The 123214-nt window shown below is 45.7% G+C and overlaps 3 protein-coding genes across 3 annotated transcripts; 1 reads left to right on the forward strand and 2 right to left on the reverse strand.

The window, feature by feature from the left end:
* The first annotated feature begins 5494 nt into the window (after positions 1-5494).
* On the forward strand, positions 5495-15093 carry LOC146208815 (NADH-cytochrome b5 reductase 3-like). Its single transcript, XM_084587323.1, has 4 exons — positions 5495-5722; positions 9624-9833; positions 11641-11906; positions 14883-15093. Exons 1-4 carry the CDS (start codon positions 5495-5497, stop codon positions 15091-15093), a joined length of 915 nt encoding a protein of 304 aa, XP_084443449.1.
* Positions 15094-20919: 5826 nt separating this feature from the next.
* Positions 20920-40476, reverse strand: LOC146208816 (NADH-cytochrome b5 reductase 3-like). Its single transcript, XM_084587324.1, has 4 exons — positions 40252-40476; positions 34321-34536; positions 30237-30505; positions 20920-21636 (listed from the first exon to the last, which is right to left on the reverse strand). Exons 1-4 carry the CDS (start codon positions 40468-40470, stop codon positions 21423-21425), a joined length of 918 nt encoding a protein of 305 aa, XP_084443450.1. The 5' UTR covers positions 40471-40476; the 3' UTR covers positions 20920-21422.
* Positions 40477-42843: 2367 nt separating this feature from the next.
* Positions 42844-96228, reverse strand: LOC146208817 (calcium-activated chloride channel regulator 4-like). Its single transcript, XM_084579363.1, has 12 exons — positions 96073-96228; positions 77766-78036; positions 73174-73271; positions 70868-70965; positions 68337-68451; positions 66571-66792; positions 64621-64953; positions 61434-61677; positions 51992-52147; positions 49850-49865; positions 48380-48618; positions 42844-43891 (listed from the first exon to the last, which is right to left on the reverse strand). The coding sequence occupies exons 1-12, from the start codon at positions 96226-96228 to the stop codon at positions 43044-43046; spliced, it is 2796 nt and encodes a 931-aa protein (XP_084435489.1). The 3' UTR covers positions 42844-43043.
* Positions 96229-123214: the final 26986 nt, after the last annotated feature.

A 123214-nucleotide genomic window follows, 5' to 3' on the forward strand; every position in this document is an offset into this window, starting at 1 on the left:
CAGTACTTCTTATCCCTTCCCACGTAATTTCTACTTTGTTATCCCGGTACATTTCCTGTAGGAACTCTATTATCTCATAACCGATACCTTCTTCTTTTAATATGCTCCACAGGAGTTCCCTGCTCACGTTGTCGTACGCCCCGTTTATGTCCAGGAAGGCCAAATACAAAGGTCTATTTTCCACTCTAGATATTTCGATGCATTGGGTAAGCACGAACAGGCTATCATCTAAGCGCCTACCGCTTCTAAAGCCGTTCTGAAGTTATCCGAATATCTTGTTACTTTCAACCCATGCTTGCACCTTTAATTTCACCGCCTGCATGGCTAACCTGTACATAACAGGTGTTATGGTAATCGACCTGTAGGATTTTATGTGCATCCTGTCTCCTTTCCCTTTATAAATCAAATTCATTTTACTCTGCCGCCAGCTGTCCGGAATTTGCTTATTCGTTATGACTGTTTCCAGACCTTTTAACAACGTTTCCTTACTTTTTGGACCAAGTTCACTAATCAGCTTGATCGGAATTCCATCTATTCCTGTAGATGTGTTTTTAGGAATATTTTTTTCTGCCTTTTTCCAGATTAGATTGGTCATTTCTAAGCTGCTTTGTATTCTGCTACCTTGTGTTGCTTCCTGATTTGCAGAGATTACCCTATCGTCGCTCTTAAATGACTCGGCTATAACTGATGTAATGTAGTTCACTGCGTTATCTCCCTTTAAACAATTTCCCTCGTTATCTTGAATCCGATCCTGCTTTCTTTGATTCTTCTTCCCTAGCCAGCTTATATGGTTCCAAAATTTTCTTGCTAAAGTGTGGTGCCATCTAGTGGCAAGACCTGAAAGCATCCCTCTCGCGGTGCGGAAGGAGAGGTGGTTTTTAATTAAGGACGAAGTGTAGTGAGCGCAAAATATAATTAGTTATGACAAAAACACCTAGAACAAAAAAAAAAACAGTGTGCACTTACGAGTCAGCGATACTTTGCAGACATGTAGTCACGTGGGGTACTACAGTGAAAATAATAGGTTTTCTCCGCTAGATAGCGCCTCAGTTGTTTTTATATGATTTTCAATGGCAAATTAAAATTGCAAAGCATCTTTTCTTTGGTATTGTATAGTTCTCAATCTGTACTATATGAGGTAAGGTGTTGTTTTCTCCACCATAATCTCATGACATATTTTGGCCAGTGTTCTGTCCTTTTAAATCCTTATCTACGGCTCCAAAAAGAACAGCTTTTACGTTTAGCGTTCCAGCTGAATTGCGGTGTGTCAATTGCTCTTGCAAGAATGCTGTTTATTCTAGATAAGCTATGTGTACTCGCATTGAACATTCCTTACATTTATTTATTTGTTTCGAACGCACTCATGGCTTGAAAATTTACCCAAGACACTTGGAAAATTCTAAAGTGTGCTTGGCGAAAGCCTTATGGTCAACCCACTGCATATACCATGTTGTACATGGCGTCCCAGTGGAATGGGCAGAGTGTTAGCCGATATCCCATTGCTATGCACAGCTGCGCCCCCCACCGGCGCGCCGGTTGCTAAGGAGGGAAGGAGGTTGCGCCGCTGCGCGGAGGAGAGGCCACAGCTGGCACGATTCCAGCGCACGGATGGACACGACCGCGAGCAGAAGCCATTATTGGATTTCGCCTTAAAACTGAGCGAAAGTTTGGGACGACGCTTGAGCGTCACCTCTAAACGTAGAACGCGATAGAGTCATTTCGGTTTTGTTCATATCACCTTTTCATTCGCATCTCATGCTTCCGGGCCTCGCAATGACACAGTTCTCACGACACAAGCCTTTTTCTTTCTTTATTGCTCATTTGTTTGTGCACAGTACCGCACGACATCGCCCCTCACTGGTCGATGCATCCATCGCATACACGTTCAAAAAACGCTTCTAAAGACGATACCTTCGTACTGCTCGCGCCTCGCTTGTTGAAGTAGAGCCCCACAATGGCGTGTTTATATAGTGAGCGCCGCGTGACGGCGCAAAACTGTCAGGTCAGCAGACCGGGAGATCAAAGAAAATATACTTTTCTCTTGATTACCCGTTGCTCCTGCAATTCATCCCACTCCGATAACACGCCTATTCATTCGCTAACAGTCGTATGCCAATAGACACACTAGGTCCATCTTTATTTGACGAGAAGCAAGGATATTAAAGCTGTTTTCTTTTTGGGCTGAGTGATTGCGGGCTAGCGTCACTTTAATTGGAAGGTAATTGGTATAATTGTGAGCCAACGCTTTTTAGGTATAGGTATTTTAATACTTTAGCTGCCCTCCTGTTACTGTCCAATTTCCTTAGGCGTTCCTATTTTACTCTGAGCTTCCCGTACTTCGAAAGATGCCCAGCACATATCTCTCTGTACCGCCTCAATTATGGCTTTGCCGTGGGAACCCAGTGCTGATTGTCCGACGCCTCTCTGATTTATTTGTAATGTCGACTGTATCTCTGCTTTTAGGCACAAAACCGCATTTCTGAAAGTAAGCCCGGGCACCATAATTCCTTTCCAAATAACCCCCAAAACCCCATACCTGTTGTATCCCCACAATGCCCTATGCTTCATTATCACGGCATTTCTTCGCCATTTGGCCTTAAGTGATTGCTCATGCTTTCCAATGTATGCCAATCCTTCGTTTACCCATACCCTGAGATAGTTATATTCTGCTCCTCTGGGTATTTTATGGCCTTGTATTTTAAGAGCCTGATCAGTTGAGCCATTGGAAATCATCAGACCCGACTTAACTGCGCTAAAACCGAAGCCTAGAGCGTCCCCTTCGTCTCCGCAATATAGAGTTTGCATTTCTCCGTCTCAGCTAGCAGCACAATACCGTCTGCATGCATTAAACCGGGGAGATGCTGCTCTACCACCTTTTCGCCTAATCTATATGACAGGTTAAAACCCAAGTTACGTTCTTGTATCCTCCGTTCCATATGTATCATATAAAGCATGAACAGCAGCGGTGATAGAGGGCAACCTTGTTGTAATTCTATACAGACCTTGACAGCTTCCGTATTTCTTACCCTTTCCCATTTAATTTGTAATTTGTAATCCCTGTGTAGTTCCTGTATTAAATCTGTTATCTCATAACCAATACCTTCTTTTAATCTGTTCCACAGGAGTTCCCTCTTTGCGTTGTCGTACGCCCCGTTTATATTGTTACGGACGACAAGGAAGAAGAAGCGGGCAGTGGCGCGGGCAAGAGCGCTAGCGCTAGGCCCGCGAACATTCATTAAACGTCATCTGCCATCGTCATCGGTCATGTTCTGTCTCCTGTCTTTATCGGCTTGCCGCTTCGTAACATTTGGTGGAGGTGCGGGGTGGGCATCCCCATCCTCGCCGTGGAGCATCGACGCCATCTTCAAGCCGGGACCATCACCGAGGGCCCAGGGACATCGCCAAGCAGCTTCGCCCCAGCCCTTCAAGCCCAGACCTGAACAACTACCACCGCCCAGCCCCCAGCCCGGACCTGACGACAAGGAGAAGAGACATACCGATCAGAATCGAGATGAAGGACCCGAAAGTCCCGAATGACCCGAAGGAACCGATGGACACGAACACGCAACCCCCGCCCAAGCTGCCCGACGTGACCTCGAGCCATCGGTCCCATGGACTCTGGTGACGGATGGTTGACAGCTCCAAGGGAGGCGGATCACCCACGCATCAGACATCGTACCGGCAAGCCGTTCTATTCTTCCTTCTTCCTCTTCTTCTTCAAGCATCCAGACACGCCCATCATCATGCCATAAAATTATTAACATCGCTAAACTTCCTCGTCCACGATCGGGACGATCGCTCGGTGGCCCCGGGTCATGTTACGGACGACAAGGAAGAAGAAGCGGGCAGTGACACGGGCAGGAGCGCTCGCGCTAGGCCCGCGAACATTCATTAAACGTCATCTACCATCGTCATCGGTCATGTTCTGTCTCCTGTCTTCATCGGCTTGCCGCTTCGTAACAATATTCAAGAAGGCCAAATACAAAGGTCTATTTTCCACTCTAGACATTTCGATGCATTGGGTAAGCACGAACAGGTTATCATCTAAGCGCCTACCATTTCTAAAGCCGTTCTGAAGTTCTCCGGGTATCTTATTAGTTTCTACTCATGCTTTCATCTTTAATTTCACCGCCTACATGGATAACCTGTATATAAGAGATGTTATGGTAATCGGCCTGTAGGATTTTATGTGTATCCTATCTGCTTTCCCTTTATAAGTCAAATTCAGTTTACTCTGCCGCCAGCTTTCCAGAATTTGCTTATTCGTTATGACTGTTTCCAAAGATTCTGTTTTCAAAGAGTTTCGCACTAATGCCCTTACTTCCCAGGATGATTTTTATCACCTTCTATTCCCTAGGAGGAATAAAACCTGGCAGTCTCGCAAACTTTTCTTCACGTGACTTCGTTGTTGTGTTCCTCAACTATACTTTTACCTTTACAGGTTTTGTCTTGAAACCACTCCCTTGTGCCAATATTGTGATGAGTCAGAAACAATTGAAAATTTTTTGCTGTTCTGTCGCTGATATATATCGCTAAGGAGGCGACGTTTTGAAATGCCATTACAGAAACTTAGCTTGCACTTGTCGTCAGCGCTTGTTCTGTCCCTTGACGCTTCTATGCTGGGACGTGCCGATGGGAATGTATGCTCTGCTGTACAAAATGTCATTATAGAATCAAACCGTCATCTATCATAACTGATTGTTATATTTTTCTTTTATTACTGATATACTTTTTGTTATTCCTAATTATTTATTTATTTATTATTATATTGTTAATATTTTTAATCTCCTTAATTAAAATTTTAGCAAGCCCATGCACCACCCTGCACCATCACTGACAGTGAACCGGATTTTATCAAAATTCTAATCCGAATTCTACACAATGGAATCTCAAAAACTATAATCACCTCCTGGTCGGGGCCAATCTCCGTTTTGGGTATGCGCCATTTATGAGGTCGACAAAAAGCACAACAACAAAAAGGTTGGTTTGTGAGGTTTAACGTCCCAAAGCGACTTAAGCTATGAGAGACGCCGTAGTGGAGAATTCCGGAAATTTCGACCACCTGGGGTTCTCTAACGTGCACTCCCGTGTACTGTGCGATGTCACAGCACGCTAAAGAACCCTAGATGACCGAAAGTTCCGAAATTCACCGCTACGGCGTTCCTTATAGCCTGAGTCAGATTATGTGCCAAAATAAAACAAGAACCACATATTTGATTCCAAATTGAAGCTTTATAAACTATACATAATTATGCAATCCCAGTTACACTACAGTCCTGCCCAAAACATGTTTGTGTTTTTTATATTTACGGCTTTTCGAAACAATGAACCTGAAATTCTTAGTTTTGGCTGCGTCGCATTTCTCAGTTTCTTTTTTGTTGTTTTTTTTTGTTGTTTTGTTGTTGTTGTTTTCAGCAGCGTACACACTGAACCGAGCGAAGAGAAAGCAGAAGAACAGGACGAAAGCTCCGAGATGAGAGGAGCGTTTTTAGCCATGGCTCTGCTGAGGCGGCGTTCACTGGTGCTGGCTCTGGCGACCGCAGCTGCAGCTGCAGGAGCCTTCTGGGCATATGTCATCCTGTCCCGGAAGGTACGTGTGCTGCTGGCCGGGGAGGTCCTGCTGGCTGACCCGAACTTCCCCTACACCGTCCACCTGGATCGTCGGGAGGTCGTCAACCACAACGTCCGCCTGCTGCGCTTCGCTCTGCATAGCCCCACGCAGGCAAGATTTTTAGGGCGCTGCATCTGCACCGACCCCACTGGAGTCAGCGAAGACCAGAATGCCAGGTTCTTAGCGGTAACCGACGACTCTTAAAGCTCTGGTAACTGCGGGTGACTCTCCTTGACATATACAGAGGGCGGGCGATCGAACATTCCACTAATATCATTATTATTTATTGTGTCAACCAATATTCCGTGTTTAAAACAGCCAAATGGTTTAGAAAAGTTAAAAAACAAAAAAACTCTAAAATGTGAATAGCTGTTCTTCTATAATGAAAAAAGACTATCTTGAGTTCAAGAAGTGCTGCGTGCGCGAGTTTCGGCCCGGGATCTTTATTGCTTTCCACAGATGATATTGTAATAGTGAAAAAATTTACATATTCTTGTGAAAAATCGCGCGATCATCAAATCTTGCAAACATGTTGTATGAGAATAGGATATGTTTACTAAGATCGCATTTGTTTCTTCCTTTAAGTGTCATATTAACGTAGGTACAAATTAACCCTCTCATGCATACGGGCCTCATATGAGGACACTTATTTATCCCGCTATAAAATTCCTTCAGTCGCTCGGAGCGTGTCACTGCCGCATGGAGTCCTCAGATGAGGACATGTCAAGTTTCCTAACATGCTTCATAGATGGCACTAGCTGTCCATGTTTCTTCAAACGCCAGGCTTTGAGGGGGAGTCGGCTTGTTTGAGGTTTCTGAATATTCATAAGAAACAACAATTAATTCATTGAAAGGCGATGGCTTTTTTCGACTATAAAAATTATCTGCGCCAAGTATAACTCTTGAACATTGTCAGCTAGATTTGTTGACATTTGTTTCTCGATTTTGACTTGTATACAGAGAAGAGAACATGTGTCCTCAAGTGGGGACATCATGCATTGAAGGTGTAGCCTCACCTAGAGCGCTACCCAAAAACCTTACCTGCAGAATGCCAGGCCTGGGCATTCTGCAGGCGGGTGATGTTATCAGACTGTCCGAGGGACTTCAAGGAAAAAATCATAAACTTTATGCCGATAACTTCTTCACATCCATGGCCCTCGTCAGGAAACTGAGAGAGAATGGCATATTGTTTGTCAGGACATGCCGAGCAAACTGTCTGCAAGGAGCAGCTAAAAAGCTAAAGTCCTTGAAGGTGCTCCAAACGCTCGGAAGGGGAAGCACATCCATTTGCACATAAGCGGACAACATCACGGTGCAAGGTGGCTGGATAACGCGGTTGTTCACGTTGTTTCAAGCTATGCAGGACGGGACTCTGAAGGCACTACGAAAATATTCAACAGGAAAGAGAGAAAAGTAATCGATGTCAGCAGGCCATACTCCTTGGAAGTATACAACAAACACATGGGAGGTGTCGACCTCATGGATTCCTTGATTGCAAGGTACAGAAATGACGTGCGGAACAAAAGAGGCTATTTAAGAATGTTCTTCCACCTACTAAATGCGGCAGTTGTGAACGCCTGGATTGTATGGAGGTGGGACAAAGGCACGGACCAATATATGGACCAACTTGAGTTTCGAAGTCGCGTTGCCAAGGCGCTCATATTCCGCGGTGAAGTAGCGCAGAGCTCGTAGCGACGAGGCCGCCCATCCAGCGATCCTCCTCCACCACCACTAAAGAAGAGGGTGCTTCACTATGTGTCGCTGGAAAAAAGGTTGGACGGCGGGCAGCATTCCCCAAAGAAGAGCATCCTGAAGTACGCCAGCCGCTGTCGAAGCCTTGCCTGCCATACCAAGACAAGGTACCTCCGCGGTCGCTGCAACATCTCTCTATGTCCAGAGTGCTTTGAGTCTTTCCACAGCGCATAAGCAGAGTATGCAAGACCCATCGTCATCCTTTCAATGTGATTTGTTGCCTCTTTCAGTGTTCTGGTATTAAAGCTCTATATTTTTGAGACTGTCACTACTTTGTTGCGTACTTGAGCCAATTACCTAGACCACCTTACGGCATGTTGTCCTCATATGGGGACACATCAAAAATATAATAAGGATGTTGTTGATTACTTGAATTAAATTATTTTTGTGATCTTTGTGGCATATAGTGACATTTTTAGGCGATAACAAATTTTTTTATACACTGAGTTTAATTCATGCATGAGAGGGTTAACTTGATTGGGAACGCGCCATTACTGTCACAAATATACAGATGCATAGCCAAGAGGGGGCAGTACATGACCATTATGCCTATATTGTGATGCATGATGCTGGAAGTTTAACTGTGTTCGTTGACGAGTGTATAATTGCACTCGGGGTCAAAGTGCAACCATTTTTCTGTATAAGGACGCACCCCCTCTGCATATTATTTCCCTGAACTGACAAATTGTTTCATAACGTGGAAATCCCACTACAACTTCATTTCAGCTGAACGAAGCTTCTCTAAAAGTGGAGACTCGAATGTAATTGAAGTGATTGTATTTGTGCGTCGTCTGTTTGATTAAAATTTTTAAAGCTGTTGCAGTTAATATAACGGACAGTGATTTCGAGTAGAGTAATTGATGCTAGTGGTCAGGCCTTTAAATGCTTCGAGATCAAAATCCGTCGTGTTAAAGGTTAGCGCAAGGCTACTAAATATTTATGGAGCCGCTCTACATTCATCTTGTGGAAATCCTCCTCGCACCGTATCTATATGGCGCATGCATCTGGTTCCATTCGGAAAATTGTTTTAGCCTATTTGGCCCAGAGAAAAGTATATATTCTTTGTAATTGGCCTTAGCACACCTTAAGAACTTGAGTGGGCCAGTCAGGTTGTCAAGAAATAGGATATTATCCTAACTTTCCATAAAGTCACAATACCTAGCGATCACGTTTTCTTTCCTTTCCTGTATTTTTAGAAAACATGGTTACTAGAAGAGGCAGATTTTGCTGACGAGCGGAAAGACTGTGTTAGGCTACAACAGCCCTCTCAATGAAGCAGGGCAAGCCGAGCTTATTCGCAAGTTAGTTCTCTATAATGAGCAGGTCTTCTGTTGCAGATGCAATCAGTGGACTTCCACGTTTAGTCTATGACTGCATCTTTCTGGTAGAATCGTTTCAAATCTCAGCTTGCTAACTTCACGAGTGCCATGCTTCCCTTCAATCTAATCGATCCTATTGTGAATGTGTTCAATTTCTTTGCCGTGCTTGGCTGACCTTTGAACCAAATGATATAATGCATCAGACATGTGTTATACAGAAACTTCAATGCTTGCTACATTTTGTTTCATAGAGGGCAAGTCATTCAGAGGTTTACTAACCTCAAAAAGTTGGTGCTTTGAACCAGGAGGGGGAGCCTGACTTGTTTTTCTTCATTATGGGAGGTCAACGATAGTCATATTTGTCTTTCTGTACGCATGTCCTCTGATCGCGCCGCCTTGTCCGTGTCGCTAATGCAGAGCAATTGTTCCCTATGAAACCCAGTTCCCTATGTTCCCCACAACTCGTAATTATTCGTAAAAGCTCTATGTTTGATTTGTTTCAAACTGTGCGCGCGCGCGTGTGTGTGTGTGTGTGTGTGTGTGTGTGTGTGTGTGTGTGTGTGTGTGTGTGTGTGTGTGTGTGTGTGTGTGTGTGTGTGTGTGTGTGTGTGTGTGTGTGTGTGTGTGTGTGTGTGTGTGTGTGTGTGTGCGTGTGTGTGTGCGTGTGCGTGTGCGTGTGTGCGTGTGCGTGTGCGTGTGCGTGTGCGTGTGCGTGTGCGTGTGTGTGTGTGTGTGTGTGTGTGTGTGTGTGTGTGTGTTTGCGGGCGTGTGTGTGTGTGTATGCGTGCGTGCGTGCGTGCGTGCGTGCGTGAGCGCGTGTGTTCGCGTGCGTATGCTTCAGCCACATTATTTCTGGTTACCTCAGTATCTATAGTATTGCAAGCATCGCATTTCCCTGGAACTAGAATCGAAACAAAGGAGCGTCACGCTGTTCTTCACAGAGGTTGGGAATTCGGCCGGGACAGCACGTGCTACTGCAGGCGTCGATGTCAGGCCAGCAGACAGTGCGGCCCTACACACCGGTCTCGCTGCTAGATCAGCGTGGCACCTTCGACCTCATCGTCAAGGTGTACGCGGCCGGCAGCCAGCATCCAACTGGGGGACTCATGTCCCAATTCCTTGACAAGTTACGCCCAGGAGAGGAGGTCCAGGTACAGACACCGGGCGAATTCACCGCGCATATCGGTTATTTTTTCATCAGGCACAACCGGTCTCAGTTTGAGGTCTTAGGGCAGACGTCGGATTAGGGGCATAGATGAGACATGTAATGATGCGTTTTTGAATACAATAATACAACAAACGGGCGCAAAAAATGCATACATCTGAAGACTGTACACCGTGCAGCGTTTCAGCACAAAGCAAAAACTAGCGGCTTTTCGATTATTGCAAGGGGAATAAAAGGCAGGCAAGGACATCAACGCAATTGACAAGTGTTCACGCAAAACAAAGCTAAGCACCATTCACACCAGAGACTAAACTGCTATGTTGGTAGCAGTGTTGACGAGAGATACCCGCTGAAATATCTGTGCATGTCAAGAGATCAACTAGCACTCAAACGATCTCTGGTGCAGTCGCTCTCACATTTAAGAATAAAAAAAACTCTACGAGATGCGACAGAACCATCGGGCAGGGAATTTAAACTGCGGGCTGTACTAGCAAAGAAAGATTTCTGGATTTTTTTTTTTTTGCAGGGCAATGCTTTACTTTTTTAATTGTGTAACCGGGTCATTCTTGCGTTCACAGGTACGATGAAAATTTTCTTATTTCTTTCTAGTTACTGTACGAAATATGGTAGATTAGTATTAAATTTCCGCCGCGATGCGTGACTTCTAAGGGCGTTTCGGCACCATGACTCGCCTCTTTGGACTCCTGAGTGGGAATTCAATGGATTGGATTAGACTCCAACCAGGGGGTCCAGGTTATAACGAAGTTGATTGCAGAGGCCGTGGAAGCTGTGTATGTCTAGCACTCAGGATTTTAAAATAGCCCGCTTAAAGCCATATGAAACTTACTGCTGGCACCAGTTGAACCCTTCTTCGTCTTAGTTCTGAGTGCCAGTTTCTCATCATCGCGCATTTGCGAGCGCATGTAGAAGAAGCTAAACAGTACCATGATTGAGAAGATGGCTGGAGAGAAGTGAGCATTCAGAGTGTCGTTGGGCAATTACAGAAGCTTCCCTTCGCGCTCCTTCCATGGAATTCAACCAACGCAAGGCGGCCCCTGCTTTTGTCTCTTTCCTACCGAAAAGCAAGGCGTCCGTGTGCTGTGCGATGTCAGTGCACGTTAAAGAACCCCAGGTGGTCGAAATTTCCGGAGTCCTCCACTACGGCGTCTCTCACAGCCTGAGTTGCTTTGGGACGTTAAACCCCACAAACCAACCAACCAAACCAACCAAACTCGCCCCTGTACACAAGCAAAAAAAAAAAAAAAAAACGCCTTGCTGAAAGGAAGCGGGTAAGAAGTTGACAAGCATAGCAGCAATTTAGCGTGTTGCCCAAACGCAAGGATCATCTTAAAGCATGTGAAGGGATGCGACGCAATTGAAAATGCACTGCAATATTACACTTCGTTGAAGCGATCGGTTCATAGGCCAACTGGTAGAGGGATTCTTTTCTTCGGAGCCTCTTTACAACTGTGTGTCGACGAGCGTCTCTTTCATCCACTTCGTCTGTCATTTTTTTTTAGGCGAAAAGCAAGGCGCCCGTGTGCTGCGCGATGTCAGTGCACGTTAAAGAACCCCAGGTGGTCGAAGTTTCCGGAGTCCTCCACTATGGCGTCTCTCATGGCCTGAGTTGCTTTGGGACGTTAAACCCCACAAACCAAGCCAAACCATTTTTTTGTTTTATTCCACTACCAGAGGATATGCTGTTTTCTATGGTCGATCTTGCATCGAATAGCCCAACTTGGTATGCTTTTGTAACCTTCGGCAGAATATACAACACTATAAAACTCATCCAGGTGGTGGGCCCACGCGGTCACTTTTTGTACGACGGGCGCGGCCACTTCACGCTGGCCAGCGGTCGGCAGCTCCCTCTGGCCACGCAGCTGGGCCTGGTGGCGGCCGGAAGCGGAGTGACGCCCATGCTGCAGTTACTGCGGCACATGTTTGCCGACAATCGAGACCAAACGAGCGTGGTGATGATCGACGTCAACGTCAGCGAGGAGGACATCATCGCGCGTGAGGAGCTGGACACGTACGCCAAGAGATTTAGCAGCAACTTCAGGTGGGCCGCCGCAGTGATAAAGATGTGCTCCCAAGCCTTTGCAACAATGCAGGCATTACATAAGCAACTCTTAGTCTCGAACTCACGTCCTAAATGGTCAGGATATCCCTTGCGTGGGAATAGCATAATGTACGGCCCTGAAATCAGGTCTCGGTGTAGTAGCGGCTTGCTAACCATAACGGAGGAGGGGTCAATTTATGGTCCTTGGAGACGAATATTGATGAGGGTAAAATACTAAAACGCTCCAGGGCTGTGCGATGTTTGCGCACGTTAACAGACTCGGGGTTTTGTGAGTTAATCCACAGCCCTAAACTATGGTGTTGCTAAGCACATGCGTCAATTTACAGTGGAATGTGTACACACAAGCCCAACTTGCAGAAGCCACGAAATCTTGTGTGCGTCCCTTATGATGTATAATGCTTCTTGAATACAAAATAAACAGTTAGCTGTGAGCGTATCGGCAAAGAAGAAAATGCAAGAAATGCAGAACAAAAAAAATTGGCAGGCCGAATGAAAATTGACAATATGGAAACCAGGAAATATAAGAAAGGTGAGAATGTACGCAGTAACTACACTTTCACAAAGCTACTGCTGAATGTCGCATAAACTTTTTCACATGGTAACTTGTTGAAATTATCTTATAAATAAGCCCTCTCTTACAACTCTATACTGGCTCACAAGAGACAACATAAAATACTCGTTTTAAGCTCTCGTATTACATGATTAAGGCAAAAATTACAAAAATGTTTATGGACAGCAGGTTCAATGTCCGATGCTTTCAAACTTAGTATATCAAGCTGGCTTAGAGCATTTTCCAGCACCATACTGAATAATTAAAGGCAACATATATAAATACAATATAAGACTTTATAGACTGCATAAATATATTTTAAGGCATTGCAAACGCTAAAAACAGAAGTAAAATACAGTAAAACTACAGTTCAACAGCTTAGCCCGAAAATACAGGTACGCATTACTACGGGCCTGTCAAAGTTTACAATAGTTTTAGGTACGGCAAGGTTGGTAGAATATGTTGTATCGTTGGCTAGGCATATCATGGTGTACTAAAGCATAAGCAGCAAAATTCCCTGCCCTGTCATAACTGTGTACTATATGCTTTGAGAGCCTTACAAAGTTCGTAACCAAATTATGAATGTAACATCCTGGAAGAGAATATAAAATAAATGTCAAAATGGTAACAAGCTCCTAAGGGACCTGTTGATCCATTGAATGAAGTAATCGCAACAGCTCCTTCTTTTAGTCTATTGAAAGATTACGGAAAGAATGTACAGACGGCACACCCGCCCGAACCGGACGTTCGGGTTTGGTACTCCAAACCTGCGCTAGCTGGGCAGAACCCGGGAAGAAGCATAAGTAATCCTAAACTCCAAAAGTGCTACGATAACCCTCTGAAAAAAAAAAAAAAAAAGAACGAAGTGCAGTTGTCATGTAGGAGAAGAGAAGAGCTACTATGGGTGTCGCATGGTGCAACTTGACCTTCCATGGTTTGGCTTGATTCGCACATGCTTGCTTCGTTGACATACCATATAATGTAGCTCGCTTAACGTGACAGGAGCGACAATGGGTGAAAGCCCTACATTAATGAAGCTGTACGAATGAGCTTTCATTGCCTGACTTGTCTGATCCCGGATTCTAAGGGCTCCTTTGCGGTGGATTCCCATCTCAAAAGCGCAGTCCAAGTTCTCAGCTTCTCTTCTTTCGGCTGTGGCATGCCTCATTACATCCCATAACAGGCGGACACAGACACAAGCGTAGCGGCTACAAGATCCTGATATTTCAGAAAAAACACACAAGCTATGCTCACAGTCGCATCGAGCACAGTGATCGCGTAATAAAGAAAGAGACCCATATAGGAAATTAAAAACTGATTATGTGCTTTGAAGGAGAAACCATAAATGTCTAATCGCGGGATTATATGTTCTCTGTTGGAATCCCTGCACGGAGGTAGCCTCTAACGTGACTGGTACTGTACGCTATGCGCAACTACAAATCTTGTGACAACTCTCCAAACATTGTACGACCAAGGATTGTGTCACAGTTGGCAAACGAATGTCGGATAAAAGGATGTTCTAAATTTACCTATTTTGTTGGTTCGAATACCTGTCGTACCCTTGCCTTAAACTGCTACTATTATACTGTGCACACACACACACACACACACACACACACACACACACACACACACACACACACACACACACACACACACACACACACACACACACACACACACACACACACACACACACACACACACACACACACACACACACACACACACACACACACACACACACACACGCACACACACACACACACACACACACACGCACGCGCACACACACGCACACACGCACACACACACACACACACACACACACACACACACACACACACACACACACACTAGCACACACACGCACGCACGCACGCGCGCACACACACATACACCGCATACTTGCAGATATTGTATGCTATGTGAAACCCAAATCGCATGTCTCTGCCTGGGGACTCTGTATACGACGAAGTGTTTCGCCGTAACTATGATTCGAATATCGGGAAAACTGCCGCTGCATGGAGTCCGTCAGCTGTGTCATGCGAGCATATAATACGCCGTAGGCGCTGCCGGGCTAACAAGTACTACACCTGCGGGGACAGTATGAGCGATCACTAAAATGCTTTGATATGTCACACACTGGTGTGAGGCATATCACAATAGATATTTCTGGTTATTTATTATCCAGTACTGCTGTGATATCCTTGCTTCAACGTTCTTTAATTGGTTTTTAAATAATTTTCACCTTTCGTCTTGCCAGTTTCTCGAGCTCTGAATGAAATAAGCGGACCAGTTTAACCAGCGAAATTATTTGTCTGTTATTACCTTTACCATCGACTCCAATGCAAAAGCATCATGCCATCACTACCAATGTTTTCAATGACTGCCTGCATTTGCAGCATCCGTCACGTGCTGAACAAGCTTCCCCTATCGGAAGGCGCCGAGTACTTGCAGGGCCCTCTGAGTCGGGATATCCTGGCCGCACATTTGCCACCGCCGGACGCCAGCACAATAGTTCTCTGTTGCGGACCGCAGCAACTGGTCGCAGAAATATGCGCGCCTGCTCTTCGGGACATCGGACATAAAGAGGAGCAGCTACTCATCTACTGACGGCAGCTCCTTCGACAAAGCAAATGCGGGGCTTTTCCTTTGCTCATTGGGCAGCGATTTGCTTCCGGACAATGAAGAACGCTTTCTCACGAGCCGATTCCAAGATTTTTGCTAATACAGCATCGTATATATTGCATGGTAGCGCAGTCTCTTATTGTTTACCAGCCACTCCTGCTTCTGACCTGGCATTCATTCTGATCGCACGCAGTAGTACGAATGAAATTATTGGTGTATAACGCGGTCGGGGGAAGGTGCTGAAGCAGGTCATATGCAAGGAAATACCATTGGTCGACCATGGTTCGCACCTGTTCCGGGACCGGATTGAGTGGAGGCTAAACTGACAGCAAAATATCGCGCTCTTGATAAGTTGATAAGACAGCGCAACAGCATGTAGAGAACGCGGAGAAGAGGCGACGCGTCAGGGCCACTATGCATGCCGCTAGAAGGGATTCGACTCCTTCAAAAACACCGCGTCGCTCTCTCGTTGGCCACCTGGGATGTTTTGATGGCAGCGCTGTCCAGTAGTGCAGCCAGAGCTCGAGGCAGACATGCAGATGCTGGCTTCAACAGACGCTGTGGACACACTCGCTCCCTCTATCCCGCACGAGCTTTCCGTTTCCGCACTCCACTCGCGTTTCGCTTTCAGAAAACGAAGTCGCCTTTTAACCTCCGTGTCTCTATTCCTGTAAAACTAACTAGGCCAGAGCTATCGCATGACCTTTCCTTATATTGCGCTAGCAATACTGCGTCAGGTTTCGAGCCGTCGCGTGGTACCGGCGGAGGCCGCTTGACCTTGAACAGCCGAGGAGGAGCAGAAGAAGAAGACAAAGAAGAGGACGAGGAAGGAGAAGAAGAAGAATGGTAACTTACGCTCTCGCGCCATACTCCTAAAGGATGAGCTTAAGTGACCCCAGTAATGTAGCACCTTACACTTATAGGGTGTGATAGGGGAATAATGCAGCAGGTAAAAGAAGCTTCCAGGTCTAAAGCCTGGTTTCTTGCCTACCTCGGCGTTTATAGCGGTCATCAGTCGAGCATATTAAGATATCCGCCTTTACCCAGGCAAAGGCTAGAAAGGAAAGCTATATACAGTTTTCTCAGAATTGCATCATAACTAAAGAAACATTCTTCCTGCTTCAAGGGGTCGAACCAAGGACATCTCCTTTCCAGAGCAGTCGCTCTACCAAATGAGCTAATCAGGGCGGTCAGAAGATCCGATAGTACGGCAGCAGCGAATTTATAACCCGAAGTAGGACGGTTTTGGTCGAATAGGTAGTTGAATGCCTCAAGGTTGGTTAGAATTGTAAGTGTACACTTCTACTCGCCCTTGGAGGATTCTCCTAAATATTCGAGCAGCAAAGTATATTCTTTTACCATTACCATTGCTGTTTCTACTCGTTATTCTACTTCAGTTAAATAATAACATTAAGACATTGCGTAGATACACATGAATCCCCTCTCCCATTATAACGGCCGCACGTATGGCGCTATTATGAGGTTGGTGAGAGGAGCGCACACCGGCCGTCCCCCTCCCTATCTGCTCCCACTGCCTCTGAGTCTCCCGCAGTGACGTTTCCGCTTCTTTCCACATTTCTTACTAATAAACAGGAACCTCCTCTTCACAGTCCGAGAGGAGCGCCCCTCCCGCGATTTTCTCAGGTTTATCGGCGGGTGAACGCGCACGCGCGCTGTTCAGACTTTCTGCAGGGGAAGACGCTGTCATCACCTAAATAGCCCCGTCATTGTGACTGACCGGCGGACTTGTGCTTGTCTGTGATCTCAAACTATACGTTGACAGAAAGAATGAGTGACCCCGGGAGGACACACTCCACCGCCAGCGACACCTGCGCCGTCAGGCTCGACATCCCAGCATCGCACCTTGCTACAACTTGCGGCCATGGTACAAAATAATTGCGACCAATGCGCAGGAAGTAATTTCTTTTCTTTAATACGGACCGCGGACGCTCTGTCGATATTGAATGCATTTGGCTTCTAGAGAAAGCAAGCGCTTTTTTGTTGCTGAGTTGGGTAGACTTGAAAAGAATGTAAAGGGCAAAAAGCAATAGGGATATAAGGCAGTCTTGCATCCGGCCGAGAGGGGAGCCGGCAGACGCCACGACGACCGTTGCGGCACCGAAAGTCAAGCCATCCGATGAGTGGCCGCGTTCCTGGATCCAGGGCCTACTGTCACCGTCAAGCAGGTCACCAACAAAAACGGTTGTCGGTCATGGAGCGAGTGAGCTAGAGTTCGTGGAACGGAGGCCTGTGTCTACAACAGCTGAAGCTACTGCAAAGAAGCCGCCTTAGCGCTGTTCGGGCCTCGCGACTGTGGCTTCACCAGCGAGAGCAGCCTGGAAACAAAGTATTGCACTTGTCACCGGGCCGTCAAACGTGCCGGAGGTAATTTTGTACACTCCTACTGGTACAAGCATGCAGGCCCAAGCCGAATCCATTGCCGTCAGCCATAAATGGCGAGGACGCCCTGATCGTCACTGCTCAAGTATCGCAGGGCCCGTTGGCAAGAGACGTTTTGACTAAAGGCACGCCACACCTGGAGGCCCACCGAGGAACCACCGTCCAGCACCGAGTACTTCGAGTCCAGGTGGACACAGGCTAGGCCAGTGCAGCGACAGTGGTTAAGGCACTGGAGAGACGCTTTGGTCTCCACATGAATCTATCGGAGGGGCACGGAGGCACCAGTGACATAATTCTCGGCACAACCCTAGAGACGGCAAGAGTGGACTCATTGCACAAAGAACCATCGGCTGTTCAGCCTTTTCCAGGGCCGAACCGATTCCTACGATGATCGCAGTGCAAACGCTGCCTATCGGCTTGCGACGCCCGGCTCCCCGTTTCGTGTCGTCAGCACGCCTGTCTAGGAGCGCCCTGTCGCTCAAAGGGAGTGAAAATTTTGAGCAGATGCCCAACTGTAGAGATAATAATGGTGCTACATCAAAGGCACTTAAGCGTATCATTTGCCCTGCCAAAAGCATTCTACCGGTTATAGTAACTGAGTCAAGATGTCACTTTCTTTGCTCTACTGCGCACCCCTCCAGCGCCCTAGACAAGCGTGCTGACTACTTTAACAAGAGTTCGCACACATGTTTGGCAAGCCCAAGTCGCTATTATGTTTCTTATATCTTTAATGATCGGCCGTTTGATCTCTCGCGCTGAGCTAAGAAATGCTGTATTGCTCTGGAAAAATTGTAACCGAACGACCTCTGAACTGGTTCTCTCTCCTTTTGTTTTCACCTTAGAGTGTAGAGCAGGGTATTCCTCTTTCTTTTCCTCCACTGTATGCATAGTCATTTCATTGATTATGCAGTGTATATTTTAGTTTACATGTTGCGACTGCCGAGCAATACCCTACAAGCCAATTTGTGAGTCTGATGTGTCCATGTCAATTTTTAAATGTTACATGAATAAAGTTTATTACTGTTACTATTATAGAAACTCAAGAATACACGGTCTTCCCGACTAGATGATAAGCACGCAGGCCTGTACCGTTTTCAGTTAATACCACTCATTAAGATTTATTAAGGTACATGTCGCCCTCTCGTTAATGCGGTAGTATGCTTTTATCTTTCCAGCTATATAATTGTTTACCCGGACTACTACACTTAGTTCTTGTCGCCCCGCGGTCCCAGGACAGCATAAGACATACGTGGCGTTTATTCGTATATGCTTCGTTTTTTCTTCTAACCTCACGAAGCGTTCTATGATATCCCATGTAATACCCGCTAGTCCTAGAACACCACTGCTACACCAAGCCTCCAAGGTTATGTGTTAAACGTTACCAGGTTCATTTTTATTGCCGGCCAGTCCGGAGCCAGAGATTATCAGCACTCTCCGCTGCGTCACATGTCTGAACCGTGGTCAGTCACTCGAGACCGAGAGCCAGGAGCTTATTATAGTAGTCATGTAGGAGGTGCTAGCCAGTTACTACACCGGGCCCCAAATAATGTTCTGGTGAGTGAGTTGGTTTCCAAACTGAGTTTCTAAACAAAGTATTATGAAGGAGCATCTCCGAACAATTACAGTTAGATGACCAAGTCTTACGGGAGGGCACGGTTCGCGACGTGTAAAGTTTTCTTCGGAGACGCCAAGTCACAGAGACGCTTGAATATGCCGGTGCCGTCGCTCACAAAACCTAGTGAAGATTAAGAAATAGCATTTTTACATTAGGTGTCATCGATGCCGCTGAACTTTTCACCAGTTTCTCAAAACTGAAAGGGAGCTGTTTGGAGTAACACGGTGTTTAGGTTGTGGAGATAGCGAGTACGTGCCAAAAAACAAGGAGGCAAATGCAAAATTGCTGACAATTGTTTTTTCAGCAACAAGAGCCTTTTTCCTCGAGCTGGACACAAAAGTGTGTATGTGAGACATGTAGAAAAATATACTTTTCGCTCACCACAAGCAACGCACTCTTTTTAGCATGGATGCATGCTGCAGAAACATCAGCGCTATTATTGACACCGTTGAAACTGATGTTTGAAAGGAGATATGACTGTGAAAGAAGTAGTGACTCGCATAAGGCAAAGTAGAAGGCAGTAGTCCTAAAGGAGGGCAGGTCTGAGGCACATTTCAAAGTCATGGTTCTCTTAGCTCTTTCCTTATAATGGGGCAAATGACCATTTCTTTGTAGGTTTCGGTTGTCTTTTTTCTTTAAAAGGTATCGCAATTATTTTTAACGCATAATGGAAGCTAAAGAAATGCACTTTTAGTCATATAAGCTTGAACAATAAAATATTTATTGAAACACACCAATGCTAACTGTAAAAAACAAGATTTCACATGAAAATTCGAGCAGATCGGACGTAGAAAAGAAAAAAAAAATATTTTTGTCTGCAATGTACAAAATGTTGGACTTTTGATTGTCCATTTTCTGGACAAACTTGGCGCAAATTATTAACTGGACACGCAAAACGACGCCCAACTACGAAAACGAAACTAAGCGGAACTCCGACGTTCCAGCCTAATTTCTGTCGTGATCGCATATAAACATCCTGACGTTGAAGGAAACATGTTCAGACTGGTGCTCGGGGTGTGGATAAAATCAACCGTAGGTCAGTCAATATTTGCAACGGTTCCAGCTGGCCTTTGTTTTCCACCTCGTGCTACCGCTTTATTGTGAATGAACTATTTCGCGAAGTCTAATCGGGCCTTCAGGACGTGCCTGGCTTGACCTTCAGCGTGACCTTGCCAAACCAAGCAGCAACAGCTCACCCGTAGTCAAACGCCAACGGAAAGGCGCATAACGGGCAAAAAAAAAGGCTACACAAAAGGAGGTGGGGTGAAGCCGCGCACCCGTCGTCGTTAATAGGTGTGTCGACGGACGCTGACTCCGTCATGACTCGGGACAGGGGTCACTATCGGAATAGTCGGATAACAGGATTGCCTCGCTCGTGTGGCAGTGACAGTGACTCAACCCCGACGCGATGCAAATGGCATCGTGCTGCGCTCCACGGTTGCCCGCATAGGCACACCGCACAATTGTTATGGCACGTCAAACTGCTCGAAGATGACGAGTGAGCTGGCTCCTTCTACTACTTCAGCCGAAGAGGCATGCCGTGTCTGCTGGGCTGAGTTAGAACGGAAAAGGAGACGCCGTAATCGTGAACACGTTGCCTAATGTGTCTATATCATGGAGCGCAACCAAATCGAAACTTAGAACAAATAAAAGAATTACTGACCGACGGCTACAAGTCTACAGCACGTATAACTCGGTTTAACCTTAGTTGAAGCCCTCCTAATAGTTTTGGAGCGCGGTCTAAAGGTAACGCCTTGAGTTAAAAAAGATAACAGCATTGAAAATGAAACCTGTTTTTTAATTACGTGCCAGATGGCACAGTGTATCCGCAAGCAAAGCGGATGACCCCGAAATCGGCTTGGAAGTCAATGTTAGCGATCTGATAGATTTACCGCATCTTCTAGCCGCGTTCAGATAACAGTGGCATGAGAAAAAAAGAAAAACTGCACTGTAAACTAAACTTTAGTCGTCTGATTGCATGCCAAATGGCGCAGTGTGTCCGTATACATGGCGGAAAGCCTCTAAATTGTCGCGTGAACTTACCTTTAGCATGCTAACGATGCTCAATGGGCGCGATAAGGAAAGCGGTGACTGCACCGACGTCTTATCAATGACTGGTGCCTGTTGTGAGAACCTTTTGCCGCTGGTGAGCAATGCCACGAACTTTAAGGACGTGTGATAAACAATTGAAGAGGCAGTCGAGAACAAAGAGCAGTAAGTTGATTTCAGCTCTTCGCAAGTATTCGTCTTAGAAAGGAAATTATAAGGGGAAAAGGGGAGGGGCTGCAGAAAGTGTGCCTCAGAAACAGAGTATCCGCTGTGGCTTGTGCCCGATATCCCTGAGCGCCGGCTTGCAGACGTCTTTGATGAGCTCTGGGGGTCCGCAACAGATCACCAGAGTTCCAGCGTCAGGTGGCGGAAGGTACTCGGTCATGATTTCCAGGCTCAGAGGACCCGCCACGTAGTAAGCCGTGCCCTCGGAAGGCGGTGGCTTGCTCAGCACGTGGCATAAGCTGCGGTGAACAGCAACATTTAATGGCCGTTGCGTGCACTCAGCAGAAATGGGCCAGCCACTGAAAGCTCACTGCGTCCCTTTCTTTTGTATTCGCGACCGTTATTCTTGAATTAATTCCAGGTTTTGTTATAAGGCAAGGAGAGCCAGGGAAATTCCTTCTATAGCATTGAAAAAAACAGGTGCCCTTAACGGGCTACGAGCTGTACGGAGTGAGATCATGTTGTTGAAAAGCGAGGTTTTATCGTTTGGTCTGGTTTATGGGGTTTAACGTCCCAAACCAATTCGGGCTATGAGTGGTGGTAGATTCCGGAAATTTCGACCACCTGTGGTTCTTTGACATGCACTGACATCGCAAAGTGCATGTTTCATTTAAAGTAAGGAAACATTAAGCCTCGCACATAATTTCAACATTTTATTGCGAAAAAGTTAAGGTGCGTTTACCGGACAACCAAGTGCTGAATAAAAGCAGAGTCCACCAGAAAGAGGGCGAAGGCCGCAGACAGACACAGCGCTGGTTCATAGCTAAGGTTATTCATGTCTAGCACGCAAATATCAACCAAAAACAAGTACAACACATCTATGTCACTGTATTGAAGTTTGATTATATGCGACAATACTTTTTAAGCCAAAACAAAATATTGTTAAAAACATATTGTTACGCCCTTAGTTACAATATGAAGCAAAGCTTGGTCTCCTGCTCTGCTTTATAGCCGAAATCCTTTTGTGTCATGTCAGTGGACTGGAGGGCAGTTTCTTGACCTCTTCATTGTTGTTCCTTTGTTTGGTGCCCCTTCTTTTTATTTTTTTTAAGGGGGGGGGAGGGTGGAAATAAAAGCTTTAACGATTGTCCGAATGCGTTGACAGTAAGCAAACAGATGTTTTAACAGTAGACAGGGCTCAGTAGATTAATATTTCAGCGGTCGTCTGTCATTTTTAGACATTCTACTAAAACGCGAAGGCACTGGAATATTATTTATCGAATGCAGGGGTAACGCGCATGCCGGCGTGCATTCAAGAGTAAATTCCGTGCATCCAGCACAACTGTGCCACAAACCGTTGCTTCTTCCCTCACTTGCCCGCCATGAGAAGAAAACTGTTGTACTCCAAACGCATGAACGAATGCAATGATCTGTTCACTGTATTCCGTTAACTGTCGTCTTCGAGCCAGCCATGGTCTTCTATACGAACCGTCGAAAATTTGTTAGCCCATCCGACGCCGGTACAGCCCCATACACAAGACAGGAGGAAACAGATTTCTATTCCTTACCACCCGGCGTAGGCGAAAACATATCCCGGATAATTCAATCGCACGAACTCGACGTCGCACATTTCGCCACGGGGACGCTTAAAAACGCAATCGTGAGTTTCAGAGAGGATCGAGGCTTCCTGTTGTCATTTGCAAAATCCCTGTTTAACATAGTGCACACGTGCATGGATTAAACACGCAATTCGCAAAAAAAAAAAAAAAAAAAAAAAACGGCCATGAAGCGCTGCAACTATGACGTCTGCAATTAGCACGTGAAAAGGAACGCGCTAGCGGATCATATGTAGGGTTATTCGTTTTCAGGTTTTATATTTTTTCAAAATTCGGGGTAGAGAGGGGGGGGGGGGGGGGTAAAAATCGGGCGCTATTTTCCGACTTGATAATAGAGGATAAATCGAGTTTTTCGTCGAAACAATCCAAAATTTGGGTTTAATCGGGTTGGATTTACACAGTAGTAATTTATTCCATTTCTCCTAATCCATGGGTAATGATTACAGTTATGTTTTGAATTGCTTACAAGAAAATATCTCATAATTTGGCGTTTCTGTCATAATTATAACTCTCAGTGATGTCCAACGGTCAGTTTTTGGACAATAAACATTTTATTCAAGTGAGCACAATCATCGACGTTCTGCACGTCCTTATTAACATACACAATTTTGTCTATGTTAATACACAAATTTTGTGTATTAACATACACAAAATTTCGGTTTTCCCCCGAGACCTGTCTGGTCTCCGAAAGTATCTAGCTGAGATGACGTTCGCTCAACGTCACATCTGCCTTTAGCTAGACACAACACTGTCAACGCAGCATTCGCTAGCCTGGGGTAGCGCACATTTGCGTTGTTCCAATAGTCAATCACTTCAACTTTCATTTATGGGGCTTGCTTCCAGCAAGTACTGGTTAAAAGCCTTACCGAAGCCAGCCTCCATCGCCCGTCTTGGAAATAGAGTGGTCGGTAGTCATCAAACGACTGACTCAGCTGTCGATTCAGGAATGGATCGAGTAAGGCACCCCGCCCCGCCGGGGTGGCGCAGTGGTTACGGCGCTCGACTACGGTTCCCAAGGACGCGGTATCAAATCCCGGCTTCGCCGGCCGCTTTTCGATGGAGGCGAAAAGCAAGGCGACCGTGTGCTGTGCGATATCAGTGCACGTTAAAGAACCCCAGGTGGTCGAAATTTCCGGAGTCCTCCACTACGGCGTATCTCATAGCCTGAGTCGATTTGGGACGTTAAACCCCACAAACCAAACAAATGAGAGTAAGGCGGCCAGTTTCCACATTGTCAACTGGTTCTCTTCTTTGTCTGAGACGTTCGGTTTCAGAGTGCACTCCATGTTTGTGCAGATTTTCTAGTAAACCTTTCACAACAAGTGTTTGTACTAATATGTAACTGCTCTTAGGTGACATAGACAAAACACCTTTTGCTCAATTGCTTTTACCGATCATCGTAGAAAACTCGTTGAGAGTCTGCTGTAGCTTGACGTTTAGGAGGTGATCGAAGCTTGGCATCAGAAGTTGTCCGCTTTCAAGCATTTTTTGGACATATAAGAGTGGGTCCAGTACATCTTTCATTAACTGCCTTCGTATAAAGAACCTGTTTATCACAAAGTACCGCTCGAATAGTGTCTGCTTTGGTGCTTTCATACGAGCTTACAACAAGTTACGTGGGCACAATTGTCCCAGACACCGGGATGTTTTAAGAACACGTTCAGGGTGCAGAAACCGGGTAAAATCGGGTTTTACCTGAAAACTAACCCTATGCATATGCTGCTTCCATAAGCCTTCACATTGAGTGGAATAGCATGAAGTCGACTGGAAAAGAAATAAACAAGAGCAGAGTGCTCTACATGCCATAACCCGGTATTCAGACGACAGCGGGCACGCTCAGTAACAACGAAGGAAGCATACAGTCGCTCTATTTACGCTTGACCTAACTTCGCATCCTTCTGATCATATGCAAGAAGGGCCCCACGCTGGAGCCTTTTCATACACAGCTTTTTATATAAACTTTATATAATTTCTAACATGATTGGCTGGAGTTCCAAACCATTCTGCGAATAATTAAGTTTCCTGCAGAGAAAGGTTTCCGGCAAATTTTACATTTTATAACTTTATCTAAAAATGAAGTTCGTTTCGGAAAAATAACAAAATCGGTGCCGTTCTGAGTACCGAACCTTCCTTCACAGCTCATCCGAGGAAGGGAAAAGCTCTCACGTGGACGTATAATGTGCGTAGGGGCATATGTACCTGACAGAAATATTGCTGTTGCTCACATAATCTTGAAGCAGGCTGAAACAAACTTTGGAAGCATTTTTCGGTATTCAATTTCCAACATGAGCCAAAGCACACGGAATCGAGGTTTTTTATACCGGTTTCCATTGGGCGAACAGGAGCAAGAGCAACGAGCAGCCAGAGCAGCGTACGAAAGCACTGGGGACGCGCGTTCTCGTCTCCCCAATGGAACATTCACGCTGCTCGGAGAGCAGCGTACCGAGGCGGAGCGCGTGACGTCAGGCGTCATGTGATCAAACTTTTCCCGCGCTTGTGTTGCCCGTATCTGCCGGCCGAACGCCACCGCTGCCGCCTTCTGCCATTTTTCTCGACCGTCCTGCCCGCGCTCCGGGCGGCGAATAACCAGAAGCACGGCCGGTCTCAAGGAAGAAAGCGCGCGCGCTCTCCATCGAGACCGGCCGTGCCAGAAGTGACATCAAAAAGGTCACGTGACTTCCTCCGTTCTTCCTGTACTCCGCCGCTGGCGACGGAGCACCGAGGACTGCTCTCGGCTGCTCCCGGGACCCCAAAAGCGCGCCTCCTCTGCCAATGGTAGACAACGCTACTGCTCCTGTTCGACCACTGGTAAGCGCTGAAACTCACGAGAGCACTTTTAGTTCAGCTAAAAGTGCTTCTGTTCGCCCAATGGAAACCGTATTATTCAGGTGGCCAGCTCAATTCCGCCCTGCTGAGCCATCTTAGTGCTTTCCGAGCTTTTCTGTGGTGGAGACGCATAGAAAAGCACTTAGATTTCACATTGCTGGAAATATCCTCACGATACTCCGGAAATTGCTGATGCCTTTAACAAATTCTCTTAAGCTTTTCGTAACACTTTCTCTTCTAAAAACATACATTTAATCGTGCCCACTTTAATCTTTGAATTCAAATAATACTCGTAACAGCTGTGCCTTTCTGTGCAAGTCTTGTAAAATATCCTTTTGAATGTATTAACAAAACCTAGTTTAACACCTATATCAGAAAACCATTCGTGTCTTTAATCCGAGAGCATTACTACGCTATGTTTACACATTTCTGTCCGCAGACCGTGTCCGCAGGCTGCGTCCGCAAAATCGTGTCCGCAGCAGTTGTAATTGAGAAGCGGTAGAGGTTAATGAGTGGTATCAATCGATAGAGGGTGACGTAATGCGTCCCAAAAATAAGTAATTAGGTAATCAATTAAAGGCAAAGTACGCAAAATCGTGTCCACAGCAGTTGAAATTCAGAAGTGCTAGAGGTTATGAGTGGTGTCGCTCGATAGAGGGTGATGTACTGTTGTGTCCGAAAAAATAATTAGGCCAATCAGATAACCGGGTAAATAATTGGAGGCATAAAGGCGAAAATAGTATCATTAGCTAGTGGCTTGGCGCCACATTTGAATGTATCAAATACTAAAATAGTTAGCTAAATCAGTCAATTAGGCGGCAGGCCGCAGCCGCAAAATCGTGTCCGCAGCAGTTGTGAGTAAATGAGAAGCGTTAGAGGTTAATGAGTGGTTTCAATCGATAGAGGGTGACGTAATGTTGTGTCCGAACGAATAGTTAGGCTAATAAGTTAACTAGGTAATTAATTAGAGGCACAACACGAACAATCGTGTCCGGAGCATTCGTGAGTAACTGAGAAGTGATAGAGGTTAATGAGTGGTGTCAATCATTAATTAGGCCAAAAGTTCATTAATAATTAACTAAGGCAAAAATGTAAAAATAAAAGCGAAAATGATCTCATTAGCGAATGGCTTGGCGCCACATTTGAATGAATCAAATACTAAAATAGAAATCAGTCAATTAAGGTGACATCAAGGATGTGACGTCACGCAACCAGAATTCGAGAAGAGATTGGCGCGCAATTTGAAGGTACCAAAGACTAAAGCAGTTAATTAAAGCAGTCACTTAGGGTGACGTTGAGGGTGTGACGTCACGCAACCGGAAGTAGCGTCGAAAAAGGGCATAGGAAGAGATTGGTGCGCAATTTGAAAGTACCAGAGAATAAAATGGGTAAACAAGAAGTGAATTAACGTGACATAGAGGATGTGACGTCCCACAACCGGAAATAGAGCCGAAAAAGGGCATAACATAATTGTAACATAATTAGTAATATTCTTGAAATAAAGCATTTGCTTCCTCTCCAGCTTAATCGAGCTTTCTGAGAAGCAGTTATCAGCCTCATTCACATTGAAGAACCGAATAAATGACTTTCAGACAATCCTATCTAGATGGATCAAACAGCTCACTTCTCTATTTGTAAAGTTAGATTATCTCCAAGACTGGCGATAGGGAAGTAATTTGATTGTTTATGTTGCAGACAAGTCTGATACGGAGAATACCACGCAGGTCGAAAAAAGCAGTGAAAAGAGGTATATTTTCGCACACTTTGCTCGTGAACGTTACTAGTATCAAATTATTTCAGGCTAAGGCAAAAGATAGAAAATATAAGGAACATCGCTCAACCATTAGCAACTTTTTGCGCTAGATTAATAAGGTATCCATAATGAATGCCTGTCACAGACTGGAGTACCGCAAATAAGTTGTGCCTTCAGGTTTTTCGAAAAGGTTTCGCGAATTGCACAAAAATATTTGGACAGCGCTGCAGATTAAAGGCGCAATGGTGCGAATGTTAGGCGAATATACCAGGTCTTTTTTTAGAAGGTTGGAAATTTTAGAAAAACTGGTAACTGTCTTTGGATTATTTTAGCCGCGGAGTGGTATTGAGGGCTATGGCGGACACGGAAAAGACGCAGAGAATTCTACTAATTCGCTGAATAGCTAAATACGTTAATTAAAATTTTAAATTCTTATTTTAGAGTGTATGTCGTATCTGCCCCATTGCTTGTCGTCCAAATAGTAAAGACGCAAATATATAGTTGCCTAAAACAAAAATGCAGCGGACGTTAAAGGCCCATTAATATGAACCTTATAGATAGTTTCACCCAATAAAATCGCTCCCGCGGAGCGTACGCCGCAGATAGCTCGGTCAATGCGCGCCTTTAGGCCGGACTGAAAGCGTAATAACCGCGCTCATTGGGTACCAACGCGGCGGCTATCAGCAAATGCGCGGTCGAAACGAAGTATTGACAACGAACCTCCACGCGCACGTCTGGCTTTCACCATGCCAGTAGAGTGGTGAAACCTCTCCGTAAAGCGGCCAACGTCACAGGCACTGTTTATTGTGTGGAACTGCATGCGAGGGTGACTGTTGTAGGGCTTAAAAAAGGCGCTACAATTTTTCCCAGAAAATCTTTTTTCACGGCTATGGTATTTGGAAGGCGAGCTACAATTCTGCAAATGCAACATAACTCTTAAAATGAAAGTTAAAAGCTGATTAACGTATTTAGTTATTTATCGGACTCAGTCAAGCGGTTTGCGTCTAACCTGGGGTCCGCCGCACCCACAATATCATCCCAGGCACAAAATAAATCTAAAGCCCGTAAAATTTGTCTTAAACGTTTTGACCATCTAAGAGAAACAACCAACCTAAAACAGTAAGAGTTACTAGCGTTAAGTATGGACGAAATAAAACAACTATCTGCTCCTTCTCCCCTCATGAAAATTCAGACAGATTAACAAAGCAGCACAAACCGATGTTTCCTTAATGTTTTCAGTGTTAAGCGTAGGTCTATATAAAAAAAGTTAAGCGATTGAGAGAGGCTGCATTCTTACATAATGCAAACGTTGCTTTTCTTATGGAAAGATGCAATTGACGGCAGCTAATGTATTTCAGCGGCATGCATTCTAGTTGGAAAAGTTCGAGGGCGAAAGCGGAGGATCTATGTACCGTTTTCAAGACATGTGATTTTGCTAGAAACAACCGACGTCCTACCTCTAATAGATGCATCCCTTGTAAAGCTCATGATAATGCCGGATGTGTGTTCAGAGAAATAAACAGCCTTCCTGTGGCTCACGCAGCTGTTCCAAAGGAGTTACGAAACATTTAGTGGACATAATCTCCGTTTTTACAGGTATCACGTGGCAGCTTTAATGACTCGTGTAAGGCACCCCTTGCAGATACTCGTTTGTGCAGATTGCTACACAATTAATGTGTAACAATTTATTTGTATGCAAGCATTATCTTGGTTATATATTATTAAATTTCTTTCTCAATATAGGCACTGTACGCACTGAAGAATTCCAGTATTATTCTTGCATAATATACAATTATTAACGAATTGCTGTTCCGTTTCAGCAACTAAGCCAGCTATCACAAGCAGGTCATCATGATCGGACTATACCCACTGCAGGGCGAAGGCCTCTCCCATATTCCTCCAATTAACTCGGTCCTGTGCTAGCGGCATCCACTTGACCCCTGTGAATTTCTTAACCTCATCCACCCACCTGCCTTTCTGACGCCCACTGCTGCGCTTTGCTGCCTTTAAATCCAGTTTGTTACCTTAAGCGACCATCGGTTATCCTCCCTACGCACTATATAATCTGTCCGTGCCCATTTGTTCTTCTTGATTTCCACTGCAATGTCACTAAATCGAGTTCTTTCTCTGACTCATTCTGCACGTTTTTTACCTCTTAATGTGACCCCTGTCATTTTTAGCTCCATAGCCCTCTGCATTGTCCTCAAGTTAAGTAGAACCCTCTTTGTTAGCCTCGACGTTTCAGCGTCATTGATGAGTACAGGTATGATGCAGCAATTGTATACTTTCTTCTTGAGCGATACTGACAAGCTTCTAGTCATAATCTGCGAGTAGTTGCCACATACGCTCATCCCAACCTTATTCTCTTAGTTATTTCCCTTTCATGGTCCGGATCTCTGGTTACTACCTGTCCAAGTAGACATATTCGCCACGACTTCCAATGCTTCACTACTTAACGTAAACTGCGGTTCCTTCCCGACGCAGTTGAACATTGCCTTAGTCTTCGGCATATTGATTTTAAAGCCTAACATTCTGCTTTTCCTGTCTAGGTCATTAATCCTTCTTTACAAGCATCTTCATAATCTTATATATGGCTAATCATATTTCGAAGAATGTTGGTTTCTTTGGGCTATATTCAAAAGGTGTTTTCTTCAATAGCTATGAAAGCAAGTCGATGTTAAGCGACTAGGCCGCATGGGCTCACCTGAAGTGCTGTGAGTGGATGCGGGCGTACTGTTCCAGCTCCTGGCGCGCGATGATATCTTTCTCGCTGTAGTTGACGTCGACCATCATGACGCGCGTCTGGTCGATCTCGTCCTCCAGCATGTGTCGCAGCAGCTGCAGCATGGGCGTCACTCCACTTCCGGCCGCCACCAGGCCCAGCCGGGTGACCAGTGGTAGGCGCATGCCGTCAGCAGCGAATGAAAAGTGACCGCGCCCTTCGTACACGAAGCTGCCCCTGGGACCCTGCACCTGTGGCGATCAGTGGACATATGCAATTTTCAGTCCCAGCCAATTTCCTGAATAAAGTCCCGCATTTCCTCTTGCGCGGGCAGCCCTGAAGTTCCGTCCTTTAGTACAGCTCCCGGGAAAGTTGTGCCGCGTTTGTGTGTATATTTAGTTACACTGCGTGCGGATTCTGAAGATTTTCATGGTCCCTGAAGACGATGTCGTTCGTTAAACCTCGACACAATCGTCTTACCTGGTCTCTAAGCAACAGCGAGACTTTAGAATCTTGCATCTCCACCTTCGTGTCTTAAATGTCGCTGTACCGGGACGCGTTCAGAGCCGCGAGCAGGGATTGTTTGCTCATGTTGTCCAGTGGTTCTTGACCTGTTTTGCGATGTAGCTAAAGCTACACTAAACTAGTAGAAGTGAATTTCGCGGAGCCGGGCAGATTCCGCTACTGCACACGCGCCGTTACCGCGGCAGCCAGCTGCGCTGTTCCACACATGTTCCACCACTGCCTCGCTACAGATAAGAGGAGGAGGTAGCGTCGTCCCAGCAAATGATCGTGCTGGCGTGGAGAGGAGGTGAAGGGTAGTTTCGGCACTGCTCATGCGCGCGCCGCCGTGGAGAGCTGCTTCGTCTAATTGTGCGCTGAGTCCCGCAAGCATGGAATCAAACCAGCTATCTCAACAAGAAGTACGGTTAGCCATATGAAATTCTGCCTGCCGGGATGCTAGAGCCACACAGATATACCACGTTGGGCTGGCGCTCTAACGGTGAGTATTTTATTATGCGCATTCCTCGAGAAACGAAACGTTTGCTTGTCAGGTCATGTGCATGTATTGTTCCAGACGAAAATCATATGTGTCATTTAGGAAATGCACACATCAAATGCATGTACTGCTGAAGCCAGTTCCTCGGGCAGGCGATGTTATTTCGAACCCGCCGCGTTCTTGACGAACCATTGGGAGAAAAGGCTATCTGCAGTTGTCACCAGTTAGCCTGAACACGGAGTACAATGCAGAATTTGTAAACAAGATAAGTTCTGTATTACGACGAGACGAGTAACTTTTGGCAGTCTGCTCCGGTAGGCTTTCCGCAGGGGCATCCAAAGTCACTAAAGAATACCATGTACCCTGCCTCCTTTTAGTCTGGCAACTACTGTTGGCTAATTTCCCAAGATTCATTGCGCGCAAGAGAGAGAAGGTAGCGGCGTCAGAGGAGGTTGGCTTGTGGAGGCTGCGCATGTTCCCTCCTAGTTTTGTTCCGCCATGTTGGCCGGCATCGCTTGTGGATTCATACTTAACCAGCCAAAAGACGAGACACAGCAAAGAGGAGGACAGGACAAGGCTTGTCCTGTCCTCCTCTTTGCTGTGTCTCGTCTTTTGGCTGGTTAAGTATGAACCCATACCAACGTGCCCAGTCATCAACCTTGTTGAATTTCATCGCTTGTGGAGGTCATGAAAGTGGATTCTGCTTGGAATTCCGGTGAACTTTCATGATTTTAGCGCAACACTGGTTGTGTTCAAAGCAACGCTCGGTCACCGGTAGCCACAACTTTCGCCCCCCCCCCCCCCCCCCATTTGGTTCATCAGCATTGAACCCCCTAATGTTTCACTGGTCGAACCTGAAAGCATTGAAAGTGAACCTTGGACACACCTAACGCTTGAAAATATGAATGCAAACGCTTTAGTCTGCTTTTCTATGCACGCAGAGCGTAGGACAACTAAAAAGACAGAAACGCAGTTTCACTTGAACTGTCAAAACAATATGAACAAATATTCAGTCCTCCGTACGTACAAACCAAGCGAGCCCACCCAAAAGGCACCAACGGTGCTCAATGTATGCCATGGGGCCGCTCACTGCGCGCACCCATCCTTCGCTGCCAAAAGGTTCATGCGGTCGCCACACGTGCGCAGGTTGCAACCCCAAGGAAGCGAAAACGGGCTTCTCTGAAAGCGGAGAATAAAGACAAGAGTTGAAAGACTGAGAAGAAAGGACGTCGACATCTATAAAGATAAGTCACCGTAATCACAACTACTTCACTTCCCAGTGAGCGATAAGGGCCGATTATAAAGTCATTCAAGGGCGGTGAAAACAATTTATCCTGAGAAGATTGCGTGAGCAACTGAGCTCCAATTTTGAGAACGCATGAATACGTTCATCTTTTTTTGTGTACTCCTGCAAGACTATGTGAAGGTCCTCCAGGTCTTTTTGGTGCCCTCTGCCCATAGCAGCACTGACTGGTTTCCAAGTGTGAGAGTTGGCACTTAGCACGCTGGAAGCAAGAATGCTCGTCATGCTCTCCTACTTTAGGCATATTTGAGACGTTGGTAACTTTGGTTAGAACTTGCAAGGGGCCGTGCACTCCAGCGCTTTGACTATCGCGCACGGATCAGAGCTTCTTATATCTTTGCTAGTTTCATCTTCGTAGGCTAATAAAAACGATTTCGAATGGACAGGACGAGAGGGATGATCACAAAAGAGTGAAATGTGAATATGACGGTTCCGCATTGGTGAAAGTGATGAACGACAATGATCTTCGTGGGCCAGCTTAATAAGCGAGGCGAAATCTGGAATGAGGAAATCACGGCAGTTTTGGAGATGCATCACTTTGAGAATGTTTTCTCTTAACTCGTTCCTGAAACTGGTGATGTCGGCGTAAGTACCCATAGCCCACATACCTGGAGTGGCAGGTGGAAAGTAAAAAGAACAATATTGCCCTTTACATATCTAAGTGTGATGAGACAAATAATAATATGACAAATAAAAGAGGAAGAGAAGCGCCGGAGCGATGGACGTCATTCTGATTTTGGCATCAGCACGCGTTAAGGCAGCCACCTATAGTTTGCAGTCTACATCCAAGAAAAGTCGGGTACATTTTCTCGTATCCTAGCGACCGCTTTTATAACGGGTGTGCGCTTGAGAGAAGCCAGTAAAAAGCCCAGTAATCGTGGCTCTCTTTTGTAGTTGCACTGATTTAAACATTACTTAAGATTTATTCTTACTTAAGTGTGCACTGCTTCGACAGTAATTTGAAGACGACAGTTAAACGACAACAGTTAGTGGTATTCAGATTGGCATACAATTTTACAAAAATGCGCTGATCACTGAAAATGGTTGAGAGATTTAATAGTACGGGTGGCACAATCATGCTTTCTAAGAACAGTGGGTGCCCGAAGCTAAATCGCCAGGGCACCTTTGACGTAGAAAGAGCCATCCTTGATGGCCATTTAAAGACGTTAAATATTCTGAACGGTCGGTTAAGATGTCAGGGACCAGTATCAAGGCACTAACCTCTCATTCATTACAGGGCAGTTATACTGGCTACAAAATGGTTTGAAAACCAGTAGTAAGATGCTCGTCTCTAGTCGCTGTTATGTAGACCAGGATTGCGGGGGTTTTATCTGCTGAGAAAGTTAGTAAAGTATTATATTTGTCTTCTACAATTTCACGCGATGTAATAGTAAGCGAATTAGTGGAAGAGGGTGCAACATCTGTGTCGTTAGAGAGCGTGCTTGAAGGAGCGCCCGGTCGTTATGTATCTGTTAGGTTTGGTAGTTTGCTCTGAGTGAACGTGCACTAGATTACTATGTTCACGAATACGTTACGTTGCATCCTGTCTGCTTAATCCTTGTCAGTGAAAGAGTGTGGCTCCATCTGCGACCGCGTTCGTTGAAAGAGAAAGTCTGCATGTGCAAGAAAGTGGTAAACCACCGAATCATGCTCGCATTGGGAGGCGTTGTAGTACATCACTGTAAGTGAGGTAAAATAGTTCCATACACTATAAAACATCCGTCTAGCACTAGCGAAATTGCGGGCGACTAGAGGGGACGCACCTGTATCTCGTCACCAAGGCGTAGCGAATCCAGGTACTGGCTCATCAGTCCTCCGCCGGGGAACTTCTTGCTCTCGCCAGCAGGGTACACCTTCACCATGATGTCGAAGCTGCCGCGCTTCTGAGAGTGGCTCACCGGCGTGTAGGGGCGTGACACAATCAACTTTCCGATGGAGGCGTGGAGCACCACGTGCTCGCCCACGCGGAATCCCAGCCTCTGGGTCATAAAAAGAGAGGGTGACTTTATTCAAGAACGCAAATTAAGATTTCAACATATGCAGTGCCTCATTGACCAAGGAAATCGGGTCTTCCAGAATTGTTCCGACGCCATGCATGCACTCCAGGAGAAGATAAAGTGGTGCCGGGGCTGGACTGAGCGACAGGAAAGGAGAAGCGGCAGGGTTATATATTGGCATACAGAGCAGGGCATTTGAAAAAGAAGGGGTTGAACAAGGATGAAAATGGAAATGGCTGCAAGTGCACTGAGAGTGTTCGTTGGTTGGAATCCTACGAAATATGTGCTTTAGCCAAGCTGAGATGTTAGTTGACGGTAGGGTTTATTTATTGTGCATGCGTGTGCCATTGTCTGGTCCATGTCGGATGGCTTGACCAATGGATCAGATGTGATCGGATGGGAATATTGGGGTTAGCTGGTGATCCCGCTCATTTCCTGTGATCCCTGAAAGACCTATGACCCCCCACGTTGTGACCTAATATAGAGCCAGGGAGTGTAGGGCGTGGTCTAGTTCTGTTTTCAAGTCAGACAACGTTAGTCTGTGCTGGAGCAAGCGAATAGCCGCCATAAAGTCCATGTAATTGTCGTACGAAGCGCAGCTTTGAAGTTCAGGGGATTACATACTGACATAAGTGATAGAAACTTTACAGCAAAGATGCGAGGAGTATTTCTGTAGTGTCCGCATGTATTAAAGGAAATGTCTGTCAGCAAACGTTGTGAAAATTAGAAATGCCGCTAAACCTGCGCCCTATATGGTGGCACCAATGTATGCTGTATACGAACTGCGTGGATAAAGGTGCCCTTATTGCAGGAAATCTCACAGCCAAGTTTTACCGCGGCTGGGGAAACTGGAAGGTAAGAAAGGGCGCATTTCTATGCAATATATTCTGCGCAACCAAACCCGCAACCCCGCTTTTTTTCAACGAGAAGCAACGCACGAGCGACTATTTCTCTCGGCAGCTTTTTATCATATACGCCAAGTAACAATTATTGATCCTTCAGCGATACCAACAGTTAGTAATCATGATACTCTTATTGCAAGGAACAGATTTGCTACTCATAGTCATTCAGGCTCAGGTATCTCACAATAAGCACAGCAACGTTTGACGGTTTGAGTGTTAGCTACAGACCAAAACACATTAAATGAAAATGCCTACCGGATGCGGCCTCCCCTCGGAGGCATCTGTTCATATTTTGGTGCTTGCCTCACGTTATGAGAAACCTCGTGGCTATTTATCGCAGAATTGTGACTTCGCCACCGGCTTGTGTTATTATTGTTTAAAAAAAAAAACTAGTAGTCACCGATGCCAAAGAGAGCATATCGGATGGACTGCGTTTTTATTTGTGGGTTCGATCAGTGGGAATCATGCAGGGGGATACTTTCGGCCAGAAATGTATTTGATTAAAAAGTCGACGGCCAAAAATCACTCGATGGTTGCGGGTCTGTAGGAGAACGTTGAGCTTTAGCCGCGGTTAAACAGTAAGACAAATTCAACTTTTTTTTTTTTTTTTTTCAGAGTTACACAGCCGAAGCCAAATCCCGACTGTGGCGGCTGCTTTTAGATTCATGCGAAAAGCGAGGCGCCCTTGTGCTCTGAGCTGACAGTTCATGTTAAAGTACGCTAAGAGGTCGAAACTTCCGAAGCCCTTCTCTAAGGCGTCCAAAATAGCCTGAATCGCGCTCGGCCGTTGTACCAGGTTAACCAAACCAAAGCAAATTCGGATTTGGCCACAACAGTGATGCTACTGTGAACTACTTTGAAAAGATCGCCTGCCGCAGTGACAGATATGTAGCACGTTCATTTAGGCACGATTGTTGGAGCCCCCGACCTTGAACCGCCGTTTGAACGCAGTAGCAATAATGCGTTTGCTGTGTGGCAAGGACCTGGCCCAAGCGTCCACCACTAAGAAGACCGGTGCCGAGTAATGGGCCGGGGGAGCTTGCAACGTTCTTTTTTCAGAGGTGGGTTTTGAACCCCCTTCTCCCATCCTTCCCTTCTCTGCATTAGTGGGCGCACAAGACACTAACCACCTGTCGTTTCCTACATCAGTCCAATACCCATGCTCTCTTATTTTTTTTTTTTTACTTTTTCCAACTGCGAAGAGAGGCACATTTACTGCGGATGTTGACGATAACGCCGCAAAACTGAAGAGGAACTATGCAGACCATGTACTACTTCACCAGCTCTAATTCACCTGTATCTGCTTATGATTATATCTTCAATATGGCGCTTTTATACATAGTTTTGATTTGTTGATGGCATTGTTCGACTCATCTACAGAGGCCAGAAGAACAGAAAGAAATTTAGAATGTGCAGCTTCATTGCGCCTGCCTATTATATTAATGAATGTATTACCTCGATAATATACTTGTCAGTTCGATCAAAGTTACTTTGGCAACCCTTAGCGAGGTATAAGGATCTAAATTTTTATATCGGCTTGCAGTGTTATTGCAGCTTGTCCTCAGCATTTTTCAGCTTGCAGAATTGTCGTCATTAGCGACAAGCTTAATGACTATGTCGGTATTATAAGCTAACTGGTCTAGAGTAGCCTGTTCTATGTGGAAATGGGCTGTCCGCTTTCCGGCTTCATTTTTTCTTCTTCTTTCTTGTGAGATAGCGTTTATACAACAGTCTTGACCGAGGCTCCGTAAGGACAGCTATATAGTGTACTTTCACAGTGGTATAACGTTTATTTAGTAGAAAAACGTGTAAATAGGCACGAAGTAATTGTTTTGACGTAGCTTGAGACATATAACTAATAGTATGTTTCAATCCCAACAGGTCGCCGGTGCGTTCACTTGGCCTAATAACGTAGCAACATTGGTGCAACTAGTAAACACTGAATGCTTAACGAACCTGAAGCATCAAGCATGCTCTTAATATAAACAAGAAGTCATTATTACTGAACATGCTGAATGTCCATTTCGATATCATCTGTCATATAGTATCTCTTTTCCTCTTACAGCACTGGGGTAAATTGGCTCAACGGACGTCAAGTCAACTTTATGTGCAGGATGAACGCTGACTTACGACGGAAAAAAATAAAAAAATAGACCTCTGGAACTACTCGTACGATACCGACCAGCCCTCGCCGAGACCTTCACCCGGTTCCGACTTTGTATCTCGCGACAATCAACCTTATACCAGTCGCCGATCACCTTTCCCTCGTCGCCGTTCACCTACCCCGCACCTCCACCAATTGTAGGGGTGTGTTTATTCAGTCGACACAGAGGATCCAGCCTCTTAGGATGAACTCGCAGCAGAGCGTCAGGCGTAGCGAATCACAAAGACAGCAACCAACTTCTTCGTCCTCGAGTGCGCCAGCGCGCGATACATGCCAGTGGCTACGATGACGAAGATTACCACACTACAGTACTGATGACGTAAAAATAGAGGTTCATGTATGACTCGCGACGAAATAAAATGTATCGAGTGTAAGGAAATGCTGTTCTCAACATCTACGTTCCCTTTTAGAACGGTTTTTAATGAAATCAACGAGAACCGTATACCGTTCGTTCGACCCAAAAGCCGCCCGCGTAGTAGACTACTCGGCCCCTCGTGTCGGAAATAATCACGTAGTAAAATTCTGATTCGTCTACAGGGCTATGACGCCAAAACTACATGACCTCGTATAGGAATTTCAGACGCCCCAAATTCAAAGCAATGTAATGTAACGAATTTGGGAAGCGGCCAAATGAGACCAAAATCGGCGAGGAGGTTAATCTAATTAATGTATTTCAGGAATATGCGAAATTAAATAAAATATCTTGCCGCGTTTTGACTTCGATCCGAAGATTTCTGCATGCCGGATGGGCACGCAGTGCATAGAATAAGAAAGGCCGTTGGCAGCAAGCGTGTAGAGAGGCACTAAGTGAACCCGCTTTGGTGCGCATGACTTACTAAAGTGTGTTTGGATATGTACTGATGCTACAGGAATAATAGTTTTAAAACTTAAATGATTTAAACAAGAAAAATTTTAAACTTTTACGCAAGGCCCTGTTAAAGGCGCTTGGCGCCTACTCGTAAAGCGAAGCTGTTTTTTTATTATGTGAGAAAGAAAGCAATAAAGAGAGAGAGAAAGGAAGAAAGAAAGAAAGAAAGAAAGAAAGAAAGAAAGAAAGAAAGAAAGAAAGAAAGAAAGGAAGAAAGAAAGAAAGAAAGAAAGAAAGAAAGAAAGAAAGAAAGAAAGAAAGAAAGAAAGAAAGAAAGAAAGAAAGAAAGAAAATCCTTTCTATAAACAATCACCTGGGGGTTTCATCCAAGTCCGGGGATGCATTGGCAAACACTGTCCTCCATCCAGGCCTGACCAATCCGAAAATCCCCATTTGCAAACGAGCAACCTTTACATGGACTGATATATATTTCACTCGACTACCAGGCACCACACGAATAACCAATCGCTTAGGAAGGGCCGCCCCCGAAATAGCCCCAAAATGATGAATCGAACGCTAAATAGGCAGACAAGGAAGACGCTCTGCCACTAATTAAAATATCCAGCCTGACCTCCTGAGCAGTCGTCTTGGCCACTGAAGACTGAGCTCCTCGAGGCGAGGAAGCCGAAGTTCTGACATAGAACCGCTGGCCCTACCTAGCTCGCTGCCACTCTGTGGTCATCGGTGACTTCTGCCAAAACCTCCCTCCTTGACATCTGTAGGAGGTGTACTGGTCGACGCAACCTATGCTCCGGAACTCTCCAGTCAGCCGAGATTTCAGCCCTCAGGGATCTCCCCCCATCGCGATTACGCCTACCGATTAGGGTAGCCAACGACTTCGAGGTCTTGAGTCGGATTTCGCGCCTCTGCAATTAAGTCGTACTGTGAGAATACCACAATCTGCTCCTACACCACCTTCGGCTTCCTCGCATCGAGGAGGCAAGCACTTACGATCAGCGCAAAGAGAAGGCGAGGAATGCGCTGTGTCTCTATAGTCGCAGGTGACTTCTGCCAAAACCTTACTCAGTGACAATAATAAACACTGTAATGTATCTCTCCAGACGCTACTCATATTTGGCCCTACAGCTCAAGATACACAAAATTAGCTCTGACACAAGACAAGTTTTCCTCTCTAGCTGTGGTATCTCATCTTGCTTAGAAATTCCTTTTTTTTTTTTCAGTTCTTGCAAGCACGTTCTGGCGGATGAAATTGTTGGACGATTGGAATAAGCAAGAAAGGATGGAGTGAAAGAAGTCATTCGTTGTTAAAAGAAATACTTAATTTACAGCAGGTATATATGTTTGAGTGAAAGGCTGATTTCACTGCGGACTTTCGATGGGAAATTGCGTGTGATTCGAGAGGTTACTTTAGGATCCCATATGCGTTGATTTGTACAAACTATAAAGGTGCCTGCATGACCTAAGGGCAGGTTGTCTAACTCTTAATTAGAATATGCAGGAACGTTTGATTCCTATTCCCACCTCTCATTACAAAAGAGCTACCTTAGTGGGTAGCACATACCAACTCGCAAGTCATGTGGACTCGTGACGTCGCATTACCGATGGACAAGTATATGCCGGCTGTATCACTTGCTGACTACCGCCTTTCAAGAGGCACGTTCGTTACCTGCCTCGCACAACGCCGGTAACGCCGGTGTTTCTTTAGAACGGGTCATTCAACTCTGCCGCATTAAATAGCGTTCACAGAAGGAACAGATAGCTGTTAGCCATCAGTGCTCAAACACAGATGGTAGGCGGCGTACCTGTTTCGGGCTTTGCAGGGCGAAGCGGAAGAGCCGCACGTTGTGGGCGACAGAAGAGCGGTGTTCGAGCCGCACCCAGTACAGTGCATCCCGCTCAGCCAGCAGCACTTCACCAGCCAGGACCACGCGTATCTTCCGCACCAGAAGCACGGCCAGTGTCAAGGCACCGGCGGCGGCGGCAATGGAGGCCAGCGTCAACAGCACGGTGCGTCGGTTCATCCTGCTTTTCACCGCTACTTCTACTTCTTCATTCTCTTCATCTCAGTCCCAACGGAATGACAGAGCCACGAGTGAGACGAGAACACAGCCGCTAGGCCAATGCTGGCACTCGGCACAGCTATAGCAAACAGCTGATATAGCACTAATGTTTTGATGAGGTTAGTTTTAAGTTACCTGCAGGTCGCCCAGTTTAATTTCTACGAACACCACAATCAACCCTTCTGCTCTCGAGGCATTGTCTCAGCTTGAGCGGGCATTCAAAATATCCAAGCGTACCGTATAGAACGGCTTACAGTTGAAGCTGAATACCTTATATCTCCTGTGTATTGTTCTTGAATTCGTGCTTACCCACTGTTGTTGAATATGGTAGTCCTCTACCTTTCACTTATGACAATATCAGAAATAACCAGGGTGTGGTGAAGCAAAACTTATCCAGTGTTTTTTTTTTCTGTTGTTCTATCCTTAGATGAATGGCACGTACCCACAATGAAGCGTGACCACACGTGTAACCACTGCTCCCAATTTGGAGCAGTGGGAGGCCATTCTGCACAGCGCGAACCTCGACCAACAACAAGGACTGGTTCGCAGGGCCCACGCTGCGGCGCAGGCCACTGGGCTGCCGGAATAGGCGGACCACCCACCACTCCGAGAACTCCCATGCACTCAATAAAGTTTTCAATCAATCAATTATCTTTCAGCTGCGCAGGATCCTCTTTGTGAATGACGTGAATATTACTCTCAGAGGCATGAGCTGCACGTCGTTTCCCTCATTACCCATCGCGTTGCGCATCACTTTGTATAAAATCCAATTACGGTCCTTTAAAATCCAAAACTGCCTCTGATGCAGGCGCTTTTTCTGCGTCAAGCCATTTCGATCCTGCGAGGAAGCAAAATGCGGTGTTGAGCATTGGGTTCCGCGGTTTTTGATGTTTTACACAGATTTGTGTGCAGAAAGCGACAGCCAGTGTCAGCCGCTTGATCCAAATTTCTTGAACGAACGAAGCAAAAGAAAACACGTGACGCCGCATAATAAAACAAGCAGGTCGAAATTTTAGCCGTAGTCACTGCGACAAGCCACCTGCGCACCCTTAGTTTATACCGTACCGCCGACAAGTCTCTCACGCTCATTCAAGGTTTTGCACCAAAATAATCAGCTGAATAATTCTGTGATTCGAAACCGGACGTGAGATTGCTTTTCATTGATTTTGAACACAGATTGGTAAATACAGCCGAGGTGCGTTTTATAATCATTCAGATAAAGGTAACTAGTAGTGAATTAGATATATAGGAGTTAATAATATACTTTATTAGGAGCTAGGACACTCCTCCTTTGTGAGAAAAGAAAAACAAAAAGAACTTGATGATAATATGCGATCGTCATTGACAATAAAGATGTCAACAGACGCCAGGAAAACATTTTTAGCCGTCCGATTTGCAGCTGTAAAGATACGTGTAAGCAATAAACTTTAGAAAGGAACGGCTCTTCGAGTTCCAGCTTTGGATACCCAAATCCGATGAGACAATTTGGCATTATCGCTCTTGCGAGGGGCCATTCTCTTATTGCAATTCCAGAGATGTGTAGGAGTCAGATGTCCACCCGATCGTCATCATCCGATGGCCTACTTGGAGCAAGCTACTAGCCGAAGAAATGAGAGTTTTCACAACATTATTGTTGGGCGCCTTTAAAATTTAAAGACGAATAAGCAAGCTGAAAGTACCCGCTTCCCACTAATATTGCACATTTTGGCGAAAATAGTGGCCTCCCTTTTTATATGTGCCTGACCAGGCGCACTGTCTGAGGAAAAAGGCTGAACCGTACGGAGCACCTAAACAGAACGGCCGCAGGGACTGCACGAAAAAGAGTAAAAACAAATCAGTTCTTCGTACTATTCTTTCTTTCCTGTTGTTCACATTTTGCTTTCTTTAGTTACAACACTGCCGATACTTTTAAAGCCAGTTGAAAAAAACTACAGAACTGTGTCAAAAATACGACAAAATATCCTGTAGTTCTGTCGCAAGTTCGCAACCATCAGATTTTTCTGTAGTTCTGTAGTACTTTTCTGTAGTTCTGTATTTTTGCTGAAGTATATTTCTGTTGTCTGTAGTTCTGTAGCACTTTTCTGTTGTAAATACAAAAATTTCTGATGTTATTACAGTATGTTCTGTTGTCACAAGTTTTCATGCAGGATACAGAACTGCGGTGGCATAGCATCAACTTCGTCTAACAAATTTTCCTTTCATCTTCGGGGTGGTTGTGTTCGTCACAGTGTGCAGATAAGATCTCGCGAATAAGAATGTCTAGAGATGCTATAAATGTTATATATCTCTGCTAATATGAAATTATGCGCGGAATAAATATCCGTAAAAATAATAACACCGAAATTTGATTTTTATATGCTTGCCTCGTAGCTTCTGCCTCTGGATCAATCAGTATTGCTGGTGAGGTTCTCGGTACGTTATGAAGCCCTTCGTTAACCTCGTTGTATTGCTGTGGACATAATTAGTTCCCATTTACAGCCTAATGGACAGCTCGAGCAATCCAGCGCCATGGATACGTTTTAATATGAGACCCACTAAAAGGGTTCTGTTCCGGACACAGTCCCTGTGATGCCGGGGCTCGGAGGGCCATCGTCTACCTCGTACTGCGCCCTGCAGTAAAGGAAAGCCAGGTTGGCGCATATGAGCAGACACGCCACCAAGAAGGCTCCGAAGAGGATCCATGCGCGGGTCCTAGAGTCGTCCTCTTCCTCCTGGCCGTCCTTGTTCACCGCAGCTTTGCCTGCCTCGATAGGTGGGACTGTCTCATTTGTCTCGGCCTCCGATACATTGACAGGTGCGTAAGACGGTGTCAGGGCCTCAGCGTCCGCAGGTGGAGGCGGCTGGAAATCCGTAGACAAGCTATCTTTCTTGATTCTTTTTCGCACAGTGGGCGTCAACGAAGTAAAAGAGGTGGCCGAGTCGGTAGACTCTAGTGGGACATCCCCCTCTACTGTCGGGGACTGGAGATCCTCCACAGAAGACGTCAACGGGACCGACGGCACCAACTCTCCTGCCTTTGCTGGGAAACTTGAGGCTTCGGACGCATCGCTAGAAGCGCCACTCATTTCTGTGAGAGTTTCGTCTGTCCCAACACGAGGCTTTGGTGGGCCAGGAAGGAGGATGTTCGCTATGTTCGACAGCTCGGAGCGAAGACCGTCCGCATTAACCGCGACAAGGGCGAAATACACGTTTCTGCTTGCTGTCATTTCCGAAATGGAGTCGACCAGGAGACTGCGAGGCACGGCGGCGGTGACGTCCTGTCGGTGGAAGGCTGGTGCTGGCTGCAGGGTACCGGAGAGAAGCTCTGACACTACTGTGGCGTTGCCGAAGGAATCTAGAATTGTCTCGGCACTACGAGAGACCCGGATATCCACGGAGGTGACTGCAAAAATAAAGATAAAAAACAAAAATGATGCGCTCAAAAAGCCTTTCCTAGGGCGGGCACCATCATACGGTGCAGAGGAGTATATTGAATGTCATGAAGAAAAACACGAATGTCGGTGTACAAGCTAACCTTAGCCAAGGGTTAAAAAATTAAACATTTGTCGTAGGTTAAAAAAAAAAGAATACTTAAATACAGCTGCCAGCCATCTGGCTCAACTCAAGCATTTTTATTTTACAGTTAACTAATCAGAACTAAGATATTTTCCTAATTTTCAAATTATTGTCTTTAGACAATAAATGTGTTTTGAGAGCTGGAGAGCAGCATATATATATGAAACAAACATGACAATTATTTCCGATAAAAAAAGCAACAGGTGCATCTTTTTCTCAAGTTCTAAAGAAATCTCAAGAAAAAAAAAATAATAACACGTGACTAACGCATTCGCACGCCACGATTGTGATGCTCTCAACTGTGGTTTGAGCGCGCGAAATTAGCTGTGGCCGTGACTCGAAAGCCCGCTTCCAGAGGTAGGCTGATATGGTGGGGATGGTTGCAGCGAGCGCAATGAGCCGTCAGCACCAATATCCGGCTCACTGCAAGGCCAGCGCACACCAGCAGCAGCCCACTTCACTACAGCGGATAAGGGATAAAGCTTCAGCAAATGAAGGTGCGAGCGCGGATCTGAGTTGAGTCACATGGTGTCCTCTCACCACTTAAACCCAATCCCGCACGCGAAGATTTAATGGCTGATCCTATATCACACATCTGCTTGTCGTGACATTCGCTGATGGGAGAGATAGTATACAATGGCCTTGTTAGAATATCGGCGGTGACGGGTGAGCTCGCAGCAGATTGCACCGTCACGGGCTCCAGCTGCTTGAAGCGGACGAAGAAACCATCGCAGCCATCTGCTGCAGGCCATGAAGCTACGGCCGCAGCTGACTTCGTTCGGTTAAACCACGGTCAACCGTGGTTGACAGCACCGTGACCGTAGCGGTGAATGTGCCAGTCACGTGATATTGTTTTGTATTTCGCGGGCGTTCCCTGGAGCTTTGAAAAACGATACACTAAAGGCTTTCTTTATCGAAAAAAAAAATGGATTGGGGATGTCAGAAGGCACCCTCTAGTTTGCAAATCACATTTATTATCTAAAATAATAATTATTAAGTTAGAAAAACTATCTTTAATTACTGATTAGTTAATTGCAAAATAAAAATTGTATATGGCGCCTCCGATGGCTGCCAGCTGTACACGTGTTTTTTTTTTTTTCTGGCCTAGCTCAAATGTTTTATTTTTTAACCGTTGGCTAAATATAGCTTGTACATCCTGTATAAGGCTAGCAATTAAATGGCTGAACTGAACCCTTACAACCTAGTAGAGCAGCGAGGCGGAAAGTAAACGCGGCTGGCTGCCGTGGTCTTTCCTCTCTTCTCACCTAGTTCGCGTGTTTACTGAGGACGAAGGCAGTTTCTGGCCAACACCATGTTTAAAAAGAAAGACGCTGTCACGGTGCAGGTCACAGCAGACTGATGGTAAAAATATGGCTTAGCTACCATAGAAATTTCTATAAGGGATTATTTTCAAAGCAGTTTTCTGGTCTCACAGGGCGCCTATGATCTCGTTTTTTGGCGCGAATCAACCGTAAACATCCTAGAACAAATTGCGAAACTATGATACGTGATTTCAAAAGCGGAGTATTTTTAAAACACTCTGACGCGTATGGGGATACGAGTAAAGGGCGCTAGGATGCGACCCAAAGATATGCTTGTAAACAAAACTTGCCGTAATATTTTCTCGCTTCACAGAGTTCTAAATAGGCGGTGAGCCGTTAAAGTTAGCGAGTGCTATAAATTGTATAAAATGTTTTGATACGTCATTTTGAAGGCAATCCATTACTGAAATACCGCTATCAGTCTACATCGAAGAGCCACACATACCGTCAAATGTTTCGCTATCCTTTAGGTCACAGTCCTTCAATACCGCTTCATAGTAATGAAACTTAATTCTGCGTCAGCGTAGGGGCGCTGGCGTGGATCGGGGGACATGGTTTTGCGGACGGCGAGCGGATGGCCGTCGCGATGTTTTGCAGAGTTCGATTGTGAGGTTTTTTTATGCTTTTAACAGGCGTAGGCTTACAGTGTGTGAATGCGTGTATTTTCGCAACTACTTTGCTTTGGGTCGACGATGCCATCAGCTTATTTTAAAGGATATCGCTATGCCAGCAGGGGCAACGATGAAAAGGTGTCGTTTTTTTTTTTTTTTTTTTTTTTTGTGGTTCGATTACATGGACATGGGCGGCCGCCTTCTCTGCATACCTTGTTTTTCGCTCATATAAAGCGTAGCATTCATTTAGAATACTCGCAGGCCAGAAAACTCGCAGGTCAGAAAAATTGCTTCCACATTGTTCCAGATTGTTGTAGTTGCTTGTGGTGTCTTTTCTCGAAGGTGCATTGCCAACGTTTAAACTGAGCGTGGCCAAGAGCGGCAGACATCCCGTCCTTCGTTGACTGGCAAACACTTTTTTTGCGATGTTTATTACCTCGGGGAATAAAAGGATATGTTATGATGAATGAAGGGTATCGTTAAATAAATGAACAAATGTTAGATGATGTAATGAAGCACAGGAGTGAACGATGGTGCGGTTCCGGCGTCTTAGCGGCACATGACGACGGATTGTAAGGGGAGAGGCCAGCCGCCAAGCACTTATACCCGCCACCGAGTGTAAGTTCCTTTGCGGACCCAAGTCAGCTCCAATAAAATGTTATCTTCGAAAGTTTTTGCTGTCTTGACTCGTTGACTGCTATCACAAACATATTAGTTGAATGATTGTATAGGTCGCTTTCCTATTTTGCGCATATACACAGCCGATGAGAGCGGCAGCTAAGTCGGGGAAAATGATTCACTTTGTTTTGGTAATTATAACCGTGCAGTGTTGCACCCCATAACTAAGCACGTCGAAATTCATAAGCGTATTAATCATCTGGGCCAGGGCAGTTAGCGGAGCTATATGTTGTAGCATTTTCACACTACAAATAGTGAAAATCTGCTGGTAAAATAGCAAACATATATAAGCGAAAATCCTCAATCATGATCTGAAACGATGCACAACTGATTCTGATCGGTGCTGGGAAAGTATTGCGAGAGACGTGGAATGTAGTGGAGTGGTTTCGAAATATATAGGTCAGTTTCCGAATGCCTCGCCGGGTAGCACCCAGCGCAACATTTTTGCGCTTTCGCTGGCAATAGTCTCAGGCGCCTAGCCATGCATAAAATCTCCCAACAAAATCCCACACCGCCTAATGCTCATACTGCTGCACGATAATCTGAGGTGCCGTCAAACCTGATAGCAGGTGGGGCGAGCAGCCCAAATACGCGTATGCAGTGAGCGCCGTCGGGAAGCAAGGCCTTTGCCTTTACACGCACAGCTTGGCTTCACGTGTTGTAGGTTAATAAGCACACCACACCTTTCGGCAATGTTTCAATATCCCAGTCTCCGCGTGACGATAGCTACACGCGCTTATACGAGCGCGTGTGGCGATATCTAAGCCCACACTGGTGAGGAGCCAGCCGTGGCTCTACCAGCAGTGCCTTCTTCCTTTAAACGGCAAGCAGATTACAATTGCCGATCTGCAGCGCATAGATTACACCGGCTTCTATTTTGCGTAAAGTAATAAAAATGTGAAATAGTAGCATGGACATGAATACAAGTGCCCCATGTGAAGCTGCATATGGGCCTCAGCCGCGCCCACCGTTCATGGCTCCTCGATCGGCAGTGGCTCCGCCGCTTTTGTCCATGTACCAAACCTTGGCGAGAGCTTCATCACCATTAGCAGTATTGAGGGACTCTGGTTGAGTGCTTCTCCGAATTACGCAAGGTTCACTAGGCTCACATGCTAACGGATGCGCTTAATTTGCTCACTAATGATTCGTTTACTATAGAGCCAGGGAAAACTGCATTGAAGAAAGCAATTCTGAAATGTAAAGGCAAAAAAATAGAACGGCGCGCTGTAGTAAACGGCTGCTCAAGCGAAGCTGTATTCGAGGGATGACGGCACTGGCGTCCGCAAGTGCGACCTGCGTATACAGCAAGGTTTTCGTCGTTCACGTTAAAGATGTCAGATGTAAGCGCATTTTAAAGATCCCTAGGTGGTCGAAATTACTCCGTAGCCCTCCACTACGGCTCCTCTTTTTCTCTTTCTCCTTTCACTCCCACCTTCCGTCCTTCCTTTACGGCGCGATTCAGGTCTCCCCAGAAACTGTAACAGATACTGCGCCTTTTCTTTCCTGTGAACAAATTATTATTATTATTTTACTCTTAAAGACGGAGCTCAAATGTCCCCCCCCCCCCTCTCATTTGTTTTTACTCTAATAGTATTCCACAATAAATCGATCAATCCAAATTTAGTGGCTGCTAAGGGGGCCGGCAAGTTTGCAGAGCTGCATTAATTTCGGCAAGAGGCCAAGGCTTGCGGAGCCTGAGATTACCGGTTCCCTGGAAGGCGTGCGAACCAGGAGCAGTCCAGGAGAGGCGGGCTGCTGGGCGGTTACTGGCCAAATGGAAGGTCGCTCTCAGGTCGCGCACCCTGCCTGGTGGAAAGTTCTCCTCCTTCAGTGCCTGCAGCGCGACGAGTGGGTGGCCCACCGAGGTCTTCAGGAAAGCGCCCGTCGATTGGCTGCCATTCGGCCCTGCGATATTCCACCACATCAACGCACAGCCGTCCGTGCTTTGATAGCAAGTAACACGTGTGCGCGTGCGCGTGTGCGTGCGCGTGCGTGCGCGTGTGTGCGTGTGCGTGCGTGTGCGTGTGTGCGTGTGCGTGTGTGTGTGTGCGCGTGCGTGTGTGTGTGCGTGTGTGTGCGTGTGCGCCTGCGCATGTGCGTGCACGTGTGCCTGCGCGTGCGTGTGCGTGTGTGTGCGTGTGCGTGTGCACGTGCGCGTGCGCGTGTGCGCGTGCGTGTGCGTGTGTGTGGGTGTGCGTGTGTGCGTGTGCGTGTGTGTGCGTGTGCGTATGCGTGTGTGTGCGTGTGTGTGTGCGTGTGGGTGTGTGTGCGTGCGTGTGTGCGTGTGTGCGTGCGTGTGGGTGTGTGTGCGTGTGCGTGTGCGTGTGTGTGTGCGTGTGTGCGTGTGTGTGTGTGTGTGTGTGTGTGTGTGTGTGTGCGTGTGTGTGTGCGTGTGTGTGTGGGTGTGCGTGTGTGTGTGTGGGTGTGCGTGTGTGTGTGTGCGTGTGTGTGTGTGTGGGTGCGTGTGCGTGTGTGTGTGGGTGTGTGTGTGTGTGATGTGTGTGTGCGTGTGTGTGTGCGTATGCGTGTGCGTGTGTGTGTGTGTGTGTACGTGCGTGCGTGCGTGTGTGCGTGTGTGTGGGTGTGCGTGTGTGCGCGTGTGTGTGTGTGTGCGTATGCGTGTGCGTGCGTGTGCGTGTGCGTGTGTGTGTTCGCTACTTCACATGATGCCTTCAGAGAAACGGATTCGAAAGAATTGCAGATGACAGTTATGAAAAACGCACCTCACTGATTTCTGATTTTTTAATGACAGCGTCGTAATTTGAAATCAGTGCACGAACTGTAAATACGTTAGACGCCCTCGACAGACAATCGCAAATATGGTTCTAAAGTGCAACTTATTATGGTGAACTAATCAGCAAACTTCAAAAATTTCAGCAGAAAGGTGCTGTTTACGACAGAAGCGAAGTAATAAATATTTCTAGGGAATGCATCTACCTGCAGCCCCGGGCTCATAGCAAGTCCAGACCAGGATAGAGATATAACCTAACCAGTAGATTATGAATGGTATGCAGTGATGTTTGCAGGTATTGCATGGTCGCAACGCTCGCAAATATAGGCCTGCTTTATGAGTGAAAAGAAAAGCAAACACTTCCATCTTGCCAGCACTCACTGCTAGAGCGGGAAATTTGACGTCATAACTAAAAATTCTAGCGGGCACTTTGGACCCCTAACGTTGTTGGTGTCGCGGCTGTTGGAAGAAGGAAAATAAAATGCACGGCCTGCTACTGGAAAGAAAAAGACGCGTGTGGCAACAGCCGCCATCCGTCACTTTAAAAAGCGGGGATCTACCAGTCCCAGCCTGTAGGGCCAGGAGCAGCCATTCTCCCCCTCCCTTAAGGTGCGATGAGGCGAAAGCCTTTAAAGCCCAATGGTCCGTAGCGCTCCACTGCGGCGCCTATTTCTTCGTTCACTTCCGCCTTCCTCCCTTTTCATATGGCGCAAACAGGTGTCCGCGGAGGAATGTGAAAGATAATGCGCCTTTTCTTTTCTGTAAACCATTTGAAACGGCGCTGATTCCTGCTTTACTGTGCCTGTTTTTTCTATGGTGTGTGGTGCGGCGCTCGAGGAAGCTCCAAATGAAAGGCGCAGCCAGGACGCCTGGATCGGACGCCGGTCAGCTGCGTATATGCGTGAATGGCGTGGTCATGACTAGGGTGCCCCAATGTGCGCGGGGAGGAGGAGGGGGGGGGGGGGGGGGGGGGGCGGTTCGATGCACCTTAGTTATAGTGCCTAGAAATATACAGTATATTTTGAGGCATTATACCTTAGTCACGACCGGGGCCACGACCGGATGTGACGTCATGATGGCCAAGGGATGACTTCACAGTCCGTAATGAGAGCTGATGTTACTATCACTATTATCATCAACTGCCACTGTCATCATCAACAACTATCGCTGTCATCATCACTGCCACTATCATAATAATCATCATCCTTAACTGTAACTTGACTAGCTAGCTACAATTATTGGTCATATCTACCACTAACTAAAGTTCCTCGCTGACAGCCTTAAAGGTAAAGAGAACCTCGTGGAAGCTCACGAAATGTGACACTTCTCGTGGACGCAAGGCACTGGCCTTAATAAAAGACTTCAAATATGTTCAAGAAAGCGCAGCGATGTATGAAAACGAAAATGCCAGGTAGGTGCAGACTTCGGAGACAAGAACGCAGGAATGTCAGCTAGGAAGCAAATTAAGTATCCTGGCTAGAATGCAGAAGATGATGTGGGAACGAGCCGGCCATAGATTGTTAATACATAGCCCTTTAAACCAGGCACACGCTAAACGTGTGGCAGAAAATAACATTACTAGGAATAAAATGGAATATTTGGGGTAAGGTGGCCTCTGTTAGTACAGGAGAGGGTTTATTAGATTTTAATGAAAATGTCTGTAGCATGTCCTAGATGTCAGGCCGCCGAAAATGTCGGCACTTCCACATTGGTTTTCAGGTGCGAACAAATTGTATTCGAGGGCTACACAGGACTGATCGTGTGCGACGCACTGTTCCGTTCTCCTGGCTGCGCTGACTTTGTTGATATATTTATGGTTACGAGACATACACTCTGTACTGGATTTTTCTCCATAGCGATGCCTCCATAGCAGATGTTATTCTAGGGATAAAGATGATCCCGAAAAATGTTTCACCATTCTACTACAGCTTGATTGCTAGCGCCAGCGCAGACTATGGAAAAGTAAGATCTACTAACGAGCGTATTTCCTCAGTGGACAGACGTCCAACGTTGCTCGTACTCCCACAATGGTAACCGCATTGAATTATGGTAACTGCACTATGGTATCTGCATTTCAAAGAAAGGGCACAGATGTCATGGATTTCTAACTCCAGCCAGTCTCCTTCCTATTGGATGGTAACCTAAAGAGCCAAGAATTTTCAACACTTCAAAACACAGGATGAGTTTATTTTTAGATGGGTGACCAAGTTGAATTCATGGGGACTGTTTTGCACATTCGGCAGCTTTGTTTTCCATCGACGGAGAGATGCTTCACCAGAATTTTTAAAATATTTTAGAATTTTAAAAACAAATAGGAATCAATACTTTTTCTTTACATTAACTGCGTGTTTAAGTTTTGATTTCGGGAGATAAAAAAGCCAACAGCGTTTGCAGCGAAACAAACACATTGAAAATTCGGGCCCGCAAAGCGGTCGTGCCGACCAAGTTTTCTTGCACCGAACCTCTCTGTAATAGGCAGCCGTGTGCTATAATAATGCCAATTTATTCTTTTTGCCGTATGATAAAGCAGCTAGTGCAAGACAATCACTTGTAAATTCGTAAAGCGAGCGACAATGAGTTCGTACCTGAATAATTTCCTTGAGTGCCCTCAGCAGATGTCCATTCAAGGAACACTGTGTCCGATTTGTTCTTCATTTCGATAACGATCCGGTAGCGTCCCTTACCACGAAACTTGATGAACTGCCCCGTGTAGATGCCGTCGTTGGCGTACGCGTCTTCGCCTGCAAATATTAATACAGCTTTATTAAAACGCGCTGAAGCGCGCAGCAGTCGCATTAAGCACATGCTTACTTATTGTTCAGGATTATTTGGGTTAACCTTGCGTTGCAGAACATGGGGTTCAGTAATCTCCCTGCAGCTCACTTCCCAGTATAATTATACTTTCAGCCAATTATTCACGACACCACTTTGATATTAAACCAACTTCTATAATTTCCAACAGAATTTATGGCTCAAGTATGTATTGATTTATGAATTACTCGTATATTTCTTGATGGTTTCTGCTATTTTTTAAAGTTGAAAACTACTTTACATGTCAGAAGAAATCTTGAAACTCCGACAAGTGCTTTAGAAATCATAGGATATAAAGAAAGATTATTATCTATTAATATTTGCATAATTTAGTGGGCTGGAACACTCACATGTACTAAGGAAAAGACAGAAGAAACCCAACATTATGGGCCATACCGCGTTTTCTCACTTTCTACCAACATCAAACCCCTATGATAACCTTCCTGCTAAACTCAGTAAATATTATTACACCGATGATTGCAGTGTCAAGCAGTTGCGCTCCTTTTTTGCCAGTTTTCGATTTCCATCCCGTGTTAATTCAATTGTTCCGCGAGTGATATTTGTACTGTATTGCACATTGATGATGTTGGTTCCGTTAACCCGAAAGCACTCATGCAATCATCAGAGCCGACAAACAATCTTGCCTGTGCCTGACTCATGATTGGCCCGCCAGACTATGAGGTCTATGTCTACTCGTTTTGATGTGGCTAATTGAACACGTTATCTGTCTAGCAGCCTCAATCCCTGGATAATGTTCGTGCGAAAGCACTACTACGTGATCACACCCGACCAACACTCGTGTGGCCTGCCCTATCTTTGCATAGATTTAGGGCGAAAAGGAAATGTGGCTCCAATCCACTCTGTGAAGGTGGTTGGACCGGGAACCTGTAAAACGACACCCATTATCCAGTCTGATGTCACTTGAAAGTTCACACACGTGGCTGTACACATTCTGGCATATTTACTATCCGTGCTCTATCCATATGATAGCCTGGAATGAACTGAAAATGTTGCTAGACCGGCCTCTCTGTTATATATTGTCACGTGCTTTGATGCAGCGGGCCCAGGTACCTGGCGAGACATGCACCGCATATATCGAGGATATTGTGAAATTGTGCAAGGTGGTAAACCCTCGGATGTCCGAGGAAGATAAAGTGGGGCACTTGCTTAAATGTATCGCTGTAGATGTCTATAATTTTCTTATCAGCAAAGACAATTTGAACTCTACAGCTGACTTCATCAGGCACTGCCGCACTTTCGAAACCTTGAAGTTGCGCCGCATTACTCCTAAATTTGGGCGACTGGCCAACGTCACATCTGTTGCGAGCGTTGATGTCAGTGCTCCGGAGTCCATGGGTGATCTGATACGCCGGATTGTGCGGGAAGAATTGTTGCGTGACAAAGACTCTGCGTGCCGGGACGAACACCAGTATGACGGTTGCGCGCTGCAAGCAGAACCCGCGACCCCATCAACTTCCTGGATTCCGACTTTAAATGCATCACGCTTTGGCGGGGGCAGACAACAGAACGATTTAAGCACTTCTCAGCCACGGATGGGCCGAAGAACCACCTACACACGCCAGGTGGTTCGTCAGCAATACCGACCCGATTACTACCGCCAACCAGAACCAGTTTCCGCCCGCATTTACTCGGACCGGTGGCGCCAGCAACCCGTGTGTTATAGCTGTGGCATGACCGGACACATCTCCCGGTATTGCCGTCGGCGGGGCCTACTACCACAAGATCACCGACCGCTGCCCAACGTTTCTAATCATTTCGGCACTGAATTTCATCCGACACAGACTCTGGATACATACCGCACGGCACAGATGCGAAACGGATCGCCTGCTTCGAACCGCAGCTTGACGCCGCCAACCCAAAGACAGCGACAATCTCCGTCTCCTCGGCGCCGTTCTTCCCCTTCGGGAAACTAGAAGACGCGGCCGATGGGGGTGAGGTCGCCGGAAAATCAACGTTCCCAATACCTCTGTCTGTGTTTATGTTAAAGAACAAACTCGAAGTATCCATTGACGGCATCCCCACCATGGCACTAATTGACACTGGCGCAACAGTCTCTGTTATGTGTTTAGCATTCAAGAATCGATTAGGACATAAAGTGATGTTTAGCGTGAATCAAGCTGTGGTATTCCGTGGTGTTGGCGGTGAATCATTGGTGCCTTTGGGTGTGTGCTATGCGAAAGTTGTGATTGGTGGCCAATCGTTTCGAACCGAATTCACAGTGTTGCCTCGTTCCACGCATGAAGTAATTCTAGGTATAGACTTTTTGCAACAGTGTGGTGCAACGTTAGACTGCCGTAGTGGACAGATCTCGCTTAATGCTGCGTTGATGTCGGCCCTTGTAGAAACCTCGTCACTCGATTTAGGAGCGTTTTCTGTGTCTGAAGATACAGTTGTACCTGCGATGTCCGGAGAATTCATTCAAGTTATTTCGTCTATGAATTTGAGCGAGAATTTCGACGCCGTAGTGGAACCTACAACGCTGGCCTGCGCAAAGAAGCGTGTCTTGGTGCCTCGTTGCATAGTTTCAGACACCAGAGGCCACACCTTGCTGTGGACTGTAAACTATTCAGACGAGCCAGCCGTCTTGCCTCGTGGCATGAGGCTCGCTCATTACGAGGAAGGTGCGTCGAATTACGTGACGGCACTAAGTAACCATGCTCCTGAAGAGAAAACATCTCATTTTGCAGAGTCTCGAATTCAGGCAATGATAAACACAGCGTTGGGAGCACAGGAGCGCCGAATTTTGACAGACCTGCTCTCCAAGCATGTTTCGGTTTTCGACTTCGCCAGAGATCATCAGCCACCGATTCCAAATTCTCGCATCCATCATTCGATTGATGCTGGAATTTCTCGCCCGATCAGACAGAAGCCCTATCGTGTGTCTCCGGCCGAACGTCAGCTTATTGACGATCAAGTTCATGACATGCTCCAACGTGGCGTTATCCAGGAATCTTCAAGTCCTTGGGCGGCTCCAGTTATTCTCGTTAAAAAGAAAGACAACACATGGCGTTTCTGTGTGGACTATCGTCGCCTTAACGCCGTCACCAAAAAAGATGTATATCCACTTCCACGTATTGACGATGCAATCGACTGTCTTCATTCGGCGTCATACTTCTCCTCGGTAGACTTGAGATCGGGGTACTGGCAGATACCGATGAACCCAAGTGACAAAGAAAAGACGGCATTTGTAACCCCCAATGGTCTCTATGAGTTCAACGTAATGCCCTTTGGATTGTGCAATGCGCCTGCCACGTTTGAACGATTCATGGACACCATTCTGCGCGGACTCAAGTGGAAAATTTGTTCGTGCTATTTGGACAACGTTGTGATCTTCGGCAAGACCTTTCAGGAACACAATAGCCGCCTCGCCATCGTTCTCAATTGCATTGAGAGAGCAGGCCTCGTCCTCAACTCTAAGAAGTGTCACTTTGGCGAACGCCAAACAATTGTTCTTGGTTACTTGGTCGATAAGGATGGTGTTCGGCCGGATCCTCAGAAGATTGCGGCTGTAACCAGCTTTACAGCACCGAAACCAGTGAAGCAGCTTCGGAGCTCTTTAGGACTATGCTCCTATTTTCGTCGTTTTGTGCCCAGGTTCGCTGACATCGCATACCCGCTCACGTGCCTTTTGCACAAAGATGCACCGTTCAATTGGACTACTGACTGCGACTCTGCCTTCCGCCACCTCAAATTCCTTCTGACATCAGGACCTATCCTACGTCACTTCTGTCCTTCTGCCCCCATCGAGGTTCACACCGACGCTAGTGGCATGGGCGTTGGTGCTGTGCTCATCCAGCATCATGGCACCGATCAGCACGTGATAGCTTATGCTAGTCGTTCGTTGAGCAAGGCGGAGCGCAACTACACTGTTACCGAACAAGAGTGCCTCGCAGTGGTTTTTGCGGTGCAACGATTCCGTTCCTACTTATATGGCAATGTTTTTACCATCGTCACTGACCACCATTCGCTCTGTTGGCTCGTAAATCTTCGTGATCCTTGCGGCCGGCTCGCTCGATGGGCATTGCGGTTGCAAGAATTTAACTTCACTGTAGCATACAAAAGCGGCCGCCAACATGCTGACGCTGACTGTCACTCTTGCCGCTTTCATCAACTGGTAGTGATGATGACAACTTTGATGACTACCTGGCGCCTATCTCGGCAACGTTTCCTGACCCTCAACTGTTCCAGACAGAACAACGCAACGATCAGACTTTGGCACCGCTCTTCTCTGCCGCTCATGATTCAAGAGATGCGCGTTTCTGCGTTCGTGCCGGCCTACTTTACAAAAAGAATTTCAACCCCGGAGGTGCACGTTTTCTCCTCGTCGTGCCGGAAAACCTCCGCATTCCCGTTCTTGAAATGATGCACGACGATACCACGTCGGGCCACTTGGGTGTCGCCCGGACCCTTCATCGCACACAGGAACGCTTTTACTGGCCGAAAATGCGTCAAGTCATTCAGCGCTATGTAGCCAGTTGTGTCAAGTGCCAGCAGTACAAGCTCCCTACTTCCCGTCCACCTGGACCGCTGCACCCTATTGCGCCTCCGACCACACCCTTTGAGCAGGTGGGCATCGACCTCTTGGGTCCTTTTCCGCGATCTTCTAACGGTAACCGGTGGATAGTGGTATGTGTTGACCATCTCACTCGATATTCAGAAACAGCCGCAATACCCTCAGCCACTGCTTACGAAGTATCCCTATTTCTTCTGCGATTTCTCGTCCTGCGCCATGGCCCTCCTCGAGTTCTGATCAGTGACCGTGGGCGCCAATTTACTGCTGAAGTTATTGAAGAACTCCTTCGTCTATGCACCCGCGATTACCGTCATACAACGCCGTATCACCCGCAATCGAATGGACTTGTTGAATGGACCAACCGCACTCTGACCACTATGTTGGCGATGTACGTGGACTCTGATCACAAGAACTGGGATGAAATCCTCCCTTTTATTACATTCGCTTATAACACTGCACAGCATGAGACGACTGGCTACAGTCCGTTTTACCTCCTGTATGCTCGAGTTCCCCGCAGTAGTCTTGATACCATCCTTCCTTTCTCCCTCCACAACGAGCCTTCTATTGCCACTACTTTATGTCGAGCCGAAGAAGCTCGCCGCGTTGCCCGCCTCCGCATCCTAGACTCACAGGAAAGTTCGAAGGAGCGTTGTGACAACCGACGCCCACATGTCTCTTATGTGCCCGGTGATTTAGTGTTGCTGTGGACGCCGCTGCGCAAGCGTGGTTTAGCCCAAAAGCTGCTGTTTCGTTATAGCGGCCCTTTTGTCATTTTGGAGCGCCTGAGTGACGTGAACTACGTAATTTCACGCCGCACCGAAAGTGGCCGATGCTCACGCCCGACCCAGGTGGTGCATGTCGCTCGACTAAAAAGGTTCCATCCCCGGCACCTTTCTTAAACTGCTTGTCCTGGGGCTTCGTCTGCGAGGGGGAAAGTGTCACGTGCTTCGGGGCGTCAGGAAAGGAAGAAGAGGCTAGAAAAAAGACGAAGAAACGGAAGACACAGTGGTGTGTGCTGGTGTTCCTTGCGTGACTCGCAGCGTTTTAGACTATCAATAAACACCCCCGTTACGTACTGAGTACGTAACAATATGAAAGCTTAGTGACGTCAATACGTGATGTCTATGCTTTTGGGTACTTTTTCGCTCGGAGCAGCTTACGCAAATGTAACCCTCGCCGGGAAGCACACGCGGAGAAAAAGAACGTGCTACGCATTGTTTTCAGGCGCCGTTATCACATATTATACAGTTTACACTTCACACGAGGGCTTCTATGACGTCCACTCCTTTCGTAGTGAATGTTTCTTCGGTAAGTGTAGCCTTTGTAAAAACGGTAAGCCCAGGGGGTCTGTTTCTGAATCGTGTAGTGACGTCGATTTAGCATTAGAGAGGTTTTTTCCATTGGAGAGGGTAGGACAAAAAATCTTCTGACCATCAAAAAATTTGGAACACTGGAAATGCGTTACAAGCTGGAGCCTGTGATCCTGCAGCCTGAAAAAGGAAATAAAAAGTGGCTGCAGCAGAAAATGCAGTGTGGATGATGAGTCAGCACTCAAAGCAGCTCCGATGCTGAGACGCCTTTTTTTTTTAAAGGGGACAAGCATTCTAAAGGGTCCCGATAAAGAATAAAGCTGCAGGGAGGAAGTTTTCAAATTTTTCCACAAGGAGAGGAGAAACAAAAAGAAACAGAATAGTAACAGATCAAGTGAATCATACCTGCTAGGTCCCGGAGAAAAGAGCTTAAGAGCCAGCCAAAGTAGCAAGTAATAGGATGGAAACGCAATTGGAAAAACATGTGTAGCCTATGCTAGTGCATAGGGGGATAGAGTGTACACGTTCCGTGAACAAACTGTACAGTGGACGCTATGTGGGTTTGTTTCTCCACTGTGCAGTCATCTTTCTCTCCTTTTACCATGGATCATCATTGGTAGCTTGTACGAAATACGTGGTTATTACATGTGGATCGCCCTGCATGCGTGCTGCAACATACTGTCGCTCTATGGACTACACGTCCTCATATGCATCAACTCTGATCAGTCTGAAAACGCTTTCTCGTGTTGTACACGGTTTCACACGTTAAACGCCTAGAACCTTTTGCTTATATTTAAAAGTCTGTAAAATTCCTAACTTTCGGTCTAATAGAAAACGAAATTCTGATACGCGTGAAAACGGGAAATTGCTCGGCTTCATATTTTAGGCGAATGCTCTAACCTAGACCTCTGCAGAATCCTGTTAATAGTTTCACCAATTCGTGTGTCTGGGCTCCACTGCTCACAAAACACAGTGTGTAGTGCGTTAACTGTCGTGGGCCTTAGTAGAGCTACATGTCATTTCTGCATTACCTGTTTTTTCACACTCTGTTTTATCATCACTTCAGTTCAGTTCAGTCGTTCAGTCGTGTCCGACTCTTCGTGACTCTATGGAAACATGTCACGCCACGCTTTCCGGTCTCTCACTATCTTCCTAACATCACATAACTTCATCTGCAGTGCCTCGAGGATGCCATCTAACCATCGCGTTCGCTGCCTACCCCTTCTCCGGCGACCCTCAACCTTTCCCAACATCACACCTTTCTCCAGCGACTCCTCTCTTCTCATCAGATGACCAAAGTAGCTGAGCTTTAACTTTAGAATTTGACCCTCCAATGAGCAGTCAGGGTTTATGGTCGACAATATCGACTGATTTGATCTTCTGGCAGTCCAAGGAACTCTAAAGAGTCTTCGCCAGCACCACAATTCAAACGCGTCAATTCTTCGGCGGTCAGCCTTTTTCACAGTCCAACTCTCGCATCCATACATCACAACTGGAAAGACCGTAGCACGAGTTATACGGATCTTGGTTGGCAGACTAATGTCTCTGCTCTTTACTAGGCGGTCAAGGCTAACCATTGCTCTCTTTTCCAGAAGCAGGCGTCTCCTAATTTCATGGCTGCAGTCTCCTTCTGAGGTAATCTTGGAGCCCAAGAAGAGAAAATCTGTCACAACTTCCACTTCTTGTCCATTGATGCTCCAGGACTTGATAGGGCAAGACGCCATGATCTTTGTCTTTTTAATGTTCAGTTTAAGCCCAAACTTCTCACTCTCTTCTTGTACGCGCATCAAAAGTCTCTTGAGTTCCACTTCACTTTCTGCCATTAAAGTGGTATCATCCGCATATCTAAGGTTGTTGATACGTTTTCCAGCAATCTTCACTCCAGCTGAAGACTCGCCCAGACCGGCCTTCCTCATGATGCACTCTGCATATAGGTTAAATAGGCAGGGCGACAGTATGCAGCTTTGCCTCACTCCTTTCTCAATCGGAAACCAATCAGTAAGACCATGCCCAGTTCTGACTGTGGCCTCTTGCCCTTCATACAGGTTCCTGAGGAAACAGATGAGGTGAATTGGAACTCCCATCTCTTGGAGAGCTTGCCACAATCTGCTGTGATCTACGCACTCAAACGCTTTCGCATAATCAATAAAGCAGATGTAGATGGGTTTCTGGAACTCTCTTGCTTTTTCCATGATCCAGCGAAGGTTGGCAATCATGAATTCCGGTAAAAACGTCCCGGAAAAAAATGTCCCCGAAGTAAATGTCCCCGGTACACATGGCCCCACAAAACATGACCCCGGAAGAAGCGTCCCCTGATGAATGTGTCTATTTGCCAAGTAGGAAACAAATGTCCACAAACGATGACTGCGTGTTCCATGGCGATGCTGCAATGATGTATATTACAGCGCTTCCACCTGTCGGCTTGGAAGTGACGGAACATTGAGCTTGTGCGAGGGCGCTCGTAACAAACAACAAAAAATGATGGCAGTGGTAACACAGTGATAGCGCGGCGTCTTTGCCTTGTTTGCGGGGAAAATGAAAGCTAACCACCGGTTTTATTGGACCGGAACCTTGGAGCGATGCGTTAAGGTGACAATGGTCAACGACCGGTAATTAAGCCGTGGCCTGCCTTTTCCAATACTGCATCTCCATCACCACCAGTAGTGCAGCAAGAATTCTACATCATTATTAGAAGAACGGTCGAGCCTCGTCATCGGAAGGTCTTCGAGGTAGTTCTAGTGAAGTCTTCTAATTTGGGCGGTTGTCCAAGACTACCACATTGCGAGACGCTTGTACCTTTCTCAGCGAGTAATATTACTGAGCTAATTAATCCATTCTTATTTCTTCTGAACGAACTGCAGAGTTCGGATCGATGTAAGGTGTGCTGAGTCAGATGGCTTTTTCACCGTAATGTTTCACAGTGCATGTACAAACACGTGTGACGCCCAGAGGACCGAGGGCCCAAATGATGATTATATTTATGTCAAAGTCAATGGAGAATAAAAAGTTCATTTGTTGCGATATAAATTCCGGAAGAATTCATTCTTAGGTCGAATGTTTGCCTTAGGGACGTTGTTTTCCTAGTGGCAGGTTTTAGACGGGCCTTTTCTTCCGGGGACCTTTTTAGCGGGGTCATTTTTAGCAACACCCGTTTTATCATACGTGTATTGCACCGAACGTATTGAAGGGAGGCACCGTTTTTTTTTTTTTTTGTTCTTAAAAGCAACTAAGTATCCAAAGCAGAGGCACGCTCCCTGTTCTTTCGACACGGTCATGCCTCCCATTCTTGAACCTGTGATATAAATCAAGCTGAAGCTGTACAATGGACAATTTTAGCAGATGTTGTTCAAAACACCTTTCACTGGAACCCACCAAGGCCAGAGTCGTGGAGGGGGAACTCCAGAGTGTCGTTGCCGAAAGAGGCGAGGCCTCTAGCTGCAGCCTCTACCACGGGACACAACCCTTTTGTGAGTGATGCCATGATCAGCGCAGCGTTTGGATTCTTCACGTACATCGGGACGCGAACTCGCAGCACCACGGGCTCGTTTGCGCAGGGGCCGCCGACGCTGCGAACATTCAGGAGGCCCCCGCCGGGTGGCGCCTCAGCGGACACTGCCTGCAAAGAAGGGGCCACAAATGGGCTTTAACGCACGATGCAGATTTAAATTGTCTGACTGCAACAAGCACGCCAGCTCAACAATTTTACCTAACCGCCTTTACCTTTGTTTTATCAGGGAGAATACAAACATAAGGACAGGGAAACTCCTACATCCATTGAAAGCCTGGCGGGTATTCGGCTGCATGGGGATCGAATGCGGTACATTACGAGTTTGGAGCGGATTCTCTAACTGCAAGCCACCGCTTCACTGAAACCAGTAGGTTGTGGCCATAGGCGCATGTAAGATTATAGACAGATATAACACGTGAATTGGACATTTGATGAACCAGCGTTGCTCAGTTAAAAGCGCATCAGAATTCTTTGAGTACAAGAAATGTTTACTGAATCGCACAAGAATTGAGCTGCACGTTCAAAGGCACACTTTGGACATTGGTGAACTGTGTGTGTCGCCATGAGTGATAACTGAACTCCGTAGAATAAGCGAACCCTAGTTACCATAAGCAGTCTGCAGAATTGCTGAAAAAAAAAAAAACAGCTATACGCGCGGTTAACAAAACAATGCATTACACGAAAAATAATAAATTGAACTAAACACAACCTTGAACTAAACACAACCTGCAAAACACTTTGACTTCTGCAGATTTTTGTGAACGTTGCTTTCATGCTCATCTAGTCGTTCATAATATGTAACCTTGTTTACAAAATATGAACGCTTCGATATAAACAATTACACTCACATGCTTCCAATTCTTTTATCACTGCATGCAAGATTGCCCTAAGGATTAATGGCAGTATTCAAATGAAACAAAAGAAGTGTCGTGTCCCAACAACTAAATGATCACGGAAACAACATTCACGAAAATCTTCGGAAGCCATAGTACTCTTACACCTTCTTCTGTTTAGTGCTTTCTGCTCAGGAATGCAATAGCCCCAAAGAATGCCCTGCGAGCTTTATCAGTGTGTTACCAATGAACGCGCTTTATTTCATCAAAAATAATTTTGTCCCTTTTAGAACGCTTGCACGTAACCGGGACACTGGACTGGTTGCTTTGGTTACGGCTTTAACCTCCTCTTGTGCGCTGCACCTTTTAAAATACCTGCTAGATTCTCACTAAGTCGTTACCGAAAGGATCATTAGCTGAGAACTACCAAATTTCAATTGCAAATGTTCAGAACGCAGAATTAAAGCTTGAAATATTCGACCAGCGTTATATGTAGGGTTTTAGAGCATGTGCGTTTAAAAGAACCAGCACACATTATTAAAGTACCCACAGCGTGTTTTTCCTAGCGCGTACTCGACACCAAAGGCTACTCTAAGGCTAGATCATGCTGTTGGTCACCATATTGTCGGATTTATTTCGAGTCACGTGCCGCTCGGAAACAGAGACACGGCACGGCCAACTGAACACACCACTGGCGCTGCCGATGTCGGTGCAGTGGGCCAGAACACCATGTCAAGCAGCGAAGTCAATATTTTACCATAAGAGATTAATATACTGCATAGTTCCGCGCCAGATTCCGTTTACTTATCAGCATCAGTCATGTCGCAAACAGCGTCAGGACTGGATGTGCACGAAGTCGAGAAGAAAGAAAGAAGAAACGGATGGTCAGACGTCGGAGCTAAAATTTCACAGTCGGTCATCGGAAACAGTTTAAGAAAGAAAATTACGTAGAAGAGGGCTTGAATCAGCAAAATCAAGTCAAGTAATGGGAGAGTGGTGCGTTTCTCGGGAACCGGTACGATGATGTAAGGTAGGATGACATGACGCTGCAGCAACAGATCGCCAATGGGCTCTGCGAGGTAGTCGAAAGTCGGCAATAGTCGAAAGGGTGGATGTAAACTGCACTTTCAGGGAAGAGGCGAAAAACTTGGTTAAGCGAAGCGAGGTAACCTGGCGAGATCTTCAGAGCAGAGCGGCAGGTCCAATCGAAGAACGCCGGTAGAGCAATGAATAACAGCAGAGTAATGGCAACCCGTGCAGATTGCATGTCAGGTAGTATTAAGGCACTGCCACTGGCCACTCTAAATAGGAAAGAGATTGCTGATGTCGGCACGTTTCTGAGGCGATGGCGAAATGAGATGATAATGGAGTGTGGAACCGGCACCAATAAAGGTAAATTGCAGGAAGACCACCTGTGACGTCATCGACGAGGTTTCATTTGGGAGCAAGGTTCAGAAGAGGGTTTCTATCCAGGACACGAATGCAGCATCCCCTCCAGAGGCTGCATTGTCTAGTTTTTCGATTAGGCGGCGGGATCATGCACAGGTTAACTGCGGCAAGAACCAGGAAAGCTGGATTGGCGAGCTTGCACAGATGGCAGTGGACGGACGCACAAGAAATCGGAAGGGGCGCGATGAGGAGCATGTAAGTAGGAGGGCAAGAACGGCACAGAACGCGTAGCCGCCGCGGTGGTCAACATAGCAAAAAGAACTGACCGGCGACGACACACCTCTGTGGCATTTAAAGGAGCGATGGCCAACAGGCAAGCGCATGAACCCGATTGGGCGATTATCGAATGCAGGCCATTCAACAGGGTCGCAGCACCTTTACCTTGGAGAGATGCCGGTGTTGTAAGCACCGACAGTGATGAAAGGAGAAGTTAGAATGGCACTATAATGTCCAAGGTAAGGCGACAAGGTATTCACATGATCACAAGCTCTTGGTATATATATCAGAGATTAGATTACTCCCTGCTGCTTCGCGCTTTCTTTGTGCTTCAGAGAAAGTCCTAAAAATCATCAGAATATGTACGACCGCTTACCGTTTATTTAACTAAAGCCAAGAAACTATTCAAAAAAAAAAACAGATTCCAAATATAGTGCGTATTCTGGTATAAGAACATGACATGACAGGATCACAGTAAGGCTCTCCAAACTGGCCTCTTTGCTGCGTTTGAAAGCGTTTTTTTTTTCCTCTGGAAACGCTAGCGTGTTCTTACCGTCTTGGAGCTGGTATTAGACAGCAGTGATGTGGAAACAGTATTGGCGCCATCTAGAAACGCCTCGTTGAGTTCCCGCGTTCCATCTCCTTCAGCAACACCACTATCACGAACGGCGAAGGCTCGACCTCCCGTCTCTGTGGCGAAGCGTTCGATTTCCGGCGCAGCGCCGAGTCCTACCGCCACGGTGTTTACGAAGACACCGGCTTTGTGCAGAGCCTCCGTTAGGGAGCGGTCCTCAGCAGTCGGAAAAGAGGAGTTTCCGCCCTGGTTGTCGCTCAGCAGAACCACCAAGCTTCCTACGGCACTGCGGTTGTGCGCAGCGGTCAGGATCTGCATAAAGCAACCAAGTGCATTCTGCCTTCACTGTCCACAATTCTCGGAGAGAAGGAAAAGGTTTCATCTAGCCGATGGCTTGGTATCGTGCTTAAGCAAATAAACAACTCGTTGAATATAGGAATATAGGTTATTCCAAGAACGAATATTTATTTCAGACGGACGGTAATAGGGAGCATGCTGTATGGAGACGAAAAACCATAGAGAGAGCGGGAATTTCATGCTAAATTTTTCTACTCTCCAGTGATCCGCGACAACAATCAGGGAGACAAAATAGCCATCTCCCGTATTCTCGGTTTAGCAAACAGTCTTTGGTACAACGCCATCTAAGAGCCCAGGCTACATAGAGGTACCGCTCCTATAACCGAATTTCGCCTGTTAAGCGTCTCCTAGATTTTTCAACGGCAATATTGACTTTAAGGCATCAAGGATGCAATTTGTAAGGAGAGTGATTCGTAGCCGATACTAAACAATTTCTATTATTTCTTAATAAAATCTTACAAAAAATATTTCGCAAAAAATGAAAGTGTTAGATATTAAACAATGCTTACACACTGCGCACAAAACGAAACAGACCAATGCAACAATTATTAAATGCGCTTTCATCCATTCGCATGAAAATTCTTATTACTACCTTTCAGAAGCCGTGGAAGTGTAGCGTTCAAGGAACGGAGTCGTCATTTTTTTAAATTTCCTTGTGCCTTGTTTCAACCGTTCTTTCACACACCTAAGTAGTAGGGTATGAGTAACGAAACATTTATACCTAACGAAGAGCAAGGACGAAGACATCTGTTTCGACTAACTCCGTCATGAATGATTAGACCTGCGCCAAAAACAAACATATTAAAAATATTAATAGGCCACCAGTGGCCTATCGACAATAGGTCACCATAGAGCACATACGTACGCTAGTCACTTACTGTCCTTGGTAGTTAAGTAACAACCAACTATGTGTACAATATTTTAACCCCTTACGAAGCGACCATGGCACAGTAAGAATTGTTCGACAAAGAGAGATGCCGCAGTCATCAACACATCGATTCAATACGACCTTAATATGCCTATAGAGAGAAGGTTCTCGCACTTCCGACCAGCCTGATCAGTAAACAAGCCACATGAAGGTCACGAGTACGGAACGCAAATGTTGGTGGGTTAGCTGTGATGTGACAGCAAAGAAAAGTCTAGAGGTTGATTGGGCTATAACCTAGTAAAATCCGCAGAAGCACTCGGCCTGGGTATTTAACTTTGCTAAAAGCGAGCTATATGCGACATACCTGTTGTTTTTTTTTTTTTTTTGTCATCATTGACGGAGGCGCGCTCGTTCGGAGGACAGTTATATATGTCGCCCAAGTTTCGACAGCAGCGAACAAATGTGCTTGCATGGCTATGGGCAGATTGTCTAAATCTGGATCGAAGAGCCCTGGAACGTTCCGTACATTAAAACTCTCGAGACAAATTTTAATGTCTACTACCATGTGACTCTTTTGACAGCACTGGTAGCCACAAACGTTAAGCCAGTTTTACTGAACTTGTAAATATATTCAGTATGTAAGCGCATTTTGCCCGTTCACTATCCGCGGTGACCTTTTCAACAGGCTTTGGTGAAATACTCACCTGTAGAGCCAGTCGCAGGCCGCATGTTGTACACGTGGCTCCCTTGGCGGGCAGTTCACGTGTAAGGTTGACGAGCCCGGACCGCGTGGCTTCGCTCAGCGTGATGGGAGTGCTGTGGAGGGCGCTGCCGTTCACAAAATAGACGAGCGTAACTATGTGACCACCGGGAAGTCTATCGGCCAAGGTGGAGGCGACGGCCTTCCTCAGACCGCCCCCGGAATCCTGCAAAGTAGTTTTTGCAATCAGATGCGGTACCTGATCGCTTTAGACAAAAGTGTTTTCACCCAATCTGCTGCGGACAATGCACAGAGGCAGAGTTGCATAAAGGTGCCTCTCCTTGAAGGCACCCCACAAACATATTCCTCAAAGAGCAACTTCACGGGTCGCAGTGCTCACATTCATATATAGTTTCCAAAAATGGGAAGCGCTGCCTGTGTGGTTCATAATGAGAATGGGCAAATAAAAACTACTGCCATGAAGCCCGTATTAGTGGAGAGTAAAGGTGCCAAGGCGTACCCACCATCGAAAAGCAATGCCCCTGCGCATGAAAGGCTTACTGCATAAATGTTAAGGCAGTGTGTTTTGCTGAACTGAATGTCACGTTTGTAATCATAACCGTAGCAACCATACTTCTGTTGATGCGAAACGCAAGACACTTATGCATTGCTTGGTGTAGGCGTCCGTGAAAAAAATCTAAGGTGGTTGCAATTGTTCAGCAGCCCTTCACTACGTCCTCCCTCACCGGTCATGCCTCCTTGGGAATTTAAACATTATATGTTACACATAGTACCGTAAAGCGTTCAGCCCGTGTGCCGGCTAGCTTTCACTTCCTGCGTTCCACAATAACCACCGCGTTAATGCTCAAAGCGTGTGCAGATTTTAGCTCGCCAAGCAGACTGACACAAGTAAATTTTGTTGATTTTGCAGTGGGTGGGAATTCCTTACAGACTGCATTTTTACCATATAGCCGACACGGAATGTGTAGGTTTTAGTTTGACGCTATAAAAATAATAAACGCAATCTACTCTACATGGAAGCTTAAACCCATCCTAACTTTCTCATCCCTATCACCAATTAAGGGAACAACACTAGCTGGGGTTTAGCTTGTATTTAAACCTGGAGTTACGCGAGAGCCATCTGCATGGCTAAGCTTAGGTTCGGCATGAAACTAAAGACATGGCTTCTGCACATAGTAGTTTACTCTATGGTTTCAGCTTTATTTATGCAATAGGGGCACTTTTGACCACTAAAAAGGATTTCCTGTAGGTGTGTTGAGTGTTTTTCAAATTTCCCTTCTCGTTATAATTCTTCATGTACAAGATGTTGTACACTTATAGGGAACACAAATTCGCTGTCGCTCTCATTGTAGCACCGATACGTTTCACGTAGCTACTTGTGGAAACGAAATGGTACAGCAAACAGGAAATGTGGCTCTTTGCACCTACTTCCCTTTTCGTTCAACATGCGGCATCCCCGGAAGTAGTGCATTCAGAGAAACGCAGACATCTTCTTCTGTCATGTTTTCTTTCAAGAGCGAATGAAGTTGCTCTTTCCTCCTTGGCAGTTACACGCCGACGATTCTCTGCTCGCTCAAGTATTGTAAGTACGGCAGAACAAAGCTCGGAAATAATTGTGATAAATGTAGACTAGTCTAAATAACAAGCCCCCCCCCCCCCCCCCCTGCATCTTTAAACTAGTGTCTTACAGGCGGGTTGATTCAAAAGTCAGAGAAGCACAATATACCGTACGGGAATAACAAAACGAACCTTCTCTGAAGGAGTGACATCAAAGATGATAATCAGTTGTCTTTCCTTCTTGGTGTCTTGTTGTATTTCTTGAAAACTTGTATGTACCTTATCGCTATCTTTCCGCTCCCGAAGCCTGTAAAGAAGCAGAAAACAAAGTTAATCACTGCCATACTGCAGTCTAGGTCGATACAGCATAAAAACCTTTATATGCTTGCGTTCGCCATGAGAAGTCCTTTATTTTTAGGGAATCAGAAGAACCGGTAGAACAACCAGCGAGAAGCTCTATGAGCTTTCGGCAGCTCGATTTTTGTATAGGACCATTTGCGTTTCCTCATAAGCTGCAAAACTCTACATCCGCAGTAGTATGTAATACTGTAGTGACTCTCTGCAAGCTATTAAACAATTTAATGGAGTGTAATAATTTTTTTGCATATTTCACAGCATATTTATTGTATTCCTTTGCGTACGAGTCTCACACAATAGGTGCATGTTCAAAATCCGATGACTATAATGTCTGTTGAATAATCTCTTAACATCTTGCGCAGAGCAGAGTACAGACCTTTATAGATATCCATGCTTTTCAAGTTCCCTTTTCTAATCCTGATATGCGGTCGTTCCCCCATAAATCAGATATGAACGTTAATTCCAAGTACTCATGGCGCCTTGCTGTGGACCAAAAATTGCCATTAATAGAACATGAAAAACTTTAATGGCTGCTGTGTCCTTCTGGAGGTCAATGACACTGTTTTTTTACTTCAATCTTCTGCCATGTTTAGTACAAATTCTGAATTCTACAATAAGCAACCATTCAAAAGAAGGTGGGTGCTAGAACTTCGCATTTCGTGATATAAAAGGCGCTCATCAGAAAGCAGCTGGATCTGAAAGAATTTGGGTGAAAATGTCACATTGAGTAACTGCCTTTGTCTTCCTTCTCGTTCACTTTGTCTGCAATAATTGGACATTGGGCTTGAAGTGTGTCCACCACTTACTGAAAGCTGCGGCAGCGGCAAATCGAAACTATGTGCGCGGAGGCATCGGTATGGCTTGAACACGTCCGACGATCTCAGGCAAGAGCACGAGCCGATAAATTTGGTAGCTGCCGGAAGCCTCCGTTGACCTGTCGCTCAGCATAGCATCACTTCAGCGGTGATATATGCATTGTTGGAAAGTAGTTCTCAAGCCAACACTACGCTTGACAAAACGTGGTATTTAGAAATAACATAATTGCTTCGGGCTTTTGCCCAAAACCATTAGTTCTAAACATTCAGCACATTTTACAGCACGCTTTAGACCTGTCTCCTGACCCTTTACCGCTTGCAGCACGGTGTTTACAAACGTACAGTTAGCGATAAAAGTTTGCGGGACGTGAGATCGTGGAGAAATATTTATTTCTCTGTGATTGGAAAAACATAGTGAATGAAATGTGCTGAATCCCCAAGAGACATGCACGCCTCATTTAGAGGGAAAAATCTGGTAGGAAAAACTAGCGAGATAAAGAAGAAATGCTTTCCCACAAATTCGCATCCCGCCAATTTTTGTTCCTGAGTATACGTACACGTGAATTTCGCATTTTTGTCCGAGCAGCTTGCACCTCGTCGATGATAGCTGCATTTGAAACTGTCACTTAATGAAGAGGTAGCGTTTAGTTTGAGATGAACGTCGTAATTTTTACCACCTTGGCTAGTGAGGTTTTCGTTTTCTTTTCATGGCACTTTGCAACGAGCTAATATGGACTGTTATAAATATGTTCGTGTATCGAACCAGATCCCGATCACAAGGAAACTTTCATTTATCGCACTATTTTAATTAATGAATAAAGCTAGGTAGTCGTTCATGACTTCAAATATACGCATCGTCCTTGAAGTTCCCTGAACCACTCTTTTCGCTCCTGCAATTTCTCTATATGCAAGTTATTCCTTTCCCATTCCTAAATAAAAATATGCCTTCAATGCACCCGAAGCCCTTCTAGGAGTAGTAGCTGCGTTCGAGATTTTCTTATTGCCTCGTTTTTTACGTCGAAAACTATGAGGCGTATAAGTTTTGGATTTTTCTCTGCTGGCGAAGAAACTGATATCGAGCGCACGGCAAATGTCGGTACAAAATTCAGTCTTGTTATTTGTAATTGTAATTTTTCGTAAAATAATTATCAGGACACTAATGTTGAGGAGGCAGATCCAGCTCTCCATATCTTGTGTGCGCGGCAGAATGTACGGCGTTTTCCTCTGATATGTGTTCGGCTAAAGATTCTTTTTCCCGATTTCACGCACAATACTCCTTTCTCTGACCTAACTAGACCCTACATCAATAATAACATTTTTACTAAGTTTTTTTCTACTGTTCAATAAATCATGGCTTGCTTTCAGACGCATCGGGTTTAACTAATTAATAATGGATAAATGCGCACGAGCGAAAATTTTTGTTTCCTTGTATTTTTTAGCGATTTAAGTAATGTTGTGGCACACGGTAGTCTAAGTACACAAATATGTTTTCGATTTTTTTTTCTACGGTAGAACATAATACGTGTATCAATGGGTAATTGCAGTGCACACCCTTGAAAGTCATCGCTGCTGAAGTCCCACGAGGGCTTCAGGCACAACTTGTCCCCCACTTCCTCACGGACGCTGGCGTTCGCTGGGGAAGCCAAGTCCTGCGCGGTGCGAATAGAAAAATGAAACCCCAGACGCTGCGATATAACGCTTCGTAGGCAACATATCGCTATATTGCGCTCTTAACACAACCTGAACATGATGTTACACTCAATGACGACATCGGGAATAATGACTCCCAGCTCTTGCGCGTGAAGTCGACGCACATTGCGAGCATTTCAAGGATCGTTTTAGTGCGTAGGGCTTGTGGCCGCAATCACGGATTTCGTTGGTGGCAATGCGAGGTCTGCTCTCTCGCTCTCTCTCTCTCTCTCTGTGAGCTTGAGGCGCGAAGGAAACGGTGGCGACACCGCACCCAATTAGAGAATGGTGCGTATCACAGTTGCGACCGTCGCGGCCGGGCAATGCTGTACAAGCGCGTGTTATTCGGGACTGAGGAGCACAGTGTCGCTCGCACACCTTGAAATTCGGACTCCCTTCCTTAGCGTCAGTCGCTGCTTGGCCTACACGGACAGCAGACGTGAACGCGGGGTACTCCTTCTACCTCGGCTTCGAGCCGCTCATCGGACCGCTCGGTGATAAAAACTACGAAAATATACATAAGGATAAGCAATGCTACACACCTAATTCGCATTTTATTACCTATGGAAATCAGAAGTAATTGCAAGTGCAAGGCATCACAACGTGTGATGATCGCTAACGGCCCATGAAGCAACTTCGTGTTGGTACGGGCAAAAATTTGCCATCGTCAAACTATCGCAAAGCGCTCCTTCTCCACATTCGAAGACTGCTGTGCCCAGCAGCACTCAAACATTTTAATTGTTCCTTACATTTTAATTGTTCCTTATCCACACTGTGCGGAGAAGTATTCGGACATCTACCATATGTTGTGGGCTTGCCCATCCAACTCAGATATTCCTCCCCACCCCAACCCCACTCGGGAGGACTGGGAGGCTACCCTGCTCGGCTGCTATAACCTGCAGGCCCAAAAGGCCTTGGTCGAGCGCGCCCGGGAAAGGGGTCCTATGCTAGGGGCCTCACCTAGTATTTGTAAGAACCGGATCTTCAGGATCCGGCTCAGGGATACATCTATCCCCTTTTGTAATATTAAACTATTTTCACCACCACCTTATTTGAAAAGCACTGCACCAGGCTTCATGATAGAGCGGCTAGCACAAGCTACGAATGTCGCGAATGTATTTATTTTCCTTCAGAATATGGACGCCCAACATCCAATGCTTTCGGCACCTTTTTTGGACATTTTGCACATTCATTTTAGGTAATCAAGGCGGTGAAAGTAGTTACTGATGGCATCTTACTGCATATATGAATATCCCAAATATCTTTAGCTAAGCATATCGCTCGACCAAAATACTTGACGACGCACGCTACATTTTGCACTACCGGATAGCATGATCGTCCATCATTTATATGTATCTGTGTAGCGTTTTCTATTGCAGATTTTTTGGCTGTGGCGGTTTCTCTTCCAGATTTATTTGGCTCGTAAGGATTTACGGGAGCAACATCCATCTGCTGTGTAGGGCCATTTTGTGTCTGCAGAAAATTTGGAGTTGTGCTTTCAAAGTGGCCCATGTGTGGTTTCTCTTACGGTGTGCGTTTTTTGTTTCTTCTTTAACTGGTTTCTTGCTAATACAGATTGCGCCAACTGACGCAACAAGCTGCGTGCTTCTAAATTCGAGCATTCATTTAATTTGCCTCTGCGTAGCTTGTACTAGTCGTGAAATTAAAACTTTATTACCTAACTACACTCTTCCGGTCTGCAGGGAAGCTTGTGCTTCATGTGTTATCGTCGCGAAGTCAGCTGGCCCCTAGGCTCTCGTATTCGATTAACTTCGTCTTTTTTTCTATTCCCTCTTTACCATCTTGAAATGCAGTGTGCTAATACCGCCCATGTAATGAATATGCTGCCAGCTTACATTGCGCTTGTCGTATTCCTATATGCGTACTTGTACCTTATATATTTCAAGATGTAAGACGACAGTGCTGTTGTCTTCATAAACATATAATTATTCGCAGCAGGACTATTATTTCTAATTTAGCTTATGCCTCATATTCAATTTAATCGTCGCCTTTCATAACTTCACAGCACGATACTGGCAGCGTGGGTGCGTTTCATTGACCTTACCGTCTCGATGTGTGCATTCGCACCTATTTGTAACTTTTTTGGTGTGTATTAATTAGTATCAGTACACATGTTTCAGTGCTAGAGATGAGTGAATAATGCTTACCGTGGCTTTTTGGTGAGGACACGAGGTGTCGACGGTCCTTGCAGGCTCATCGATTAGCCCGTACCGGTAGAGGGCCCACTCGCGCGCCAGCAGGTCGCCTGCAATGAGCGAAACAAATTAAGAGGATGCATAAGCTTCGCTCGAAGAGTAGACAAGATAGCGTGGCGCTCGTTGGCTCATTTGTTGACACTCTGATACTACTCTGATGACAGCCGCTTGTTTGCCTATTATATACGGCGATATTTCAGCTCGGCACATTTGCCTTTAAGGAACAAGCCAGGGTCAGCCTCCAGCGTTTACGATTGACGGAACCTTGCTGTAATTCCAGCTCGGCTTCCTCCGCACACGTATGCCGCTTGGCTGCAGTTTATAACGTTCGCACATCGGCATCCCGCCTTTGTGTCAACCGTCTGGATACCCTATACCGAAAGTTCATCTCTACAACCTAAGCGTGGGTCTTCCGAATCCACCATGGTCGTCCGCAGCATCACAACAAGGCAGCCCTCAAATGAAGCCCCCGCACTGAGACACACATTTGGCCCAATATCAGATAACGTTTTCGAACTACAGTACCGGCCGCAGGACGTCGCAGGTGTTCAAAATTAGTTCTCTACATTACACTGGTTTTCTTCACTAATCACCAGTCATTAATCACTAAGCAATCACTCACACTGTCAATCACAGCCAGTCGATCACCAAATGCTGTGAACATAATTATACACTATCTACAAGGTGTCTAATTTTTTTTTTCAGCACCTCTTTCGACTAACTTTGACGCGAAGTTTGATGATGATGCAACAGAACGCGGAGGTGCCACCTATCTTGTCGAACACGCATCAGGTCTTTAGATCAAATGGCAGCCAGGTCGCATGACAAGGCCGTGAAATATTTGAGCCGGCAGAAATTGGACACCTCCTTGAATGCTCCTTCTGGCGATGGGCTTTTCGGCGCACCTGGAGCAGTACGCTACCCGTATAAGGAGCACCCGTGCAAGACACATAGGACCAGGGTTTACTACAGCGCAATGAAGGCTTTGGCAGTGTATTAAATTGCGATCTGAAGTTAAAAAAATACATAATTTTGAAGCCGCGTATGAATGAACACAATTAGATAAGCAATGGGAAAACTGACTACAGCGGAGCACTGCTTGCAAACGTGTGTGATGTAAGGCATTTCCATCGATTAGGAAAGGTTCTAGGGCTAAACAAAGTGGTAACCATTAACAACACGTCTGACATGACAATTACGAAATGATTCATATTTTATTCCTTATTTCAATACTACCAGCACCTTTGTGGTCAGCAAGACAAGAGCGGTATCAGAGTAATGGATGCTATAATTACTAGTAATAGCTGTCTTATTACGCCATAGAAACGGCAGTTTAATTTGCGAACCCCATTGACAGTAATCCAACAAGCAACTCGCTCTCAGTAACATATTGTGACTTGCTGAAGCTGCAAATAACGCATAGAATTTACAGCTAAGTAACAAGAGCTGCTTAAGAAGTTTCGGACAGCAACAGGTTCACCACCCCATTCACTAGCTTATTTACTTCGGCAATACCTTTTGAGAAATGGCCACTTGGGCACGTATTTCTTCGCAAATAAAATTATCAAATAGCTTTGCTGTGGTTGGACCGGTAAAATTGTAAAGTATCTCAAAATTGAGCCCGCTTATAACCACTGCAGTTATAAAGGACGCTCGCTTACCACGAAAGAGGGAGGAACTGCCTTCAAACAATGAACCAGGGCTACGGTAAACATACTGCCAAGCCATATTCCGTAGGCGCACCTTAGCAGAAAGTGCCCTGACATGCGATCACATGGCATGATGTCACTTCCATCGAACGGTTTTTATTGGTTTTGGTTGTTTTACCAAAGATGGCTTCCGGATGTCCGCCTATGGTAGCCGGAACTGGGCTCTTCACACATTTAGAAGGTTGTAGAGAGGCGGTTACTTTGTCGCGTTATAAATACATTGCCGTGGTAAACATGTGATGCTATAGTGGCAGGCCAGATACACACTGAGGATGGTGCATCCCATATGAAACTGGAAATACGGGATTGTGGCGTTGTTCGCTGCTGGCTGTTTGGCTCGGGTTCTGGCAGAACAAGGCGCTTGAAGCTAACGCCCCAAAATCAACCTGTTTTAATAAGACATGGTTACCGAATTTATCGGTCTTAAAACGCTCAGCTTTATCAGTGCACTAGCAACCGCGACCAATGTTTTTTTTCATATCATGTGCAACCTGTGACATTGGATACCTAGTGCACCGTCGTAGGATGACACATGCTTTGATTCCAAGTCAGATTGTACCATTGCATGTTGGGTATGATCCAAAGGACAGTTGGTTACGCCACTGCCTGCACCTTGACGCTAGGCTTGTGTCATGCAATTATAACCATTTTTTCTGATGCACAGTCTCCTTTCAGTGCGCCACTCCTGAGGACATCGGGCCTTCATATCAGCGCATAGTATTGCAACCAACTTTAGATGCCCAATGGCTTAACATTAGCTAAGTATGCAAGGATTTCCATGTTGATTGGCGGACTTAGAACAAGTCCCTCGCGACATACTATATCCTAGAGCGCATGAAGAGAATGACCGTTGTTAAATTAAATCTCGAAAATCATCTTCCACAGTGTTTTACCTTACAAGTGATGTTCGCGCCTTGATTTTGGGTTCGGGAAGTTTTTCTGCAGCAGCCAACAAAACAAGCGAATGTCTACATGCTCACTCTTCTTTTAGCATTCGCGGTATCCCGCTGTGTAGTGTATTTGCCTCCATCGTCCAAGCTTATTTAGGGAAGACTGGCTCGGCGAAACGTCAGATTAAAAAGCAGCGGTAACGAAGGTTCTTGTGCAAAAAAAAAATGCTCCCTCTTTATGAAGACATGCATGATTGTGACACCTATTCACGACGGTAGCCACTCGATCTGAAGCTCAAAACATTTTTGTGTTCACTAAGCCAAAGGCTCATGATTGTCAATTTTCTTATTCAGAATTTAGCTCAGTAATATGTGAACTCGGAACCAAGGTACCATTCTCCCCGTTTGACATGACCGTCTTCAGCGGGCATGCAGTCGCTTTGCACAATAGGTATTGTCGGCGAAACTTTACTTTTAGTTTTAGAAGAGGGTATAGTTTGCTTGTTGTTGATTTTTTACCTTGATATTTGTTTCGGACATGGGTTGATTTACAAACGAGCAATTAGCGAAAAGAGGAGAACAGCTAGCATCAGGCTAATCACGACCCGCAAGCTATGTGTTGTGACTGATATGTGTTGCCCATGTGCCACGACAAGAAAAAGAAAGTGTACAATTTTCGTTGAATTTCACGGCACTTTTTGATATGCTAACATGTTTTGAACGTTGCAATAGAAGACTGGGCAAGCTAAACAAGTCCGGTTTCCAGCAGGTGGCTACACTCATGATAACTTTTACTTTCGTTAACACTGCAAATGACATTGGGGGTATTCCTCTTTATGCAAAGAGAACGACATATTTCTCTGGAAGCATGGCAGTACAATGCTAACGCCTTCAGTCGACTCCCTGTTACTTCATAATTTTGGCTTTTTTCTCAACTTTCGTAAAAAAACTTCCGAAATCACTGCAGAATCTGCACTGGAGAAATGCGTAAGCCTAAGCTTTGCTGTGTTGTCCGCAAAATGTGCCAGCAGGATTTCGCGAGTGATAGATACTTGGCCTTTCGATTATTGTAAACCACTTAATTGGCTCTAATTAATTACTTAAATAACCCGCACCAACTTATTTTGTCGCTTGCACCTCCTTTCTTGATGCTCTATCAGATGGTATTCTTTTTTTGATGTAGCAACTAGTTCCTCTTCCGAAAGTGACAGATACTGGGCATTTCCTTTCCTGTAGACCACTAAACTGGCTTTAAGTTTCGATGGAGACGAAACGAAGAGGCGTCCGTGTGCAGTGCGATGTCAGTGCACGTTCAAGATCCCCAGATGGTCGAAATTGGAGTCCTCTAGTACGGCACACCTTTCGCTCTCTCCGCTTTCACCTCATCTTTTTCTTACTTTACGGTGCGGTTAAGGTGCCCGCAGAACAAGTGTGACAAACATTGCGCCTATCATTTTGTGTGAACCAATTGTTATTCGCTGTAACCATTTACCTATATAAACGACATCAACCATTTTATTGATTGCACACCTTTCTTTGACGCTTTATTCTATACCATTCTTTTTCTGATATACCACACTAGTTCTTTTACACCATCGACGAAGCCATTCCCACGCGAAACCCGTTTACATAGCCATACAATGCTTGCGCGCTGACAAGTGGTGCTACATGGCCTTTACCTTTCTTGTCCTCACCCCTTTCATGAAATAAGACTGTCCACATCCTGAGTCTTCAAGGTTGCAGCTAAGGCTTAGATACTTCTTGAATAATCGGGAGGCGCTGCATATCTGTAATCATGGAAACAGACTGTAGAACCTGCTCCCTGGTCGTCTCATTTATCACATAGCATAGGCCTAGAATCGGTTGTGGTCGCATATGATCCTTTCGCAACACTAAATATGCGCAAAAACCAAATGCTTGCGCGGGGCGCCCATGCAGTCCGTACCGGCCGCGGCCACTTCTTTCGGCGAGCGGGAAAGGGCGGTCAGCGCCAGCACCACATGGTCTCCACGTTGTGCACACGTGCACGGGCGCCTGCAGCCGCGCAGTGGTCCGGCCACCAAGCGCAAGTGAGCGTGAGTTAAGGGGTCGTGAGGCACGCGCCAGACGCCACGCCTCTGTGGCCACGACGGAGGCAGCGCCAGCGTTACGTTTCCCAGGTAGACACGCCCTCCAGAGAATTCGTGCAGTGACCGCGAGGCCGCACGCAGCAGCTCCTGCGCAGAATATGTGCTTACACATGAATTCAAGAACTGCATGATTTCTACGCGGATCGCTCGAACTGTACAATATTTGCCAAAAGTTTAAAGTTCAGGACGTTCACTTCTATATCATGTATATCATGTTGTATGGAGGTAGACACGCCCTCCAGAGAATTCGTGCAGTGACCGCGAGGCCGCACGCAGCAGCTCCTGCGCAGAATATGTGCTTACACATGAATTCAAGAACTGCATGATTTCTACGCGTATCGCTCGAACTGTACAATCTTTGCCAAAAGTTTAAAGTTCAGGACGTTCACTTCTATATCATGTTGGGGGGCCTGTTTAGCGTTCGAGAACGTCCTACCCATTATAAAAGGCAGGAACAAATATCTTTCCTTGAGATGATTTGGAACACTCGGAATGCATTAAAAGCCGCAAAACTCAGATGCAGACTTCTTGGACTCTGAAGCTTTGGTAAAGGCTCAACCTGACTGACGGAAATGACGGTACGGATGGGCTCCGGTTGTGGCCTTAAGCTACAATTTCATACATGTTGTTTCTTTGAGGCGACGGCTACCTTTGTAGGCGCACATGAATAAAAAGAATCAGATTTCTGCCTGATAACTCATGCTTCATTCAAATTTACTTCTCTACATGGCTTCTGAAACTCGATGCATCCATATTTATGCCCTTCTTACGTTACTACTTAAGGTGCAAATTCCATAATGGTTAAACATAACCGCGCTGTTTTAACGCGATAACTTTAAGGCCACATTCTACAACTTATATAGCTTCGATATATTCAGCGAAAATTAATGGGTAGTGCTCGGGCAGGTAGTGGTAGCTCTGATTGGCCAGTTGGTCGTGTGATGTCACAAGACCGCTTAACTTGGCAGGAGCGGCCTTTGGAATCAAGATAGAACCCAGTGGGACCCTTGGATGCTGGGCCATACATTCTAATCCTAAACCCTATAAGACCTTTCGTAGGCTTAGTTATAGTGGGGCTTTCTATCTCGGGCGATGTTTCGTGCAATGTGGTAGATTACGAATACATGTTAATAAAGTGTGCAAGAAAATAGCAGCAGAAATCTTGAGATTAGTGATCCTTCAACCAGGATAGTTAAGGCTCTAGCGTTACATAATTAAAGGTGGAGCTGAATTGTCCTACAAAGGTTTAGGTGCAATAATATAAGCGCCGAGGTGGTGAAGCTGCGACTCAACTAACCTTGTCAAAGCACAGAACGTCAGTGTTCGAAAGCATTTCTAAATAATACACTTTCTTTACGGAATCACCATATATGAGCTAGCCCAGCGTTATAAAACCATGTAAAACGTTATTCGCCACTAAGCATGCATTGGTTGTTTTAAATTCCCAATTACTAATTATCTCATGCAGTGAATGCGATACAAACTCAGGTGTACCAATTTATCCCAACCAAATGTAATTCGTTACGGAGCTTTGTGAATTTGACATCTTCCTTGGGTTTGCCGCACCTCGCATTCATATCGGCGGACGTAGTCCACCCTCCAATACTACGACTGCCTCGTGGAACGTGATCAAACAGGAAAGATAAGCAGAGTACGGGAATCCTTTCATGCTACCCATGGCTTCAGTAAATTCTGCCAGAAACGAGACCATCGTTAAGGAATATAAGCCAACAGAGAGAATAGAATAGAAAGGCAGGAAGGATAACCAGGCGATGCCCAGTAGGCTACCCTACATGTAGGAGGGGAACAAAGGGAGAAAAGGAAAGAAGGAGCGCCAATGAAAGGAGGAAAGGCAAACAATGCAGAGAAAGGGGAACTTGTTGTGATATAAACAAGTAAAATGTCAACACCGCGAAGCCATGAAAATCATAAGGTACATTTTTTCGCTTCTTAAAATGTGTGCCGTTGAAGTAAATGTGCTGCATTTATTGCATGGTTTAATAATGATTTGTTTAAAATGCATAAAAAACAACCACTTCCGCAGGTGTACACGAGCCCTCGATTTTCGAATTTCGGGTCCGCGGCCCCAACAACTGGTTTACTCGGGCTTCTGCTGAATCTTCAACGTCATTGTGCAATAACCTTCTCTGACAACGAACATATATCTAAGGTCCTGTCTTACCGCCACTATCATGTGGTACATGATCAAACAGGAAGGCTGAGGGCTGTGCGAGGACTCTCTTATAGCACCTATGGCATCAAGGCTGTCAAAAATAAGAATTTCTTTAATAGGCTAAGCAGACAAATTCATTGAAATGACGAGCTATTTATTATATACACATGAAAGAAGACAACGCTCTGCTAAACCGAGACAAACGTGGGAAAGGCTTTCTTTGATACTAGGGCGTTAGAACAAACTGATGTAACCATTTTGATGTGAAATGTTTAAAGTCGACAAAAAAACCTATCACTAGCGGTCGTGGTAAAGAACCACGAACTTCAAGTATTGCGAAATGCAAAAAACATCAAATTATGCTCTTCGTTCCTACGTGGACTCTTGAAGCTTTTCATGTGGAAGCTCGAAGGTAATTTGTAGATATAGCCGCTTCGTCGCTGCCCAGTAAGTCTCGTGCAAAGCACTTTTCATGGTGAACGAATTTTGTCGGCTCATATTATCAATAAAGCTATAGCATCAATATCACATGAGTAGAGCATTCCCTATTTAGTCTGTACGCCATGACTCCTCTGTCATCTGGGAACCTCGAATAGTAAAATGTTGCCTTTGTCTTTATTTTGCGCCGGAAATGCAGTAACAATTCATCTATCCTGTAGCGCCTCATCATAAATGTAAAATATTTTCTAAAAAAGGTACGTTTTGCAGATGTTTTCACACGAACCAATTGCCTTTTACGCCTTCCTCTGCACTTCATTTAGAGAATCTTAGTCCAAACAATACGCACGCTGCGGAGTTTGGTTTTCAGTCTGGTATGCCACATCTCAAGCTGTGTGTCAAGTGAAGCTGACCCTTTTTAACATTTTTCAGCTATTTAATGAAGTGATACGTTCCCATGCATACGATATAAACGCAATATAAGCAGCTAAGTTACTTTTGATAGAGACTATATAATCAGTGTATTAACATAGAGTATTCTTCTACGCTTTCGGGCATATCGGTGAAAGCGAATTGGCCGTAATTTATCGGTGACGCAGATGGCGCAGTGACAGAACTGTTTGGGCGAAATGTGTGCACATGGGAGCCTAGAGGTGCTAAACCAGAATGGCGCGCGCTGAGGACACCTCACCGGCCCATGTTAGTGCCTCAGCTCTCAAATGCGCACTCAGCTTTCTCCTTTGGTCTTCGATTCGATAGCATTGTCACTAAACATAACAGATGTCAGGCTTAGGCGCCACCTGAGCGGCTACGCCGAACTTTACGAAATTATCCGGTGCGGAATTGCATTACGATCATCAGCATCGTCAACAGTCGGACTATGCCCAGTGCAGGTTGAAGGACCCTCCTATATTCCTGCAACTAACCTGGTCCTGGGCTAACTGCATTCACTTGCCCCTTCATACTTCCTAACCTAATCCATGCACCTAACCTTCGATCTGCCGCCTTCTTCTTGATGTCCAATTTGTTACCCTAAGACTCGCTTCCCTCAAGACCTCCAGTGCACAGTGTCTGCCACGTGTGTGCTACGCCACAAAACTCGTTGGTAAGCAGTTAGGTCAGCGGTGTTCAGACGGGACGACTTCAAATCTCTTTTGTGGTAGTGTTTCACCAGGTGCAACTTACGCCTACGCGGCGTTTCACCCATGCTTTCAACAACGTTTCTAGCGATCGTCGTCGCCCCTCGGTTAAGCACTGGCGCCTCTTCCCTGCATCTACGACAACTGAGCAGAGGTGGGCAACCTCATGAGGTCTCGACCTCATGAGGTCGACCTCAACCTCAAAATGACCTCAACCTCACGGAGTGAGGTGAGGTTGAGGTGAGGTCGGCGACAGCTCGAAATTTTTTGAGTGAGGTCACGAAATTGGACCTCAACCTCACGCGTGAGTTTGAGGTTGAGTGAGGTCGTCATTGTGTGAGGTCGAAATTGTGAGGTCCAGGCATTCTGCTGTTGCCGCGGCTTTCTTCGAAGAGCGCCCCTTTTGACGTGGAGCTCGAGCGTACTGCCTGCGGTGTGCCCGCCGACTCTCGGTGTTTGGTTACCCCCCGTTCGGACCACCGGATGCCGCAGCCCCTGCCCAGCTTTCGGCATTCCCCCGTAATGTCCGCAGCCGGAGGACGCTTCCCTCTGGTCTTCTTGGAAGGAGATATTTTTTTTTTTACTTCACGAACTACTCATGCCCCCCGCCCGCCATCCCCATTTCCTCTGACTTGTTTGTGCCGATGCTTGCCGCAGACTCAAACACCCAGGAGCGCGCAAAGCACGTAACTCAAGTTGACCCGCGGTGCTTTTGTCGGATGCCGCAAAGAAACACGCAAACTAAAAAGCGAAGCAAATTGTCTTTGCGCAGACGGCGCGGAGCAGAGCTGTTTGTCGTGTGCATGCCCGTTTCTAGGCGCTAACGTCACGGCTGCTGCCTTACATTCGATCCCGCTGTACATTACACAGAAACTTAACAGAAAATGGTGCAGCGAAATTTTTAGAGGACGTGATACTGACAGATGAAAAAAAAAAGGAAAACATGAACAAACCAGGAAAACCGGCACAATACCATCTGAGCATTTTATTGAAGCCCTCCCTTTAGAATTGTACGTCATCGTTCTATATTCCGGTCCTGTAAATTTATGTTCTTGTATTCTCCAGAACAACTTCTCTTTGGTTTTGTGCTGCTTGTTTCTTCTAACAGATTCACAGGTGGCCCCGAACAACTGCAATGGGATGAAGGTGCTAGCGTTCCTTACATACCCATATAGCGGTAAAACATGCAAGAGGATGAAACGAACGGCATAGCTTATAAGGCGCAGCTGGTATACAGGAAAGAAGCCTGCGCATGTTAACTATTTGCCGAGATAGAAGAGACAAAAAATTATATGGGGCTTGCATACAGTAAAGCCAAATGAAAAAAAAAATGATTTCGCTCCGCTAAGGCCCTTCTATTCTAGTGAAATTCTAGTGAAATCAAGTAATGCAGGAGGAAGGAGGAGAGTAAGGGATTCTTAACTTCATAATATCAGATTTCCCTTGAAATCTCTTATTCAGGCGCAGAAAAAAAAAGAGAAAAGCGTTCTCCTACATGTTTTTATGAGCTAGAAAGTATTGAGATGGTTTCCGGCTCGACATTTTGGTGTCTAGACGGACGAATTGGTGTGGCGAACTGAGCGTGTCTCTTTTGTGCTCCCGTCTGCTCGAGGTGGACAAATCAATCGGATGAAAATTTTTGTGGCCAGATGTCGGAATAATTTTTTTAGACATTTGTTTTTTTTTTCTTTAAAAATCAATTTAGATATATGTGAATGAAGCCAATTACATGCTAGCATTGAGGAATGCAGTACTAAGTAGATGTATCAAACCTTCTATACGCTCTGGGAAGCGCAGTTCACTTCTGTTTTTAATGTGCGACATTTGTTATTACTTTCGGCAACATGGTATTTCTTTGTGTATATTTTCTTGTATGTCAATCATAGTTCGCACACTGCCGAAAAGAGAACCGTCTTCCCTCACATCAGGCTCTTTCTTTGGCATCTTTTCAGAGGCCTATAGCACAACCCTCCTTTCCAATTATCGGCGCGGTCATTTAGTTTGTTTGTTTTTTTTTCTTTTTCTTTTGCAAGTATTGGAAAGCGCGATCTAGTCTCTGAAAGCGGAGCTGGCACACATACGCCACTGCCTTTTGGTGTGTATTGGTGACAGTTCGGCATTCACTGCATGAGCAAAACCAGATGCCATGGCGACGGACGGCGAAGGGAGGAGCGCGTGCACAGCAGGGGGCGCGGTCCCTCCGGGCTGCTTGCTCGCCTCCTTTCTGTTGTTCTTGTCTTTATTTTACGTTTATGTGCTGTAACTATACGACACTAACGGGGAAACGGTTTCTCTAGATTCACGTACGGTGCATGCGGCGAAGCAGCTTAGGAGACACCACCGTGCAATTTATTAGTTCAGTCTTCAAAGGAAAACACGTGAATACCACAAAGAAGCTCATCTCAGAATTGTTGGCGAAATGGCATTCAGTATTCAGTTCGGACGTGCAAGTATTTATATAGTGTTTTTTTTTTTTATTTTAGGCGGGTGGGAGTTGGACATTTTGCTCCGGCGAAATTCGACGGGCGAGCCGATGTTCGCGACAGCAAAGTGGTTCATTAACCCTCTTTCCTAGCAGTGCCGACCCTTGTAATTTTAATGTAAGCGTGGTGTTCAAAGAAGCAATTCCGCCAATTCTTGCAATACGCCACGGGATCACAGAATTATAAACAAACGCCCAGGAGTGACCGGTTGGGACCTCATAAGATAAACAGCATTCGTTTTCGAAATTTTCTGAAGGTTTATTCGGCGTTGGCCGAGTATTATGATTAATTAGTGTTGTGCTGTCTTTTCCTCTTTTGTTTCTTTTGTTGGGGATTTAGTCTTCACAAGTCGTTTCGTGAGTGGCTATTATAGAAAATTTGTGCCCCGTAAATGACGTCCGTTAATATGGAGGAGCCGAATTATGGAGAGTTTTCTGGGGCGAAGATTTTTTCAATGTATTTATGCCTCGTTAATATAGAAACTCGCTCTCTAAACATTGGACAGGGGATGAATGCACACAGGCTATTCGGCCTATGTATTTTTGTCTCGTTAATATGGACATCGTTTGAAAAAAGCAGGGGAGTCCGAACACATGTTAAAGAAGGGTGCGCAGGCCGGGAACCTATGCGACAGCCGATACGGTCGGATGCCTGAACGAGTCCTGTGGAGTTGGAAAGAACCAAAGCGGGCGTGTCGTCGTTTTAGGAGGGGAGGGGGGGGGGGGGGCGCAAGAGCGGGAAGGAAGGGAGGAGGAGAAAAGGAGGGTGGATGGCAGGGATCGTACACAGCAAACCGAGGGTCAGAAGACCCCAAAAGGAGAGAACCGGGAGATTTCTGGGTGCAGCGGCAGCGCTGCAACTAGAGGCCGCAGTCGGGAAAATAGCAACATGTGGTCGCAATAAATTCTGCTGAACGTGAACAGAAGAGAGGCCGGTAAAAGCGTAAGAAAGAAATAATAAGAAGAAAGACAAGCGCCAAAATTGGGGGTGGGAACTTAAGTTTTTCTATCCCATAACACACTGTGTTCCACGAAGCCGTTAACGCTTTTCGGTCAGGGTTAAGACACCCTCACGAAGTAGAGCGACAAAAGAAAGGCGACGAGCACGCAACCAGAACCGGGCGTCTCGTCCTGGACGCCCTTCCTTCTCATGCTCCTGGTTTTCGTCACTGTTTCTCTGCCGAACTACCACATTTTGCACCACAGCGATCCGCATGTCGGTTTCGCCTTGAGTCAACGACGCGGCCTTGACAAGGTCTGAGCTGTTCGTAGTCGGCTAGCCGTCGTTCTAAACTGTACTTCAGCTTGCAGTGTTTGTTTCATAGGAACACATACAAACGGCACAGGAAAGGGCTGTTCGATAGCCCTCTGTATAGTAGCCTTCCAACTTGACTCCCTCGCTTCCTTACAGAAACACTACAAGGCAAGAAAGAGAATCAGAAGAACGGAAAGTCAGGGAGGTTAACTAGGGAAAAAGAGTGCAAAGAAGCAGGAGCCTATAACCCGCAACTTTAGTCTGACTTTTGGCATAGTGGGAGTTAAACGCAAAAGAATGGAGCTGAACTTAGGCGCGAAGCGGGAAATCTGTGAATACAAGCGGCAAAAGCAATCTCGTCAATCCAAGCCGTGAAAGGCTGGACCCAAGTTCAACTAGGCCTCAGCCTCGCCAGGTCGACGGTATACCATCTATATATACTACAGGACTCCGATAAATGGCTCAACGTCGGCATCGCAGCGAAAGCCACAGTCCTACAGCGTCCAGCCCAGTTCGAAGAAATGGAGTCAGCCTTGTTAATGTGGTTCGGGAATGTGTACGCTGTTACGACCAAGCATCCGCAATTGCGCGCTCTATTGTTCGCCTGTGGGCATGGAAAAGTTTTGTGAATATGTGGTGATGGTCCAATGGCTCTAAGTGAGCCTGTTTCCAGGAATCCTGTTTTGTAAGCATGTTTTGCTTTGTGGACAACCTGCAAATGCCAAATTGACCCTGTCAAGAGAACGTCTGGAAAAACACAAAGAAACGTCCCCCTGCGGGAAATAGCAGGAAGTGCTTTCTTTCTTTTGTTCACCCTTCCAGTCGAGAAGTGCTATCCTCCAGTGATGAATGCCTCCTATCCAAAGGAGACGACAGAGTGACATGTCCGCTGACGTGCAGGACAAGAAAGGAGCATGACTCATACGGCCATTAAGTGATTTCCCGGGAATGCAGGAAAGATTTGCAATTGTCGAAAAGGGACAATGTTGGGAGCCCTATGCGGCGCCACGTGCACTCGGGTTTCTGAGAAGTAAAACCCCTTGTCAGAACCAGTCTGTGGTTTCTTTGCTGAAGAATAGAAATGTACCTCCTCTCCTCGCCGTTCCCAAGCTTTTCCCGCCAACAAGTGATCCCGCCCAACGAATGAATGCCGGACCAGTCAGTGCTTCAGACCATCAGTGCAGTGATGTGTTCGATTGGATGCCGATACCTGAGGGGCGTGCCCTGGATTTGGTTGGTCAGCATCTTCAGAGAGGGGCTGGACATAGGGGGGGTTTTAAGGACGCTGCAGAGCACGAAATGGCGCTCTGGGCCCTGGGTAAACGGCTCATCCAGTCGCTTCTCGCTATGAACTCTTAACGCTTGCCATTTTGCTGATGTACCCTTCTTTTTCGTGTAAATATTGTAAATAAGTTTTCTCAAAGTGCCAGTAAACCTGCTTGTACATATTTCACCAACTTCGAAGATTCAATCCTACTTCAACCCCGAGTCTCTGCACGCTACCAAGTGAAGGCCGGGTCGACGTAGTCCCAGCGTCACGACAACTGGTGGCAGCGGTGGGATCTGAATCTGCAAGCACGACAACTGGTGACCAGCGTTGGGATCTGAATCTACAAGCCACAACATCTGGTGATTGGAGGTGGATCTGAAGCTACAAGCCACAACATCTGGTGATCGGAGGTGGCATCTCAAGCAACAAGCAGGAGCAACAATCGGCCAACAAGAGAGCAGCTCGGAACATCGATCGCATGTGTGGGTGAGTGCTTGGCTTTCTTCTGATGTGGACCAGGTTCTAGAACAGGGTTAGAATTTAGAACTGGTAAAAAGTGTTGAAACGCCTTTAGGTTTGGTAGTTTGCACTGTTGTTTTGGAAGTAGCCGACACTCGGAGCGATCATGGACCTACAAAAGCTGCAGAAACCGGACCTGTTGCTATTGTGTGAGGAATTGGGAATTGATACAAGTGGTTTGGCACGAAAACCCTTGATTATAAAGGCAATCACTGATCTGGGAACCGATGATGAGGAGCTCAGTGAAGCATGGAACCTCGTCGGTCAAAAAAAGGAACAGCTCAGACAGCAGAAAGAGTGGGAAAAAGAGGAAAAGAAGCGTGAAAGAGAAGCAAAAAAGCTGGACCAAGAAATTGAGCTCCGGAAATTAGAACTAGAGTTGAGCAAGAGGTCGGGCGATTGTCCCCAGCTAGCGGTACCTCTTCTCAACAAGGAGGCAGATTTCAAGATGTCAAAGTACATGCAGCCATATGTGATATCAGGGGATATCGGTCTGTATCTGGCTAACTTTGAGCGAACCTGCGAAAAACTGTCCTTCCAGCGAGACACTTGGTCTCAGAGATTATTGACGGTTCTGCCCTGCGAGGCAGCGGAGGTTGTCGCGCGGCTAAGCAAGGAGGACGCGGACAACTACGAGAAGGTCAAAGCTTGCCTTCTGAGAAAGTATAGGCTTAGCGCCGAGGCGTTCAGACAACGTTTTCGGAAAGCTACTAAGTCCAGGGACGAGAGTTACCCTGAATTCCTGTACAATTTAAGAGTAAATTTGGGCGAGTGGCTAAAGAGCACTGATTCCTACAGTGATAGGGACGCTGTAGTCGAGCGAATTCTTTTGGAGCAGTTTTATAACTGCCTCCCAGAAAAAGAAAGAAATTGGTTACAGGACCGAGGCGACATTAAGTCGGCAACTGAAGCTGCCGAAGTCATTGAGGAGTACGCTTCGCGCCGACAATTCAGCAACCCAGCAGTGGATAGGCTCCGCAATCCCAAGTTGAGTGTAAATAACCGTCAGAAAAGGCACTTTGCTAGATTTGCAAACGAAGAAAGGAAGGCTTCTTCAGGCAAACGCCCTAGAAAGGACGGCAGTGAGAAAAGTGGGGAAGTGACCAACGCGCAGAACACAAAGAACAAGCTTGGGGCTAGGAAGCCGCTCACATGCTTTAGGTGTAATGAGCAGGGTCACATTGCCGTCAACTGCCGGAAAGAAAAGTTTGTTTTCTCGTATGTCAGTGACTGCGATGAAAATATGCAGCTTTTGGAACTTTACATGCATGACCTAGTAGTCAACGGGAAGCCTTGCAAGGTACTGCGCGATTCGGCCGCAACGATGGATGTTGTCCATCCGGTGTATGTGTCGCCTTCCGACTATACAGGACAGTGTGCGTGGATCCGCCAGGTAGTGGAGGAACAGAGTGTGTGCTTGCCAATCGCGAACGTGGTCATCGAGGGCCCTTTCGGCAAGTTAACAACCGAGGCTGCCGTTTCAGGAAAGCTTCCTAAGTGCTATCCGTATTTGTTCTCTAACAAATCGGACATGCTACTGCGAAAGAGGGGCATCCTTTTCGGAGACAGAGTTGTGCAAGCCCTAACACGTTCAAAGGCGCGAGAACTAGCTACACTGCTCATTCCAGAAAAATCCACAGCGGAGGAAACGGCAGTTAAAACAGTGGTAAATGCGGAAGATAGCCGGTCAGAAAACTTTGAGAGCGAGGCATCTCAGATAAGTCAACTAGAAAGTGAGCTTGATAAGACACGGAATGAGGACGTTCTAGAGAGTAACCTCTTGCCGCCGGTGTCTAGTAATCTCACGAGACTTTTAATTGGAACCCGAGAGGACTTAGCTATGGAGCAAGCCAATGATCTCAGGAATAAGCTCGAAGTACAGTGGGAAGGACCTGATGAAGTCGTTGCAAAGCTTTCTAACACTAACTACGAAGTGAAATTCCCCGGTAGGCGTAAAGCAGTGCGCATTTATCATTGCAATCTTATGAAGCCTTATGTGCAGAGGGAAGCCGTGGTAAATCTAACGTTAAACCTTCCCGAGGAGATGGGGGACAACTTGATTTGCCTCAGCGGAAAAGGAAGCAACGCTCAGGAGCTTCTCAAAAAGACGGAGCAGAGAGGAGAACTAAAGAAATCCCAGCTGTCCGATCTGGGCGAGATAATAACAGAGTTTGAGGCCTGCTTCATGGACAGGCCAGGCAGAACTGATTTGACTGAGCACGATATTGAGCTGACTTCAGACGTGCCAGTGCGATCAAGGTGCTACCGATTTTCTCCAAGGCAAAGAGAAATTCTGGATAGGGAAGTAACTCGCATGCTGGAATTGGGAGTAATAAAACCCTCGGAAAGCGATTATGCTTCGCATATGATCTTAGTAGAAGCTCCAGGTAAAGACCCTAGGCCTGTGGTAGACTACCGAAAGCTAAATTCTCTCACCAGGGATCAAGTGTATCCTATTCCGAATATTGAGGAGAGAGTAGAACAGGTCAGTAGAGCGGCATATGTGACTACGCTGGACCTTACTCGAGGATACTGGCAAGTACCGCTCACTGAACGCGCCAGCAGATACGCGGCTTTCGTCACTCCGACGGGCAGCTACCAGCCAACAATGATGAGTTTCGGGCTCAAAAATGCTCCATTTTGTTTTTCCCGACTCATGGATAGGGTTTTAAAGGGGTGTGAAACATTCGCGGTGCCTTATTTAGACGACATTGCGGTTTTTTCCGACTCATGGGCGGACCATATGGTACATCTAAGAGCTGTACTGAGCCTTTTGCGTCAAGCTGGACTAACCGTAAAGGCCGAGAAATGTTGCCCGGCAAGGGCGACCGTGGACTACTTGGGTCACCATGTAGGTCAAGGTTTCAGGAAACCCAGCGAGATTAAGATTTCTGCGGTAGCAGACTACCCGCGGCCGAGCACGAAGACGGAAATTCGAGCATTCCTAGGTCTGACTGGGTACTACAATCACTACATCCCTAACTATTCAGCTTTGGCTAGCCCTCTGACCGACGCTCTCCGCAAGACAGAACCGACAAATGTAGTCTGGGACGAACAAAAGGAAGCCTCCTTCGTAAACCTGAAGGCTGTGCTGATTAGCCGTCCGGTATTGCGAGCTCCAGACTATGGCCGAGAATTCACGGTCCAGTGTGATGCCAGTGATCGAGGGTTAGGTGCTGTTCTCTGCCAGAGAGATGACGACGGTAATGAGCACCCCGTGCTCTACTTGAGCAGAAAACTGAGTTCTAGAGAGAGGGCTTATTGCGCGTCAGAGAAAGAGTGCGCTTGCATTGTATGGGCCATTCAAAAATTGCAGTGCTATCTTGGAGGGGCCAAATTCACCGTAGAGACGGACCATTGTCCCCTGGCTTGGCTGCAAACTGCGACATCGAAGAACAGTCGCCTTCTTAGGTGGAGCTTGATTTTACAGCAGTACAATTTTGAAATAAGATACAAAAAGGGGAAGTTAAATGGGAATGCGGACGCGCTTAGCCGCTCTTTCTAAGCGGTCCGAGATGTTCCTCACCATGTATCGAAATTGATAATCAGGTTTTTTTTTTTTTCGTGCGCTTGAATATATGTGACTATGTAAAGCAGCACGTTTGGTTTTCGAGGTATACGTGGGTCCTGAACGTCTTGAGAGTGGGCTTTTCTCGAACAACAATGGCAGTTTTCTTTTAACCTGGTCTCTTCAGACGGGAGCCGAGTGCTTGTTTGGACATGTGGTTGAGTTTCAGACAGCTCGAGCAATTTGGCCTACAACAATCAAGACAACGCGACAAGCAACAGCGAGCTTCAAGCGTTCACGTGCAGGCCATTAAGTCGTCTCTTCATGCAGCAGCTGGGACTGCTGCCCTCCGAGTCTCTTCTGGCGGGGGAGGAGGCTGTTACGACCAAGCATCCGCAATTGCGCGCTCTATTGTTCGCCTGTGGGCATGGAAAAGTTTTGTGAATATGTGGTGATGGTCCAATGGCTCTAAGTGAGCCTGTTTCCAGGAATCCTGTTTTGTAAGCATGTTTTGCTTTGTGGACAACCTGCAAATGCCAAATTGACCCTGTCAAGAGAACGTCTGGAAAAACACAAAGAAACGTCCCCCTGCGGGAAATAGCAGGAAGTGCTTTCTTTCTTTTGTTCACCCTTCCAGTCGAGAAGTGCTATCCTCCAGTGATGAATGCCTCCTATCCAAAGGAGACGACAGAGTGACATGTCCGCTGACGTGCAGGACAAGAAAGGAGCATGACTCATACGGCCATTAAGTGATTTCCCGGGAATGCAGGAAAGATTTGCAATTGTCGAAAAGGGACAATGTTGGGAGCCCTATGCGGCGCCACGTGCACTCGGGTTTCTGAGAAGTAAAACCCCTTGTCAGAACCAGTCTGTGGTTTCTTTGCTGAAGAATAGAAATGTACCTCCTCTCCTCGCCGTTCCCAAGCTTTTCCCGCCAACAAGTGATCCCGCCCAACGAATGAATGCCGGACCAGTCAGTGCTTCAGACCATCAGTGCAGTGATGTGTTCGATTGGATGCCGATACCTGAGGGGCGTGCCCTGGATTTGGTTGGTCAGCATCTTCAGAGAGGGGCTGGACATAGGGGGGGTTTTAAGGACGCTGCAGAGCACGAAATGGCGCTCTGGGCCCTGGGTAAACGGCTCATCCAGTCGCTTCTCGCTATGAACTCTTAACGCTTGCCATTTTGCTGATGTACCCTTCTTTTTCGTGTAAATATTGTAAATAAGTTTTCTCAAAGTGCCAGTAAACCTGCTTGTACATATTTCACCAACTTCGAAGATTCAATCCTACTTCAACCCCGAGTCTCTGCACGCTACCAAGTGAAGGCCGGGTCGACGTAGTCCCAGCGTCACGACAACGCGAATGGTGCTGTCGTGAGCGACGAAATGCTTCAAGAGAAGGCCCTCTGCCTCGGCAACATTATGGGTGCTTCTTCTCCTCCGTCTTGATAAGTTTTACCTGTGATGACTTACGGAATTTTTGTTCAGTAAAACAGGGAGATGTTTACTGAGAAATATTGTCACGCGCCTTCGTAGAACGTCGACGGAAGATGAAAAAGAGCGGTCGGGTAGATCGGTGAGGAAGAAGAAAGAGCAAGGGCAGAGGAACGTTTGTACGCTTCGCCACAATCCTCTTTGTACCGATCCCTGTAAATAAACCCCCCGTGCGTACAAAGTACGTAGCATCGCGTACAAAGTACGTAACATCTTGGTGGAGGTGCGGGGTAGAACGACGTCGAGGGGAAGGTGACCTGCGCGGGTGCTGGGGTGGCGGCGTCACACTACGATCAGATGCAGGAGATGAATTCCGCAAATGTGTCGAATGGTGTGAGTCCCCAGTAGGCATAGTCGGGGATCGTTGTTGTTCGGTGTGCAGCCGTCCGTGAATGTTCGCGTGGGGTCGGTAATCTTGTACAGTTGGAAAACGACGGCGGCAGTATCTAGCGATATGCCCCGCAATGCCACACCTGTAGCACACAGGTTGAGGGCGCCAGCGATCAGCATAAGAGTCCTCACTAACAAAGTCGCGACGTTGGTTGTAGCGAGGCTCTCGCTGCTGACAAACCACATTTTCAGAGTAGGCGGGCCTCTTTTCCATCGGCTGGTGGTCATAACGTTGAATATAGCTGCGCTGATCGTCCATATGGGAAGCGCCGCTAGGTTGAACCCACGGAGTGGACACGGCGGCAACATTTGCCTGCGGTGCACAACTCTGCCGCACATATTCTTCACTACAGATGGCGTCCCTAGATCTTGACAATTCCTCGCGTACAATCTCTCGTATCATATCAGCCATGGAAACTGAAGGACAGGCTTCAACACTGGCTACAGAGGTGACATTGGCCAGTCTTCCGAATTTGGGTGTAATTCGTCGCAGCTTGAGAGCCTCAAATGTTCTATAATGCTTTATAACATCAGCGGTGGTGCTCAGGTTCTCTTTGCTAATAAGAAAATTATAAACGTCTTCCGCTATTCCTTTCAGGAGGTGACCGACTTTGTCTTCTTCAAGCATAGTGGGGTTGACGAGTCTGCATAGCTTTAAGATGGCTTCGATATATGCAGTACAAGTTTCTCCGAGTACTTGTGCCCGGTGAAACAAAGTTTGTTCAGCGCGCTTCCTTGCAGGTTCATCTCCAAAATTTTTCTTGATTTCGCTGGCAAAGATAGCCCATGTACTTAATGAATCCTCGTGATTATCGAACCAGTCGAAGGCAGTGGCGGCAAGGAAAAACACCACATTAGCCAGCTTAGTAGCGGCGGTCCAGTGATTGTATTTACTCACTCTTTCGTAGTGCTTCAACCACTCATCAACGTCCTCCTCAGGTTTTCCGGAAAAAGTACGCGGCTCTCGATAATGGGGCCAGTTCTTCGCCGTGGATGGTCCTGGCTGCTCGGTGCTGCCGTCTTCAGCCATGTCTGATGGCATTGGTGGTAGGCCAGCAAGTCTACGGCTTCTTCGGTAGATGAAACGCTCCGTGGTCGCTACCCAAGCACCTCTCACCAAGATGTTACGTACTTTGTACGCGATGTTACGTACTTTGTACGCACGGGGGGTTTATTTACAGGGATCGGTACAAAGAGGATTGCGGCGAAGCGTACGAACGTTCCTCTGCCCTTGCTCTTTCTTCTTCTTCACCGATCTACCCGACCGCTCTTTTTCATCTTCCGTCGACGTTCTACGAAGGCGCGTGACAATATTATTCTACGCTCTGTCTAGGCGTAACTGATTTGAGCTACTCAAGAGGATGGCTGACAAGGTTTAAGAACAGACAGGACGTCTCAGGTCGACGGATTTATGGAGAAGAGGGTAGCATCGACATCTCGGCTGTGTTTATATACCCAAATTAATTAAAACAGCAACCATTAATTATAAATTTTTTCTCAATTATATACTTTTAGTTTTTATTCATGACTCGTTAATATGGATGACTCGCTTTATGGACAGTTTTGGTCGGAAACCAGTGTCCATATTAACGAGGCACGACTGTATTCCTATTTTTTCCCTAATATAATGTATTCTGTCGCAAAACAATGTACAGTGTATTAGAAAAAAGCTCGGCAATCATCAATTTTTTTTCGAATTAAGAAAAAGAGCAAGGATGGAAGCTTGGGCGAGTTGGTGTCGGTTTTCTTGCCTCGTAGCGCTAAACAGACAGGGACACAGCCAGACATAAGGGACGGGCGATAAAAAAAAAATGCCCGTCCCGTGTGTCTCGCTGTGTCCCTGTCTGTTTAGCGCTATGTGGCAAGAAAAGAAAAAGAGCATATCATCATTGTTGTCGTCGTCACTAGGGCCAACAGCATTTGTCTTTTCAGTATAGAGTAAGAACTGGCTTGTTTTATTTCTAATACGAATCTTATTCACGTGGGTCAGATCGAATAAACTGTTTGTATTGCATTATGGGCCTATGCGTAGTAACGTGGTACCCATGTAGGCCTTAGATTGAAACCGACCACAAAAGGGTAGGCGAGGAGGGGGAGAGGATTGGCACTTTATTGCAGAGTTGGACATGTCGTGTCCGGAGTTTTTCTGCTTTTATCTGGGATAATTGTTATATAATATTAGAAGTAAAATACAGCCTTCATACGACAAAATTCTGGCTAGCCTATATACCCTAGGATTACCGAGAAATGTATATTTGCTTTAAGTTACGGTTTAACTTAATGATTATTATTTTTTTTTTTTTTGAGGTCGAGCGCCCGACCTCAACCTCACATTTTGGGTTTGAGGTGAGGTTGAGTGAGGTCGCCAATGGTCACCTGAAAAGTGAGGTGAGGTCGCCTGGGGGACCTCAACCTCAATTGATGAGGTTGAGGTTGAGTGAGGTCGCCAAATATTTTTTGAGTTTGAGGTGAGGTCGAGGTTTTTGAGGTCAAATGCCCACCTCCGTTTTGGCTCGCGGCTAATACGCTCCCTTGATCGCTTGTTCTGTTTAATTTTCCCTCTGTGGGCAGCGCATGCCTAGGCGTTTTGGCTACTGCTTCGTTTGGACATGTGAGCCCGCGGCACCTGTCACCATGACCTTTCCCCTTTTTGGGCTTTTCCCCTGTACCTCTCACAACACAAGCAGTTGTTTTTTGGCCCTCCATCGTGCCCCGCCGATACTGTGTACCACCTGAGCAGGTAATGTAAACAGCCTAACTATGTATATTTGTAGATTGTTACAGCTTAAAGGATAAAATCCAACATTGCGACCAGCCACTAGTGTCGCAAGATAAAAGAAGATAAGTCGATCCAGCAGAGTGACTATGTTCCCGTTAAGTAATGGTGAGAGACAAGTATTGTTTCAAGTGTGCAATGTTATCTCAGCGGCAGAACGAATGGAAGCTACGGAAACAGAAGGAAAGAAGGCAGCTCCGAACCGAAGGCGGAATTCGCAGCCGAACCTAAAGAAGCTTTTGTGAAACTTTCAGGCTGCCGCCTAGTGCGTTTGGGCTGCGCTTATTCTGTCAAAACATCCCATCAATGAACAATAGCGCCGTTCTAAGCCTCTTGTGGACGAAGCCAGAATGTGACCCGAAGGATTAATCTGCCATCTGGGTCACGCTGACCATGTAGCGGACGTCGACGGAATGACGTGTGAGCGAACTAAGACCATCATGCATGTTTCCTAACCCACGCTCAACTCGTCTCGTGCGAAGCCATGTAGCCACCCTAAAGCGCGTTGCAAAACACGTTCTAATCAATGATAGCGGCAAAATGTAATGGACCTGACGCTGCACACTTCGCCCCGTTTAAAGCCGGTACGTGCACCGCGGCTGTTTCTTTGGAGGTTTTCTAACAGAGATAGCGCTGGCACCCGAAACCAGACCACTAGTTATCATCGCTGAGACCGACCTTGAGAGCCTCCACAACTCCTTCATCGGGGCCGACGGACTCGTCGATGGCAACTACCACGTCCTGGTAGCCTCCGTCCTCTTTGTCTACGATGAGCGCCACCACCAGCGTGGGAGTCAGCAGCAGGAGCAGCAATGCGCACCTCCATTCCGTCATGCTGCACGCATAGGTGCCCTCGGGGGTAAGTAATTAACTTTTAACGACCTGCTTCGCTTAGACGGCAATTAACACACTGTGAAAATTCAGTGATTAAATATTAGGGATGACGCATTCTTTGCCTGCTGGTAGCACAAAGCTGTTTCGCCTTTCTTTAGTTTAGGGAGTCACTTTCACAACCGCACTCACATATCTTGCCCGCCACACGTTTCATCCTGCTTACAGCAATGCTATACTAATGTCGAAGGTTTCACAATTCCGTCTTTACGGTAGAGCAAAAGCTACTGTAGCCTAATACACGAATTGTGTGAACTGCATCTTTCTCCGAGGACGAAATGTAGGATATATATAGTCTTCGGGCACAAAATTTCTTATTATGCTAACGCTGTATGCTACCCTACTCAGTGCTTGCGCATAACTGTAATCTCAGTTCAGCAGAACCCAGTGGCTCCACAGGCAGCTCTCAGGGATTCCGCCAGCTTCCACTGGACATCACCCCCACCACCCTCTCCCAAAGTGCTCCTGTGCCACTTCTTACGCTAGGGTGCCAGGTACAGTGCAGGATCCAGGTAGAACCAGAGGAAAAAGAGGGTTTACACGGTATGAAGGAGCACTGAACAAGGGTAAATGGGGTACGCCTCAGTTCGCAGGTCGATTCAACATTTCGACAAGTGGACTTGTCTTCGTCTTCTTCTGGATATGTCCAGGCGAAGACAAGTTCACTTGTCGATACTCTGGTTCGACCTGCGAACTGAGGTACAGTGCAGGGTACTTAAAAAGTCATTTCAGACCATTACATCTTATCTGATCTCGTTCCTCAGTTTCGCACTGTCAGCGTAGGCACCATCCTCAAATAGACCTTGGCATTGTGGCAAGATGCTGAGCACCAATGCTGATTGCCAAACTCAACAAGCCAAACAGATAACACAATAGTTAAAAAAAAGAGGAACGAGGAAAATCCATGCTTAAGTAACATCGCCTGATTGTGACAAAGGGGGAAGGGGAGGGAGGGGGGTTCCGTGGCACATGTTTGGGGTTGTTGGGGTTTCTTAAAGAAACCCTTGAGAACCCCTGAAGTAAGCCACTGCTTTCACTGTATTTTGTCTAATAATCTCGGATAATTTCTGCCTGCCTTCCTTTTCTGAACTGCGTTGTGGTGCCCAGGGTAACTTAAATGGTATGGCAGGTCGTGAGAAAATTGTGATAGACGGTTCCACTGGAGCCCTCCATCAACAACAAATCGATCCTCCCTCCATTAATTTGCCCCTTTCATTCCTGGCCGAGGCCAGCAATTCATCAGGGAGGTGGATAGTTAAAAACCAAGCGCATGGCGTTGTTTCGCTTAGCAGTGAGCTCAACCACCTGTAATCCGCTATATGTATCTCATACTTCGCGAATTGTCTAGCTGGAGCTAATGTGTCTGAATTGTATTATTTCATGCCGTTGACGTCGTCCTTCACGATATTCCAGGGCAAGAGACTGAACATATTTTTCTGCTAATCCAAAGCCCCCACTATTCGTACACATATACTATCGCATCCGTGTGAAGTCTCTGAAATTCTTCGTCGCCTCCTGAACCATGTCTGCTTGTCTGTTGGCAATTGTCCTGTGTTATACAGTTGTTTCTACTGGCATAAACATCATGGGCTCTTGACTTACTAAAACACTAGCGCACAGGACGAGTACAAAGAAACGGAAAAAGACGACGCACGCTCATAGTGTCTGTTTCTGTTTTGTCCCCGCCCTAAGCGTTAGACCAGATTTCTGCCTCGAGATGGGCTTCTCTTCCTAGAGTGAGTTTTTATTACTCAGAATCATTAGGTTTAATCATCACATGCAGAAAAGGCAGATTCAAGAAGGGAAACCTGCGGAAAGCAAGAAGGTGAGAACAGAGTCCAGCCTCCAGAACACTTGGATCCGTTGTACAAACTGTATACCTAAGCGACACGAGCGCATCCGTAGATCGTGACTGAAGTGGGGCTTTATACCGCTCTTGGCAACTTGGGCAGGATAGATCAGGCTTCTCACTAGCGTGCATCTGACTGGTGATTGCAAGAAGCTAGCGGCGTGAAATACGCCTACCATACACCAAGGCTATCTACGCCTCACTAGTGCTTTGACAAGTTATACTCAGTTTAGCAACGCTAAACTTCTACAATTATTTCATCTGAGTATAACGCTTATATACAACAGAGAAACAGTAAATCCTAATGGCCGTAGCATAATCACGGGAGGATGCCCAAATGATCCATGAGACGTAAATAAGAGAGCCCTGAAGGAATGCCAAATACGAAATATATATCTGAAACCCTGCTGCACAGACGGCGGATAGAAAGGGTAGAGAAAGCGTGAAAGCTGAATTTTTATGTAGTCTGTACATGTAACGAGTTCAGAATCGGAAGCTCTGAAGGGCATTCGAACTTTGCTGTGCTTGCTAGGAAGCAACAGTGATGTGGTATCGGTCTAAAGTACTTTAAATCTGCTTCTTTGTGAAGGATGGGAGCTTCGTGCAATTGCAAATTTTCAGGCTGTGTATAGAGCAGCAGCTTATACTAACCGCAAAAGCCGGTTTTTATGTACGGCAAATTTAAGGTTGAGACAGCCTCAAGGCTAAGCCGTTGAAATCAAACCACTGCAATGCAAATTTTCACCCACTATCTTAAACCATGCTCTTAATGGCCTTTCCCCTTGACCTTTAATAAGCGTCATAGCAACTTGTCAAGTGGCATTTAGCAGATGGCGTGTCTGAGCACCGAGAGGTGATGAGTTGTGGCACGTAGCAATAATACATGCTGTCTCGAAGTTGAAATCAGCTGTCGACTCGGGTTTCTCATTTGAGTTGCGAGGGTGAGATAGTAATAAATATTGCACGCTTCTTGGGTACCGAGTCAGGCACAGTGCCCCTAGGACGTGCCAGTACGTCCCTACGTCTTGGTTTGCGTGCGGTCCCTTACGACAGGCAGTTTGATAACGTGGTAATTGAGGGCTCCATGCTACCGTCACTAAATCACCTGATCACGTTTTATAAAGAGGTTGCCGAGCATCAAGAACCGAGCCTGTCGGATCGTGAAGCTCGTAGTGCTTCTAAATGTCAGCGTCTCCACCTGATTGCGGGAAAAAAGATCTTCCCGACAATATAAATCGTCGATAAAACGAAATGACAAAACGAGGACACTGAATGCAACTCACGGAGGAAGATAAAAACCACAACAACGGCCAGTACGACTCGCAAAGTGCAATGAACGCGTGCCCGCTTCCACCAGACCTCTTCTGACTCCCTAGCAGAACCACAAGAGCAGCAACTCTTCGCAATTTTAACCTACCACCATGCCGCAATACTTATGGGCGCAGATTAATCGAATGTCTTGGTGCCCAAATTTGGAATGGAATTCCTAATGATGTAAAAGTCAAAACCAATTTTGTGTCCACACTTAAGGCATTTCTCCTCGACCAGTAGAAATCCTATGTGAATTGTTGCAGTTTTTGTGTCATCTATAGTTATTATTCGTTGCTGTTTCGCCTTCTTATATTGGGTCGGAATTTGTACTGACTCAACACTAGCTAGCCCTCTGGCTATGAGTCCAAACAGTTATTGAGCATTTTTTCTGCATTGCATGCATAATAAATGAAAACAAAAAGAGCTGCGTGCGCTACAGAGGCCATCGCTGAAGCCAGCGGGGCGCAAGCATCCGACGTTACCGATGAACTAAACTCCTATATAATAAGTTATCGCTCCATATTCGGCTTAACCAAGCTGAACCAGTGCTGACTTTTTTTCCTTTGGTAGGCGCTGATGGAAACAAGCACGTGCATGCACGTGGTCAACGGGTGAAGCGCGATGCGACAGCTTGCCCTACGTCATGTTCTTCCCCAACGGGAAAGTGCATATGCTTTCAGGCGTAGTGAACCATACATATCTGAGAGAACATGCACGCACATCGCCTCCCGTTCTGTTCATTAAAACTATTTTCTTTGCAGGTCAACACACGTGGTGTGCGGGAAGCGCCGGTACTCCAAACAGGATATCAAAAGATGGTAGCGTCAAAGAGATGAGTGGTGAGAGAAAACGACAGAGGCTCTAACAACGGTGGCAGCTTTTCGATGAAGACGAAATGCTAGACGCCCGTTTTGTTGTGCGATGTCAATGCACATAAAAAAACCTGAGGGAATCAAAATATTCCGGAGCTCTTAACTAGGGCGTCTGTCATAGCCTGAGTTGCTTTGGGACGTTAAACTCTGTAAACCGAATAAACGAAAGAGGCACTAATTTCGAAAACTTGGCAGCGCACAAAGACAAGGACTGAGACGAGACTAGAAAGAGGCTCTGTCCTCGTCTCAGTCCTTGTCTTTTCTGCGCTCTCATCTTTTTGCAAACATGTATTACAAGCCCTATTCGCCTCAATAATAAAGGCAAGGTATTCTGCGAGAAAATCTTCAATCTGCTTCTGCGAGTTTTATTTATGCTAATCTTCCCTGTGGACAGCAATAAGTTCCCAAAGCGTCGTTGGTACAGCGCCAACTCGGGCAGGAAAGTACGGACTATAGTGCTGATCGCCCCCGCTCGGTGCTTTCGCCACCAGCGCGGCGCACTTTCGAAATGTACCGCCTGCATTACCTTAACTCAATGAAAATACTTATTTTTATCGGATACTCTGTAGAGACGATGATTGAAAATGATGAGCCAGATTTCATCGCGAAATACGTTATGCAAGTGAGCCACAAAAATGTTTGATGGCGCGTCTCAAGATAAGCTAGCTATGCAATTATATATGATCGTATATGATCGTATTTATTATGTGTAATGTATGCAAACGTGCCACCAGTACTGCGAAATAGAGAGGCCTATTCGTCGTTGCCGGTTGTAACTTGCCATGTATGTACGGTTTGGTTTATTATCTTATAGCCATACCAAACAAATTGTGTGCAGTGGAAGAATAAGTATAAGGAGCGAAACATCTGTTTCTACACAGCTAAATGTGAGACTGAAAAGACTGGAAATTTTTGTGATATGCGTACCGAATCAGCTAAAACCAGTCAAATCAGAGCAGCGAGGCATAGGAAGTTTCTCCATGACCTCTCTATATAGGCAAATCATTTTTTTTTTCTTGATATATACGTGCCAACTTATTCATGCTATGTATCCTTTGACACCTCTCCCAAGCCATCTTAGTCCGCTGCTGAAATTTAGTAGTTTAGACTCAAGGGCGAACTTGCCTCCCTTTCCAGAAACAGTGCAGGCATGTCTCGCAACGAGACGTTTTTGTTGGAAAACAAGCCTTACGGATTAACTTACAGGCTAATTGGTACAGTTTCGCAGTTGGGTTTCGTGCTTTAGTTTTTCGTGTACAATTGTTTTAACCCTCGACACAACAGTACCTCATCCCAACCGCTTTGCTACGGTGAGACTGCTTCTGTTAACGCGATGGTACCGCCTCGAGCTACTAATTCGCAGCAACTCAACAGGAAGCATGACAGCCGAGCGTCTCTGTCGACTAGTTGGTCTGTATTTTGAAGTTTCAAGGTTTGCACACAAGCGAGAAATACGGTGTGGCAGTTGCTCGACCACTTCAGCCATAGGATCCCTATAGCTGGGAAGGGGCAGAATGTACTTAGGCGTAACGTACCCTATACTCTCATTTAGTCACAAACCACATTGCAACCTGTTCTCCAGCTTCGAAACTGTAACAACGACAGCAGAGTCAATCGGAAGAGTTCCTGCTATCGTACTTATTGCCTGGCCTGAATAACAACCTGATAACCGACAGCACAGTACGCAGTGGGATGAGCAATATGCGTAAGATTTTCCCTCACATGTTGTCTTGAATAACATACATTGAGCACGACTGTTGCACTCTTGCTTTCAAGAGCCGTCGAAGTGTTTTGGAACACTTGACGACAGCACACAACCGACCGAGAGCCGCAAACAAACGTCATCTTCACTGAATGTGTACGTGCGGTGTTCTGCAATCCGCGCCCATGGGCTGGGTATATTTGCGTAGTTTTTCCTGTACCTCTGGTGCTTACTTCTACCGCACACGCGCATTACAGCGAGATGCAGACGCGCGTGGTAAACCAAGAGCATCTGTCTTTTGGTTGAGAAATCGACACTTCTCGATAAGGAAAGGTTTTACATCTACCGGCGTGAAAGTATGCTCAATCACTTACCTCACCATGGCTGCTTCATTGGTCGCATTGCAGGGAGATCTTAAGATGTTAGCGCCACTGTTCATTCCTAGCGAGAATGGGGGGGGGGGGGGGGGGGAGTGCTTTTTTAGTGAGGAAAGGTTTTGTGAGGTGGTCTGGCAACTTTCTCCGCGATGCAGCCACCTTTCGACGCATTGGAAGCCCTAGTATTGTTGTTTACGGGGCATAATAGATTCATATTGGTTTCTTTGACACTGCCCTTAAAGTCCTTTTAACAAGTCATATATCATGCACGGTGGCAGAAGCAGAGTTACACAGATGATGAGTTTGCTTACAGGGCTTAAAAACTTCCTATCCCGACCCCGGCTGTGAGAAATTCTGCTGCGAGGTCTACTACAGAGATAACGTGCATTGCCATCGCACAGTACGCGGGTCTTCCTGTGCCCGTGGCCGCGATTTTATCCTGTGTACAGCAATCCTGCTCCCTAACCACTGAGCTACTGCTGCAGGAAATCATACCGTTTTACCGTTCAGAGATGTACATTATACATCCTGGAAGTGACCCTGACTCCTGGCTCGGCGTGGATGGTGCTACTCAACAACAGCGCGAGGGTAAGCAAATGCATGCTCACCTGTAGGATCAAGAAGAGGGCTAGGGCGACAAAGACACCGTTCCAAAAAGACCGCGTTGCCAGCGACTTTTCCTTGCTGAGGCAATAAGCGACCGACTGTCCTCTTCTTTCTCATCCGCCATTGTTTGTGTTCTAAGCCTGGCATGAGTAGCGATGCCTCGCGGAAAACAACAATGTTGAGTTGAGTCAATTGAAAGTAACCAGCAAATAAATATTATTGTTGACCCACTATAGGCAGCCACAAAACACCTCTCTAAAATTTTGAACTTGTTCATCTAAATGTAGCTGTTTTATGAAGTAGGCTATTAAATAAAGTTGTATCAGTCGTCAATAGATGACTCGTAATGACCGTGTTCAACCTAAAAGTGCCGTCGTCGTCTTCTACGCGCGCGCGACATGTTGGCAAAGTTCTGGCCTCAGCAGCAGCCGATATTCGAAGATGAGGATAGTGACAATTTTATTTCTTTGTAGAGGCGTCTCTAAACGTTGCCCTTGCATAATAGTATTCCTATTTCGCAACAGAAGCGGCTGTGCAGGACATAATACATAGTCTACAAAATTGTTGAGCTGCCAGAATAAGGTAAAAACGTATTGTCAATGATGTACAGTCGTTGTTTTTTTATCCACGATTGGTTTGAACGTAATATAGGACGCGTAAAGGTATACAGAAAACTGTTTAGAACTATCTCTGCGTTGCCGCTTGTATGTGAGCTGCCGAAGGTAACTTTTTTTTTTTTTGTAGGGAAGGGTTATGACGGGAATCTGAGTACTCGTGTTCATATAAAGGTGGAGAGCTCCGTGGAACGTTAGCTTTTCATCACCTCATGTTTTTTTTTTCTTTTGCCGACAAGTAACGTACTTATCTTCTTGTAGCCATGAAAACAACGCTGTTTTATGGAATTCGCCGTCAACATAGCAGGTCAGATGGCGCTGTGCTCTCTGCCATAAAGGTATGTCAGGCTTCAAGTGCACCAAATGGGACTTCTTTTTGTGCCTGAAAAGCGGCAATCTTCAATTCCATCTCAAGTATGGCATGACTGACGCATGTCAGTTTGCCAGCTTTGCACTCCTTGGCAGATCATCAAAATTGTTGACGTTCTGTATTTTTTGAAATACTTGTTCAAACGCATTCCCATTTTTTGGATGGACATTTAAACCATTAGAAACGAATATAAACCAAAGAAAAAATTATAGCATTGCTCTATCTGACCTTGCCAGTTAAAGGGTTAGATAGAGAATTATGGCAATGGAGGGGCAACGAGTGGTGTTTTAGGAAAATACTAAGAACGTGATTGAAAACATTCACGATTGTTGTTTCTATGAAGCGAACCATTACCTCAGTGCGTCTGCACTTTTCATGCACCAAAAGCATTTCAAACCATTTATAGTTTGATTATATGTAGTGCCGCTGTAAGCGATTTCGGGTATAGAATGGATTTTTCATACTCTAACGGTGCATTCAAAATGCATAAAGGGATGATTTGTATCCAAAAATGGCATAGAAATGTGATGGGACGTACAGCCTCGTCCACTTCTAGCTGTAACACGCTCACCGCCTTCAAAGCGCTGTTGCGTTCGAACCGGCCACACAGTAAAGCTAAGTGGCAGGCCATGTGAAGCAGCACATCCGGGTCCCTGTGTGCGTTCATCGATTTGCATCGATATGTGGCTGTTTCGTACGTAATGTTGATTTGAAAGCAGTGTCTGTGTTATAGCTAGAAGTGGACGATCCTGTACATGGAACGCTCAAAAGGCCAAAAAAATTACGAGGGACTTTAGCGACTAAAGTAGAGTAAGGCGAACGCCTGAGGCCGCATTCTACTACGCAACTGGTACTAATTAGTAATTGAGTAAGTAAATATCTCACTTAATCAATAGCTTTCTAATTAGTCATCAATGAGTAATTAATTACTAAATAATTAATTAATAGTGATTGATTATTGATTGACATATGACCACATAAGGAATGCATTCGCGCATTCTGTGGTGTTGCTCTGTGATTGGTTGAGACCTCTATGACGTCCTCGAGCCTCGGCCAATCACAGCCGCCGTAAAAGCAGGACACATTTTGTCCACGACAGCACGAGCCATTAAAGGCTTTCGCCTTAAAAGAGGATGGTTTGGTTGGTTGGTTGGTTTGGGTTAGCGTACCAAAGCGACTCAGGCTATGAGAGACGCCGTAGTCGGGAGCTCCAGAAATATCGACTCGCTGGGGTTCTTTGTTATGCAATGACACTGCACAGCACACGGGAATCTTGGTTTTCGTCTCAGTAGAATAGCGGCCGCCGCGGTCAAGATTCAATCCCGCATTCTTGAATATATGTCAGTCGAGCGCCGCAACCTCAGCGCCACAAACGGAAAGTTAAGGTTTGGGTAAAATTTAAGAATTGATATTATTGAGCGAACGTAATGCTTTAAATTGCTGTAACACCTGCAGAGATCAAAATCAGTACTTCAATTGCCGTCCCGTTGATAGATTCATTGAGAGGATACGGTATTGACCTGCAGAGCATGGGTATGAAGTTTTAAACATTTTCATCTTTTCTAACAATGCTGTGCTAAGGCATTTTCAGCATATACTTATGTTCTATATATACTGGGCCAGTTATCATTTTTTCGCAACCGTAGAGTGAAACGTTCTGCAGGCGTCGCCATGCTCTATAAAAAAGTTGTGGAGTAGATGTGTTAAAGTGTTCATTTTTAGAGCATGCAATTCAACTCGCAACACAGTGATATGCGGCAAACCTTAATGTGCGCAGACTAGCTCACAGTAGAAACAGGAAGCGCTACAGAACGCACAAACGCATAAGTATCTATATAGGAATGTACTGCTGTTTTAAAACCAAGAATAAAATATAATACCTTGGCGTGGTTGCTGAGTGGTTAGGCCGCTGGACTGCTTATCCTGGAGGGCCGGCTTCAACCGCGGCCGCGGCGGCAAAATATTTATGCATTCGATAACATCTGATGCCTGTGTAGTACGCAATGCAAGAATGTAAGTGTTCTTTGCAGAACCGCGCTTGCTGGAATCTATCAGGAGCCTTTCACTAAGGCTTTGAGTCGCTGTAGGTAATTCAATCCTACAAGCAGTGCTTGTCTCTGTCTTTTCTGGGCCTCGTGGCAATGCGCTACTTCACTTGAATGTATTTTTTAATCTTTTTATTTATTTAAAAACCCTAAAAACTCAAGTGGGCATTACATAGGGGAGGGGGGGGGGGAGCGGCATAAAAACAGCACAATACATATTCTTCACGCTCATTAATTAACAAAATGCACTTAAGAATTATACATAACATACAGATCGAAGTACCCAGCACTACATTATCTAGTGTATACATAGGTGTTCTGTAATTAACAAAAACGCACTTAAGAATTATACATAACATACAGATCGACATACACAGTACTACAGTTACTATTGTTACGAGTGGTAATGTCGCTACAACCTTTTTTTTTATTACCAAGCACATAATGGGGCCTTTATTTGTCACGTAACAATTGATATAGGCACCATTTTATCAATCTGCAACCTTCGAAAGACAGCTCAATGAGCTTTCAACTGCATATACTCGACGTTCGATCATTCGGACCACACTATCGATTAACAAAGTTTAGAAAATGAGGCTCCCTTTTGATGGTGAGTGTATGTGCGCCTTCACAATAATAGTCACGTTGTGCATGCTCTCATATGGTTGACGTACGATTTCAGTTCTATATATGTCATAGAACAATCCCACGATTTCGCTAACTCTAAAATCTTAATTAGTAGTTACCTTTTTAAACTACAATCTCCTTTACCAAAATCATCCATAAATCTTCAGTGCTTCCAAATATACAGTGCTGTAATTTCGTCTGGGGCACCGCCACCAAGTCGAGTATCGGTAAACTTTACAAATTACAAAAAGACAGGGCATGAATGCTCCATTGAACAGCTCACAGAGCCTACATTTGCAGAACTGAAACTAATGATATATATATGGTTTGCCTTGTGACTAATGGGCCAGGATTAAATTCAAACAGGACGTCACAGCTTTCTCTATTATCTATTTTATTCTAACAGTTTCGCACGGTGGACCGTCCTTCTTCAGGGTAGAAAAAATATATATATCCCTGACATGTACAGAGCAACGTGAATCAAGCGTTGCGAGGCTGATGTTAGAAGAAATAACGCTTTTAGCAGTAGCGCATACACATCACCTAAAAGATTCAAATATAACACTCGTCAAATTTAACAGAGTAAGGCTTTCGCCTGAAACGAGTCGCGCGATCGCTGATTTCCAGGTGCAGCGGTGCAGAGCCAAAGCAGAGCGGAAATCGGGAGAGGGAACGAGCATGGGCATCGTCATGGTGCTGGAACGAGCGTCGTTTGCTTGGCATCATGATGAATACAAAGCGCAACACACAAGGACGGAGAGAAGTGGACGAGACGAGAGCTAACAACAAGCCCAAATCACAACGCTTTTAGTCTGCTTGGCTGTCATGCTGGCGAAAAGCAAAACACCCGTGTACTGCGCAGTGTAAGTAAACGTTAAGGAATACCAGGTGGTAGAATTTTCTTGAGGTAGCCTCACTTGTTTTGGGATGTTAATTAAGTTCCATGAACAAAGCCAAACTGCAGTTACTTGAACAACCCAGGTAGTTTAAATAACTTATAAGGTAATGGTCACTAAGTTCGAAAATTACCAACAGAAAAACCTCCTGTACGTGGGGACGTAATGATGAAGAGAGTCGCCCACTGGTTTCAGCATATGTACCCTGGCGCTTGCCGCAAAGGAGAGGAGAACTGGGATAATAAGAGGGCACTCAAATCGAGCGGCCACAACGTGCATATAGGTTCGGGAAGAAATGCCTCTAGTTCCGTTCTTTTTTCTAAACATCTTTGAATTCTGTAGTGTGCTTAGAATTATGGTTCTTTAAAATCCCATTTTATACATCAACAGGCTAATTCTAAGCACTTCCGCGGAGGTTGCACTCGAAAAATACTACGCGATCGTTATTTTGTAGAATTTATCATTTCCTTCTTCCTTTCGCGATCATATTTAAGCTGATGCCGTGTTTGGAAATCAAGCTTCCCGGTTTTTCTTTCTTTTTCGGCCCTGATATTCTCATGCCCAAGGATAGACTGCATCATTTTTTCTAAATCATCTGATGTGGTAATTTACCGATGGGAAAGAACTGGTTTCAGTCACCTTGACTGCCGCAAAATAGGCAAAGAAAGTGAGAGCGAAGCTGGCGATTGTACCTCCAGTCCCAGCCTGTGTGCCTGTGTCTGTTTAGCATAAGTCGCGTTTCATCGTATCCCAATTATCCCCTATAAGCGCGTTGGCACAGCGAGCCAGAACGAGCCCCCATGAGTGTGGCCCGAAGACGAGGAGGAGGAGGAGGCGCTCCGGTCCGCGAGGCCAGGGTTCTACCGCGCACAGCTTTGCGGTCAGCGAGGAAGGAATGGCCAGCGAGGACGTCCCAGCCCCGGCCGGGACCCACGCGATCCATAACGCGGAGGACAAGAGGGGTGAGTGAGTGGGCGCTGCCCGGCGCCCTCTTGCGCGTTGCGTCAATGTCAAGAGTCATCCAGGCTTGCTGCATGCTACTGGCCCTACTGAGGTGACAAAAACTATCGGCTCAATATTGCGATGTGTTGACAATGCACCGGTCCTACGTTGGGTCGGAGAGGGCCAACACAGTGTCAATATTGAGCCTGTGGTTTGTGCTGCCTCGGTTGACCAAACAGCGGCATCGAAGGCCACAGGCTATAGGATCCTGCTTTCTTGAAAGGATCCTTGCGGCTCACTTGAGTTTTCTGGCACCATCGCTGTGCGGTGCTTAGCTGGGAACGTCATTGCTTTAGGACTAAACAATTCCATACTTAAGAGCGTAGGTGCCCTCAGTGGTTGTTTTTAGAGCGTACATGAGATGCCCGTGAATGCATCATTCACTCCACCCGCTTATTCCTACAGCTTGTGACGTCGGGACATCCAGGCATCGCTCTGTGGGCCAATTTGTTTTTACCAGTGTTTCATACTTCTGGACTTCATTATGGCGTCTTCGCGTAATCAGACACATCGTTTTGCGCTCATTTCAAGACCCACGATTGCGATATTATTTAGTGATACCTGCCCGCAGACGTGTGACATCTGAAAAGTTAGCTGCCTCGTATTCATGTTGCACTGCCTAGAGGTGCGTCATCGTAGTTTGTGACTTGCATTGGTAACGCTGCCTGCATCGACCGGCTCGGCTCCTTCTCTCGGCGCACGAATTCGCCCGATGAAATGATTTTCTCGCAGCCGTTTTGCGATATATTTGCGCGAAGATTTTTTACCTTTTGTTTGTATGTGCTTACATTATTTGTAACGCGAGATACGTTCCGAAATATCTCAGATGATCTCAGCCACGAGCAATGTTTCCACATTGTTCGATGTTGTTCTAATTGGTTTTGGCACCTATAGACTCAAACTTTTCGAGGCAGCTTTCAATTGGAGTGCGTGTTATAGAGTCAAGCATGATGTGGTTCGACGGCCACTAAGCAAGCTTGTCGCAGTCGCCGTCGCCGCGTTGTTTAGGCCTTTGTGGGCGTAAGGCAGAGCAATAAATATTCGTTTTAACGCCAGGCGAATCTTCTGGACTGTTACTTACAGCACTGCCGCTATTTCGTAACATTGTACGCATTACGCGACAAAGAATGTTATAGAGCCACGTGCTATCCGCTTTGTTGATGAACAAACAGTACGAAGCCTGGAGACAGCCGCTTTGGCGTTCAAAGTGTCAGCAGACTTTGTAGCGCTGCAAGGGCATTTGAAGGCACCAGTAATGGTAGTGGCACCCGCTTACTGTTTTCTCATTGCCGCTTTTGCAAATTGTGAAGTTAGGGGCAGCTGATAAGAAAAGATACCAGTGCCGCGATAATTTATCTGTCATCATCGCTCTCAAATTTCGCGCTAGCAGGCGTAATGGCTTAGTTTTCACAGGTCTCTTTGCTGACGTTGACTTTGCGCTGTTGGCAAGCGGCGCCTATTTTAAGGCTAGCCTCCGAACAATTTACTCCAAAATCATGGCCAAATTGAAACTAGTATTTTTCTGTCGTTTAAATAAAGAACTGCGTGTGCTGCCATGTAAGGCTGGTTGGTGTTAACGAGACGCGTAATGTGACAATGAGGACACAGTGGTACTCATCAGTACGTTATCGCACTCGAATTCAAACTGCCAAAACCTCGAGCTTGGGTGAGCCAAAATTTCTGGAGAAATTAAATACGTGTGCCGCCATCAGTGGTTGGTTTGACCATTGATTGCGCAAAGAAAATACTGTCCGCACATCGGGCCCTTCTCTTAAGACGATTTGCAGCTAAAGGGTAGCGTTGTGTACCTTTCGCTTCAAAATTATGGTTCACGTTTAAGCCCCGCCTTTTAGGGTATGACGCGATAGCGTAGGCTACCAGCCCACATATAAAGCCCCACTTTAACTATGGCATATGATTGTGCCTGCGTGGCATAGGGGTAACGAGAATTCAAATGTCATGGCAGGCTGATTTTAATGTCACCCTCATACATAAAAGGAGAGGCCCGAGTTGGCGCTCTTTCAGGCACCGGCGAAATGCTTAACGGTCGCGTAGGGTAGCTTTCGCTACAATACCGTCCAAACAATGTGTGATATAGGGGAGGAAAAAAATTAAAGGATTGGTAAATAAGCGGACAAAGCAAGCTCTTAGCATTATTGCGTCATATCGTTAAAGACGAATGGTAATGTGTCTTTCCGCACTTTTGACGGTTGGTTTGGAGACGTCAGCAAAATACATGAGACAGCAGAATAGGTGAGAACTTCAAACCCGTGTCGCTCCTTTGAGATGGGAGTTGAGATGGGGAATCAAACTCTCTGGCACCCTTGGATCCCAGCGCTGCCCCAGCGCTGCCCGGTTATCCCAAGGCCACGCAGACACATTTGTAGGGCTGGCTTGAAGCAGAGTTTTGTACCTGTGTCAGGTGCTCTTTCACACTGTGTGGAATCTGGCAGCTATATGCTAATAAATATGTGTTAAATAATACAGGTTCAAAAAAAAAAGGAATTAATGATTAAGCGAGTCGAAAATTGTACGTGCACAAACAAGAATTCACAGCAGGAGACGCTCAGAGGATCAAGTATTTCTGTTGCGTCTAACCCTCTTTGAGGGCAAAAAGGAGAGTGGAATGGAGTTCTAGTGTCTAGAATATAACAAAAAAAGAACACGTTTCTTGATACAATGACTATTTTTCGCAAAGAGCAGCCGACAGCGGCAACAGTTCTATGACGTTTCATGGTTAGGCGCGAATGAGTTGAAAGTATGAAAGGATAAATTAAAAGCTGAAATTTTCATCTCAGAGAAACCATAACCAGATATATTGGATAAGGCATTTTTCAAAGGTAAATGTTTCATCAGCCCATTATTTTTGTCCACTGTACAGTTATACTCCGCTATTCAAAATATCTGCGCACTCGTCCTCACGACGCTAGTAGTTTCTTTTAAAAACCGTTCTTGTTGTCATCAAACACTTTCCAGTTTGGTTTTCTAAGGCAGGCATTACTTGACGTAGGCAGATGACAAACTTCAAAAAATATTCTGGCGTACATCTACAGTCTTGACTACTCCCTTCAGTATCATTATAACATCTTACCGTATTCAACAGCTACCTCACCATTTAAATTATTGTCCAAGAGATCTGGGCTTGCACGACCCAGAAATCAGCACCCACTGTATTACCCACCGCGACAAAAGGGCTTCTCGGTGTTTTACTTTTTTTGAACCTGTTATTTAAAGGCACATTGAAGGCCAAGATCAGCCTATAGTTTCACATTGCCACCTTTTAATATCACAGCGAGTTGTTGATTAACGTAAAACTAAATTTTTATCAACAGCAGACGACAGAGTTGTCTACATAGTTACTGCCACGAACCGTAATAATTTTATAAAAGCAAAAATGAAATAATATTTTAAACAAGCAAGTTGTCTCTCATGGAAAATTTACTTCCAGGTGGCAATAAGAGTCCACATTGATCTTTCTATCCTATGGAGCATGACAGAAAAAGTTTCTACTGAATATCGAATTGTAGCGCGCAAGCATGAAAATTCTATGGAGGTCATATTCGCCGTGTGCTTTATTGGCCTCTATATTGGATCAGGAGAAATAACTTGAACTCGATTTGAACCCGCTGCCTCGGAAAGACATCAGCTTTGTTTTCCGCTGCGTCAGCCCACGCGGCTTTCAGTGCACATTTCCTCTGCACATCCTGGCTCCAGCACTGTGATGACACTATAGCTTGCGCAACCGCACAAAGAGGGCACCCAAATCTGTGACGCACGCGTTAATCTGCGCCACCGCGCAATGTGCTCGCCACCAGTAACTGAGCTAACATAATTGGAGCCCCAAATTGTAACCCATTCCACTCCGCAATCGTCGCGTTGAACATAAGGGACATTTTTGTTTTTATCTATTAATAACTATTTCGCTATTTTAGAAAAAAAAAAGAAGCTTAGAAAAATTAACACTGAAATTTCCCAACACAACCGGATAAAGCGAATGCTTGCTTCAAGCCTAAAAGAACACTTCTCGAGTGCTTCGAGTTGCGAGTTTTTGTTTTAGCTCAGCTGCATTGGTGGCATTGAACACGTACAAAGCATGTTCTCTGCCCCACACCTGACGTGAAAATATGCCTTTCTTTGTAGGTTCAGGCGAGTCCATAGAGCCTCCGTAAGTATTGTGCCCAGTCTTTGCGAGCATCTTGCCGCTGTAGCGTTGCTGCTGCTTCGAAGCAGCGGCCTGTGCCTAAAACAGCACCGCGTCTCAGTTTCGGCGGCTTGCCAATACTCGACTTCGTGGAGGTGTTTAAATAGGCGATGAGAGTATTTTAATGCCTAAGAATTTCGTGCCTCACGAGTGGCGTGCCCAACCGCTGTGGCCAGAATGTGTCATCCAGAGCTGTCAATTATTAATAAGACAAAAGAGTCGTGTTCACGCCAGAACTCGAACCACCATCCTTCCTTGTTTCATCCACGAACGCTAACTACTCTACGCAGACTTCCTACGAACGTGTCCATAATTCTCTCTCTCTCTACAGTAAGGAAGTTGGAAGGCGTTGATGTAGATAAAAAAAGATATTGCTGATAATAAAAGATAAGCAAGTACGTAAGAAAATATTATAACGAAAAGCAAGAAAATGAAAAAAAGCAATATATTTAAAACAACCAACGCAAAGTAGAATAAAATAAAAGCACAAGGAAAAATAGATCGAGAATTAAAAAAAAATTGAGAACCGCTGAAAATTTAAATGTAAAATAAAATAAATAAAGTTGTAGACATCAGAAAAGCAATGAAACTCAGAACGAACTCATAACGCGACCCACAATGCTTTCAGATTTACGCACGTAAGGCGATTTCAGTACACACCCTATACTTTTTTTTCGGATTCAACCTGATAAGTTACAATGTCATTTTTTGCAACAATTTAGAATATTAACTTTTATAATATTTCTCTTTCTTCAATACACTAGCAGGCTGAACTCGTATCTTTTACACGTTGTGTAAGATAAAAATCTTCTGTTCTTTTTTTTATCTTCGCTCAAGCCAAGCCGAGAGCTTTTAGAAGGCGTCTGAACGGTTGCTAATTGACACCTCGAAAATTCGCGTTACTATAATAAAATCGTGTCAGCCCTCGCCGATTTTACCAAATAGCTCCGAGGAAGTTAGGATCCTTTAGTTCGATGAAATATGAGACTGAACAACCGGCTAGAGAAAGAGAGGGGAGGGGGGGGGAATACAAGAATACAAGCGATGCGCATATCAACATTGTCCCTGAATAAAGGCCCTAGGATTTTCGGCCTTCTGGCTGTGCTGGAAAAGTGAGGAAGAACTCGAAAAAAAACGCGTTGTTTGTGAAAGTTCACATTCGCTCTGCCTTCGCTATGCAGCAGAATAACATTTTCCGGGATTGAGTCTCTAAGGTTCTTCCTTGCAGAAAATGTAACGATGCTGTAGAGGACTTTTTTTTTGTGTGGGTGCGGAAAGCATGAACGCCGCAGCGGTTATATGAAGTCATCTCGCTACCATTCAAATGGAAGCACACATTTTCCACACTTAACTCGCATTTTCATCACACTTTAATCACATTTGATTCCATTAAGCAGATTGAGAACTAGTTTTGGGAGTCCTGAGATATTGCAGTGTATAACGCCTGTAGGTAAATTACTCCGAATTGTTTTTGTGCTATCGTTTGAAATAAATGGATAGCTTATGAAATTTTTGACGTTTTCTGCGTTCGCAGCGAGTATTTAACACTTGGATACAAAACAATAAGGTGCATTTCTTAAAAACAGTTATGAGAGAAATATATAGCACTGTAATATAAATTTTGTAAACGTATTGATACAAATGCTCTTAGAAAAATATGTAGCTTATCAAAATAATTGAGCCAAGTGCGGAAACATTTAGAATAGTTGACGAATATTTTGACAGAAATTGTCTAAGGTTTGGACGCCTCCCAAAATTCTGCTTCTGAATATCAACTTGCAATCGCCAAAATTAGCTCAAACTGTCGTAAAAAAAAAAGTGTGTGTGGGTGTGTGTGTGTGTGTGTGGGGGGGGGGGAGGGGGGGTGTTGTTCATCTTTAGATGCAATTGTTTTTAAATATGATAAGTATTATGTGAAATACTGCCGTTTCATACGGATTCTCGGAAACTGTCGGCAATTTCTGCGCATGGCCTTGCCTGCTGTCGTCATAGCTCTATCCGCCGCCTTGCCCACTTGGTGCAGTGCTCAGTTCATTCTTAAACATAAAATGTGTTTTTTTTTTTCATTGGCCGCCATCTAAAACGCAAAGAGAGATTTCGAGTTCCTCACTTGAAAGCTTAACAAATTCGCACATTTGGACCCAGATCTTTGGCAAGGTTGTTTTACAGGTAGGAATGGCGATTGAGCGGGAAAGCAAGAAAGTAAAAAAAAAAATGCTGCTCATCTTGTGAACACGCAATGACATAACACAGCGAGTGAGAAAATCTATTGGAGGCTACTGCTCTACGTTTATATTATTCCCCTCTCCGCGTGCAGGACATTAATGAGGGTCATGCCGAAACATACTAAAAAATATAAACTTCGCCTATGTCATTTTGGATACAGCCATCAGGAAGAAAACGAAAGTGCATCAATAAGGGGGGCTGCATACTTCACCCGTCCCCTTCATCGATCACTGCCTTGTCGTGGCGGAGGCGCTTGCGAAACTCGATGAAGTCGCGAGCTCTGCTGTGTAGGCCCACCCACGATAGACAAGTCAGGGTAGAGAGTTCTGACAAAATGTGATTCACTGGAGAAGGTAATGGCAACCCACTCCAGTATTTCCTGCCAAGAAAACCCTATGGCCAGTCACAATACCATTAATGATATGGCACCGGAAGATGAGCCCCCCCAGGTTGGAAGGCGTCCCACATGTTACTGGGGATGAACAAAGGGCGATTCCTAGTAGCTCCAGGATGAATGAAGCGGCTGGGCTAAAGACAAAAGGACGCTCAGTTGTAGATGCGTCGGGAAGCGACCGGAAAGTCCGATGTTGCAAGGTGATATATCACATAGCAACATGGAATGTAAGATCTATGAAGCAAGTTAAACTGGATGTCGTCAAGCGAGAAATGGACAGATTGAACATTGATATATTCGGTATCAGCGAGCTCAAGTGGACCGGAATGGGAGAATTTAACTCCGGCGACCATTATGTCTTTTATTGTGGGCACGAATCCAAGAGAAGGAATGGGGTCGCTCTCATAGTAAACAGAAGAATGGGCAAAGCAGTGCTATGGTACAACCCCAAAAACGATCGAATTATTTCACTTCGGATCCAAGGTCACCCTTTCAACATAATAGTTATCCAAGTCTATGCACCGACCACTACTGCTGAAGAAGGTGAAGTTGAGAGATTTTATGCGGACCTACAATGCTTTTTAGACAGCACCCCATCATCAGACGTCGTTTTTCTCATAGGAGACTGGAATTCTAAGGTCGGGAGTGAAGAAATATCCGGAATTATAGGCAAGTTCGGTCTTGGCGAGCCAAATGAAGCTGGGCAGAGGCTAGTAGAGTTTTGTCAAGAAAAAAACCTGACCATAGCGAATAAATACTCATTTTCAACAGCACAAGAGGCGCCTGTACACATGGACTTGACCGGACGGTCTGTACAGGAATCAGATCGATTATATTCTTTGCCGGCAGAGATGGAGAAGCGCTATACAAGCAGTAAAAACAAGGCCTGGGGCCGATTGTGGCACCGATCGTCAGCTTCTTGTTGCCAAAATTAAGCTTCGATTGAGGAAAACGCAGAAACCTAGAAGGCCTTTCAGGTACGCTCTGGATCAAATTCCTTCAGAATATGCTGTGCACATGTGGAATTGATTTCAAGAATTATATCTAGAAGACAAAGAGCCTGAAGATATGTGAACTGAGGTTCGTGATATAATACAAGAAGTTGCTACTAAGGTAGTTCCAAAGCAAATTAAAGGCAAGAAAGCAAACTGGTTATCTGAAGAGGCTTTGCAAATAGCTGAGGAAAGAAGGATGGCAAAGGTTATGGGGGAAAGAGAAAGATACAAGGTTCTTAATGCGGATTTTCAGAAAATAGCAAGGAGAGATAAGAATGCCTTCCTGAACATACAGTGCCAAGCAGTTGAGGACAACAGCCAATTGAGGAACACAAGAGTTCTGTATAAGACAATCAAAGATATCAAAGGAAGCTTCTGTGCTAAGCTAGGCGTGATAAAGGACTAACGAGGCAAGGACCTCACTAAAGCCTCAGAGATAAAGAAGAGGTGGCAGGAATACACAGAAGAACTGTACAAGAAGGACCCGAATGTGCAAACCCAAAATAAGACGGTTGTGATTACTGACCTCGAGCCGGGCATCCTGAAGAGTGAAGTTGAATGGGCCTTAGCCAGCCTTGCTAAGAACAAAGCTAGCGGAATTGATGGCATTCCAGCTGAGTTGCTTCAAAACCTCAACCATGACGCTGTTAACATTCTGCATACATTATGTCAGAAGATTTAGACAACCCTGCAGTGGCCACAAGATTGGAGGAGGTCAGTTTACATCCCCATTCCAAAGAAAGGCAGTGCCAAGGATTGTTCCAACTACCGCACGATCGCGCTTATTTCCCATGCTAGCAAGGTGATGTTGAAAATCCTCCAAGGTAGGCTACAGCAGTATGTGGATCGGGAGCTTCCGGACGTGCAAGCTGGATTTCGCAAGGGCAGAGGAACTAGAGACCAAATTGCCAACCTTCGCTGGATCATGGAAAAAGCAAGAGAGTTCCAGAAACCCATCTACTTCTGCTTTATTGATTATGCGAAAGCGTTTGACTGCGTAGATCACAGCAGAAGATTGTGGCTAGCTCTCCAAGAGATGGGAGTTCCAATTCACCTCATCTGTCTCCACAGGAACCTGTATGAAGGGCAAGAGGTAACAGTCAGAACTGGGCATAGTCTTACTGATTGGTTTCCGGTCGAGAAAGGAGTGAGGCAAGGCTGCATACTGTCGCCCTGCCTATTTAACCTATATGCAGAATGCGTCATGAGGAAGGCCGGTCTGGACGAGTCTTCAGCTGGAGTGAAGATTGCTGGAAAACGTATCAACAACCTTAGATATGCGGATGATACCACTTTAATGGCAGAAAGTGAAGTGGAACTGAAGAGGCTTCTGATGCGCGTACAAGAAGAGAGTGAGAAGTTTGGGCTTAAACTGAACATTAAAAAGACAAAGATCATGGCGTCTTGCCCTATCAAGTCGTGGAGCATCAATGGACAAGAAGTGGAAGCTGTGACAGATTTTCTCTTCTTGGGCTCCAAGATTACCTCGGAAGGAGACTGCAGCCATGAAATTAGGAGACGCCTGCTTCTGGGAAAGAGAGCAATGGTTAGCCTTGACCGCCTAGTAAAGAGCAGAAACATTAGTCTGCCAACCAAGATCCGTATAACTCGTGCTACGGTCTTTCCAGTTGTGATGTATGGATGCGAGAGTTGGACTGTGAAAAAGGCTGACCGCCGAAGAATTGACGCGTTTGAATTGTGGTGCTGGCGAAGACTATTGAGAGTTCCTTGGACTGCCAGAAGATCAAATCAGTCGATATTGTCGACCATAAACCCTGACTGCTCATTGGATGGTCAAATTCTAAAGTTAAAGCTCAGCTACTTTGGTCATCTGATGAGAAGAGAGGAGTCGCTGGTGAAAGATTTGATGTTGGGAAAGGTTGAGGGCCGCCGGAGAAGGGGTAGGCAGCGAACGCGATGGTTAGATGGCATCCTCGAGGCACTGCAGATGAAGTTATGTGATGTTAGGAAGATAGTGCGAGACCGGAAAGCGTGGCGTGACATGGTCCATAGGGTCACGAAGAGTCGGACACGACTGAACGACTGAACTGAACTGATACTTCACCCGTACTCAAATCTATTCTAGCCGGAATGTAATTCTGGTACCGAACCTATAGCTGTAGACTGGAAAAGGGTGAGCCCAAATTTGGTCTGATCGCGAAAGTATTCCATTCGCGCAGTCAGTATTGCCCCTGGCACTATTACCGCAGCTGAATGAGTGCTTCACCGTACTTGCATTTAGGTCTAAAAATGTGCTTGAACCTGATTACAGTTCTATGATGATCACTTTTTTAAGAAATAAAGATATCTTCAGAGCGTAAAATAGTACGTGAAATCATTTCAAGGCGGGGAGTTCATCTTCTATTGCGAACGTAATACTCCGACAGTCAACACGAGACCTCGGATGGCCGCAGCTACGCCGTGAAGAGGCGTAGCTATGGCCTCCTCATAAAAAAATCAGCCTACCATGACATTTTAATTCACGTTACCTTTATGCCACGGGCAGGAACTGCCAACTCGGGTCCCTCCTTTCATATGAGAAGGTGATACCAGAATCAGCCTGCCAGAACCATTTGCATTCTAGTTACCCTTACGACACGCAGGCACGTCCATACGGCTTGGTTGAAGCGTGACTTTATATGTGGGCTGGTAGCTTATGCTCTCCCGTCATACCCTTAAATGATGAGCTTAACTGTCCCCAATAATGTAGCACCTTGCAATGATAGGGCGTGATAGGAGAATGATGTAGCAGGCAAAAGAAGCTTCCGCCGTTGCTTTCGCAATTCAACTAGGGTTAACCAGAGCTAAACCACAACAAATTTTTTGTGTGCTGATATTAAGGACCAGTGGAGGTTAGTAATATATGCTAGGTCTGCATAATGCATTCTGTTTGATACCCAAGTAAATACCTCTTTCAGAACAAAGCTTCAAAGTTTGCCTATCCACATATAATGTAAAATAAAAATGTCTGTTTGAGCATCTATAACGTCACGTCATGTGAGAAAAAAAGGAAAATTTTCCTTTGACATTCTGCAAGAAACGCAAAACGCAGCCTTCACGCACGTTCCGAGCAATAACTACTATAAAATTCCCATCAAATCTCAAGTGAAGGCCTGCATGGCAGCCAGATCGTATCTGTCTGGATACTAAACAAAACTTCCCAACTCTTCCCGACGGAAAGTATGCAGCGTATAAAATCGCAGGCAACATGCGATAAGGTTGAGATACCCAATAACCAGGCGAAATTTTTAATAACGGCATTCATTAGAAACAGTTACATGTATCTCAAAGTGTAAATAAATTTATATTCATTGCCAATGGGCTGCCAATAAGCGCCAGAAAACAGCGTCTTTCTAATAGCAATTTGCGCCACAATATTGTCGCGGAAGGTGTGGCAGCGCTCTCGAACGTGTTTTGCACAAACTAGCCGCGACGGCATGGTGTACCTCGCGAATTGTTTCATGTCCCTCAGAGATGGGAAGTGAACAGCAGAGGAGACATCAGCAGCTGTACTCTTGCAGAGAACACGTATAGTCGCCACCTATCGCCGCATTGCATATAAAGAAAAACAGCTATTGAAACAAAAGCACCGATAAATGTCTCAAATATCGTAAATGTTACTGCGTAAAGGTAACCATCTTTTCAAGGAAGCGTGAATGCGTCTCGTTGCGGAAATAAATCAATAAACAGCTCGGTTGCCGATAATATAGCATATAAGCAAGCAAAATCTACCAAAATAAACAAAGTAAAGTATTGCTGGAAACCAAGGGGTGATTTGATAGTCACCGTATGTGACCTGAGTACATATATGCGAAGTTTCAAACATCCATTGTTCATTCTCTTGGACATGTTTGTGTTGGACCTGTATAGATACGTGTATATCTGCATTCACTCGCGAATTATGTAACATTAACGACTTTTTTGTGCCACATTGTTATTGTTTCATAGTTATTAGCATGTTTTGCTTTTTGTCTTGCTAAATTACTTTCTGGAAATGTAATACTGTATGCACTCAGTATAAAATTCCTGCAAATAATTAATACTTAAAAATGTTTCTAAGTCTTAATTTTTAAGCACCGATTTTGTGCAGCAATTAGATTGAGCATGTGGTAGACCTTTTGCAACCACCACACCTTTTTCGAAGTTAGCGTCGAATCAGAAACCTTAAGGACGTTGATAACGGGATGGCGAGAAACGTTTAGCAAGCATTTCACACAAGCTTTCTGTCGCGGGCTACTATACATAACGTCACGTAGTGGAGCATTGCGTAATCATCGTGCTGAGTTCCCGCTGTTCTTCGCGGCCATGTCGTATAAATGCGTCATTTGTGTTGCATCATTCGTATTATTGCGGAATATCAAAACATGCAATTTTTTATTATCCCGCCGACTTATCAGAGCATAGTGACTCATAATTACAGGAAGACAGAGATAGTCGATGGGTCGTGACGACGTGTGTGGATCAGATTTTTCAAGTTTTAGATTTGGCTTTCTCGTTAAGAGGAACAGGTAAGAAGTCTCAAAGCTTCCATGAATGTATAGCTCCTCTATTTGTTCAATAAAAGAATTTCTGCCTGTGCGTTCTTCTCGTAAGTCATTGGTAGCGTCAGAAAAGTGGCACGAGTAATATATTGCGAAGACTTTGCCATGGTTGTTGTTCACAGAAACTGCATGTTCACGCAGGGAGCGGCGGGCGCGGCTGGTGGTCACCCTGGTGTGCTCGCTGATCCTGGTCGTCGTATTCACCATGATCATCTACCGCATGATCAACGAGAGAGGCGAGTCTCAAAAGAAAGGGGAGGAAAAGATATCTCATTCGCCTGCGAGGGCGGCACATCGGCATTGCCCCGCTGTCCACTAAGACGACAGGGCCACAGTTCGTCGAACTTCGCATTCCACTGCGATGCTCAGGATACGCTTTGTCTGACCGCGGTTTTGCGCTGAAAACCTTTTCAGCTGCGCACGAAAGACTTCCCTTCAATTTATTGATCGCAAGAACTCCGGAAACAGAGTTTGTGAAGCGGACAGAGTTTGTGAAGACGCATAAATATTGGGATCAAGGTTACCCTACGTGTCCTTGCGTTGCTTTGGCATGAATGTAGACATAGCCTTTCTGTATCAAATTACGTATCGTCAGAAACAGACAGCATTTTTTTGAGAAAAACAGCTTACTAGTGCGGATGAAATGCGATACTCCAGAGGAAAAAAGGTAGTCCTCCAACGGTTTTCCGAGAATGCTTTACAGGAAGCAAATCATGGCGGTTCTTCGGGCAATGATCGAATGTCGGGTCAACGCGCATTTCATACTCATCATGGTGAAGAGAAACATTTCGATTTAAAAACGAAACAGACCGTGGTCACTAACATCCGGCCGTCCTTACTGAGATAAGAGGTGTGCCTTACGGAATTGTTTAGCACATTGAGAAAATATAGTGTCTGTAAAATTGTGCCAGTAGATAAACGCATGACAAATATCCTATTTGCCGGTTGTTACAGTAGATATCAGGATTTGCTTGATGCCGTTGTGCATTGCACATTATGAGGCCACGCTTTTCTCCTCGCGTTTTTGCGCAAGCCCGCGGGGCCGGTTTGAGAGTCGCTGAGGTCATGGCTGCCCTAGTAACACGCGTGCGTTGGTTTGGAATTCCGAGCCTGCGTTGCAGAACGATTCTGGCCTTACTCGCTTCTAGCTCAGTGTCTTTGAGATAAATGGCACTGGCTGCGCAAGCAGCTGTTTGTGACACTCGTGAATTGAGCGTAACTCGCACACTAGAACATTTTCAGTTTTATTCAACAACAGCTGGAACCCTTGCAACAATATTAATACTATTGATGTTTATTTCACAGCTGCCGGCCGTAAGTCATTTCAAAACCTTTTTTCAGCGCTTTAGAAAGATATGCACTCAACAATTCACGGTTATTTCTCAAGAATTGTAAGACAAGAATTGTGTACTATTTTAATACTGTATAATTTAGAGTGCTTATGAAAGATTGGGCTGCTGGTTTGGCTAGTTGAACTTCTCGGTGCCAGTATGAATTCGCCAGCCCAAGGCATGTCACGCATTGACGGTGTAGCGATAAAGCCGCTTCCATTCACCATACTGATGGCGAGCGACCATGACAATTAAGTGCTGCGGATATTTTTGCGCATTACACATTGCAACTGTAAACCGAGGCATTGCCGGAACCAGGGTTCCGTCGTGTGTCTCAGTGAGCAAAAGTGGTGACACGTGATTCACTGGTTCCTACCGCAATCGTGCAATTTCACCGGCATTAGTGTGTAGATGGTAAACTTTTCAATTTATGTATAGTTGGCATCAAAATTAGCTGCACATCATGGTGTGCAACGCTTAAAGCAGGTTAGGGCTTATTTCTTCTTCCTGCTTCCGCCACCTATGAAGTACTACTGCGGTTTTTCAGCCGGAGCCAATGTAGCCATGTAATGTAGTATGTATAACATCTGTATATACCGAAATTGCGCCTGAACCGCTAATGGGTGTCTTCCGGTCGCAATTTTTGTGCCCTTGAACCGAGTTTAGCTGCAAACGGAAACTTCGTCACAATCAATACAATCTATAAATGGATAGGAGGGCGCAAACGGTTCATTAACCTTTGATGACGCATTTTTATACGTCATATTCATACACAGTCATGCACGTGCTCAGATGGCTTTATTTCGCATGTTTTCGTTTCGTGGCCGCAATATAAATAAACAAGCTCAATTTCTTTATCTGATGTTACGAAATGACGTGTTCACTATTTCTCTTACTCAGCGCTTACATTTATGGAACTCAATACTATTAAGAAAGCTACGCCTACGCGTTCATGTCGCTTTTGACATCA

Source organism: Amblyomma maculatum, chromosome 1, assembly GCF_055883805.1.
Source record: "Amblyomma maculatum isolate TAMU_Amacu chromosome 1, ASM5588380v1, whole genome shotgun sequence".
Taxonomy (NCBI): Eukaryota; Metazoa; Arthropoda; class Arachnida; order Ixodida; family Ixodidae; genus Amblyomma; species Amblyomma maculatum.

Coding starts and splice junctions, on each gene's coding strand:
- LOC146208815 (XM_084587323.1), top strand. CDS start 5,495: ATGGCTCTGCTGAGGCGGCGTTCACTGGTGCTGGCTCTGGCGACCGCA. Junction 9,834..11,640: donor GCCCAGGAGAGGAGGTCCAG/GTACAGACACCG, acceptor AAACTCATCCAG/GTGGTGGGCCCACGCGGTCA. Junction 11,907..14,882: donor AGATTTAGCAGCAACTTCAG/GTGGGCCGCCGC, acceptor CTGCATTTGCAG/CATCCGTCACGTGCTGAACA.
- LOC146208816 (XM_084587324.1), bottom strand. CDS start 40,470: ATGAACCGACGCACCGTGCTGTTGACGCTGGCCTCCATTGCCGCCGCC. Junction 30,506..34,320: donor GCCTTGGTGACGAGATACAG/GTGCGTCCCCTC, acceptor TGATCGCCACAG/GTGCAGGGTCCCAGGGGCAG. Junction 21,637..30,236: donor ATCCACTCACAGCACTTCAG/GTGAGCCCATGC, acceptor TGTTCACCGCAG/CTTATGCCACGTGCTGAGCA.
- LOC146208817 (XM_084579363.1), bottom strand. CDS start 96,228: ATGACGGAATGGAGGTGCGCATTGCTGCTCCTGCTGCTGACTCCCACG. Junction 64,954..66,570: donor GCCTGCGACTGGCTCTACAG/GTGAGTATTTCA, acceptor TGCTTTATGCAG/ATCCTGACCGCTGCGCACAA. Junction 52,148..61,433: donor CCTCCACGACTCTGGCCTTG/GTGGGTTCCAGT, acceptor TAATATTTGCAG/GCGAAGACGCGTACGCCAAC.